The sequence below is a fragment of the Amphibalanus amphitrite genome, unplaced genomic scaffold (assembly GCF_019059575.1).
Source record: "Amphibalanus amphitrite isolate SeventyFive unplaced genomic scaffold, NRLGWU_Aamphi_draft 000132F_arrow, whole genome shotgun sequence".
Lineage (NCBI taxonomy): Eukaryota > Metazoa > Arthropoda > Thecostraca > Balanomorpha > Balanidae > Amphibalanus > Amphibalanus amphitrite.
This window is the reverse complement of record NW_024881627.1, coordinates 835,475-949,408: the sequence shown is the minus strand read 5'-3', so window position 1 is coordinate 949,408 and position 113,934 is coordinate 835,475. Positions and strand designations below refer to the sequence as shown.

The following is a 113,934-nucleotide window of genomic DNA, read 5'->3' as shown; positions in this document are numbered from 1 at the left end:
TGAGTCATTCCTTGAATCACTGCTAATGGGATGAGTCGTGATTGAGTTGAATCACAAGGCCAATGAGTCGTGATTGAATCGCTTGGAAAATCTGACTGTTTGATTGAGTTGTGATTGAATCGGTCATTTCATCAAGTGAGTCGTGACTGAATCAACTGAATTTTTTGAATCGTTTACAAGTCTGCTCAGGACTGGCTGATGGACTGTGCCGCGTTGCCACGGTGTGTAATGTCGATCGTTCCCTGAAGTCGTCTTGGCCGTAGGATGCATACTCTCGGGCTTCTAACAGTCTGATGCAATATTGCACTCTCGTCGCTTAGGCCCGTTCTGCCGGGCGTCCGTTCAGGGAAATTATTCCGTTCGAGCCGTCCCACCTGTCGGGGCTCCCACCGCAGCTCAGCGGCCTCGGGCGCCGTCTCCGGGTGTGCAGGTACTCGGCTACACGCGACCGCTCCCGGCGGCGGCTGGGTGGGCTGTGTCCCCACCTGTGCCCGGGACAGGCCGAGGATTGTCTCCCGGCGGCTCGCTGGGCTGTCTCGGGCTGTGCCCCACCTGTGCCGAGGACAGGCCGGGGATGGTCTCCCGGCGGCTCGCTGGGCTGTCTCGGTCTCTGCCCCACCTGTGCCTGGGACAGACCGGGGATGGCTCTGTCCGTCTCCCGGCGGGCGGCCGTACGCCTCTATTGGCGACCAGCCGGGCGTGGCGCTGTCCAATCGAGCACGGCGAACAGCGCCGATGATAGTCCCGCGGCGCCGCTGTCGGCCAACTGTCTCTGTCAGTCTCGTCTCTGTTTGTCTCATACCGAGGAGACCGAACCGGGCCTTGGCAGCTAAACGTTCAAAACGTTACTAGACGTTCCAAGTATGAAGTGTGACGTGCAACAAGGTCTGTCTATCGTCGACTTCGTTTTCGTCAGGTGTGTTGTATGTGTAGCAGTGCAGTATGTTTATTAGTTATGTATCGTCAGGTGTCTCACCGTGTGGAGCGGTTGTTTCGCATCGTTTCTAATAATTCCCTCAACGGATGGATGACTGTGCTCATCAAGAGCGACACGGGCAATCCATTCTCGAGCGGACGCCGAATAACCGTTCTCATTAGAAGGGGCTGCTGAGGCGTACCACCCATCATACCACTGCGATGGATGTGAAAACATCGCAGTTCCGTTCGCGGCCCGTCTGGTTGCTGAGCTCTCAGTGTGCCGCGTTTAGCAGAAGCCCACCCTGGTGACGGCTGTGAGACGGCGCCGCGACGCTATTTGTGTGTGCGTTTGATGCTCAGAGCCGGTATCGATTGGCTGCAGGCAGGTGTTCAAAGTGCGGTCCGCGCTCTGAGTGCTATACTCGCGGCACCGGGGAGGCCGCTGACGGCTTTAAGGTGCGATGAAAATCGGTGGAAATTGTAGGCCAGTGTGGGACTTACAGGGAGTTAAATATTCCAACCACTCCAGCCCGGTGTGTGATGCTACATATTAGTGGACGTCGACAGTCACAACGCATCGAACAGAACTCGACAAGATGTCGGCCTTTGATTGTAATCGGTAATATTGAAGAGTGTTGAGTCAGTAAGTAGGTCAATATTTTCGCTGGTAGCATTGAAATCGCAACGATGCCACTTGAATGGTTGCAGCACTCTTTCATACGCTGGCATCGGCTAATTGTGGGCTGTTTTGGTCTGATATGTACTGCTATATGACAAGTCGCTTGTTTCACCAGCTAGCTTCTTCGAATATGACATATGCTCTACGCAGTGCTGCAAGTGATGCGTCATATGCCTCGTTCATCAGTTGCCATATCACGTATTGCACACGGGTTTGGAGTTCGGGGTCAGAGAAGACAGTGAATATTATATTCACCACGTCGTCGATTCACGATTGTTTGTGATGCAAACCGTGGGAGTGTATCATTTCGCCGTGTGGTGCATTTCCTGGCGGCTCCAGCGTTTTCCTCCTCACCCGAGGGCGACTGCTCTACTGCGTGAGAACCACCCGAGCGCAAAACTCACGAACACCGCATGCCGACGGACCGGTCTTTCTCGTTTTACCGCCATGAGCCCATGGCGCCCGTGTTATAGATGACTCAGCTGGGAATGTGTAAGACGTACGTGTGGTGTGATCGACGGCCATCATAGCCTTGTAATTCCCTTGCAGTCGAGCTGTTTCGTCACGTTCGGGTGTTGGTAGATCCGTTTTGGTGGAATGTTGTTTATTTTTTACCGATCAGTACATGTTTCGGTGGTGCTCCAGTGAACACAAAGCGCAGAAGCCGTGTGCCATATCACTCACCTCACTAGGCTACGTTGAGAGTGGTTTCGTCATAAGTCTGTGGTGAATTAATTACGAAATTGGTGCATATCAGAAAGAAGGTGTCCGTTTCCCGAGTACCACAGAATATTGCAGTTGTTTCGTGAGCTGCGAGTTAGTTGTTTTCTGTCTCGAGTAAAAATCTGTTTGGGTGACAAAAGTGCACGATAGAATCTTCATGCCAGGCCAGTGCGGCATATTACCTCCAATAGCACTACACAAGTAACCGGTAAATATCTATGGCATCCGGCATTCCGCTCAGTGAGCTCTCCCACTAATACAAGGTCGTTCTCGTCCAGCTCAGCGTAAGCTCCATCTCCTTAGCTGAGTTCTGACTCGCCATCATCCGAACTGGAGCTGTATCACCAGCCCTGGACCCGTCTGTTCCATGTCCTCATCACTGATCTGTGTCCCAACTCGGTCCCGTCCGCCGCCTGCTGCTCCCACAGCCGTATGCTAGACCTGATTTTTACCCAGCCCCAGACCCGTCTCCCCCAGTTCTGTTCTGTGTCCTAACTCTCGTCCGCCCGCCGCTGCCGCAGACGGACTCTGGAGCTGCTGCTGCGCGGTGACTGGCCGCGCCTCTCGCCCGTGGTGAAGACCCACCTGACGGTGACGGTGCAGCGGTGCGGCGCGCTGGTGCGCGGCCGGGCCACCGCCGCTCTCTGTCACCGGCTGGTGGCCCTGGTGCGCGACCCGTGGGGCGAGCCGACGCTGCGCTGCCTGCTGGAGCGCCGGCCGGTGGACGAGTCGGCGCTGCTGGAGTTCTGCTGCCGGGAGGCGGCGCCGCTGCTGACACTGCGCCTGCAGACGCTCTGCGAGTCGCGCTGCGAGGACCTGGCGCTGGCCGTCGTCCAGCAGTGCGTCAGGTGAGAGGCACCGCGGGGCGGGCAGGTGGCTTCGGGGAGATGTGAGGTGGGAAAATTGTGGGACGGGTAAAGGGAGTCCAAATATGTAGTTTGTGTAGGAGACTGGAAACTATAGGGATAATTGTAATGATTTCTGTTGTGTGATTGACGAGCGTTTCTGCGCAGGGCACCGAGACGCTGTTGTGATCGAGTTAACTTCATTTTAGGTGATAGTGGTTCCCCTGTCTCGCTTTTGAACAGGCAGGATAAACCTCTCGCGGTAGTCACTCCTAACAATATTGACCCAACTTTGACCCTGTCTGTCTATATGCCCGCCGTAGGTGTCAGCAGCTGGCCGACCCGGCCTTCAGGGACCAGTGCTCAGCGGCGCAGCGGCACCACTTCTTTGATCTCTGTGTGGCGCTCCTGTTCAAGTACAAACAAAAGGATGATATCATCGCGATGGTGAGTCGACCATAGTCGGGATTTGAAATTGATGCTACCGTTAACGCTACATATTCTGAGCTCATTCAGCCTTTTCTTAACGTCAATTTGTATCATGACCCTGCACCTGTATTTGCCACTGTTTATCGTGAACATTATACAGCAAAGCTTGCCCTGTGCGACCCGTTTCTGCCCATGTTTTGACTCTGTCGACTCTGACACCTGCGCCTTGTTTTCACACTAACCACATATTGTGCACGTGTGTGTCGTTTTCCTCTCGTTTACAGCTGCCGGCGACGGTGGACGGCTCGGGTGTGGCGCTGGTGCGCCGGTTCGCGGCGCGGCGCGACTCGCGGGACCGCGTCTGGCGCGTCAGCCGGAAGGTGGCGCTGTTCGTCAGTCAGGTGCTGCTGGCCCAGTCGCTGACACAGCCGGCCCCCGGCCACGTCAGGTCAGTCCGACGGACCGGCACCTGTGGACGCTAGTCTACACTGCGTGTCTGCCTTTGTAATGTTGATTCATACGCAGGAACTGAATGCATACTTAGTGACTCACATATGTTAATTTTTTCCTGAACTTCACTTGTTGATGTATATTTCCTGGCACCTGATACCCTCTAATGTGATCTGTGCCGCCCCCTACTGACCTGACCTAACCTGTCTACTCCCGCGTGTACACAGGGAGCTGGCGGTGGAGTGGGCGCAGCTGCTGCGACTGGAGACCGCCCTCGAGCCGGCAGACATCGAGGAGGCCGTCCACAAGCTCAGCGGCCGCTCAGAGTCCGCGGCGCACGTCAGCGCACTGGAGAGCGCCGTCACCCACGTGGTGAGCTCAGTGACGGGGAGGGGGACACCCACGTGGCGGGCTGGACAACCACATGTTTAGTTATGGCGGGAAACTCACGTGATCAGCTTAGTGGCGGGAAGAGACTCCCACTTGGTCGTTTAGTGGGAGGAGCGCCACGCTGTTAATTTTCGTCGTTGGTCGTGCGTTGGCCGAAAGGCCGCCGGCTGGTGCCGCATTAACAAAGGGTCGCCGGTTTTCCAAGTAGCCGCTGTTTAGTTTCCTTGAGGCGATTTAAGTAAGAGGTAATTGATTCCGGACTTAATTTGCCTTCAAGATGTTGCATTTTACTTGCATTTCGTTCTGTTTATGTAGCATTACGACTGCCACCTGAACCTTAGATCACGTTTCACCGCTGAACACTACAGTCCGGACTCTCTAGCCTGGTTTGTCGCAGTTGACCTAGCTTTCTCTAACTTTGTTCTCTTCTCCCGGCAGTTCGGCGCCCAGATGCGGCCGCTGGCCATCGAGCTCTGTGTTCGCGCGCTCATACTCGAAACCAACCGGATGGAGCACCTCAAACTGCTGCACGACGCGGGCGACGCGGCCGCAACGGCGGCGGCGCCCACCGACGACCAGACGGCCTGCCGGCGCGGTCTGGCCGCCGGCTTCCAGCGGCTGGCTGAGCTGACCGCTGACAACCCGCACGTCAGCAGAGAGTGCGTGCTCACCGCGTTCTCGCTGGAGCCGAGTGCTGCCACGCTGAGGCTGTTGGTGCGTCTGGCGCAGACGGCGGGCTCTGGGGCGGTCGCTGAGTCGGCGGACGCTGGGATTCCGGCGGAAGCGGTGAACTCCGCGCCACCGCCGGAGTCGGGCGTGGAGCGGAAAGTCTCTGATGAGACGACAGGACAGGACGGGCCGACTGCCGCGCCCAGCGATGGTGACAGTGTACAAAAGGACGAGCCGGCGCCGCGGGCCGACAGCATAGTGGACGAACTCGCCACCCGCTTTGCTGCGCTAGACAATGAGCGGGTCGAGCCGGGGCCGGTGGGGAGCGAGAGCTCGTCTGCGCCGGAACGGGGCGGGGACGCGGGGGCAATGGAACAGTGCGCAGACTCAGTGAGCGCGGAGGACGGAACAGTGAGTGAGGGGAACAGTGCAGCAGACAAACCCGAGGACAGTGTGGTAGTAAAATCTGAGGACAGTACAGCGGTGAAGGCTGAGAGCGGTGACGATCCAGCGCCGGCGGGCGGTGACAGCCGACGCCGCTGCTGCTCAGCGACGGCCGAGGACGGCCGCGCAGAGGGCGGCGGGTCGCCGTGCGCGGCGTGCGCGGCGGCCGGCTCGGGGCGGCACCGCTCCCTCTCCGAGTCGGACCCGACGTTCGTGGCCTGCGCCGACGGTCTGATGGACCAGCTGCGCTCGGCCGCCGCGCCGCCGCCGTCCCGATCACCGTCCCCGGACAGCGACCGGCGGCTGATGGAGGCGCTGCTGAAGGCCCAGCACGCCTCCGACGAGAGCTACGACGTGCTGCGCGGCTGCGGCGCGGCGCTGGACGCGCTGGGCGTGTCGGAGCAGCTGGCCGCCGACCTGCTGGTTGTGCTCAGTTCCAACCGCTGGAAGATGCTGTCCTGGAGCCGCGACTGGTCCGAGCTGTACCCCGTGTGCCGCGCCTACCTGCGAGACCCCGACGGCCTGGTCAACACCACCAAGGAGCTCAAATTTCTGGAGATCGACTACAGTCAGTTCATGGGCAAACGGGACGAGGAGCCAGACGAGTTTGACGGCATTGAGAAGGGCTACGAACGCTACCTGCACGGCTCAGACCGCGAGACGGATACCGAGCACAAGTCTTCCTCCGGCGCGACTGCTAAGACAAAAAAGAAACATTCCAATAAGGCGAAGAGTGAACCTTTGACACAGGAGCGGAAGGGTGATTTGTCCGCATCGGACGAGAATAGCATATCGGAACCTCTTGCTAAGGATGACTCGCTTGAACCGAATGTGAAGAAGCTCTCCAAAAAGAAGCCGGGCAGAAAACCCGGTCCAAAGAGAGAGGAACCCACACTGCCAAAGTTTGTGAAGACTACAAAGACTGCCACTCAGAAAGTAAAGAAGTGCCGGCCGCTGGCGATGGAGGGTAAGCGGGTTACGATTCAGCGCGAGCCCGGGAAGCGGGGCCGCGGCCGGCCGCGTAAGACGCCACCGACCGTGTGTCCGGCGCCGGCCGCCTGGAACGAGAAGCTGGCCATGCTGCGACGGTACATGGAGGAGCGTCAGCTGCAGCAGCTGAGCCAGCAGGTGACGCCCCCGCAGACACCGCCGCCGCCGCCGCCGGCAGTGCGCCGCCCGGACGGCTCGCCGTCCGACGCCACCAAACTGCTGCGCCAGTTCCGGCCCGACAAGCAGCTGTCGCCGGCGCGCTCCCCGGAGCGGCGGCCGGCCGCGCTCGGCACCGCCACCAACTTCTACCCGCGCGTCCAGCTGCAGGCCAAGCTGAGCTGGCAGCCGGAGCCGGCGCGGCCGCCGTCCGATCCGCCGCCGCTGCCGGCCGACCGGCAGACGGACGACAACCCAGACAGTTTGCTGAAGGCCTCCATCAGACGCCGGCTGAAACGGAGTATAGTGGCGCAGATGCGACATAGGCTCTCAGAGACACTGCGGGACAGGATGGGTTCGAGCTCGTCCGAGTCCTCGCGGCCCCCATCGGTATGCGCTGACGAGAACCGGCGCAACTCGGCCAACGTGGCTGCCGCGCCCGCACAACTAAAGAACGTGCGCATCCGCAAGAAGCTGCTGAAGAAGCACTCGTCACTGCGTAGCGTTCGCATCAACCGGCCCAAGCAGAGTCTGTGGAACACGCCTCTGCTACTCGAGCCGGGGGAGAAGCAGGAAGAGGTGCCCGAGTTTGACTTCAGCCTGGTGTCCAAGCTGCCGGACGTGGTGCCGCCCCAGGATACGCTGGTCTACCCGGTGCACTCGACTCCCTCCTCCACCAGCGGTACTCCACAGACCCCCTCCCAGCAGCCGCAGCCGCCGCGCCGGCCCAGGAACAGCCGGAATAACTCGGGCGGCGGCGGGGGCAGCGGGAGTGGCGGCGTGTCCGCGCGGAACCGGGCGCCCTCCGGCGGCAGTCGCTCCAAGAAGGCGCGCACGGACGCGGCGGCCGAGCAGCTGTCCTCGTCGGGCGGCGGCGGCGGCGGCGGCGGTGACCTGTCGCAGCCGGGTCCGAGCGGCAGCGGCGGCGGCTCGTCGGAGGCGCCGGCGCCGCCGTCGGGCGGCCGGCCGGCGGCGCGCACCATCTCCTTCCAGGAGGTGCTGCGGAAGGTGGAGGAGGCGGGCGAGCGGAGCTCCGGACAGTCGGCCGGCCTCAGTCGGCTGCTGCAGACGCCTCTGGATGGAGCCAGCGGAGAGCAGGAGACCATCACCCTGTACCGCTCGCAGGACACCTCCGTATCGCAGACCTTCATACCCTCCAGCAGCCTGACGCCGACTCTGGTAGCCACCAGTTCGGGCGGCGGCAGCGGTGGGCAGACGCGCGCCACGCCGGCGCGCACGCCGACAGTGGTCCGCCACCCGCAGGTGCCCGAGGTCAAACAGGTGGTGATCCCGCCGGCGCTGCAGCAGCAGGCCGCTCGGCTCCAGCAGCAGCAGCAGGCGGCCGCCGCCAGTCAGCAGGCCAGCCAGCTGTCCCGGCTGCTGAACCAGCGGCTCGAGTCTCCGCCACCGGTTTCGTCTGCGCAGGACGCGTTCTCGTTGCTACTGGCCAGCTCTCGGCCGCAGCAGCCGCCGGCCGTCAGCTCGTCACAGCTCTCAGAGATCCTGTCCCGGCCGCTGGATACGTCCGTGCCGCGTCAGGTGAAGACTCGGGAGCTGGCGAGCCTGCTTACGTCCCCATCTACCTCAGCGGCGGGCTCCAGCGCCCAGCAGCAGCAGCCGGCGGCGGCGGCGGCGTCCGAGACGGCCACCAGCAGCACAGTAAAGACTGAGACCACTCCCACCGACGAGGGCCTGGTGGGGCGGATCGCCGACTACCTGATGCGGCCGTCCCCTCAGCCCCCGGAGCCGCCGGCCACCCCGACTCCTACGACCCCCACTCCGACTCCGACTGCGGCCCCGGCGGCGGCGGCGGCGCCGGCTGCGTCCGCGCCCTCCGCGCCGGCGGCCACTGTAGTGTCGGCGTCCAGCGCTCTGCCGGGCATCTCCAGCCTACTGAAGGTGTCCGGATCGCCGGTGTCCGGGGCGCCGCAGCGCGCCGTGGCTGCCACCGCGGCGGCTGGCTCGGCCGGGCCGCCGGCCATGCAGACCGGGCAGGTTCTGGTGCTGAACAATCAACAGAAACTGCCGCAGAGTATCCTTCTGCACGGCCAGCAGTACACACTGGTCAAAAAGGATTCTCAGGTGAGCGAAGCACACAAATGGGGAGCTGAGAGATTCGCGGAGTCCCTGACAAAAAAAAAAAACTAGATCGGTTATGCTATGGTTTACCTAAGGGTAGAGCAAACGAGGTTGCCTTTGTGTTTGCCTTCTAACTGTCGGTGTGATGTATGTTTGTTGATGACTGATGTTCTTCATCGCAGGTAATCAGCTGCGTCCCTTGTTCTAATGTATTTGCTCATTGACCGAGCTCGTTCTCCGTCACAGGTTATCTACGTGCCGACGGCCCGACTGATCCAGGCGCAGCAGCAGCAGTCCGCCGCCAAGCAGCGTCAGCGACAACAGCAAGAACAGCAGAGACAACAGCAGCAGCAGGAGCAGCAGGCGGCGGCGGTGGCGGCGGCCGCTGCGCCCCCTCAGCAGCCCTCGCGGTCGGTGGTGGCCCAGCCGTCCGGCCGGAACACCATCCAGTACATGCCGTCAGCGGCGGCGGCGGCGGCGCCGGCCGGCGCCTCCAGCCCGTCCGTCTCCTCCACCACGCTGGAGCAGCTGCGCGAGTTCGAGAGCGTCCTGGAGGCGGTATCGACCCGCGCGGAGGCCACAGGCTCCGGCCACGAGGCCGCCCTGGAGCTGGAGACGCTGGTCGCCTCGGACCTGCTGGGCATCACACCCGAGTCGTCGCCGGCGCCGGCCTCCTCGTCTGGCGGCTCTCAGTTCGTGTACCCGCCGGCGGTGCCCGAGCCCGGGCCGCCCGACGACGAGAGCAGCCGCGGCAGCAGCAGCTCCAGCTACCTGGTGGGCCAGCCGGCGGCGGCCGCCGCCCCGCTGGTGACGCCCTCCTACACCCCGGACGCGTCGCCGTCACTGCCGTCCGTGGCGTCTACCTCCTCGGGAGTCAGCGGGTCACCGCTGGTCAGCAAACCCAAGCCAAAGCCGCTGCCGCAGAAGCTGAAGACGGCCGTGACGGCGCAGAAGCCGAAGCCGTTGGTGACGCCGACCCTGGTGAAGCCGTCGCCGGTGAAACAGGAGCTGGAAGACGACCAGACGCGCCAGCGGATCGCGGCTATTCTGCAGCAGTACCAACAGGACCTGGCCTGTAACCCGACGCCTACCCCGGCCCCGCGTAATCGCAAAAACCCACCCGTGTACACATCACGGGGCGGAGGCGAGGGAACCAGCAAGAGCAAGAAGAAGTCGCCCAACAAGAAAGTGGAGACGGTGGTGGGCAGCAGCTCATCCTCGCTCACCGTCGAGGACGACCCGCCGGCGAAGGCTTCCACCAGCCCGAAGCCGAGCAGTTCCCAGACGGCTGACGAGTTCGCTGACCAGAACAGTACCGAGACGGGTCTGCTGGCAGACGTCAGCGCCAGCGCGGCGGTGTCAGCGGCGGCGGCCGTCACCGAGTCTCCGGTGGCCGCTCCGCCGACTCCGCAGCCGGCGGCGTCCCCGCTGGTCTCCCTGCCGCAGAACTACCGTACCGTGCGCGTGGTGCGGCTGGTGACATCCGCCGGCCACCCGCACCTCCTGCAGACCCTGTCGGCGCGGCCCGGCCAGCAGCCGCTCATCGGGCAGCCGCCGGCCGCGCTGCTGCCGCCCTTCCACACGCTGTCAGCGGCCGAGACGGCCACGGGCGCGGCGGCGGCCGGCCTGGCCGGCTGGCAGACCATCTCGGCGCCGCACACGGCCGTGGTGACGGCGGCGGTGGCAGCGCAGAGCCAGCAGACGGCCGCCGTCAAGCAGGAGGCCCAGGAGTCGGCGGGCACCCCGCAGCAGCAGCAGCAGCCGGTGCAGCAGGTGCAGCTGCAGATCCAGCAGCCGCTGGCCGTCCAGCAGTCCCCGCAACAGGAGCAGCAGCTCTCCCAGCCCACCCACCAGGAGGAGGAGGAGAAGGAGCGTAAACTGACAGAGGACGAACAGCAGATGCTGGTCAACGTCAACGTCAAACTCTCCGACCGCGAGGAGGCGTCCGAGTCCCAGCAGAGCGAAAACAGTAAGTACAAACGCTGGCTGCCTGGCTGATGGCTCGCGAATTGCAAATTCATAAGGTCATGTCTTTGGATTTCTTTTAAGTTATATTCGCAGCACGATACTAGTAGATTTGGCTTATAATTTTTGTTCGAAACGTCTAAACCTTGTAAGCCGGTGCGTCGTGTAATTTTCTGGTTTGACAACATAATTTGCTGTACGTTTTTTTTCGCAGGCAACGAGGACGTGCGTATACCGCAGGCCTCGTTTTTCACGGAGCAGCTGCAGTCGTGTCTGTCAACTGGCGAGGAGCTGTCCCCTCAGCAGCAGCAGCAACAGCAGCAGCAGGAGGAGCAGCAAGACGACGAGCAGCAGCCGCAAGACGAAGACGATCCGGGCGAGGCGGGCACCAACGGCGACGACCGGCTGCTCGACTGCTGCCGGCCGTCGCACGACCCGGACGGCGGCGGCTCGGCGGGTTCGGAAGGATCCGGGCCGCCCACCCCGTTGCTCAGCCAGTCCTCTGTACACGTCATCACGGGCGTGCTGTCGTCAGGCGGCGGCGGTGCGGCGGCCGAGCTGCGCGCGTACCCGCCGCTGCCGCAGGGCCCGGCCGCCACCAGCGAGACGCTGGACGACGCGCCGCCCGGCAGCCTGGTGTACGGCGCCGCGCCGCCGCCCGACGCCGACGGCTTCTGGGCCGAGCTGGAGGAGGAGCCCGAGCTGCCCGAGCTGCCGCTGGAGCCGCGCGCCGCCGGCGGGGGCGCCGAGCTGGCCGTGGAGACCGCCTGGAGGCCCGGCCCGCTGGGCGCCTCCTCAAAGAGACTGCTGGCCAGCGGACCGCTGAGGACCATCAGTAACCGCCAGCAGCTGCTCACCACCAAAGTGGGTGCCGTGCTAAACGTGGCCGCGCCGCCGCGTAAGCAGGCGCCACGCCGCGTCCGCCGCCGGCCGGCCGAGCGGGCCAAGGCCGCCAAACAGACGAGCATGACGGCCATCCGCGAGCGGACACCATCGGGCCCCGGCTCTGGTCACGAGAGTGAGACTGAGAACGTGGAGCGCCGGATGGAGGCGGCCGCCGGAGACGGGCTGCTACTGCAGGCGGCCGTGGAGCTGGATCCACTGGCTATTACAGTCGCGCCACTGCCGGCAGCCAGACTGCCGGCCCCGGCCGCCGAGCGGCAGCTGAATACCTACGCCAAGAAGGACAAGAAGAAACTCAAACAGGTCACCAAAGTGGAAGCCAAGGAGAGTGCTCCTCCAAAGTCAAGCAAGGGCGTCCCGGCGGCAGCGGCTGCCATGGCTGCGGTGGCCCCCGCCGCGCGGCCACCCTCAGGAGCCACCGGAGCCGCCCAGCCGCCGGCCACAGGAGCCGAGACGAAGGCGAGCGTGCCGGTGGTCACCGCAGTGAAGCTGAACATGCCGTGGACGCCGCCCGGCTCTCCGGGCCGCCTGGTGACCGACCTGGCGTCACTGACCAACCCGGACTCGCCCCGTGTCTTCCTGAGCCGTCTGCGAGATGACGTGATCACGCCGCCGCCGCCGACCTCGCCCGCGGCGCGCCGGCTCGGCTGGAGCCCCTCGCGGCCGGCGGCCGAGCCCGTCTCGCCGGCAGAGTCGCCGCGCGTCTTCCTGAGTCGCCTGCGCGCCGAGGACGCGGCGGCGCCGGCCAGTCCCGGCGGCAGGCCGACCGCCGGCCGGGAGGCCGCATCGCCGCCCTCTCCCGCGCGCGCCAAGTCGAGCCAGGCGTCGCAGCCGGTCCGGGCCGGCCCGTGGCAGGTGGCGGTCGGTGGCGGCCTGGGCCTCACCTCTGAGACTGCTGTGGGTGGACCCGAGTCGCCGCCGGGCCGGCGGGCGTCCCAGAGACTCTCCGCCGAGCACGACACAGAGGACGGAGAGAAGCTGCGCGAGAGACGCGCGTCACAACGCCTACCTACTTCAACTGAGACCAGAACAGCAGAGGACGCGGAGCAGCCGCAGGAGAAGCGGGTGTCTCGGCGGACCGCGACCGAGCTGAGCGCCGCTGAGAGCGGGGACAAGCCCAGGGAGAGCCGGTCCTCTCGGCGGCCGTCCGGCTCGGCCGAGGGCGGCGCTCAGCGGGAGAAGCGCGCCTCTCAGCGTCGGTCCTCCGACCGCAGGGCGGAGACGTCCCCCGGCCGCCGGCCGAGCCAGCGCGCCAGGGAGGCCAGCGGGGACGGCCGGCCGGCGAGCGACGAGCCGACGGCATCACGGACGGCGGACAGCGACCGCGGCGGACTGACAGCTGTCGTATCACCGGTCGTAACGCGGCTGGTCGGGCGGCCCAGCAGTCGTGACGGACGGCGCCCGCCGGCGGCGGCCCCGGCCGCCAGGCGGGGGGCACAGCCCAGCGAGCCTGCCCCCGCGGCGGCGGCCGGTCGGGGTGGCAGCCAGCGACGTCCGAGCGGTGGCCGGCCCAGCGCCGCGGCTCGCCTCTGTAACGGCCGTGAGTCTCCTGCGCTGCGGAGCGGCCGCTCGCTGACCCCAGTGCCGGCCGGGCGCGGCAGCAGGACGGCGGACAAAACGGCTGGCTCCAACAAACCGAACACCGCGGCAACTAACCTGGACAAGGAGCAGAAACGAGCTGGGAGCGTGGGACGGACGAGGAAACAGATCAACGGCTTGGAAAAGACCCAGAATGGTCCGCGCGAATCTGAGAAGCTGAAGAAACCACAACTGACTGCGGATAAACCTGGCAAGAAGTCTGAAATACCTGACCACCAAGACAAGATTCAACGGAGGTCCGAGAGACCCAAGAAACGGTTGGAAGGCACCGACAAACTCGATAAACGTCAGGATGTTGTAGATAAAGTTAAAAGTAGTCAAGTGAGCGTAGAAAAACCCGTTACGCGGCATGACACCACCCTAGATAAACCCGTTACGCGACGAGGGAGTGTAGATAAACCTGTTGCACGACAAACGAGCGTAGACAGGTCGAGTTATCGGCCGGACAAGCTGGACATGCCTCATATACGATCGGTCAGCTTAGGCAGGAGGACTGGAGGCACCGACAAGCAATTGAAGCGGTCTTGGAGCTTGGAGAAACGTGACAACCGATCAGGGAGCTTGGACAAGTCCAACAAGCGACCAAAGAGCCAGGAGAAGCCCGGCGGCCGGCTGGGGTCGCCGGCGGTGACCGGTCGGCAGACGGAGGAGGCCGGCTCGGAGCGGGCCGGGCGGCCGGGGGTCACTCGACGGCCGGCCAGCCGCGCCTCCAGCGCCGCCACCCCGCCCCCGCCGGCGGCAGCGGCCGCCAAGGCGACCGGCGGACAACAGCGTGCCAACGGGACGATGCGGCGGCGCTCGGCGGCGGCCGCCGCGCCGGGCGCCGGGCCCGCGCGCAAGCGGCCGCGGCCGGGTCGACCGCCGGGCGGTGGCGGCGGCGGGAGGTAGCCTGCCGCCGCGCGGCCGCCCAGACGCTAGATGTGATAACGAGAGGGAGTGCCAGGTGTAGTGCGGGTCAGCCCCGCCGGAGCGAACCCTCTGTACGCGATCTCAGTGTGTTTTATCTCTGCATGTGTCGATGTGGCGCGGCGCCGCGGCCGCCCGCAGTCTGTTCGTCGTTGATTTGCTCAGGACCCCGGGTGTGGCCGGCCGGCCGGGGCCCGTCTTTCAGGGCGCGCCGGAGGGCCCACTCTCTCACCGGTTTGGTGTGTGCATGTGCCGTGTAGCTGCAGTCCCCCGTCCCGCCCCTACCCCGCCCCCGTACAGATGTGCCCGCCGCTCGCTAGTTTGAGCTTTGGGGCGCGCCGGCGCCGGCCGCGCGGCGCCATCGTTACCATTGGAGGAGCGGCTGCCCGGCCGCCCTCCGGAGATTCGACACCGAGGTCTGTTCAGTTCTCACCGGTTGACATCGTTTTGTAATGTTTTCATCCTTCATTTATGGAGAGATTACCTACGTGTGGCATCGTGTATTATAATTCATGTATCTGTTCGTGTGATACATTTCTATGTGATTTTGTGCTTTGAATGTCGGCACATAACTTTGGTAATAAACCTACGCTCCGCAGTAGTATGTATTGTGTTATTTTGATGGCAAGGACGGCGGCGAGAGATGGAGGTTATTTCTAGCGTAGAATTCTGGTAATAAGGGGCAATTCGGGACAAGACAATCGGGAGGGACCGACGAGATTCCACACACTGTCAGGATGGCTTCATATGCCACCCGATGATAGGCGGTGGCCGAGCGCAGGGAATCGTTGCATCAAGTGTGGCAGCTTATCCGCCGAGTTCACGGAGCGGCCCGGGTTCGATGCCCGTCCTAGTCTACAAAAAACGGCTACGGTAGTTCCAAAACCAGGGCTGCGGAGTCGGTCGGAGTCGACGGTTCTGACCGATTCTGAGTCTATTTTGAAAACCGGAGTCTAGAGTCACCGAAAAGTCATCCACTCCGTAGCCCAGCTCAAAACACCGCACCTGTAATACTGTAGCCATCAAACAAAATGCATCACTTATAGTTGACCTACCCAAGTATTCTATATATGCACCGTGCCTACCCAGAACCCACGGATATCTGAGCGTAGGAAGAGAGACTATGGTCACTTGTTTAGGGAGTAGGTCGCTGCGCTCATCAAAGTACACCTAAGCGATTCACAAACGCTCAAACGCCATTCAAAATACCTGTACTTTATTAGTGCTTCATGTAAACTTTGATCATGCACTTTGTACAATGCTGGGATGTAGCGAGCCTAGCCTAGAATCTGTACAGTTTGCTCGGCGCACGCTCTGTGCTCCTCACTGGCCCGCGGCTATCTCCTTATATGGCAGCGGCTTGGCTGGCCTCAGATCAGGCTGGGATTGTCTTTTTCCGAGCAAACAAACGGCGAACGGCAGACGCCCGGAACATCCTCACACTGTAACAGCCGCCGGCGTCTCACGCCGGCACCAAAACGGCCGAGCAACAGCAGTCGGCGGCGCACGCAACAACAGAAGCACCAACACTGGCGCGCCGGCCGACTCGGGGGGCGCCGCACTCGGCGCGGCAGCGCCACACTCGTCTCACTCGCGCCGCACACTCGTCACTCTCTCGGCACTCGCTCTGCGGGGGCACACACGCTACAAGTTGGCCTGCCTGCTCCAATAGGCATGGGCCTCGTCTGGCGGCGGGCCGTGGCCCATAGAGTGTCCGCCGTGACCACCGTGTCCGCCATGTCCACCGTGCCCCAAATGTCCGCCGTGTCCGGCGTGCGGCGCCATGCCGCCGTGGCCCAGGTGCGCGCTGTGGCCGGCGTAGCGGCCGTAGCCGGGTACGTCGCCGTTGGTGAGGTGCTGCCGGTGGCCGGGCGCCGCCGCGCCGCTCGAGTACGGCTGCGGAGAGGCGGGGAAGAAGGCCGGCCCGCCGTACGGCTGAGAGAGTGACGAGGACGAGCGGCCCGGCGGGCCCAGCGAGGTGGGCGTGGAGGGCGCCTGAGAGGCCGCCTGGTCCAGGATCGCCTGCGAACGGACACAGAGCAATGTGAGAAAGCTGTCACAATGGACACAGACAACGCGCCGTCATCCGAGTTCGGGTAATTAAAAACGGACGGCGGATGAGCAACGGAGGAAAATGTGTTCAAGTTGACGCCCAAGTTTACACCTGACGGGCAACGTGACTCGCAAAGGCATCCGCCATTGTGTACACAAACAATAGGTAAACTACAAACAGGTGTGAGGAATCGAGAATGTACATATATGTATATATGCATATATGTACACTCTCCAGCTGACCTCTGTCCAATCAGCGTCCATATCCTCCTTCCTATGAGATCCCGGTACCGCGATTCCGACCATCCGTTCCCTATCTCCAGCCCTGACCTGGGGTATGGAGCCGCCGCGCCGCACCAGCAGGCGCACCACCGAGCCGCCCTGCTTGATCAGCTCGATGGCCTCGCCGTGCGTCATGTCCTTGGTGTTCACGTGGTTTATCTGGATGATCTGGTCACCCACCTGAGGGGCGACAGAGTAGGTCGGAGGTCAGTAATGGGGTGGGGTCTGGTCAGGTCAGGTGGGAGAGGGGTGACAGAGCAGGGTTTGATTCAGCACGGATGGAGTACCACAAGTCCATTGTTCCGTTCCTAATCACCCTGATCTGACGTAAAATATGATTGAAGCAGCAATTGAAATAAATAGACATTACTATTTACTGATGAAAGGACAGAGACATGAACAAATGAAGGGTAGAAGCAGAGATGGGAGGATGGAAATCTGAAACAAAGTAGGGGCACGTTCAGGTTCAAGAGCAGTGAAGCAGGACTCCCCGGCATGTCCCGGTCATTCAACAGCAGCAGCACCCGTCCAAGTACTTACCCTGAGCCGTCCGTCCTGTGCGGCCGGTCCGGTCTCGGCTATCCGCAGCACGAACAGCGGCATGTTGTGGAACTCTCGGCCGCCGCGGATCGAGAACCCGAAGCCCCGGTAGCCGCGGCTCAGCTCGATGCCGTGAAACTCGTCCTCGCCACCGCCGCCGCCCTCGATCGGGTGGTACTCCTCGCCCTGACGGGACAGAGTGGAGGTTAGTTACGGGACTGGAGAGGGGCAAACATTAAACGTGATGATCTGACGTTAATTAACGTGACATGCACCTCCAGCAACCGCCTACATCGGCCAACAACTACAGTTCTAGATAATTTCAGTTTATGTTAAATGAGTTGCATCGCAGATGTCTTACATGAATTTGATTCATAACTTCACAAGATACGACGCCTCGTTAGAAAAGTCTGATACTCTTGCGCTCACTAACTACAACTTTCTACTGACCTCCGGTGGCCAGGGGTAGTTGACTCTCCTGTCTCCATTTCCAGTGTGGTCTTGGTCTCTCGGATCCCGTCTGGAAGAAAGGCCACGGTTAAAAGTTTAGCTCGGTATCATCAAGCACAACATAAACAAGGATCACTCAATTAAGAATTTACAGCGATGCTGGCACATGCGACATCACCTGTGTTGAAAGTAACCCATACAATGTCTATCGCCAAGACAAACCCTGGGAAGGACCCAATGCATGCACCAGCGCAGACTAGCACGAACCTGAGCGGATACTGTAGACTCTCGTCCATGTCGAAGGTAACATCTCGTGACGACAGGTCCCTCTCGGGCGTCACGTCACGGCCCAGTGAGTTGGTCAGGTGGCCGGCTGTCGGCGGCATGTCGCCCTGGGGGAAACACAGAAGGCTCGAGTTAGTCACATGGCGGAGATGGTTACGAGCAACAAAACGGCCACCACCCAGAGAAGTCTGGACATTCCGCAGTCGCAACACACCCTCTGAAATCCTAGTCTTTCGCTCCCCATTATATCCGCAAACTTTTGGAGCCTGGGTTTTCCCCGTACCCACAAATCTTTGTAACTCGTTCCTCGGAACCCTTCCCTCCCTTAACTGCTGAGTGCTGAGGCTTATCAGTCCCCACTCCCCACGGACCTTCCTGCCCCCCGTCCAATTTCTCACCTTCTGCGAAGTGGACGCTGTGCTGGACGAGTCGTCGAGCGGCGCGCCGACCGTCAGCACCACCCGGTACCCGCTGTCCTTGATCAGGTTCACTATCTCGCCGTGGTGCAGGCCGGCAATGTCCACTCCGTTCACGGCCAGGATCCGGTCCCCGACGTGCAGCTGACGGCAGCGCTGCGCCGGACTGCCGTCGATCAGCCGACCGATCGTCGAGCCGCTCCGACTCACCGACGAGATGATGACGAAGCCGAACCCCTCGCCCTCGCGGCGTGTCACCGTCACCTCGTACGGCGGCTGCTCCTGGCTGCGGTTGAGCGCGTCGTGCCGCGCCAGTCGCCGTCGGATGCCGAGCTGCACGCGGCCGGCCGCCGAGGCCTGGCTCATCAGCTGCACGGCCAGGTGGTGCGAGGACCCCACCACCAGCTGGTTGTCCACGTAGATGATCTCGTCTCCGGTCTGCAGCCGGCCGTCCACGTCCGCCGCGCCGCCCGGAACAATGTGCCCGATCGACACCTGGCGGGGAAAGAGGGTGAGGTAAGCAAGAGGGCAGAGAAGAAAGAGAGGAAAATGACGATAGGAATTGCGGCATCAATGCTGAACCTCATGGTTCATGATTGATGCCATGCTTGCACTGAAACGGTTTCCGGTAAGAGAAGCCATGATAATTGCTATTGTTTGCAAAAAGCTAAAAGCAACATGCTAATCTGCATTTTAGGACGAAACAATTCGATGGTCATCTGGCTCGATAATTAATCTCCATCATTGACATGTGTGATGATAGGATAAAAGACCTTCCACGCTCATGTATGAGCCACTGCTTGTAGGTTCTGTGAGTGATAGCCCTCCCACCATTTCGCCATTTTTCTCACCTGGGAGCCCTCCTCGGTGCCGCCGACGATGCGGAACCCGAAGCCGGACTGGTGCCTCATCAGCGTGACGGCCATCTCCAGGTACTGCTGCGGCCCGGCCGGCCGCGGGCCGCGCGGTACCGACGATGGCGCCGGCTGCTCGTGCTCGAAAGACGTGCTCTGTTTGCGGCTGCGCGCGCCGCGGTCCGAGCCGGCCTGGTCGGAGCCGGGTCCGCCGGGCACGGCGCCGTGGCCGCCGTACTGGCCGTACCCGCCGTACTGGTCTCCGGGAGGGTAGTGGTCGAAGGAGCCGGCGTCCGCTGGCCGCGGCGCCGGCTGCTGGCTGTAGTAGCCCTCGGGGGCGAACGGCGCGCCGCCGTACTGCCGGGCCGGCTCGGGCGGGTAGCCGCGGGACTCCAGGTCCCGCTCGTCGTAACTCGAGTGGAGCCCGAGCCGGCCGAACTGGGCGCTGAGGTCGGCGCGGCCCGGCCCCGGCCCCGGCGGACCGGGACCGTTCGGCCGGCCGTAGCCGAAGCCGGAGTGGTCTGCGCCGTAGTCGCCGTAGCGCGGGTCGGTCGGCGCCGGTCCGCCGCCCGGTCCGCCGGCGCCGCGCGAGTCGAATGTGAGCCGCGGGTCGGCGGAGGGCGCCGGGCCCGGCAGCTCGCCGTACGAGGGTGTGTGCGCACGCCGCGTGTCCACCAGCGGCGTCTTGGGCCGGCTGGGGATCACCTCCCTGGGCCGCGTGCTGTACAGCTCAGCCGTGGGCGTCTTGCTGCGGTACTGGCCCGAGATGGGCGGCCGGCGCGCAGCGTCCTCCTTACGCTTGGTCTTGGGTTTGGTGGGAGAGTGAGAGCCGCCGCGCTGCACCGTCACCGTCGCCTCGTGGTCAACTGGACAGTCCTTCAACACCTGGATAGAGGAAACACAGACCGGTGTCGGGTTAACGGCTGCATATGCATTATGCATAGCCAATTAGCTAACTATGCGCGCTCTAACGCTGTCCAGTTCCAGCAGCCCTAGACCCAAAGACTAATTTGACAATGTTAGGTTACGCCCAAAATAAAACATATTTTAGTCATGAACTTTGTAGATGTAAAAGGCACCAATTTAAGAGCGGTGATCCCACTCTCCCCTTGAGGTTCTCATCCTATCCATACCTGTACCACGTCCGTGTGCGGCATGGCCTTGACGTGGACGTTGTTGATCTCGACGAGGATGTCTCCCTCCTGGAGCTCGGTGCAGCGGCCGCGGTCCAGGATCTTCTTCACCTTCTGACCGTAGGCAGAGTCGGCGATCGTGAAACCGAAACCGGTCTCTCCCTTCACGATTGGCACCGTCAGGAAGCGCGGCTTGGGCGCCGTCGGTGGCACATTCTCTGCGGGGAGAAAAGGGAGTTGGGGTTAAAAACTCTGGGAGGGGAATCGGGCTTCTTGATCAGGCACCAGGTACAATAGTCGCGCTAGCAAATCGGTCGGAAGACCTCCAAGGTTATCGAATAAGATTCTGATTACCTCACAAAGGACATGAAAAGTAAAATTAATCAGGAGTAAATCAGTTACTTCAGTCTTAATTAGAAACAAGCCAACCATCGTCACGTATCGCAGTGAGTTCCATCAGTGGTTGGTGGGACCTGGGGGCCGGGAATGAGGTCGCGGTGGGGCCGGGGTCGGGCGGTAGGGCAGTGGTCCGTGATATCACCCAGTACGGTATCGATCACGGCGTCCGTTTCAAACTGCGTCAGGTGATACGGAGGCGGTGTGGCGCCGCCAGTGTACGGTGACGGCGCCACAGCACAGGGGGTACAGACCGCCGGCTCCGGTGACCGGTTGGGGCTGTCACAGAGGCGGTACCGGGATGGCTGGCCGCAGCAGGACAGGACCGGGTCGAGACCCGCCCTGTATGTGTACACTGAACGTGTAACACAGTGAACACAAGGTGGCTGGTAAGGATCATCTAGAGCAACTGGCCAGACGGGAACAGGGAGCTGGGAATATCAGTATTGAGACGGTTTACTTTCGTCATCCCCCTCCAAACAGTGCGGTAGTCGGTGCACCCTAACTCCAAGCCAACAAACAATCATATAGCAATCAAACGCTTTCCATCTCCTTCTATATCTCTCATTCTCTCTGTCCCTCTCTCTCTCTCTCTCTCTCTCTCTCTCTCTCTCTCTCTCTCTCTCTCTCTCTCTCTCTCTCTCTCTCTCTCTCTCTCCCCTCTCACCGGCGGCGAGCAGGTCGGCAGAGCCGGGTCGGGGCCGCTCGTCCCGGGTTCTCTCTGTACCGCTCAGGTCCGGCATTGACTTGGAGGTGCTCTCCTGATCGGAGCCGGTGGGGGAGCGGGGTCGGTCGGCGCCGCCCACCGGATACCCGCCCTGCGGCTGGGTGTCTGTCGGCAGACGCGCGAGGGGTTAGATATGGGGAGAGAGAGAGAGAGAGAGAGAGAGAGAGAGAGAGAGAGAGAGAGAGAGAGAGAGAGAGAGAGAGAGAGAGAGAGAGAGAGAGAGAATCAAAGGCAGAGTGGCATGTGTAGTTGTGGATAGTTGGCCAAAGAAGGGGCACTAATGAAAACATGGCGAACTATCGCAATATGAAGTCATCCAGAAGTGCAGTTATAGTGAAGCAAAAACCTAGCTACCTACATGATATAAAACTCATATTATGCTATCAAACATCCAGCGGTAACTCACTTGTGTCCGAGATACAATACCATCGTAGCGATACCTCAACAACGCTATCACATATCCCAGCGCAAAAACTGCAGGGCAAGCACGGATCGCCAACTACGAACACAGAGAACATAGCTTGCACAAATCCGTTACAAAGACCAAAATAACCCCACCCACTGAGCACAGACACAGCCGAGGGTATATCACTCCCAGCAGCTGTCCTAAAGTGACGGCGACTCACCAACTTACGTCAGGTTTCACCAGGTAGTTCGTGCCGTATCAATTCTACTGAATACGGACCTTCGGGCACGCACAAGGTGTTGACGCGTGCCTACCTAGCAGTGACGAAATCGACGGGAGATCTGAGAGCTGACATTCATATTTGGTACACCACAAGAGACTGGCGGCGGAGTTAATACACACGCACAGAGTGTAACAGTGTACCGAGACGGCACTGCCGAGAACAGCACCTGAGCGCGCACTGACTCCTCTCCTGTGACAGACCTTCCTGGCTGGTCCGACATTAACTGACGCCATAGTGTCACCTGATGTGTCACCGACGTCACTGGAGCTAGGCAGCTCAGTGTTCCAGACACTGGTACCGAACACCCCGCGGTTGATGTCGTCACCAGCTATAGGACCGGCAGGGCGCCACCGGCAGCCGACCCGACGCGCCGGGAGGCGGCCACAAATAGACCCATCGGGAGGTGGGGGACGGAGACGCGCTGGGCGGGAGACGAGGCGACGCGAGACGGCAGGAGAGACATACCGCGGGCACGTGTCACGCGGCTGGAGATGCTGATAATAATGGACTACCAACGAAGTAGCGGCAATAAGAGGAATAATGAGAAATGTACGGTCTAAATAGACGGGAAACTTCCAGAAATGCTCATAATGCCGAGCCATTCTTCTGGCAGGTGCAATATCACTATGTAACAAGACAAGCTACAAAAGAATGTCTGTCAGCAAGAAACACGAATTTCGAAAGTGTCGAACAACAAATGCTCATAATTTGATAACTTACACATGACGATGCGGCAGATCTTCCGTTTTTCATCATATTTGACTCGAGTTCGAACCCCAGAGGCGGCGCGTATTTTCAGCACTGGCGGCCCGGAGTCCCCTCCGAGCACATACTTCTCGTCCGCGCCGCACCGGCCACGGGCCAACAGACCCAGTTTTTGAAACATCACTATCCGCCGTGGCCCTTCGTGGATCGAATCAACACTCGTTTCGGTCGGAACCGTTGAACCTCAATGAATCCTGTAGCGATCTGAGAGTCGGTAGTACCAAAGATACCGGTTCAACACGACCGTTAGATGTTGTTGGCCTTAGTCAGAACTGACCAGCAGCAGTCAGTCAGCAACAGAGACACTTCTACCATGACACGTCCGACCGTTCTTCACTCTTAACCACGTCTCGGCTCAATTGTCACACCTCACTTTGTATCAACACAGCTCACGACTGTACGGTGTCTTTAACTTCTGTCTCGTTACGGTCATATCCAAACACCAGTCACCAAAATCAACAACGCCGTCACCAGCAGTCAGCACCATGTGCCAATCACCACGCGAGCCCAGAGCACCCACGAGAGTGCGCCGGGCGGACGGTCCGGCGGGGCGGCGGTCCGGCGGCGTGCCTCTGCCCCAGTCGCCGGCGCCCGGCCGCGGTTCGCCCACAGATCCGATTACCAGAATGTGGGCCGGCTCGGCGGAAACCCGACAAGCCGAGCCGCCGCCGACAGTACAAAACACGCGCTCCAGCGGACCCGGCCGACGGTTAACAGCAGACCCCGCCGGCTGGCTGCAGCGCAGAGCCACCATCGGCCAGCGGAACACAGAAATCCCTCAGCTCAGCTGCATAGAAACCAAATATATCTTAGTGTGGAATCTAAAAACCACGAATCACCAGCATGACTACTGATTAGCGGCCGGGAGACGGTAATGAATGTAACCTGTGACCTGTCACTTGACCTGTGATCCCGAACGATCTGCTGCCGTCAAACAGAGCCTGATGGTGACTTGTAGCCTGTGGCCTGATCTGCTGCCGACAGACCCTGATGGTGACCTGTGACCTAGCCTGTGACCCCGACTGACCTGCTGCCGACACGGCCATTGTGGTGACCTGACCTGTTACCGACACTAACCTGACCTGTGACCCAGACTGACTTGCCGACACGACTGACTTGCCGACACGACCATAACCTTTGACCTGCCCTATAACCCGGACTGACCTGCCGCCGACACGGCCATGGTGGTGACGATCTCCGTGTTGGGGTCGTTGGGGTCGAATGGCAGCGGGTAACCGCGGCACACCTGTAGCTGCACCAGCTCGCCGGCGGCGATCGTTTGGAACATGTGCACCATGTCCTGGTGCGTGTAGCCCAGCACACACTGGCCGTTCACGTACACCAACACGTCACCTGGAACAACGGGACATGTCAGACGCCACGGCACACACTGGCGGTTCACGTACACCATCACGTCACCTGGAACAACGGCAGCGGTTAAGGCTACGTCAGCTGATGTCACATTACACAGTAAGGGAGAGATGTCATATTGCGCCACCGGCCTATTGCGGCCTATTGCGGCTAAAGTTGACCAGCCGTCATGCTTAATGATATCTCAAATTGTACCTCAGTTATTTTGGCATCAAATAACAACTCCTAATTTGTATCACACCCAGAAAAATTAACGGGAGAAAAGCTTTCCGGCACATCTGCAAAGGGCGCATTTACGGACTCCCCCATCAAAAAGCGCCCATGCCTCTCATGTAAAAGCGCCCTATTAAAAACAACGGTTTGCCACCTAACTAAGTAGCCTATTTGAACGTGTCAGCCCATTAACCATTTATGCTGTGAAGGCTAAGGTAATGGTAAGGTGAGCGCTCTAATAATCAAAGTGTTCAATGAAATGTGTCCCAACCACCATATGCTGTTTCTCTGGGTTGAAGAATAGGGCGCAAATAGGGTGGGCGCAATTACGAATGGAACACATTTTTCATGAGCTTCAAATATGGCAACGACAGCGAAGCCACGGTGGTGATAAACTTTCAAAACTACCATTAAACAAGCAATTAAAGGAACTATCCCACCTTCTAAAATGTTGTTAAAACCAGTTAAATTGTGCCCGACTTTATAGATTGGATGACCAGGAACACGGTTCTGGCATTTATTTTTCATTAAACATCTTAGGCTTCCCAAATACCAAACACAAACTTTCAAATATGTGACGTCACAGCCCGAAATTACCTCCTTCCCCAGGCCACATTACTGTCATAGAGCTGATTCTTTTTACTCTGTAGGCACCACAACAAAGTTCAGACCAAGTCTTAAGCGATTTTTCAACGAACAAACCCATTTAAATCAGAATGACTAAACGAGGTGACGTCACACTAACGGTCGCTCCATGTTGAAGATAGGGCCTTGCGCAAGGCCCATTTTCAAATGAAGGGAACGAATTTCTTCAACACCAAGAGGCCGCGGGGGTTGCAACCTAGATAGATAGTGGTTTCTGAACCTCGCCGCAAACTTGGCTATCTCAACTCAAACCCCATGTTAAAGGTGGGATGGTCCCTTTAACAATGATTACGGAGCGAGCGAAGCGAGCGTAGTCTTTCCTTAGATTAACGGAAATTTCTGAGTGGCCGGCCGGCCGGCCGTGGTCACGCTTTTGCGAGGCTTATATCTCAGCAACCACTTGACCGATTTACACGCGGTAATTTTTGTAGGGTAGCTTCATTCCTTCTACCAAGTACTGGACTATTCCCGATGCATGTGGGTGACCCCTTATGCACGTGCCACGTGCAAAACGAAGAGGTGTCAGTTTTGTAATTGTTGCAATATCTCGGTAACTACTTGGCCGATTGCGCTGAAAGTTGGCATGTAGGTAGGCACCCACTAGGCACTGCATATACATGTGCCAGAGTTGGGGTGCTGCTGCACGTGCGCACGTGCAGGGGTCGTTTCCAGATCTCGGGAACGGCTGGACCGATTGCGCTCAAATTTGGTACACGGTTAGGGACCGGTTAGTAGGGTGCCGTGCACAAGTCAGTTGGGACCCATTTTGCACGTGCGCACGTGCAGGGTGCCGCTTCCAGATCTCGAGAACGGCTGGGTCGATTGTGCCCAAATTTGGCACATCGCTAGAGACCAGTTAGTAGGGTGCCGTGCACAAGTCAGTTGGAGGTACCCCCTCGCAATTTCGCACGTGCAAGGCCCATCCTCTCGCTCGCTCCGTTAGTCGCCCCAAAAGGCGTTATACTGGTTACTAGTTGAATCACTATCTCTAAGATGAACCATGACACTAGCAAAGGTCGAAATAGACTGTTTCGCGTAAGAAAATAGAGGAAAGCACAAAAAATGGTCTGCGAGAAAGCTGAGACACCTCACCTGCCCCCGTGGACCGGAAGAAGAGCGAGTTATTGGAGGTGAAGTAAATGCACACATTCGAGTATTCGTTCGAATCGAATTTTGGGCAGGAGGAAGGTGTGGCGCATTTAAGAACATGGCGCAATATGACCTCTCTCCCCTACACACTATTGGGGTAGTGTAAATGAAAAAAGCAAACAGGTTGTGTCCAAAAGCCAAAGTCAACTATCACTAACAAAGCCGTTCCCATCATCATCCCACAAAAAAAAACTTATCAGCTGACGAAGGCTAGGAATTCAAGCCAGCTCATCGCTCACGACTTCACAAGCTCGTCCGCATGAATCACAGAGACGCTCTCCACATTGCTTACATACAACGTTAATGGGCCGTTGCAATGATGGGATCTGGCATCAAAGCCACTCTAGCTGTACTCGACATTTTGTATAAACATAGTTGGTCGCTGCCAGATTATGAGACATGGCATTTCCAACACAAATTAAGCCAATGGCTGACACAGAAAGCAAGTCATGCTACTAATTACTGCATAGCGATTAGAAGTAAACAAAGGCAAAGAGACATACTCGTAAATATGAACAGCGGGACAGAAAAGTATCGACAGCTCTCCGCGCACTCGGTCCGTACCGGTTCTCAGCCGACCGTTGACCCAGGCCGGCCCGTTGGGCACCACGGACTTTATCTGCAGGAACTCCTCCTCGCCGTCGTCGCCGCCGACGATGGTGAAGCCGAGGCCGCGCGGCGACTTTTGGAGCGTCGTCTCCAAGATGGCGCCGCGCAGCTCGGCCGGGTTACGGGTGAAGAATGGACGACCGCCTGAGGGGGGAGAGGGTGAACGGTCACCGGTCACCGGTCAGATTATAGTCGACACTACGATCAAGATAGATGGTCCACCCCACAGATAACATGGCCTTTCTGTTCTGCAGGGGAAGCATGCTTACAGAAGTGCTACTGCATAGACCTATACATACAGGGTTGAGCGTTATGGCTAAAATGAAAACCAACGTCAGTCAATGCAACAGCCTGCGGCACTATTTGGATACCAGCGCCATCCTGTGGCGGTAATACAAACCAACAAATGGTGCGCCGGCCACCGAATTCCTCCGGCTCACGTTCGGGTAACACACCACACAGTCGTACTAGGAATCAAAACCGACACTGGTCTCTTCTCAACCTTGACCAGTCGGCCCTGTTCCTCAGGGGCTGTGACGCCTTCTGATGTTCCCCCACTCACTGTTGCCGTTGGCCCTGGCCGGGGGTAGCTGTTATCCCCTGTTCCCCTACTCACTGTTTCCGTTGGCCCTGGCCGGGGTGGCTGTTACCCTCTGTCCCCCCACTCACTGTTTCCGTTGGCCCTTGCCGGGGGCGGCTGTTACCCTCTGTTCCATACTCACTATTTCCGTTGGCTCTGGCCGAGGTACCTGCTACCCTCTGTTCCCCCTACTCACCGTTTCCGTTGGCCCTGGCCGGGGGCGGCTGTTGCCCTCTGTTCCCCCCACTCACTGTTTCCGTTGGCCCTGGCCGGCGGCGGCTGGGCGCCCGCCGGGGGCTCCAGGTCCCGGTGGCCGTCCGAGGTCGGTCCCTGGGACAGCGGTACCGACTGGGGCGGTTCACTCGGGGGTGGCGGTGGCTCCGAGTGCTGGTCACCTGTGGTGGCCGGTCCGGGGAAGGGTGAGGCGCGAGACACAGGGAGAGACAAGACAACTAGGGGGGGGGGGAAGCGTGACTAAGCATTCATAAGTACCAAACAAACAAACAAAACAGTGCAATAACGACGGGGCGGTGATCTATCAGGCGCAGGGAGTCGCAACCGGTATTAGGCCAGGGTACTATATGTAAATACTTGGTTCAAAGGCTGTATCATAGCAACGGTGGATCCAGAGTTTTGAAGCTTAGAGCCAGAATCAATCGTTTCTTTTCATGCACTTTATATGCGCCAGGTTACGATCGGGTTTTAATGGTGACATTTCGCCCTAAGCCCTGGATCCGCCGGAGCCTAATGAATGTGCTGCTCTCCTCGTTAAATAATCTACCACTGCATACAAACAAGGGCAGAGGCCCGCTTTACGATGGCGCCGCAGAGAACCCAACGCCAACATCAACGTTCCCAAAATACCCGCTAGGAGGCCCCAAAATGCCTCAGGAACGTACCAATCGACCCAACGATCTTCTAGAAAGCAGAGAAACCACCGCCGGGACGACCAAACTGACACACTCCCCACTCCAAACTACACCACGGCACGCCAACAAAAGCAACAGACACACCACCAGCGAACACCGCAGTGACGTCACTGGTCGACTCTTCACCCCCGCCGAACTCACCCTGCTCCTGGAGCCGCTTGGCCTCGTGCACGGGGTTCTCGTACTGAGTGCGTCGGTTGACGTGGTCGATGTAGTAGGTGCCGTAGGTGGCGTCGTCGATTCGCTCCCAACCGTACGGCAGTTCGTTGACGTCGCAGTCCTCGAGGGACTTCTTCTGGACGAGCGCCAGCCGCGGGTCCAGCCAGTGGGAGGTGCCCGTGCTGTGACTGTGGAGAGATGAGAGGGAAGTTAGAGGTCCGCTAGCCGCGGGTCCAGCCAGTGGGAGGTGTCTTTGCTGTGACTGGGGGGAAGGGGGGGGGGATTAGAGATGGTTGGCTGAGTGGACATCGTGGTATGTAGGGTAAGGGCGGGTAAGAGTACGCGGGCGATAAGAGTACGCATCATCTGTTTCGGTTGCTTAGCAACGCGGGTTTGTCGAGTTCATGAAGTGACATGAAGCCGCCAGTGCGTGCATGTCACCAACGGAACGTGGGCGTTGAGCGGCGACGCTGTTGAGTTTAAGGCGATGAATATTATTTTCGAGCGTTATGATATTATTATGATATGGTACAATAATTTTGATACTTGGCAGTTGAGATGAGGTACATTTCCGTGATTGTTGTGGGAAACTTGTGAGGTTATCTGGGGAAATACTGTACAGTGCAATATTCTGTTTGCGAAGTTTTGCACAACGTTTCGGGGTTGTTTTGTGCGCGAATTGCATGTACGGTAAGAGGACGCACTGTTCAGGAGGGTAAGAGTACGCAGAATTATACATTACATCGAATATGCAAAAATATATAATTATTAATCTATCGCTCAATGACGTTTGTTTTGTAGGTATATCATCAATGGAGCACTGTGATGCAGATGCGTACCCGAAATTCTTCCAAATACGAGTTATTCTCCTTTTTGATTGTGCATTTTTTTAAAGAAAGACACGACATGATTATTTCCTGATTTATAGACTTGAAAGATTTATTTTATGTTTTTCTTTTTGGATACTAGAATTAACTTAAATGCCTTCTGAGTTTGACGTTAAGCATTTGGACAGTGCAAGCTGCATAGGTGTGTGTTCATATGCTTGCGTACTCCACCCGCCTGGCGTGCGTACTCTTACACACCCCATATGGTAAGAGTACGCAAGTGCAACGGTTCAGAAAATGTCAGTTTTAGACCACTTCCATTTACGCTGAAGGATCGTTGCCCCATGGGTTGATGGCTAATTCAATGAACTTTAATATTCCCTATTTGCGATTTCTTTCCTTCAAATATTAAACAAATGAGAGCAAGAAATCCACTAAGTGCGTACTCTTATACGACTTCACCCTACACGCTAAATGCTTCCATCCTCGCGTATCTAACCCATTCTTTAAGATGTTTGTTTGCATCAAACAGCAACATTATACCAGGGAGTACATCAATCATTCCGAAGAGTATTTGGGCACTGGAACGTGAATAAGCTTTTCCAGTGAGTATTTCAATCTGCCCTCATCAGTCAACATTCAAAGAACATCCAAGGTGGAGATACGCACCTTAGCTTATCAGGATAGCACGAAGGCAGACAACATAGTCTCGCACAAGGTACAGGAATAGCCGGGGGAACAGTCTGCATAACAGAAACCACTATAGCCCCCGCTACACCACACAACGGACAGTGCACGGGCCTCTTCCGCCTGGCTCCCGACAGACAGAGCGCAGTCTAACGGGTCTCAGAAACAACTCATCAGCATGAGACACACGGCCCGGAAAACCGTCAGGAGGAAAGCCCGCCGGATTTAGCGGGGCTCGGCTCCAGGTGCCCGTCAGGCCAGTCAGGGGGCGAGTAGCGAGTAAGGCACGCGCTTTGATTCATAGCCAGTAATGCCTGGTGGAGTGGGGGTGGTATCAGACACACCTGAGCACTGACTCAATCGACCGCTAGTGCTCTGAATCACATAACGTAAGCTAGAGGCATGTACATATTTGGTAATGACGTATTGCCATACAAATTACGGCATTTTGTGTAATAATGAAAAAGGAATGTAACCACCACATGTCAACGCCCTGCCCCATGTCGCACCAGGCGAATACCGGGGTAAATAAGTAATATACATTAAGCATTCACTAACGACTGTACAGAAACCGACTATAGCCTGGCAGGCATTGCTAACATCAGGCCATAAATGTTTTCTCAAAGGTGAAACCTAACGACGCATTACCCTTGGTTAAATATGACCTCTTCTGAATAGCAGCACCGAATAAAAAAGTCATGGCAACGCAATCGACATATATATCTTACTCAGCGATCATCAGATGTCTTTCATAGCTTATTTACACTGTCCCACGCTGCCCCACCATCATGATCTGACAGCTCTCAGCCATCAGCCGGACTCACTCGATGAAGTAGGGCTCGCCGCACTCGGTGAAGGCCTGCTCCCAGTTCTCGGGCAGCGGACCGAGGTCGGTCGGGGCGCCGGCGCCGTTCCACGTCGGCTGGTGAGACGACTCCGACGGGCCGCCGCCGTTCATACTGGGCCCGTCCGGCCTCTGGGGCGCCGCCGGGTACTCCGGTGCTGGTGAAGGGGGAGAGGTCAGTACAGCTCTGTTCACTCCGGGCCCGTCCGGCCGCTGGGGCGCCGCCGGGTACTCCGGTGCTGGGGGACGGGGAGGAGAGGTCAGTACAGCTCTGTTCACTCCGGGCCCGTCCGGCCGCTGGGGCGCCGCCGGGTACTCCGGGGCTGGGGGAGAGGGGTAGAGGTAAGTACAGCTCCGTTCATACTGGGTCCGTCCGGCCGCTGGGGCGCCGCGGGGTACTCCGGGGCTGGGGGAGGGAGAGAGGTCAGTACAGCTCTGTTCATACTGGGGCCGTCCGGCCTCTGGGGCGCCGCCGGGTACTCCGGGGCTGGGGGAGGGGGAGGGGGTCAGTATAGCTCCGTTCATACTGGGGCCGTCCGGCCTCTGGGGCGCCGCCGGGTACTCCGGGGCTGGGGGAGGGGGAGAGGAGGTCAGTACAGCTCCGTTCATACTGGGCCCGTCCGGCCTCTGGGGCGCCGCCGGGTACTCCGGGGCTGGCGAGGGGGAGAGGTCAGTATAGCTCCGTTCATACTGGGCCCGTCCGGCCGCTGGGGCGCCGCCGGGTACTCCGGGGCTGGGGGAGGGGGGAGGGGGTCAGTACAGTTCTGTTCATACTGGGGCCGTCCGGCCGCTGGGGCGCCGCCGGTTACTCCGGGGCTAGGGGAGAGGGGTAGAGGTCAGTACAGCTCTGTTCATACTGGGCCCGTCCGGCCGCTGGGGCGCCGCCGGGTACTCCGGGGCTGGGGGAGGGGGAGGGGGTCAGTATAGCTCCGTTCATACTGGGCCCGTCCGGCCGCTGGGGCGCCGCCGGGTACTCCGGGGCTGGGGGAGGGAGAGAGGTCAGTACAGCTCTGTTCATACTGGGGCCGTCCGGCCGCTGGGGCGCCGCCGGGTACTCCGGGGCTGGGGGAGGGAGAGAGGTCAGTACAGCTCTGTTCATACTGGGGCCGTCCGGCCTCTGGGGCGCCGCCGGTTACTCCGGGGCTGGGGGAGGGGTAGAGGTCAGTACAGCTCTGTTCATACTGGGCCCGTCCGGCCGCTGGGGCGCCGCCGGGTACTCCGGGGCTGGGGGAGGGAGAGAGGTCAGTACAGCTCTGTTCATACTGGGGCCGTCCGGCCTCTGGGGCGGCGCCGGGTACTCCGGGGCTGGGGGAGGGAGAGAGGTCAGTACAGCTCTGTTCATACTGGGCCCGTCCGGCCTCTGGGGCGCCGCCGGTTACTCCGGGGCTGGGGGAGGGAGAGAGGTCAGTACAGCTCTGTTCATACTGGGCCCGTCCGGCCGCTGGGGCGCCGCCGGGTACTCCGGGGCTGAAGGAGAGGGAGAGGGGGTCAGTACAGCTCTGATGGGACCGGTATTTCGGAGCTGAGGGAAGTACCCGATAGGTCGGCACAAGTCGGGGGAGGGGTGTGTCAACGAAAGCAAAGCACTGGTTGTGGTTCGATGTCAACTCAGCCCAGCGTCAGTCTCCCACAGGTTCATTAGATCACGCATACATCGGCTAAGTCATGTCGCATCCGTTCGCGTGTAGGGGAGACAGCGAAAGCTCACATTTGCCTCCTATTTGGGGAACAATATCTGCGCTACCGATGACAAACAAGAAGCGCTGATTCATCCTAGACACGGGACAGGAAGCACTGGACTCGACAGCTCGCCCGTTTGGGTCAGAAATCATGGGACGTCGGGCGCACCAATGTAAAAGGCAGCTATTTGAGCATGTTTGATTAGCTTGAGCTACAAAACATGTTTGGCAGGACAAAGTCGGAGGATACGTCCCCATTTCCCAAACAGATACTGTTGCACGGACTGTCTGCAGAACATAAGCAGCAGTCACGAAAATCCCTCAGTTAGTGCTGAAACAATGAACAGTGACAGTATCGATAAGTGAGGGACGTTAATTTGGCTACAAACATTCGTCAGCGATCACGACAGGAAAGTGCATTGGCTTGGAAACGAAACAGAGCGGGCACAGCATGGAGCAGTGACAGCATTGGACATAAACAGAGAAGACATCACTCGAGATGGCCCAAACAGGGACACGCCATAAAAAGCTACCCTCGACGGTTTCGGCACCGGAAAATGTGTCATCACTTCGCAACACGACCAAACATGTGACGGTGTTCGCAGCACGCAACTCATTCTCCGTACAAAAACTATGTTTAAATTTCCATTTCAAAACAAAGAACGACAGCGCAAAACATCCGCATTTCGCGCAGATGAGCGTCCCGGCCGGCCCGGTAAATATTTACCCGTCAGCGCGTCTTTGGTAATAGCCGAACCAGATGCTCTCGATAAACATTGCAGCGGCGACGGTAAGGTCCGGCGAGAGTCACCCAATGGCCGCCGGCAGTTTCGGCCGTTCAAAATACCCCAGAGCAGGGAAAAGGGGCCCGCTGGTGTCGACGGAGCTCGGACGGCCGCCAGCGCCGGAATAGATCGGACAACACGTGTCGGCGCGAATCGCTCCAGAAATGCAGCTATTCATAGAGTGGAAGGGACACCTTCGCCGCTGGAGCAACGCAATAGAGAGGAACTCAGTCAGCCGACCGGGAAACGGGAATGGCACTATCCTCTCATCCACAGTCAGTTCGCACAAATGCACTTCACGATAGGTACTCAGTCACCATTCGTCCAGGAGGTTCCTCTCGAGTTACCATGATAGTGATTCAACGCACAGCGCTCTCCTCCGCATCAGTCACAAATACACGTCCGTCCAGAATTTGAGCCACTAATGTCACAGCCAGGACACGACAGTCACAACCGGGATAAAGCCATCAACGACCCTCAGATTACAGCACAGTGTACCCACAAAACACAATTAGCCTTATCCCTTATTCCGTCCCCACCATTCTCCCCCTCCCGTCCTCTTACCCTGCTGGTGGTGCTGGTGCGGCGGGCCGTCCGAGCCGCGCGGCTCCGGGTCGGCGCTCTTGGCAGCCATGGCCTCGACGTTGGATCGGTTTCTGCGCCGCTTCCCCTCGCTGTTGGGGTGCCGGCCAGGGAGGATGATGTCGCCGCTCAGCGGCTGGCGACCGGCGCTCGGCTCGGCCGGCGGCTTCGGGGTGCCATAGTGGTTACCTGGGGAAATCGGGGTGGGTGTCAGATGCTGGAGCCATAAACGCTAACTGGGGAACAGGGAGAGGGCTAGTATGTGTGGGGAGACATAGTAGTTACATGGGAAAGTGACTGACGTCCTATAAGAAAACAGGAAGCCAATGGGAACATATACGAGTCTTGTTATCGGTTCGTGGGGTTGGGGAACTTTAACCAGAATATAATCAGACGTGACAACTGAAAAGATGCGATTTTTGGTGACACTTTGAAATACTTGTCATTGCAGGCAACCCACTAGGTTCGCAAGTCACACAAGTCACATTAACTACATAGTGCGGTGGTCGGGAACGGCAACACTCAAACGAAAGGGGGCCGGTGACGCTGAACGGCGGTCTGACAAACAGAGCGAGACATTAGGCAAGGTTGAGGCTGCGATCGGAGCGAGAAGCAAAAGGAGAGAACTAGAAGAGTGAGGGGCACTGGCAAGGAATGAATCGAAATGCAGTCCGGCCGAGGTAAATAAGCACAGCCCTATTCGGTTGGGTCACAGCTCCACCTGAGCTGCATGTATGCCGCTGGGGTGCAACACACGGACCGTAGATGCTCCTAATTCCATTAGAGTTCATATCAGCGTCGCACCAGTACGGACCATAACGCTAGCGAATGGGACGCATCAATCACGGACTACGTGTCATCTATCACCGGCGTGGTCCGTTGACCACAGAAACCGCAAACATCCTAAACAACGAATATTGACATTAAAACGAGATCATTGTCATATGAGCCTTGAACATGCGACAATATCTCAACCAGAGCTTTTTACAGATTACGATGGATAAGCGTCTTGGCAAATTTCTAAGTCGGATTTACTGATGTGTCATACGGTACAGATTCAACAGATATTCGCCCTCATTCAGTCGATTCATCAAAACGAATAGCAACTTGAAGGCACCCGCTACTCGCATCTAGCGCTACTACAGGGTAGCGATTGCTGCAAATTCTGGCGAGCTGCTACGGCTGTATCTGCAACTACCTCTGCGGCTGCGGCGACTGGCACGGTGCTGTAAATGCTGCTACTGCTGCTGCTACTACTTCTGTCTGCTGCAGTGGAGTTCCTTCTGCCCGCGCTGCTGTGTCTCTGAACCTTCCCTCTCCAGTGGCGGTGTTTCTGGCGATAGTACTGCTGGCTCAGCTACAGAAGCTGCCACAAGCCGACCTCACCTTTCTTCACTCGCAGCGTGCCACTGAGCAGGGTGGACCGCAGGAATCCCACCTCCTCTCCCCCCGGCTCAGACGGCGCAGAGTCCAGAGAGGAGGGCACTGAGCCCCGCCTCGCACACCAGCAGCGGCCGGCCGGCGGGCGGCGCGACCCCTCAGAGCCAGCAGAGCTCGCTGAGGACACCTCTGACGCCGCGGGCTGCTTCACGAGTGTCTCCGAGGCAGCAGCTCGGTGGTACACCCTGCCCGGGTGGATCACCCGACCGGGCCACCTGGGCGGGGCGCTCCGTTCCCGTACCGGCACCTTCTGAGGACGGTTACACTCCGGGTGATCGCAGTAACGCTCCTGGGGCTTGGCAGAGGCGCTGGGTTTGTTCCGAGAGCTGCAGTGACAGCAGCGGTTGCCCTTCTGAGCCATCTTTGTTTGATCTTCGCTCGGGCGCGTTCCCTCATTTCCACTTTTCGCATCGTCTTTCTCTTCGCCATCTTTCCCAGTCCGAAAACATCCTCGTCCAGAAGTCTTCTTCCGCTTCTCATCACCAGAATCGCCGGCAGCGACAGTGAGTTCAAGAGGCGCCGCGCGGACCTTGCCACTCCGCCTGCGCCGCTTCTGCGCCGGTTTGTCACTGGTGAATACCTGCAGTCGGTGTCTGCCCGCGGGTGCAGACTCCATCCTGCCCAGAGTGGCTGTGTCGCCACCCCACCCCGCTGCCACCGCCACTGCCGCGGCAGCCGCTACCGCTGCCGCGCTGCTTCTCGGGAGTCGTGGCGAGTTCTCCAGGAACTGGGCAGCACTGGCGGGGTCCAGAGGCAGCGGTCTGCCGGCCTCACAGGCCGGGCAGCGGCAGAGCAGCGTGCCGCGGGCCCTGAACCCGACACTGGGACGTCTCTCCGCGTCACCGGCCGGTCCCCAGAGGGCGCCGCGCACCCTCTCCCAGTGGCTGGTGGTGCGGCGCGCCGGCTCCGTCCTCCGCAGAGATGTCCGGGCGAACACAGACCGGGGAAGAGCAGTAGGTCCCGGGACACACCGCACCACCGAGCCCTGCCGCGTCCAGCCCCGGCGGGGACCCTGAACAGTATCACAGGAGACAGCCTCCTCCACCTTTCCACTCCATCCGGGGCGGGTCCTTTCAGTTCTCGAGCTCACAGATGGCCGGTGCCGGCGGCGGCGGTTCCGTGGTCGCGCCATTCTTCAGCGCCACCCCTTCGTTACCAGTGTCTCCTTTAAGTCTTACGGCACCCTGCACCCTCCGACCGCACGAGTACCGTCTCCGTCCGCTGTCACGGCCTCGGGTCCATCCAGCCAGCGCCAGTCCAAAACAAAGGTGTGGTCCGCCGCTGCTGACGCCGGACGGCCGCCCAGTCACCGTCGGGACGCCGAAGCCGGTCACCAAACCAGTTATGCTAACGCCGGGCCGGTGACAGCCGCCCAGTGCCGGAAGCGGTGAGCGGTGCGTCCACGGGCGCACGGCGCGTGTCCCCGCTGAAACCTCACAGAGGCGGGCCGAGATTACGGCTGCACCACGCGGCAGATGCACGGATAGCGTCGGCTACTTTATGAGCGGAGATTAATGGTGTTAGTAGCGTCTGTTGGACGACAGAGGAGCGCGATGTGTTAGTGTGGACCGTTATGTCGCGCTCATGGTCTCGGATTAGTGATGGTGCGGACGGGTCGGGCGCCAAACAAACACAGACGGGGGCGGCGTAAAACCACTGCGAACATGGGTGATAGACTAATACACCGACTTATCTTACATCACTCTGATCCGGTTATGGTAATATACAACAAACGAATTAACAAACTTGTTACGGTCTTAATCATAACCACGCTTTCTAAAAAAAAAACTGGATATATATGCACACAATTATGGACGTCGTAGGCCCTGATGGATTTTACATTAGTTACAGCTTAAATCCCGAATCATGAGAGGGATAATTGGTTAGCGGGATAACTGGTTCCTTTCCTCGTTGATTCAGTTCAGTCATTACCTTCGTATACACCGCTCTCGAGTAGATTGCCGGACCGCTCCAAATCCCGAAACTCGGACAGCGAGAGGAAGGTGTAATCGACGCCGGGTACCTGAGGAAGGAGCAACAGTCAGTACAGTCGGTCGACAGATTCATCATGATACATTGCTGGGAGTGGGAGTAGAGTGGCAGGGGCTTTTACAATAGGTACACAGTTTGCAACTTTGCAATGGGTAATCACACACAGTGGCAAACATACACATGACAGATGGTTTAGCGTCGTCAGAGAGGAACTCATGCATCATACCGATCAGACGTGATGCTTTGTCAATCTGAGCACCCCAGTATCAATTATAGCCCCATTGCTCCTCTGTTGAGCTCCTCACTGATAACCCTGACAACCAGCCTCCGACCGGACCGAATTACATCCATACCGATTACCGAGCCTGTCTAACTCTCCAACAGGTGCAGCGAATCCCTTTGTGGCCACCACACGCTCGCAGTCTCCCCCATTCAGCACAGGAACTCGCCGAGGACACTGACAAAGACCTGCGCACAGTCCGTCCGTCGGCTAAACATAGAGCCAGTCGGATTACGGCGCCCGTATCGTGTTTCACGCGTCACCCGGCTCCTTTGAGAAGAGATGGAGGAAGAAAGGTGCAGAAATCCTGCTGACGGTACCGACCGATCTGGGGCGGAGGCTCCACCCTGACCTTTCCCGGGGTCAGCTCCCTGAATGGCATCCCTTCCCTGTGTCTTGTTGGTTGGCCTTCTACTGGGCGGTGCATTATGAAAGATTTGGCGGTGCTACAGTTGAGTGTCAAAATAAAATGGCTCCACCCATGGAGCAGTTGGTCAGGGCGCCTGATGTGAAACAAACGGGTTAGACAGGCATAAACCTTGGTCAACATAAATACAAATAAGAAAGGTATGTAGTATGTAGATGTACTGTTACTACACTATTACTTGGCTTATAAGTACAGCACATTTAATCTGAGTATGTCCGGCGATAAGCCAGTATCCTTACCACAGTACTTGTGCTGTTCTAAATTCACTCCTTGATTGGCAACATTAACCTCACTGATCTAGCGGATATAACAGCTATTATACTGCTTGACCTTGTTTCGGGGCTTCACGTTTGGGCTACGCATGACAGCAATGGCATAGTTTGATAGAGGGTGCATTGCCCTTTAACTTCTTAGTAAGAGTTAATTCAGCTCTGAGTGTGGGTGTATCGAACAGTGACCTCGTTCGACCTCAGCACTGACCTTTGTTGATTGGTCAACATTGACATAATAACCCACTGAATAGGTCCACGATCTCGCCCAGTTAGAGACCACCACACCGCCTGACCCCTCCGGCGAGTACTAACCTCGTTAGGGCGGGGTGCGCGCGTGGTGACCGGTACCGTCCGCAGGTAGAGGTTGTCGCGGATGGTGTTCTGCAGCTCGTGGTCCACGGAGCCCTTCTGGAAGCGCGTGTTGAGGTACGTCCTCAGGTCACGCGTCAGCGAACCTGAAACACAGAGACAGTAGGGTCAGCTCGAGGACGGGGTTACACGCAGAGCAGGGTCACACAGCGGAGGTCACATAACGTAGGTTCACATGGCTCACATGGTAAAGTTTTAAACACAAGGCATACATAACACAGCCGGGGAGGTTGAGATATGGAGTATGGTCAAAAGGAAGGCTCAGATATATGGTAAGATCTTGATAAAATCAGATGCAATCATCGATACAAGCAGAAGCAACAAAAGCGACTGTGTGTCCTTCGCAGTGCACGAAGGACATAAGCCATGAGGTTCGTACTTACATCAGGTCTGACGTGGCCATTGTCCCCATTCTATGGCGTCTGGCGAGGCAATAAAAGCATGACTCAGGATAGGAGCAGGACAGCATCTAGGCACAAAAGAACGCCAATGTCGTCACGAAACGAATCAGTTAGGCCTGTCAGATGAGGTTAATGCATAACCATTCAGTTGGTTACCATGGTTACTAACGACACAACAATCGAGTGCCCTGCAATTTGGGACGTAATAATCCAGTTAGACCTAAAATACATGACAATCGAACCAACTCGCTGCAAACTTTCTGCGCTGCCACTGGCCAGCCAACTCTGCGAGACTGGTCCGGTTGTTGGAGCAGAACCACTGACTGTTCTGGTCTGACGGAATAGCAACTATTATCCCTCGGTACAGAAGTCCACCACATCTTCCAGCGTCTCCAGTGCCGTGCTCTAGTGAAGCACATCAGACCAAGTTCATGGTCGTTCCTCATAACGACAGACGGCGACCCACTGCAGCGTGGGTAGGGCCGTCTGCCAGTCTTTAAATCGGCCACCAGTCAGCCTCGGGTCAGCCTCGCGGAGCAGTCACGGGTCAGCGCCGGGACGGACCGGAAGCTGACCGGAACTAGGCAGGAAATGGGACAGCGCGCCCGTCTGTGTACAGAGGACAGGCGAGAGGGTGAGAGGACGAGAGGGGTTCCGGCGACAGCACTTCATCGGCCTAAAAGCGAGGTGGAAATAACGCAGTAACGTCGTCCCAGCGCGGCTGGCAGTGATCAGTGCAGCTAACCCGTAACATGTAAGCACACAGAGCTATCATAACGACAAGGGCCTACTCAAAGAATATGTTCGCCGGAGGGATAAAATATGAGCCTCCTTTGACCTGAGGATTTCAGCGGGAAGGCACAAGTTACGACTCTTCCAGCCACATAGAACTCTCCATTTGGCGGAAGCGGAACAGACCGAACCATTTTGGCAGAGCACGCCAGAGCCGGATTGAACATGGCAGCGCCGCCTTCCAAATCGGTCCCTGCAGACGCGGGGCGGCGGGCTGCTGATTTAATCAGTCCCGGACTGAGTTTATTTGGTCAGCTTCGGCGTGTTCCGGCCGTCAGCCCCCATTGAGGTGTTTTGAGTTCGCCGAGTCACAGCGAATGGGCCAGTCACTTGGGCCGGAATGAAGGTGATGAAAAATAAAGTGTCAACAAGCCGTCTAATCTGCATGTGCTATTCCAACGGAACTGTGGAAATTGACTAAACAACGCCCTAAAGCATGCAAACAGTACACAACTGAGAGAGAAAGCATGCCCTTGGCAGTGAGTGCCGAAATGATGTTCCGAATGATCGGCACTGAATGACTACTATGGTTGGCATAACCAACACATCGCAGAACTTATAACGACAGCCATTCATAACAAGCAAGCACATCACACGTCTTGCGATAGGAATGGAATTGGTGACTTGAATTTGAATGTTATGGACTCGGACGATTGAATTCAACAGTGATTATCTGTTCCCATCAGGGTATATAGAACAACGTTTCCATCGCCATAACAGCGCACCACTGCTGCCAGAACACACACCATTCTGGCACAGGCTGCAATATGACACGCCACATTTCGCCGGAGATGACGGAAGAACAAACAATGCGGGCCACCACGCCCCACCCTCAGCACGAGCCGGAACGTCCGGCACCGCTGCCAGCCGGGCCATGCACGCTAGACCGTGACAATGTTGATGTTTTTGGCAGAACCCGCGCTGGAATCTTGCCCGTAAAGTGGCCTATCCAGTAAAAACTCGTTTATTTTCGGAGCCGTGGCGCAGCGCGGCGGCTGGACGGCAGCTGAAGACCGGCGCTCCACACGGGGTCCGCTGAGGCGCATAGCGGCGCATGCCGACACGAAGGACACATTGCGGGACACCCGAAACGTAACGGCCCACCGGGACATGTGGTCCTCACTTATTACCACTTACAGCAGCGCAGCGCACAGTGGTTTATACAAGGCACACTTCGAGCGTTGTTTTATGGGAAGCACACTCCTACAGTTTAAACTCTAAGACCATTGCAGAGCTAAATACGAGCAGTCTACGACTGCCTTACAAGCGTCTCAGGACCGATGTGACTACATTCAGCCAGGCCACACAGCGTGAGCTACGGAAGGAGGATGACGGTGCTACCACCTGAGGGTAACCGCTCACAGATGGCGGCGCCGGTGGCAGACAGGGTGGGTGGGCGCCGGTGGCGGCTGGTGGTCAGGGATGGGCAGCCACCCGACCGTGACGGCGCGTCACGGAGTCACGGGCTGACGGTCCGTGACCGTGAGTCACGAGTCACGAAGTGTGTGGAGCGTGGCAGCGATCACCAGGCACGAATCAGTCGGCCATCGATGGAGCGACAGGCGGACTCACCGGCAGGCGGCAAGCAGGCGATCCGTGAGTGAGTCACGAGGAGTCACGAATCGGTCAGACAGAGTCACGGAATCACGAGGATGGATACCAGACAAAGCACATATTGAGCAATGAGGATTCGAATTTAAGAACCAGCTTTGTAAAAAGAAAAACCAGACGTCGACTGACCCGAGCTCACAAAGAGGGCTCTCTTCTGCCTCTTCCCCCCCCCCCCCCCAGGCCGCCGACCTCTCGTGTCGCTGCCTTCTCTCCGGTCAGCGTCTGTTGGTGTCTGTCGTCGCGCTGGTCTGGTGCCAACCGCTGGCGGTCTGTCCCTCCCTCCATCCCCTCCCACTAGGTGACGACCGGCGCGGTGGTCGTGCCCCCCCCCCCCCCCAACTAGGTAGCGGTCGGTGTTGCCCCCCCCCCCCCTCCGATGGCGGCCGGCTGCGCCCGAACAGCTGGTGGTCGCTGACGTCTGTTTCGTCATTCCCCGGGCGTAGGACGCCGACCCGACCGCTCACCCCTCCCCTCCCCTCCCCTTGGCGGGGGGCAGGGTCCCCAGGGTCCGTCTCCAGACGCCGGAAGTTGGACGGTAGGGTGAAGCAGAGACCGTTGGAGTACAAACGTCTGCAGAGGGTCAGCTGGTGGCCGCAGCTGTCAGACGGACAGAGGTAGAAGACTGAGACAAAGGAAACACATTCGGACCACTTCCAGACTCCTAAAAGACACCGACAAGAAACTGAGCAGCAAACAGACAACAGACGCACAGCTGGAGCAACAAAGAGCGTATATCAACGCACACCAAACAAAGAGCAAACAGCCGAATTGGCACTGACTCGCACTGGTGTAAAGTTGGTCCAGATGATGTCTACTGCATGCAAGTGAGCAAGGCGAGAAGGCGACTTACAACCATATCATATCACTCTCGCTGCCCCTCCCCACTAACAGGCGGGGAGTTCGTCTGCCCCCTTGCCACGTGCCGTCCAGAAGGTATTGCCGTTCAGCAAGGAACAGCCGTAGATCGCTCAACTGGGGAGCCAACAGCCGTCAGCACCGGCCACCTGGCGTGCAGGCCGGAAGTGACTGAGCGGGCAGCGGACAGTCACCCCTTATCCCTTCTCCCCTCCCTGCACCGGGGGACCGGCCTGCAGTGAGGTAATCTGGGGATCTCTGGAACCGCCCGGTTCTGCAGTGAGTCGCGTGGAACCAAGGGGAACCAACGAGCTGGTTCTGCATGACAACACGGGCCGACATGGGCCAGACAGGACGACTGACGGGTCACCAGGAGCTGAGCGAACAGTTATCGTGAGAAACCAAGCGCGCCTGAATCTAACTCATGCCTCCTAGAACCACAGAGGACCAACACAGCTTCCCTGGAACCACCGAGAACCAGCACAGTCTTCCGGGACCCATGGAAAACCTGCAGCCTTCCAGAAATCACCCAGAAACGGAGCAAAACTAGAGCCACAAAAACTGACGGAAGTCGGCGTACTGTCCCAGGGCCGGTAGTGGTAACCAGATACAAAAATAACCGCCCGGCGGGAGCAGTGGTTGTTGGGAGGTTCCCAGAGCTGATGGCAGCCAGTTAACCGCTGAGAAGAAGCGCGGTCTACACGTGAACCGTCGGTCCTCTACACACGGTACCGCAGACCGTTCCCTGAACCGGCCCCACAACGGTCAACGAGTCTCCAGTAGGGAGGGAGGGAGGGTGCAGCCTGATGGGGAGGCCAGGGTACGGAGGATGATGCAAGCGTTCTAACCAGTATTTTACACACATCGTAGGGCATGTTGAGGAGGAGCAATGGCCGAACGGTGAAATGGTGTTATGCATGAACAACATTTTCTTAGAATGTAGTAGCCAAGGAGAACGTCAGTCATCACGAGCCCATGGACTGAAAGGAGAGGGGAGCTGCATCTGACCGCCCGTCCTTAACATCGCACATGGTTCAAGCCGCTGGTTTGACTGTATTTCTGAGCAGTGGCCAAGGAAGAGCGAAGACGTGGCACAGCAGTGGCAGCAGCAGCGGCAGCTGCGCGGCTGCTGCCGCCGGGCTGCCCCCGAGCCACAGGGGCCGTCTGTCCGACCTGACCAGGGCGTGCAGCCTGCAGCAGCTTTCAGCGCAGAACAGCCCCGTCATCCCTCGGCTGCCGGCGTCAGCAGCCGTCAGCACGGGGCAGATACACCGGCTCGGATCAGCGCCACCGACAGCCGTCAACAATAGCCGGCAAATCGGCTGAGACATAAACGTCATTGGCTACGGTTTGAAAGACGAAGCTGGCCAAAGGCGCAGCGTTGTCCGTTCCTAGCATCGCCCCAGGTAAACCTCATCACCTCCGCTGTCTGCATCTCAGCGCAGCCGCCGCCGCCGCGGCCCCACCCACCACCGTTACAGCCTACACCGGCCACTACCACCACTCCGCGCTGCCGGCCCCGCCACTCCGCCGCCGCCCCGCGGTGGGCGCCGCGAAATCGGCCAGCCGCAGCCAGGCGCGAGACGCCGCGCGGTGGTCCTCAACCGGCGCGGCGGCGGTTTGAGAGCCCCGGCGGCCGGCGGCGCACGCCACGGCTCGCGGAACGTGTAGTAGAACCCGTTTGAGCGTCTCGTCAGGACCGGTCGGCCGGCAGGGGAGGGGAGGGAGGGAGGGAGGGAGGGGAGCGGCCGCGACCTCCGCCGCCCGGCCGGCCGCCACTTGCACATGTCGGTCAGCCGGTGGACGGGGGAGGGGTGCGCGGTGGGGGACAGGGTCAGGGGTGAGCTCCAGCTCTGCGGTGGACCATTCTGCCAGGTCACGGTCAGCCCACGGGTACTCCAGTGCACACACAGAGGCTCGGCGGGGTCACTGACCCAGCGTCGCAGGCGGAGCGCGGGGCTCGGTGCAGTGCGCCAACTTCCCAGCGCTCAGCCGGGTCGGCTGAAGACGCACGGGTCACCGCGGGTAGCGACGCCCGCGCTCCGAGCGCGTAAATCACGCGAAACTACCGGGCAAGTTATGGCGAACAAGGCTAGCTGGTCACTGCACGGAGCACGCTGTGAGTGTGACCTATGGGTGCAGGCTGCAGAATTTCCTCTATGCAGCAACAGCGGTACCTATGACAATGACGGTTTTATCGTAGCTTGGAAACTGTAAAAATGAGCAATTGATGTTGAAAAAAAATACAAATCGCAGAAATATTGCTGAGGCGAAATGGGAAAAAGTAGACGTTTTGACATTCCCTCAAAACCAGCATGGACTCGACACACGCTCAACTATTGCATGGTGATCTTGGGAAGGAGACAGCCGGCGGGGAGTGCTATTGGGCCGAAAATGCGCGTGTTGTATTGGAACGACGGTCCGGCCGGGAGGATTTAACGCATGAGCATACCTACATATTTTGGCATATAAAACCGTGCACGTAGGTGCTGTTATGGCGCAGGTCGCAGGACGCACGTTACGATTCAGAGGGACTTCATTTACCAACACGGCACTCAATACATTGCATTCATGGCATAAATTATTCAGTTCAATAAGTGATAGTGCCACTTAAATCACTGCAATTGTTTCGAGCATAACATAGAACTGGTTGGTTCAAATCGTACCCGTTATTGCCAGTTAGTTTGAATTTTCTGGACACAAAATGAGGTAAAATACCGTTCAATGCAAAAATACAGCACGGGGCGGCACGAATTCGCCGACCAGCCGACGAATACAAGTTAGTTATCGTCCAGTAATCACCATTAAACAGGGACGAGGAAAACGCTGCAGCCATGGTCACGATAGGTCACGATAGACTGTACGATGGGTATGAGACAGCGGAGACAGCGGCTACCGTCACGGTCACTAGCCAGACGCTGTCCCATAGGGGCCGAGAAGGTGGACGGTGGTGACAGCCGGCAGCGACTAATGTCATGGCCAGTGCTGCGGAAAAGGTGGACAGTGGTGACAGCGACTACCGCCACGGGCACTGCTGTCCGGCGCTGTCACATGCAGAGACGGAAACGATGGGTAGTGGTGACAGCGCTGCCACGGGCAGAGCCGCCAGACGTGGGATCACAAAGACGGAACAACGGAGCCGACGCTGCCACCTGGGACATGGCCAGTGAATAGCGGCTGCGATAGCATACTCTCATTGCCAAAGCTGTCAGCAACTGTCATACTGAGACCGAGCTGGCGATAATACTGTCTGTCACGGTCAAAGTTGTAACTCACTGTCACATTAGGGGCGAGCCAGGTCGCTATGAACATACCCAAACACCGTCCTGACTCAGTCGGTGAACAGAGCACGTCTGCCAAACGTCACAGCATGCGTCCGTTACCGGGCACGTGAGCAATGCGTCACGTCACGAAGCACGTGCGCCGCTGACCTTGCACGTCACGCAACACGTCAGTCACGCGTCACAGAACAGCTGAGAAACGCGTAACAAAACGTTACAGCGCTGTCCTTCGCTGATAGAACCGTGCAAGGTGACGGCAATGGACGATCTATGCAATCGCTCTCCTTTGCAGAGATGGCAGAAGGAAGCTTCGCAATTCTGCTCCGTTAGGACATTCGTAGATACATATATCGCTCAATTTCCAAAGTGATCGGATAATGCGGTGGTCCCTTCTGCATGGGAGGGGCGGTTAATTCGTGTCCAGCGAGCACGATGGTGAAAATTAAGGGATGTGGTCGCGCTCCAATATTCCACAGCTGAAGAGTGAAGGTACCCACATGCATGCATAATGTTGGTGAAAGACCGGAGCATGTGCATACTTCACAGGAACTCGTGCATGTTGCATATCTCATTAGACGCGACTATGTTAATCTAGAGGTGACCTTGTCCCGTCCATTCTGTCTTCGACTCTTTTTCTTCCTTCTTTCCTTCACTTCGTGAACATCGTTTGACTGCATCACATAGCGTCGTTACGGCTCTAACAAATTTCCCATACTCAATACCCATCCCAGGACGCGGCAGTTCCCAGGACAGCCGGCCCGCCGTACCCCGCCCCCCACGGTTAGGTCGCCGTCGCTGCCCGTTGTCGCTGTGCTGGTTGACGGTGTTTGTTGAGCCGCTAAGTGCCCGTCCACAGAGGAGGACCTCGGTCAACACAGCTGGACCAGCGGCGGCGTTTGTTTTCACAAACGATCCGATAACAACTGCCACGCGAGCCCCGCCACCCTTCCAGCCAGGAGGCAACGGTTCTTTTATTACTGGGTTCGTGGACCGGTGATAACGTCCGTCACAACAACAATGAAGAAATAGTGTAACATCCTAGGTTCCTTCCCCATCCCCAAGCATACCTAAACACGCAAGAACCCTGACACAAAGCACTCATGTCTGTGACTCGTGTTGTGCCCCTGCACTTGTGGCTCTTCCACAGCTGAGTCACCAATCACCCCTCCCCCCCCCCCCCCGGCAGCAAACATCAATACGGGTCGGTGCTACAAAGCACATGACATCCCCTCCCCTCCCCTCCCCTAATGTAAACGCTAGTCCGTCAACCATCGGTGCAAGTGTTTGTTTGCTCAATGTCAGCTACCATATCGCGGCAATGATGGAGATTTATGGTGCGCGTGTCTCCCCACTTGCCGTGATTAGATGACGTCATTTATAGCCGTGGGACCAGGGGAGGTCGCGCATAATGGATGCATTGGGAACAGACGGTCGGCGGGGCTTGAAGTGATGCATGCGATAGACATGACGGACGATATAAGTGACGGATAAATCGGATGTCGGTCACGTGGTGAGCCAATTAATGATCATTAATGACATCAGAAGTTAAGGGGTGGGTGACATCGTGAGCTTGATATACATAGATCATACATCTCTCACGGTAGTACCGATCTCTGCAACATTCGTCCCATAAACTCGGCTTGTATAAAACAATATTAACCGTGCAAATGATATGATCCTGCAAGTATAGCTTTTCATAAATGCATGACACAATCATGTGAGTCTCCAGACAAGCCGCGTAGTGGTAGATATGTCACAGCAAAAATGGTCTGACCACTGCTATAGAGCGGCGGCCCTAGAGTGGGCAACAGGTCGGAAGCAATTAAGGCTATTTAACTTTAATTATCAGTTAAAGCAGCTTCCGAAAAATTAAAACAACTCGTCTGCAGCGTCAGCTAGCTAAGTTCAGACGGAAACGAGATGATAACTAGCTAAGAGCCAGCGGAGCGCGAAATTGCGCAGTGAACACAATTTGCGGACGGGACGGTCGCCCTGAGCAGGCAGATGAAGTTGGGAAACACAGCGGACGGCGACCTGTTGTGGTATCCCTCGTCCATCATCACCGTGCCACATGTACTGACGACGCTGCCACCGCGAAACCGATTCCTGATGACGCCGACGTCATTGGCAACACGACCCACGGGATGCCGCCGCCGATGCCGTCTGACGGCTGACGTCTCCCATCCGGCCGGCGCCGCGGGACAGCCGTGGGAGCCGCGCTCGGCAGAGGTGCTTTTTGTCTCCCTGCGTCTCTCGCCCCGTCTCCCCCTGTTCGTCTCCGTCTCCGGCTGTCTCGGAGTGTCGGCGTCCCCTGTCTCCCATTTCCGTATCAAGACATCGGTCATTGCTGAGTCTCTGGGAAACGGCCGATGCTACTGATTTATCTCAGTCGAGCAAAAAGGGCCAGGTGGGGCCTCTGGGCCGGGTGGTGATCTCTTGACGGCACTTTATCATTGCCATCGAAAACACGATAAGTGAACGGATTTAAAACACAGCCATTGTTGAAACAAGGCTAGCTAGTAGGAGTTGTCAAATATCAATACACACCACTTGTACATGATCAACACATTCACATTGCACAGTCTCAGCCTTTACGCCTTCCAAAGCCCCCGTCTACCCATCCATCCATTCCCAGTCCCAGTCGGCTGATAACCGTCAGCCATCTTTCACTCATCGTCAGCGGAGGACCTGTTCAACCGCTCGTTCCCGTCGCCGCCTCAGCGGGCGCTGCACGGGTGACTGAGCTGAGCGACCCACTGGCGCGGACAGAGCTCGGTCAGGGATCGCTGCAGAACGGGGGAGTGATGAGAGCTGCGGGGCTGCCGGGTCGGGAGGATAGCAGAGGCGGGAGATGTGGCTACTATGTGGGGCTGACAAAGAGGGTGGCGGAGAAAGATTGTTGAAAAGCCGACACGAATTGTGTCATCGCCCACTGCCTTATGCTCCCCCTATCCGATCTCTGATCCATTTTCTACATTGCAACAACCGCATACAGGCAGCAAATGCGGTGGTGCCATTCGTCCCCGAAATACCAGAGCAAGGTCCAGCCCGCCTCCGTTCCGTCCCCCACCCCGTTCCGCAGAGCCCAATCGTCATTCTAACCGACCTCTCCCCCCAGACCGACACCCATGGCGCCCGCCCCGATCTCTGAACACACGACATGCATGACGCCAGCGGGCAGTAACGCATTGCGGCTGTCAGCGCGCCCGACATGCCAATAGAGGCCGGTCGTGCAGGCCGAGGGTGAAGTTATGTCGTGATGTCATGGACTGGCGGCGGTGCTGAGGGTATGATAGAGCGGCAGCGGAGGGCGGGTCAAAGGAGTGAGTCAGGGGTCAGCCTCGGGTGAGCCTGTGCTACCGCATGGTAAGGAGGGGTGGACTGTGCAGAGGAGGCGGGTCGTCAAGAAACGTCCGAGAGCACGAAGAAAGCGAAATAAGTGAGCGTCTCCAACTAGCCCAACCACATCCCACGCTGGTGATACTGGAGAGTTCTAGAGCGGTCCGTGTGAGTCAGAAACTCTTCGTGCCTTGACAAGATGTCGGGGAGTCACAAGACGGCCCATCCGTGACTTATTTCCGCACACACGAAACAAGCCACAGCTCCTGCACAATCGCAATCCTTCTGGAACCTTTCCGGAACCACAAACTTCCTAAAACCTCCGAGTTTCCATCATTTCTGTTTATGTATCCCCTTTGGTTTTAAGGCACTGCATTGGTCGCAACCCATGCCATTTAAATTCAACTGACGGGCATATCGGGCAGGAGTAAACAGTCCATGAATCATCCGCGTCTTGGTCGCCGCATCTCACTCTCACACCATGGCAGCTTTCCCTCAGACAAAAGCCCACAGGAAATACAAATGTGTAGTGAACGCGGTAAATCATGAATGCATCTTCCGACGCTGGAGGTCGACCGAATAAATCAGACGGGTTAAACAGAAGGCCAGCATGACCTATTCTCATGTAATGTATGCCTTGTAGAGACATCCGACTAGCACAGGATGCCTCGTAGAGCCATGTCCGTCAGACCACCGCAAACAGTTTCACGCCGGAAGGATGTCATTTACAGCACAGTGGCAGTTCCGCTCTACCTGTGGCTGTATCACAGTCCCACCTGAGGTAGGCCGGCCGGTGTAACCACAGCCGTCAGGTGACCGCTAATTTCCGCCCCACACCGCCCCCGCAGCCGCCCGGTCACATTGGTCACCGGCTCCACCGACCTCAGCGCCGCTGACGCACCCGAACTCCTCCATCGTCCGGCTGACGCCTCGGACGCCGATGACGCCTCCCATGACGTCACACTCGGTCCGTGACGTCACTGGGACGCGGCTGCCGGCGGCGGCGGAGACCGGTGATTAGCATTCGTCGGCCGGTGGCCGGCCGGCCGGCCGGTCCCGACTGCAGCGAGCGGACGCGGCTCGAGCGGCGCGGCGTCCGGCGGCAGCGGCGGGCGGGAACCAGGTCAAAAGGTCACCGGCGCTGCACAGCGAGTGGCGCCGGCGGACCGAACACACAGACCCGCCCGCTGCAGTGACGGATCACTGACAGAGCTCAGACAGACAGGCGAGTGACCACAGTCACTTACAGCAGTCACTGACCACTCACTAGCCGCGTTTACTGATCACAGTCACTGACCATTCGCCGCAGTCACTGTCAGCACTGAACCGAAGGTGGTTACTGACAGTGACCGCCGACAGGCGACACTGACCACATGACCAGTGACCACCGACCGGTGACCGCTCACCAGGCTCCCATGCCCCGTCTCGGGACTCGAAATGGACGCTCTCTGGAAGCAGCAATGTCGCCCAGATGGCGGCCTTTACGACCAGTTCATCACAGCGCTCTGCAATGACCGCCGGCCCATCACCAGCCGGGGCTGACCACAGCAATACACCGCGGACCCTGTCGCCCTTTGGCCTGCAGTCGGCGGCTCTCAGCCCGGAACAATATCCCGGCGGGCGAGCTGTCAGGGCCGAGCTGCAGCTCCGCAGCTCAGAGCTCCGCAGCTCAGCCGAGCTTCGGGGAGATTGTGAGGGATTGCCATGGGGATGAGCCCAGCTGCAGTCTGACGGGAAATACAGCCTGACAGAAATCCCGGCAGATCCCTCAATTCCCTGGCTGCACGGGGAGAGATTCACGTGAAATACCGGGAACGGATATAAACCAAAGGCTAAAAGGTCGTCACACCGGAACTGGTGACACACGCCCTTCACAGCACAGCAGAAACGGGCGGCTCGTTTCCCGTCAGACCTCTGATGGAGGGTGGGTCACGCTCGGCTCATTGACAGGGCAGCCGGGCGTCAGCAAAGGACGACAAACGGAACGATTACTGGCACACAGACCGTCCGGGGTAGAACAGGGACCGTACCAAGACTTACGCCACCAGTTATAAATAAATGCCGGATGGATGAACAGGCAAGCTTTGGTGAAATCCCTCTTCCAAAGGGGAATCACAGCAGACATGGGGGAATCACGAGGGGATCACGAGATAAGTCTACCTCCCAAACACACTGCAGTTCAGAATGTCAGGAGCTCTGGAACACACGGAGTCCAGCCCACTCCTCCACAGCTGCGGATTGGATAATCAACATTGTTAGATTACACTAATCAACGTATAGCGTTTCAGTATTCGTTGGTCGAATGTCACTGGGAAATCAGCATTGTTCGGGTGTCATCAGACCTTCTCACGACCCTGCCGAGCCGGATATCCGGAGAATCTCTGAAAACATCTGCGAGATTTTTCAGTAATTGAACTGCTGAGAACGTGACTGAAGAGTGGTGATATGACGGTCTAGGAGCGTTTTTCACCCTTCAAATCCCTGAAGTGCTCTCACACTCAAGTGCTTTACATAAAACAGCAGAAAGAAAAATAAGTGAACTGATAGCAGAAGGGCAACAAACGCTGCAATCTTGTTTGGGCTTGCTCCATCATTCACTAACAAATGGCACTCAAAACTGAGCCCCGCACGGAGAACAAATGCCCACCATGACAGGAAACAAGTCGGCGTGCAATGGCCGTCCGTTTAGCACAGCTGTCCCTGCGGGCTGCACAGCATTGCCTGGCAATGAATCACGGCAGGTATTCACGCAGCAGCCATTCAGGTAGAAGGCTGCGTCAGAGGGTTGCAACAGAGCCGGTTCGGTGCCCGAGTGATTCTTAGTGTGATTCTTAGACCGGACACGAACGGTCTGAGACAGTTCCGGGAGGTGAGGGCGAGAAAAAAAGTGGCCAACAAAGAACGGGAGCTCTGCAATGTGAAACAGGCACCTTAGTGCAGCAAAGTTTAAACTCTCAGGGCTAATTACCACTGCCAATGTGATACTGAAGGAATGGTACATTGAGGCTTGTAAGGGGAAAGACTGCCTAACGATATGACACGACAAAACCACGCCAGCGGTTTCGGTGACCAAGGTCCCTTGGCCTTGTCCCACTCCAGCCTCTCGCCGCCGCCGCCCGCTGCGCCTCTCTCCCTCTCTCCCCCCGGCCAGTGACCGCCGCGTCGCCGCGGAGTTTCCCCGTAGTGCGGCGGCTCCTCCGCCGCCAGGGAGCGCCGCCGTCAGCAGACGAGGGAGGGGAGGGGAGGCGCCGCGCCCGCCGGGCCCGTGCCAGCACGCCTGATCGCCTGTCCGGCACGCCGCACCGCGCTACGCCCAAGCACGGCCGCCCGAGCACGGCCGCACGTCTAACCACAGTCAGCCGGGCCACGGCGGCGCGCGGCAGGTGTCCTGCAGTTACGGCAGTTTTATAGCGCCACACACTCGTGCCGCCCGGCCGCAGTCACGAAGCCACGTGTCGAGTTCGAGCCGCACGTGGCGCATGTCTGGTCGGCTCGGCACGTGCCCGAGCGGCACCGAGCGATGACGGCCGCGTCAGAGGTGGCTGCCGACTCGATGACGGCGCCGTGACGATGACGCCACGCTCCACCGGACGCCGTCATCGGTCGATCGTCAACTGCCAAGATCCGACCCGGGGTGGGATGAGTGATCTTGGCACCAGAGAAAACTAATGTGGACCTTCGCCCAGTAACGACCTCAGCATTCCAACATAGAAAACTCAATGGGCTCGATCCACATGCTCCTACACATCATCGCGTTCACTGCACGCTGGCCAACCATCAACAGGCAGCACCTCTCCACCCACCGCCGCCCACACCGGCAATGAATCACATCACCTGTCACCTGATGACGTCACCGCTCTCCAGTGACGTCATCGATCACAGCCGACAATCCCCGGTCGAAGTATCTGTGGCACCTGACCTGTCCACTGTGTGAACAGGCGCCAGTGTCTGTCGGCGCGGACAGAATGTGGTTCGTGCGCGCCACAAAGGGGTCGGCGGGGCTATAAACTAGACGGAACGACCGTGGCCGGCGCCATTGTGCCCTCCCCTCCAGCAAATGGGCGCCACTCAGAGGCCGGCCGGGCGGTTATGGATAGGACAGTGGCGAGAGGAAACTGGTCCGGAGTTGGAGTAGCGCATGGAAGTCGCATGAAATGAGGTGACAATTGACAAACGTACTGAAATGTGGCGCTGAATGAATCGGTCGGTCATACCCGTTTGGGCCCAACTGGCAAGGAAGTTATGCGTCAAAGAATAAATAGAAATCACGGATAGATGCACCATTTCTAAACCCCAAGCGTCTACCATCGCACATAGCTCAAACCTTCACGAGCTCCCAGAATGACCACAAGAGCAATTTAAATACAAACGTCCTCATTGCACTCCACGGCTACGCACACCTTGCGGACTACAAACAGGCTCAGCAAAAACAAACCCGGCTGACTGCCCCATAACATGCGCGATCTACTCGAGGCGCGGCCGGCGGGGCAGGGCCGACCACCGGGCCCGGCCCGTCGCCGTCGCATTCCGACCTGCTCTCAGGACACATTAGTCGAGCCGTTAGCCCAGATCGCGGCGCGTTCACGATCTTTTTGTGCCCGGCGTGTGTGCGCGCCACTGGCGCCGCGGCCGATGTGGCGCGCCGCGGGCCGAGTGAGACAGACGTGACGCAGACAGCGGCGCCGCGGCGCACCGCAGACGGCCGGAGGTACGGCACAGTGGGGCTATTAGAGCGGAAATACGACCTCAGACAGGCCGGAAATTGGTGACTGGTGTCACTCACCATCGCGCCAGAGCCTGTGATTGCCTCGACATGAGACGCCGGCACTCGTTTGAATCGGTTTTGTTCCGTAGACAACCGTGTCACGCCGAGTAAAACTAGACAAAGCCGACCGGAGAACACATCTGTTACACAGTACGACCAATAAAACAGGATACATTTTCCTTTGACGATACGTGTCCACCACTGCTCCCACAGCATACCACGTCTTCAAACCGCCCTGCACTACCCTCTCTCCTCACCCTCTCCGGTATCCGACACCTCTCTCCCTCCCCTACACCTCTCCCTCTCCCTGCTACCAACAAAGCAGAGCAGGGGCGCCTCACCCTCCCCTCTCAGTGGAGCACGTCAGAGGCCGGGACCAGGCACCCGTCAAAACCCCACCCCATCCACCCTGCTAGCAGCACAGGCATGCAGAGGGGGCACAACAGCACCCACCCACCCCGCCGTCAATGGTGCCGATTTGGAGCCGCCAAAAACCCGGAGCCGGCCGGTGAAAGCGGCGTCGGCCCCGCGTCGGTCTGCTCCATTGTACGCCGACAGCGGTACAGGCACGTGCTGTCGGTACGTGTTGCACGCCGCGCCCTGGAGCGTGCCCTCCGGTGGGTGACCGGGCGGGGGGAGGCGCACGTGCCCAGAGCAGCCCCCAGAGGACGGGGGAGGTGGCAGGGATCCGTCAGGACCTGAGCTGCACGATAGACGCATCAGAGTCCAATTGCAGCATTGAGTTGCTGGTGTTGGTTTCAGTTTGCAGAATCGAAATTGAATCACGCGATAGGTACTGTTTTTAATGCTTGAGCCAAGCTAGATTCCTATTTCAGATACACTTGTTCCGTATAGTTGAAGATTGAATGCGGGCGATATATCACGCGCAGCACCAGAATCACACTCAATAAGGCATGCCGACACAATCGAACCACGAGTCCAGGCCCACTGCTCATCCAGAGAAGAGACTGCCGTGACTCACTCGATATTTCACGAAACCCGAGCTCATCGTCCCAGTGACCCGACATATGACACCGTGACCCGGCGTTTTCCGTGAATCGTGGGAAGTTTCGAGAGTCGTGAGGAAGAGTTTCGTGACTCGGAAGTGCTCTACTAATTCCAAGCGAGCCAGTTCCGTGACTCGTGATTTCCTCGTTACCCATGAGTCGTGAGTCACCAGAGCGCCCGGAGGCTGTGACGGCGGTGTGACCGTTACCGTGACTGTCCGTGACACCTCGGGTCACGAAATTCAGGCACAACTGGAAAAAGTGAAGTTTTGACCGCGATTCACCATTCCAGCCGTTCCGTCAGCCCCCTGTTTTTACGCCCCCAAAAGTCAGGAGGCCGGATAATGACCCGGGCCGTTGTGCGACCTCTTTGGGGAATAGGGATGACCACTAACCGGTAGTCACGGGGCTGGATCCGTGACAGCCGATACTGCACCGTGACTGTGACGTCACGCATGTCACGGCATCACGGCGTCGTCACGGCACAGTCTAGACACCGGACGCGGCCCCACCGGTCGCCGGGCGGCGCTGATTCAGTGCACGACGGGTAGCGGGTCCACGGCACACAGCCGCTATTTGAGTTCGGAAGTGGCCAAAATGCGATAACTCGTTAACCAGTTGACACTTTGCCAAGCAATTTTTATTGTATGTGAAGTCAACCGTAAGGTCACATATGGGAACGTATGAGCATCCATACTCATACATCCTTGCCGTAAAAATATTTTTGCTTGTAATCCGCGGATGACGGGTATATCCCATAACGTGGGTGACTCGGTAGGGGATTCTGCATAGCTTCCCCGCTGTCTCCGAAACTACTCGTTCAATACTAAAAGTTCAAACGGCTTCTGATAGGAATAGCTGACAAACGAAACCTAACTTTGTCACAAAAGGTCATGGAAAGGTCATGGGTCACACAAGGTCATGGAAAAGGTCATGAAAGGAAATGTATACATTTTTAAGGTCATGCGACACATCTTTAATGGTCCATTTCGGCAAAAGCATCTAAAAATGATGTCATCTGGGTCGTCCGATTCGAAACTATTTCCATTCGACAAATGAAGGTCAGGTCACGGCGAGGTCAGAAAGGCCAAATTTTGAAGTTGAACATTCTCAACAAAAAAGATGTGCATCGGATGCAATTTGAGCTCTGGAACACGATGATGCAATTCGTTTTGGTTTTCGATGTCAAGAACGTAGGTACTGAAATTGCCTTTGCAATATCGAAAATTGTGATTAACCGACTACGGTAAAATGCAAAAGCCGATAACATTGCCATTTCTGAAGATATCTGGCTGAAACTTTCCAAAAGCAATGCAAATGTTACATACAAAAGCCAATAAGGTTCATTCTGGTCGATGGCTGCTCCCCAAAACTCTTAATGTTATCAACCATATCGGACATTCTTATGATGTTCTGTTGGCTGGATGTCTTTTTGCTTTACTGAATTTGATCAGACTACATTCAGTTGAGACGACGTATACATTTATTGGTCACCAGAAAGTATACCCACAAGTCAATCGACAATCGACAACCAACAAATGCAATCGACACGAGCGTCGAGCACCCCTCAGCACAAGCAACTGCCGGGAGCGATTAGACGGACCGCGCTCCTCTCTCGCAGCTGATTGGTCAGCTGCCGAACCGCACGGACGTCAGCTGCACGGCCGCCGCCCGGCCGACCTGATCGGGGTCGGCCGGGCGGCGACCTAGCGTCACTAAAACTGCAATAACTTTTGCCGGCAGTGTGATGCCGACCTAATTTTTTCAGCAAATGAATAACAATTGTACGGTATATGTTATGGACGTTGTCTCGATGTGAAGCACGCTGTGCGTTTCTTGGTAGGCCTATGTAAATATTGAAATCCTCAAGCCCTTCTGCTTTGTGCAAGTGTGCAACAATTAGCTTACAATAACTGAGTGGGAAGTTTTTTAGATGCACTTTTGTTACCAATGGATTCCGCACATTTTCCCCTTTCAGCTGATATCTTACTTACGCATGTCCAAGCAAAGAATATGACAGGAGACTCGTCAACATTTACATGAAAATCGCAGCACAAGTTCGGTCTCACGGAGCAAAACAAAACGGTGTACTTTGGGAGCCCACCAATATGTGCCAGAATGAGTAATATTTTTTCTGGATGATATTTTATACAGTCTGATCAATTTACGACCAGAAAATGTGAGAAAATCACACTTTAAAATTTGTCGAAAATTAGGGTATTGGCCACTTCTGAACCCAGATAGCGGCTGTGTGCACGGGGAACGGTATAGAGCTGCACAGGAGACTGGGAGACAGATCGAGACAAACCAGAGTCCAGGCAAACAAACCTACATACTCGAATTACATACCCGCACTCGCGTTGGTGGTAGAAAGTTAGAATTTTGAAAAATAGTTTAAACAAGTATGCCAGCACAGCTGGTCAAAAGCCACAAGCTGTAATTCATATCACTGACGGAAATCTTGTAACGGGTTTGTCGTTTGCAAGTGATAACAGAAACCCACTGGCCACTCGGTGATGGAGCACCGCCAGATAACGAAAGTCTCCCCACACGACAGGCGATGACGGCGCAGTTCAGATAATTTGATGACGGTCAACTTTTCCATCTCATAAACACTGCAGCAAGTTAGGATGCAGAGTTCTATGAAATAAAACATCTACCACCCTCAATATCTGAAGTCTTTCAGGGCCTTGACTTTCGACCACAAGCTTGTGCAAAAGAACATGCGGTTGCATGTCTTGATCGTTGTTTGACGGGTCCTTTATCAGGTATATTTTTTAATTTTGATGTTGTTCAACCCATTATGCAGCGAGCAGCTTTGGAGACCATTTTGAGTCTCTTCATTCCATTTTTCTTGCTTGCAGTGGAATACTGGGACAGTTGGCCTGTGGCCACTACGCTCGCTGGCTATATGGAGAGACATGGGATTGAACACACAATGTCATATTCACAGATCTCAGATATAACATTGTCTTTTGATCAGTTCACGACTCAGATTTTAGTCTGCACCCCATCAGGGCTTTGTCTGAGCTGAAACTGTAGCCAGAACCAAATCCGTCCCGCGCTGTGCTTTACCTGGCTCCACAGCTGTGGTGGGTGGGTGGTGGGCTCCGGGCTCGTCAGTGCAGTGGTCAGGGAGCGGTGCGTTGGTGTGGGCAGCGGTGGGACGGCATGGGAAAGGAGATGGGTCGACCCATGTCTGTGATGGGTTGGTCCAGGTTTATGCCGCAACCGGTAGGTGGGTCGCATGGGTGATGGGCTGGTCAGAGGGACCAGTGCACTGGTGGTCGGCTCGGTACGGTGTGACCGTGGTTCCGAGCCGCGTCTGTACCCGGTCCATGGCACACCACAGCCCAGCCGCTCGCGTCGGTCGGCTCGCTCTGCGGGCAGCCGGGCGACTTTCTCCCCCGCTCCGGAGCGCCCGAGCCGACCCACGCCGACACTGGTAGCCGGCTCCGACAAACTTTCATTCACGGGCCGGAGCAAACACACGCCGTGACGAAACGCAACGAGACGGGCGGGGCGCGTGACGCTGCCCGTGACGACACCGAGTGACAGCGAGGTGACGGTTCCCGGCCGGCGCTACAAGCCACCTTGTTTGTAGCCGTGACGTCTGGCCGCTGACTCTGGCGTAACAGGGTGTGACGAACCGTCACGCAACGGGTCAGGAACGTCACGCCACGACTCACGAACACGGCGGGCCGGCGGGGCGGGGTCACGGGTCGGAGAGAAGAAGGCAGGGGGTGCGGTGAAGGGTTCATGGTTCACGGTGACACATTTATTGCATGTGGCCAGCACACTGAGCTCGTCAATCGGCTCGCCTATCGGTCGGCCACATATCCGTACCATCGTTATCGATTGGTCGCAATATAATGTCTAATTGCATCTAACGTTTCCCTTCCAATATCAAACCGACTCACTACCGGCGCTTTTGTCTGGCACTGAAAAACAATTGCCACTTGTTACCTAGCAATGGGGGACATCTTCATTCATTCGGGCGACCATTCAATTATGCTTGTTTTCGTTGCTCAAAAAGCACGGCTGATTTCCAGATCGTGGCTGCTGATCAGCGTTCCCAGGAGTGGTTTACCTCTGTTCTGAGGGACACAAACACCAATAACTTCAGACGATAGATAAGGAGCGGCCGCTCACCTAAGTCGGCTTCGAGAGGGGAACCACCAATAAACTGCACTAAAACAAGACAACGTGTCCTTCGACCAAGGCCAATGGCGACAAATGAGCCAAAACAATACCCAGAAACATCACTGATACATATTCAACAACAGACTAGCGCTTGTTGTTTTATGGACACACAAAACAGACAAAAAATGTGAGCGGCGATACCGTGGGTAGTTGTCAGATAGTGATTCGGGGTACTCGGGTGGCCGGTTTCAGCTCAGATGGGCCGTCAGAGGCGGCCGAGTGGGTCGGTATATATCGGCCGCATCTGGAAAGGGTGGTCCCTGGCACAGGGCGCTGCACCGCGGCTGACCCGGGGGACTCATTCACAGCCTAAACCAGCTGCCACCACTGACAGAGGCAGCCGCGGCGGCGGCGGTGCAGCCAGGAAAACTGCCCTCCTCGCCGTCCCGCCAAGGACAAAAGGTTGCCGGCCGCCGGGCGGCATCACACCGGGCCAGTTTAATTGTTGCAAGGCCATTGCAGCGGCCGGCCGGCGGTGTACCCCGCGGGAGATGTCGGCCCGACACGGCACGGCACACCGGTCAGTGAGGAGACGAGGGTCGGGTGTGGGGCTGGGGCCGTCCCGCAGACTGACCGGCAGTCGCGGCGGCTCTCCACTGACCTGAGGGGCTCCCGGACCGGTCTGTCCGTCCGTCCGGCTGTACCGCCGCGCCGGCGAGTCGCGCTCACAGTCACCACACTCGGCGAGTCACCACGGTCACCAGTCACCCGTCAGCGCGTCACCACTCGGCCGCTGCGGTTACCGCGCCACCCGCACACACCAGGCCTCCCACGGGGCCGCGACTGGACTGGAGCGCCGCGGGCAGCGCCTGCAGTGGCCGGCGCCGGCCCCCCAAACTACAGAGGGCGGCCGAGGCGGCGGCGGCGGCGCGGCGGCGGCGGCGGCGGCGACGCTGCCGGACCGGCCGGCCGGACCGCTGGGGTACACTCTCTGACAGGGCGCGCGGAGCGGCGCCGCACGGCGGGCGGCGGTCGCGGCTATTTGTGATCGCGCCGCGCCGCCCGGCGGCTGCCCCTGCCGATCAGGTTACCGGCCCCTGTCCCCGCCCGTCGGACCGACAGCACGAGACGACAGCCCCCTGGCGGTCCTCCGTCGGCCCAGAGCTCCGCCGACCCCTGACCGGTCCAGGGGCATGGGAGCCAGCGCGCTGCTGGGGGAAACGTGGGAGCCGGGCCCGCCGTGAGCGATGACCTTGGCATGACGCCCGATGGGGGACGCTGGATCAGAGTAGCACCTGACGCGGCCCGCCACCGGCCCAGCGACGCTACCTGACAGGTGCCGCCGGCGGAGAGAGGGAGGGAGAGGAGAGCAGACGGAGGAGGGAGGAGAGCGTCGGTGGTCGGCCGCTCCCCCGCTCCGGACGCCGGAAGTACCAGTGGTCGAGGTGGGAAGAATGTACCACTGATGATACAGTCTCAGGTGAGATGAACTGAACAAGAAGGATCCCTGGAATTCAATCATCTCCATTGCTGAACAGCAAGCGTTTGCTCGACAGAAACGGTGCTTTTTTTTGCTGGAAATAACCAAGCATCCGCTATCCGTCTCCAACTGGAACCGATCTTATTGAATTACAAACATCGATCGTCTGTCGCCCACATAAACAAACAGAGAGCTATGTACTTCTGACGATTTACATCAGCGTCCGGGAGCATCATCGATTCCTCCAAGCGGCGACTCTCCCCCGACAGACTACCACTGACCCATTAGCGACGGAATGTCACCGATCCGTCATTGCCAGTGGATGCCGTGTAAGGCACGGAGACCGTCAGTCTGCTCAGCTCTGGATACTCGGACGCCTGTGAGGGCTGTGAGTCGGTCTCTCCAGCACCGCTGACAGCCCACAGACCGTCAACGCCGCGCTGTTCTGTCTTGGAGAGGCGGTGAAGGGACGCCGGACGACCGAGAGGCCGAGAGACAGCGAACGAGCCGTGTCGCGCGCCGGCCGGCCAGACGACAAATTGGTCGTCTGTCGGACGGACCAGGGACCACAGTCCACAGACCAGGGCCGGTCCCGGTCCCATGGAGGGCGTGGTCCGGCGCGGAGCAGGGACCTTGGCTCCAGGATGGACTGGATGGAATGGTGGAGACTGGTCAACGGAACTTCTGAGGGACAGACATCTTGGCTCACATTCCATTGTGCATTGTTATTGGATGGCGGTGGAAAAAGGTTGCGAATGATGAATCTGACGGCAAAGAACGACGAATGAGGGTGGGGCATTCATTACAAAAAAAAAGTGAGGAATAAGGTATTCAACCCGACTCACACGTGAAAGGAAGTTGTTGCACTAAACACCGGATGAAACGTCATGCTTACGACTGCCATAAGTTAGGCACAAAGTCAGACAGGAGTTATTCAGTCACTTCCTTCTCCAATCTTCACAGTCCTTAAGTGGTAAGTCGATGCCTAAATATTACTGCAATGGATACCAGTTGAATCAATCGTGTTATTTACATCCCTCCACTAAATAAGGTTGGTCATGGTCATTGGTCATTGCAATGACTGAAAATGACCGATTATCCATAGACGACGGCAGCATTCTGTAACGCGTTATGATATAAAATACCGAGGAAAGCCTCATCGGAAAATCTCTCATTGATACTTACGCGTCACATTGAATGCATCGTTCATGCCCCTCTTTACATCACAGGAAAGTAGCGATCCCATTAATCCGGCCATACCACTGTTGAGCTGTGTGACGGTGCCTTGTGAGGCGCCGCGCCGACTGCTGCGCCATACTGCCCAATTGGGGGCCAGGTGGACACCCCGGACTGACTCCAAACAGACCGACACGGCGGACCGCGACACTGAGCGACGTCGTGCAGCGTCCGCACGACTCCCCGGACCCCTGAGCGAGCGGGATTGTAAATGAACTCAGACGTTAGCGAGTTCAGAGCACAGGATGCAAATCAAGCGCCGGCAGTCCGTCAGATCATGTCGGCATTCGCGTCGGTGCAGCGCGGCGGACAAACGTGTGTTTTTATCGACCAAACAGGTGGCCGACAATAGGGGAAGGGAGGGGCAGGGACCGTGACGCCCTCATCGGCAGCACAGGGGAGACTGGGACGCATTATCGATTCAGCAGAGAGGGGCAATACCGAGCAGTGCTGCAGCCCTGACAGGACGTCCAATATCCAGTGAGCCGATCACCTCATTGCTCGTCTCATTTGCCTTCCACGGGCCCTGAAGGTCCAGCCTGCTTTTACCGTCCTCTGACACTGACACTGGACTGAAGGGATGGAGTCGCATTCCCTGAAATCTGGTCCCCACGGTGTGGGATGGACACAGCTCCACACCACTGACAGACATCTTGTCCTCGCTGACAGACCGACGAGGCCAGGTGATGCTGCATTGACAGCCCGAACCAATAACATAACTGTCGCTGAACCACCGATCAAACCACCGATCAGAACCACTGTATCGTCCGAACCACCGACCAAACCACCGCCATGAGACCGAACCACTGAACTGACCGAACCCATCGTCAAGCCACCGGGCTCTGATGGAGCGGCCGTCAATACGGTGCGCCCGTTCGTGACTTCATTTCCGACCCGTACGCAGGCGGCAATCACGGCTCATTGCGGCGCACTTCTCACATATTACCGGCCCGATATCAGGTGCACCATTATTTATGGAGAGTCACACAATTCATCAAAGACGCCGCAGAACACTGCTCGTCTACTGACGGCGCTGACAGCAGTGGTGTTTAACATGATGACCGCTCACACACCCAAAGTAATTCGGTATTCACAGCCGGCAATCAGGAGCAACCGGAACGGCTGGCATAGAATCGCCCGAATGGGAGTCACGGAATAGTGTCACGGAATGTCACGGAATATGCGTCTCGGGATAAGCGTAACCGAATGTTTCTGACATCCCCCAACTGACCCTGAAGAAAATATGAGACAAAACGAGCTATAAGAACATCTGAGGCGGAGCGACATATGAGGCAAATCGCACACATTTTGATGAAGGAGCTGCGAAACCACCAGCCGCTCCCATACCCGTTCTAAAATCGCCCTACCATGGTCCAGGATACCGAGCACACCTTGGCGACTCATCAGTCAAACGAAAGGCGTTTCGCTGACGGTCGCGCCCCTGACACCAGGTCAGCGGGCACTGCGCAGCTGTATGTCATCTCCATCCCGCCGCATACCGCGCACAGGACACCATGGTAACCGATGAGAGGCAGCCAGCCGGTCACTGGAGGACATCGGCCGACAGCTTACCGCTGAATCTGAGCCGGGGTTTCAGCCGCCATGACAAGCGGTCGCCAAGGGTGTCGGTTGGCGACACATGCAGATTGCAGGAGTCTCTCCGCTTACCGCAAAGCAGGCGTATTACAAAACATGAGCGGTAGAGCGTAAATGTGCTCCTGAATGAATGTGTAACGAAGCTGAACGACAGAGCTACTGAGCGGCCTTTGCATGAGTCGCTCACATGATCCTCCCAACATGCGCAGCTGCAGCACTAAACGACCCAAAAATTGCTTTATAGGACAATAGTAAAAATATAACCCCGCAGCAAACACAAAAAAAGAAATAAAATAAAATAAAATAAAATAAAATAACATAACATAAAATTAAATAAAACAAAATAAAATAAAATAAAATAAAATAAAAATAAAAAAGCAATGTCTGTTATTTTTATACCTAACTAGATCAAATAAAAATTTGGTTTTCTTGAACGGCTACATGCATACTGAAAGGCACTGAAAATTATGTAAATTATTCTCTTCGAATATGCAATGAGCGCAAATCGGTTTATGTAAAGCCAAGCATAACCAGCTCAGTAGTTCAGCGGTGACATCCTGTTCTGAATTTCTCCTCCCAGCTCCTCCCAATGGCTTCCCGAGTCCGACCGTCCAGTTAGCGTCGTCTGAACGGCCAGGGACTGTCTCAGAGGAAGCCATGCCGCCCCCCCCCCCCGGGGGGGTTAGGGGGCAGTTCTGGCTGGGGGGTACACCGCCGGCAACGCGGGGAGGAAGCACTTCTCTCCGGCCCCCCTGCCGACTCCGCCCCCTCCCCGGTGGGACGCCCCATAGTTGTGGGGCTTGTCAAATCGATGGCACGTGTGTGCCGCAGTGTTCCTGCCGCGTGACCTGGACAGTGGACGGTGGATAGGCTGGGATAGAGGGCAGCAGCGAGACCTACCCACTGCGAATGAAGCCTAATCAGAAAGTGAACATTGGACACTTGACAGATGCATTGGACAGATAACTCGGAAGCACTCACCGGAAACACAGACACATTGGAAATTGAGCGCGGTTAGCAATAGTAAACTGATCGATGTCTATCCAGCTATCCAGCGAACGTAAGTCCTTCCTTAGTCAAGTAGATAGCCAGCTTTCGACGATGTCCACCGCCTTCACATGTCCAATGTCCAGGAATATCATATGTCCGGAAATAACCACGCCTCGTCTTGCCCAGCAATAAAGGCGGATATTTTTAGCCTATCGTAGACCATCGACCTATGGCCCGGCCCCCGCCCCACCCGCCAGAAGCATGCGGTTCGCAATAATCTTTTTGTCACTCCTCCTTTTCAGCCGGGAGGGGGACGATGCACCTTCCTAGAAGTTGAGACGTGAGAGAGGAGATGATACAGAGGGAAGTCCGGCACGGTCCACAGTGTGTGATACCGGTCTCTTGCTGGGACTCGTCGGAACGACCAATGTTTCCAGGAGCAGTAAAACGGAACGGGTCTCAGGAGCGTTCATAGGCGCACAGAGAGAAAGGGAAGGGAAGAGGAGCGGAGGAACGGGTAGAGCAGGAGCTGAACTACACCGGAGGCGCGTTATACCGGGCGGGGTAACTCGGTAGAGTGATTGTCGTGCTGAGTCACAGACACAGAGGAACACTCGCTCGATAACACGACACAGCAGCTGGCGGGCGGATGGCCGTCCGTCGTCAGATGATGACCGTCAGTCACTGAGACACAAACGGTCAGAAAAGGCTGAACTCGGCAGATGGTGACAGGACGGACCAAGGCAGTAATATGCTGGACGGACCAGGTTTTTTTCTCAGTGTTGATAGAACCAGCGATTTTTATAGGGAATGTTACTTTTACATCAATTTATATGGCTTAAATTCAAATTAATTCAGTTCTACTTCTACCTTATTACGGAGACAGAGGAGTTGCACAATAAAAATAAAACAAGGCATAAGACAAGCCAAGATAAAGAGCTCTCACTGCTAATACCATCGACCGGCGCACACTGGGGACGACAGTGTCTCATCCGCCGGTGGGGTCGCCGCCCTCCCTCCCTCCCTCTCCCACTCCCTCCCTCTCCCTCCCGTCGGCGGGCGGGCCGCGGGGTGACTCACCTGGACCGAGCCGCGCCGTCCTAATCACCACTGGTGAGCCGCTCCTGCAGCAGTGCTTCAGCCAGGTGGTGATGTCCCGCCGGGTGTAGCCGCCCACCTTCTGTCCCTGCACCTCGACCAGCACCTCTCCGGGCTCCAGTCGGCCCGAGATGTAGTTGACCCGCTCGTGCTGGACGGCGCCCACACAGCCGAACTGGCCCTCCTCCGAGCCGCCGTCTATCTCGATGTAGAGCCGCTCCGGGTCGGCAGTCAGCACCGTCTCGCGCAGTACGACACTCCAGTGGGCTGGTTCGCCGCGGCGCGCGCCTCCCGAGAGCATTTCCACATGTCACTCGGCGGCCAGGAGCGCTGCGCGGTCGCCGCCGTCCGCTCAGTCGCGACCCATGTCGGCCCCGCCGGCGACCCCAACTAGCCAGCGGACGCTAGCCGCGCCGCCCGCGGCCACACGGCACTAAACGATCGGCGAGCGGTGACACCGCGACCGCCAGCAGCCTGCACACCGCGAGATCACAGCCTCCGGAAATCCGAGTCCGCCGCCTCCACCCCGCTTCGCCAACTCGCCAGACTGGCTGTCGTAAACAAATTTTGAAAGCGTCCCCGGCAGCGCGCATGCGCAGAGCACAGGTGTGCTACGCAGGTAACCGGGTCGGCCCCCGCCCGCCGGTCCACCTGCGGAGCGCCGCTCCCGACCGGCAGAGCCATCTGTCGGCGGAATACGTAAAGACGGTTTTACCAACTCCTCGCTGGTGGCAGCACTGTGCAGTAAGCGCTCAGCGCTCAGTGACCAGACAGACGGCTGGCCTGCCACCTCTTGGAAAAGTTCGTAACTAGTGAATTCACCGGGAACGATTCAGATTGAATGGAAATCGTCGGTGGTACAACAATATAAGCAAGGGCGGCGCCACCGTGGGGGCAGTGGGGGCAGACTGCCCCCACTGGCAGGAGGCCGTGGGGGCAAGACTATGTTTTTGCCCCCACAAAATTTGGCTGATGTTGAAAAGGGAACAGAAGACCGGTGCAACATTCATGATAGGCGGTTAATAACATAATAGTACGCCTGTTTTTGACCGTCCCCGTATCAAGTGCATCAGCAAAACGTTCGTTCTCGGACCGTCTGTCGCATATCTCCTACTCCCACTCATTCTTCTACTCTTTTTCATTTGCACCAGAAGGCTGCCCTCGAGCTTGACCTCGAGGAGGTTGAGAGGCAGCTTGTCAAAAGTCGGCCAGAGAAGAGATCTTTTGGGAAACCTTAGACTGAGACTGAGCTCAGGAAGGTATGACAAAATGTGATGGGTATGTATATCCGGGTTATCTGGAAATGTGTGTGGGTCGCCCTAATGGAGCTTATTCTGGTATCAATCGTGTGTGAGAGAATCGCACATATACATACGTACTACGGGAAAAAAGAGAACTAGGTACCTACTAACTATTGTTTGGAGGAATACACCATTTTACATCTCAACGAACAACATAACGTTTTCACAGGTTTGTGTCTCGCAATCTAGTTTTATAGTTTTATTTGCTCGCGACCTTTTAACCCGGCCGGGCCCGGGGGTAATCCCAACCACCGCAGCCCGGGGGTAGCCCCCCTCCCCCCACCTGTCTAACTCCGTAAATAAGGCAGCTACGTAAACAAAAATGGTACCAAATGAAAGATATCTACGAGAAGATTCTTAAAGCCCCTAAACCTTTTGACCTCAGGTAAATTTTTAAGGCCAGAAGTCAATGTCAAAGGCAAAAACCGGCACTTTTGTATAGTGGTCTCAAAGTACGTGTTCCAGACAGGGTTGTGCTTGACTCATGAGTCGAGTCAGAAATTTGACTCAACTCTGACTCAAATGAGTCAGATTTGAGTCGAGTCGAATAAAATGTTGAGCTGTTGAGTTGAGTCAGAGTTGAGTCGGACAAAAATATTAAGGCGTTGAGTTGAGTCAGAGTTGAGTCAGTAAAATAACTTTTGACATTGAGATGAGTCAAACATGTAGGATCATGATTCAGCTGACTCAACTTTCCAGAAACTATAGGTACATATAAGCTTTTCATTCCCCCCCCCCCCCCCGCTTAACAACTTAGCCCTGGCTCTGCTGCCGGATTTTTTCACCCCCCCCCCCCGCTCAACAACTTTATTATCTGAGTCAATTTTGAGTCAAGTAACTTGTCAACAAAAAATTTGAGTCAAGTTTGAGTCGACTCATATTTTCATCGAGCCGCTTATTTTTGGCAGGTGGTTGAAGTTCACGTCTGTGGCGCCGAAGTTTGCCTAGAGAACTCGGCCCTGAGACGTTATCAAGGAGACTATGTCCAATTTTTTTGCTTCAAAAAATGTTAAATTAATGGGTGATAAGGTACAGCAAATTTTGGCTTTCTATCCCTAAGCGTTCGTGAGGTATCTCAAATATTCGCCAGGGGGAGGCGAAAAACGCCCCCCCCCCCCCTCTCTTCCGCGCGGGCCCGCGAGGGTTAATGGTTCAGCTCAATACGTATGCATGAAACCTGAAACCATAATAGTTTTGAATAGCAACATCTAGGGGCAAGGTGCTCATGGATTTTGCAGATCGGCGTATCAGACAACAGTCGGGTCACCTCAATCTTGCCCCCACTGGCGAAAATTCGTGGCGCCGCCACTGAATATAAGTGACATATTTCTTCAGACAATGTGCATTGTGTGATATTATTTTCAATCACCGTTCAGCAAGTCACTGTAACATAGCAGCATAATGAGTAAACAAGAAAAGAGGAAACGGAAAATTTCACCGAAGAACTGCGGTGAGTACGAAGTTCGTGTTCCTTATAATTGCAATTTAATTCGCAAGTGCTGTCTGCTATAATAGTATGATGCAATGCAATATGATCTGATACACCGTTCACAGCAAATGAAGGCAATCTTAGTGTTGCCTGGCTGGCGGCCACTGGCGTGTACTTACCCCTCAAAGAATGTCGCTGGGTCTTTGCTTTCCGGTAACCATATTCCGGTAATCATTTCCGCTAACCATTTCCGGTAACCACGTGTATGAATACTCTTCAGTAATCATACACGTGCACGGTGCAGTCGCCGTTTCTTTTAATCGATTCGTAGTGCCGTTCTGTGCAAATAGGTCACTAGACTCGCACAGTCCATGGAGACCAGGCTCTAGAGATTCACCATCGCGAGAAGTGAGAACACCCGATGAAAATTTGTTCTCTTCAGCCGAGTTTCGAACGGTGTGAAACCGGAAACAGCTCTTCGCGTGCAAATTTTTTAGTCACCGGCTTTCGGAACCGGAAGTTCGAGGTGTTGTAAATGAAAGAGAAACATGCCAGGCGGCTTTTGGCTAATCGGCAATATGACCGATTAGCCAAAATGGATATCCATTCTGCCATTATTCAGGAGATAATAATGAAAGCTGGTACCCAAGTAATTAATCTACCAAATTCATGTCATAATGCAATGATATGAATTACCTACCTAAATGAAATTCGAGTCGCACCCATGGCTACCTTTTGACTTCCGAGCTATTTTCGTAGTTTGGCCTTTATTAGGCTTAGGAGCCAGGAGGTAAGATAGATTAGGTAACATTAGATCTATTAGATAACATGAATATATGGCTTTAAATAGGTATGTTTTCCTGCATATGTAGGCTTAGCCAAAATAGTGATGGCACCTCAAGAGTCAAATTCAAGGCAGCACACAAGGGGGGGGGGGCACACGGACCCGTGCCCCCTCCCCATTCGCATTGAGGGCCCATTTGAGGAAATGGGTCCCTAATATTTAGACCGATGCCTAAGTGGTGATGGCACCTCAAGAGCCAAGTTCGAGGCCGCACACAAGGGGGGCACACGGGCCCGTGCCCCCCCCCCCCTCCCCCCCTATCCGAATTGGGGGCCCATTTGAGACGGCCTTCGGCCGCCGCAAATGGTCCTCAAATGGGACCCTTATCTTAAGACCGCCTAAAAATGAGTTGACATGATAATTGAAAAGACCAGGACGGCCCATCTCGGGCCCCAGCAGGCCCATATGAGTCCATGTAGGGCAACTTTTTCGGCTGGGCCCTGAGGCCCTCCGGCATGGGGGCCCAGTTTGCAGGTTGTGCCACCCCCCCCCCCTTCAAAAATCCTGTGTTCGCGCCTTGCCAAATTGAACAACACACAGAAAAAATATTAACACCGTTAGCGGTGTAATTGCACAGTACATATCTGAGCACTTGAGGAAAGAAGAAAGTCCCTTCCCCGCTTAAATTACTCGCGCTTCCAAATGAACACCAGGAAGAAGGTTATAGAACACTGTTAGGAGGGTTGGGTGTTTTGCTACATGTAGTAAAACACCCAACCCTCCTAACAGTGTTCTATTACCTTCTTCCTGCCCCTGGTGTTCATTTGGAAGCGCGAGTAATTTAAGCGGGGAAGGGACTAAATTAACTTTCCTCAAGTGCTCAGATATGTACTGTGCAATTACACCGCTAACGGTGTCAATATTTTTCTGTGTGAATGAGCGCACCATGCTACTGCCAAACCCTACACACAGAAAAATATTAACACCGTTAGCGGTGTAATTGCACAGTACATATCTGAGCACTTAAAGGGACCCTCCCACCTTCAAAAAAGTTAATGAATTGGCATGAAAGTGATGTCGCTCGGTTCAGAAAGAGCAAAAATGAATATCTACCAAATTTCATCGAAAAATATTCACCGGTTTTCAAGATATTAGACTTTTACTTTTGTTTACTTTTTGGGATCTCCGCTGTTCCTAGCGACTTTATTTGAAAGTGCGGCATTTGTTGCGCGCAAAGCAGCATATACCACCGCGTGCTACCAAACGTTTTAGTAAAAGATTTAAAAATCGTTAGATCTCCGCTGACGTCACAAATTCTAAGGGGGCATACCAATGCATTAGCCCCTTAGAATCCGAAAACTGCAAGTTTGAAATTCCATATCTCCGAATTAAAGCATTTTTCGATGTTGTGAATGCCCAAACCGGTATTTTCAGGCCATGGCCACCAATTTGGCTATCTCAACTCAAAACTAATGTTAAGGTGGGAGGGTCCCTTTAAGGAAAGTTAATTTAGTCCCTTCCCCGCTTAAATGTGAATGAGCGCACCATGCTACTGCCAAACCCTACACACAGAAAAATATTGACACCGTTAGCGGTGTAATTGCTCAGTACATATCTGAGCACTTGAGGAAAGTTAATTTAGTCCCTTCCCCGCTTAAATTACTCGCGCTTCTAAATGAACACCAGGAAGAAGGTATTAGAACACTGTTAGGAGGGTTGGGTGTTTTACTACGTGTAGCAAAGCACCCAACCCTCCTAACAGTGTTCTATTACCTTTTTCCTGGTGTTCATTTAGAAGCGCGAGTAATTTCAGCGGGGAAGGGACTAAATTAACTTTCCTCAAGTGCTCAGATATGTACTGTGCAATTACACCGCTAACGGTGTTAATATTTTTCTGTGTGTACACACAGAAAAATATTAACACCGTTAGCGGTGTAATTGCACAGTACATATCTGAGCACTTGAGGAAAGTTAATTTAGTCCCTTCCCCGCTTAAATTACTCGCGCTTCCAAATGAACATCAGGAAGAAGGTAATAGAACACTGTTAGGAGGGTTGGGTGTTTTGCTACACACAGAAAAATATTGACACCGTTAGCGGTGTAATTGCACAGTACATATCTGAGCACTTGAGGAAAGTTAATTTAGTCCCTTCCCCGCTTAAATTACTCGCGCTTCTAAATGAACACCAGGAAGAAGGTAATAGAACACTGTTAGGAGGGTTGGGTGTTTTACTACATGTAGCAAAACACCCAACCCTCCTAACAGTGTTCTATTACCTTCTTCCTGGTGTTCATTTAGAAGCGCGAGTAATTTAAGCGGGGAAGGGACTAAATTAACTTTCCTCAAGTGCTCAGATATGTACTGTGCAATTACACCGCTAACGGTGTTAATATTTTTCTGTGTGTACATGTAGTAAAACACCCAACCCTCCTAACAGTGTTCTATTACCTTCTTCCTGGTGTTCATTTGGAAGCGCGAGTAATTTAAGCGGGGAAGGGACTAAATTAACTTCCCTCAAGTGCTCAGATATGTAGGTACTGTGCAATTACACCGCTAACGGTGTCAATATTTTTATGTGTGTATGGAAGGGCTTTGCTACGGATACCTACCAGACGACATGCATAAGGTTTTCCGTATTAATCAACGGACCTTGATCTTTGGGCTCAAATTTTGTAGTAAGTAACCCGGTTCCCATGGGGCAGTGGTCGAGGGTCAGAGCGGTCCCAGGCACCGGGGATCCAGATTCCAGAGCTGGGGACTGTGTGGGGGAGGCACAGTGTTCTGCTCACTTCGGGGGGGGGGGGCTGTACCCCAACAGTTTCGCTTTCTTTAAAAAGAAGAAGGGAAGAAGGGATGCCCCAATGTGGGGGTATTCGGGGCAAATGCCCCACCCCACCCACCCCCACCCCCACCCCCTTAACACCGCCCGGAATCGATGAAAATTTGCGTTTTTTTCGAGAATAAAACGAGAACTAAACAGCTGGTATTAGGAAAAATGTTTGTTTTTAACTGCACAACAGTGCTTAAATATTCGAAATCGAATGAGTTTTTTTTTAATTTGGAGAAACGTTTTTGGGCTATGCCCCCTCACGGCGTCCAAGACCGCCTTTCTGGATCCACAAGTACAAAAGGTCAGTTTTTGTTTCTTGTCGGTGTTTTTGGTAAATGCTCTTGCAACAGAACGATATTGCAGCCTTTCATGCAACAAATACCTATCCTTGACAAAAGGAAGCACAAGATTAAAACGCACAGTCAACATCAAGCACCCATTTAGGGTGCCTTGCAACTCAATCATGTCCAGGGCATTACAGAACCAAGATTCCTCCCTTCGAAAGTGTGTGAATGGTGGGTTGATTCGTAGGTTCTGTGTATTTGCATTGCGTCGAAAACGTATAGGTAGGTATTACAATACCTACGACAAGACACAAAGTCAACAGTCGGTTCGTCAGTTTCAAAAACGTCTTTGATCGAAATATTTTTTCAGAAGTGTGATTATCGTTTTGATCCGAAATTCAAATATATCATGTCATTTCTCCACATTTGAATGAAGCATAGTTTTTATATCGGCCTGTACAAAATATTTTCTGTAAGTTTAGCCATTTCCTTTAGCCCGCGTCGTTTGATGTGACAATGCCGGATGCCGTTGGGGAGACATCAGAGAGACGCCGGTCGACTGACCCGGCCGGATTCTGCGACACCCCTGCAGCCGACCTCTGAGTCGTCCCAGCTGCAAACGACGCAGGTCGGCCAGCCGGGCGGGCAGACATCGCGGTCCGGCCTGCGCAGCAGACTGGCCGCGCTCGTAAGGACGCCCATCGCAAATATGGTGACCGCTTCAAATGAACTGTTACGGACGGGATGTGGCGTTTTTATTTTATCTTAGTTGGCTCAAAGTAATAGCTATAAGCACGGTGGCACCTAAAGGAAAATTAAGTGATTATCTCTCTTACTATCTCTTACTATCTCTTTCGTCTTACGTTACTTCAATCACAGGCTATTCAATTCGGATCTATGAGTTGGGTGTCGTCATTTGCACCTCGCTCCTCTCATTTCCACTTTTTCCCGGTCTCTATTTGGTTGCGCCGCCGCGGTGTGCCATTCCGAGGAGTGTTGGTCCGCCACCACTGGCTGATGATGAATACCTACGCCCCTCCCTGCGCGCCGCCCGTCTATGCCGAGAGGAGAGGAGCGGGCGCCGTCCGTCCCCTGTCAGTGGGCAGGAGAGGGTCCGTTCGTCCCCCTAGGCCGCGTCCCACGAGATCCGGCTGGCTTCGCGCGCCTTTGACCAGTGCCGCCGGCCCCCATTCAGCGAAACCCAGCGAGTGATTCGGCCCGATACCGACGGGGCTTCGCCAGACGATGACTCCCAGAGGCATAGCTGCAGCTCCGCCTTGGGCGAAATCTGACTCACATTGTAGCATTATATATTATATAATGCAAATAATTACATAAATTATATGCATGATGTGCTCCCATCAGCCGCTGCAAACTCGACTCGGCCATGAAGGCGTCGCTCCAGCTGCATGCTACCGGCGGGAACCAAGACCAGGTTTGCTTTTGGTCTGCCTGTCTCTGTCTGACCATGTAACGGTGCGCGGCAACCGTGAACTTGCCCACAAATAGTTTCGGTGTTGGCTACACTGAAAAAATGTTTCACCTTTGAGTAGGTACCTACCTACCTTAATTTGATGAGCAGGAGGTAAGGAAGAGGAAGATATCGAGGAAAAGGAATTACATAGGCAGCGAACAGAGAGAAATATTGAAACACAAATGTGGTCACTGACACCAACATAGGCATTGAGGCACTCGAGCCACATCTTTTGGATAATAATGTAAAACAATGACACGCATGTCCACATCAATTCCGGCAGCTTGGATATAATGTAAATAGGATACCGATTGCCGGATGGTCTTGAGAAGCAGCTGATTGGCGCCGCGAACGCTGCGTTCTCGCTCCGCACGGCCCCGCGAGCCCTGCGGCACAGCATACCTTCAGGCGCCGACCACTCCTGCCATCTAGCGGACTGAAGCGTAATCACTCGGCGCTGCCGGGCTGGGGCCGGCCGTGGTCGGAGAAACACGATCTGCTAAACTGTTAGCAGCGGGGAGAGATGACTGAGGGTGCCGCGGAGGCTGGTATGCTTTGAACATCAATCGATTGGGGTGTGCTGGTGGTGTGTAGTGGAGGCCATTGCTGAGGCTGGTGGCAGGTCTACATTGATGTGTCCATTTCCAACCATAGACCTCTGTATACAGAGGTCTATGGTCCAACTCATTCGTGTTTCACTGCCGAGTGCAGGCCTTGGTCAGTTCATTTGGCATATTAAATCATGGCAAAGCCTCTTACGTAATGGCTCGTAAAGTAGATAAATACTATTTTATCAAGATACAATTTCACTTTGATGCTAAATCGATTTTTACAGCATACCTACGATTTTTTCTCGTATTAAAAGCTCAGCCTCTTTCAGTGCGACAATTCGTCAGTAACCAGTGAGTAGTGCTACGACAAATAATTTTGAACACACTAGGTGAAACTGCGGGGTGTTGTCGAGTGTGGTTGATATTTTAGTTTCTCATACCGCTCAGCAGAAGCGTGGGGAGTGGCAAATGCAGTAGGAGGCGTGACTTTTCCCAGCGTTATACCCCATTCAGCAGCATCGTACCGCACACATAGAAACAAAGGTTATCGTATTAAATGCATCTTTATCTACTTCACAAACGTTGCAGCGATTCACACGATCGACACACAGAATCACATTGTTCAATACTATGGGGAATAGGACTAACGGCTTCATGTAAACCTAAAAACGACATTGTCCAAACGTTATTCTAATCAAATGTAACCGTTCACAGTCAGTAACACCTCAAAGCAAAACGTCACATAGTTTATTTAGGCAAAATTGGTCAGTAGTACTCTCCTGCGTTCGCGCGCGTCCCGTGGCCTGACGACTGCCGCCCCCCATGTCCCAAAGCGAACCAGAGCTGTAAGCTGGAACAATATCTGAATAGCGGCGCAGTTTACCACGGTATCGAGCTGCCTGCGTGTCACACCTCGCGAATAACTTTACTTGTGGCGCTCACAAGCGCGGACGACCTTATAACACATTGATAACATGCGGCGGCATCCCATGCGCGTCCCTGAATGCGTCACCAACTCAAATGTTATGGACGGTCTTCCACCGAGCCTGCGTCGCCCCCCGCCGGCGTCTGTCAGGAGGGGGAGGGGGAGGGGAGCGCATCGGCCCGCCGTGGCGCTTTGACCTCACCCCTGACCCGGACCCCTCCCCGGCCGGTGCGGCGGCACGCGGCTCCAACCCCCTGGGCGGCCTCGCCAAACAGCGGGGAGCGGCTCTCACTTTGGCAACCCTTGTGCGTTTCAGACATTTCGTTTGACACCAAAACCGGTTATCGGGACATAAAAGCGGATCGTATTTGAAGCGTTTTAATGGCGATGAAACGAGCGTTTCGAGCGTGTGCTCCCGCCGTTCTGAGAAACCGTCTATTGTTCTTTTAGAAGGCTGGCAGCTTTAGTTTTGTAACTGTAGATCAAAGTACAATATTTTACGTATCTCCGGTGACACGAGGCTATATCTGGAAATAGTCTGCCGTCGTTATTGATAACAGGGCTTTGGCCTTACTGTCAAAGGCATATTTTTCCAACTGCGTGTGGCATCCATAGAAGCTGTGTCATTGAGAGATTATAAAATGAAATCATTTGAATCCATCCATACTTTGTTTCTTCTGATTTCTTTACCTCAAATCGAATTGAAAGGCTTGATGATAAACATCGCGCGTAGAAAAGAAGTCCGTGTGATGTAGTGTCACCAAAGTGTTCCATCTCAAACACGTTCAATGTCCACCCACATCATTTGTTAAGGTGTTTGATCAGTGGGTACTCCTGCGCTAGAGCTCGAATTTTGAAATGGATTGAAAGGAAGCCAAGATCGGACGTCCATCATTTTCATGATAGTTCTCGAATGGGCCTTGTCAAACGTAGCCAAAGTTGCCATGGGCTCTAACAAGCTGAATTTGTATTGTTGTGGGAAGGTTATCTCAAAAGTGGTACATTTATAAAATAAGCAGGGGTGTTAAAGTCTTTCAGCGAGATGCGCCAGACTTCCGAAAGGCAGACGTTCATATATTTTGCTGAGTGGAAAATGGGCGGAGGGCAATACAGCAATATAACTGCCACACTATTGAAGAGAAACCTTTAAATTTACATTACAATACGTTATGGATGGATGCGAGGAAAGGGAACGATGGAGAGATAACTCGAAAAGTCTGATGTCTCTGATCTCAATGTTGCATGATACGCCGTATGAAATCCGCTGCTGTCATTTATACCTATCTTAAACATTTGCGATGGACCAAACAATGACTTGGTTACCAATGGTCACCAATGCGATTGTACCAACACAATGTAACGAGGCCCCTTGGTGACATATCGTTATCAACGACGAACTCAAATATTCCTCGCTACTACATGCGTTCCTTCATCAACTTTGTGGACTTGACGAGGTCGCTCATTTTTCGACAAAGAGAGATTAAGATGAAAAGACCTTAATGTAAAACTAATAAGCGTTATGAATGTTTCAGGTCAGACTGCGCAGTGCTGGGGAAAGAAGAGAGTCTAATGCAGCTACGTATGTTCATAGATTGAGATGGACAGATGAATTTTAAGCTGTGCACAATATTTTAAGTTGACGTACAAGCGGACACTGCCAGCCGGCCGGACACTTCATGCAGCTGAAAAATACGTGTTTGTGGCCGCAGTCTGCGCTGGCTGCTGGCGCCAGACGCGGCTGCGGCCCTAAAACAGGTCTAATATAAAACTCGGAGAGCGGCGCGCGCGTCACTGTACCCGTACCTGGGACCTGGCGTCCCGCCGGCCGGCCTGTCCGCTTCGGCCCCCGGCCCGCCGGTCCGCCCGCCGCGGCAGACGCGCGCCGCCCGTATCACAACACCCCCTCGCAAAATGGGACTAGACTGAGTCGGAACGGACCCAGACTGAACCAGACCGGACCCAGACCGAGCCAGACCGGACCCAGACTGAGCCAGACCGGACCCAGACCGAGCCAGACCGGACCCAGACTGAGCCAGACCGGACCCAGACTGAGCCAGGCCCGACCCAGACCGAGTCGGACTGGATATGGGCCGGCCAGACCGGACCCAGACCGAGCCAGGGCGGACCCTGGTCGAGCCAGGCCGGACCCTGGCCGAGTGAAACTGGACCCAGACCGAGCCAGACCGGACCCAGACTGAGTCGGACTGGACCCAGACCGAGCCAGGCCGGACCCAGACTGAGTCGGACTGGACCCAGACCGAGTCAGGCCGGACCCTGGCCGAGGGAAACTGGACCCTGGCCGAGGAAAACTGGACCCGGACTGAGCCAGACCGGACCCAGACCGAGCCAGGCCGGACCCTGGCCGAGTGAAACTGGACCCGGACTGAGCCAGACCGGACCCAGGCCGAGCTGGACCGGACATGTACCGAACCGAACCGAACCCAGCCCCAGTTGGACTAGACTTGGATAGATTCGAATCAACCCGGACTAGATCGGAACTGGAAGGGTACAGACCAGACTCGGATCGATTTTAGATTAGATCCTGCCTCGACTCAGGCCAGATCCGGATCGGACCCAAACAGTACCCAGATCCAACCGTGACCGAATCCATGCAGAACCCGAACGAGATCTGGATCAGAAACATACCGGATCCAGACTGAGCCAAGACCAGACCGGACTGGATCTGAACCGAACGCGGATCGGTTCCGACAGATCTGGATCAAACTCGACCCAAAGATTAGATCAGATCAGACATGGACTAGACGGAGTACGGGCAGGACCTGAAATATCTGAGCCCATAACTTCGAATTTCGAACCGTTACTGAACCTAATTCGGACCGAATCCGAACAGGTTAGGACACAGCTGCGGTCCCTTAGCAGTGTCCAGCACCGCTTTTGGGGCAGCGAGCTGAATGTGCCCGTCCCACATCTAAATATTTTCATCCGCATCGTATAAAACAGTGCACAAATGACTACGTAGAAAGAAATATGTAACTTATCTAAACAAACGATGTCAATAACTAAATATTTCCTACAACGAACACTTTGTTGGCCTTTTGGTTATGACACCATGAATTGAAGTACGCCTGAAAGCTGAGAGTGTTGTGGCGTCTTGTGCGGGTCCTGGCGAGCCGATCCAGCGGACGGCGTTGCTGGCCGGTGGTCCCTCGCCCCGGCGCCGAGCTGCGGCGCTCCACGTCTTGTCTTCACCGCGCCACACCTCGCATCCACTGCGCCACAGCGCCCGCGCCGCGCCGCTGGAAGCCTCGCCACTCACTAGACGCGCGAGGCTACGTGACACTGTCTCGCGCCACTCTCGTCCTGGTCCGGTGTCGGCCGGCGGCGGCCAGTAAGCACAGGGCAGCAGTCAGCAGCGCCGAGGGCGCCGGCCGCGCCGCCCGGCTGCCGGCGGCGGCCGAGCCGTGGCCGCGCCGGTGCCGCCGCCGCCGCCGCGCCGCTCTGACCCGCACCTTGGCCGCCGGCGAGTGTCTCTGCAGCTGATTGAAGCGCACCGCCCAGGCGCCGGCGGAGGCGGGGGCGGCGGGCGGCGGCGGCGGCGGCGGCCCCGCCTGGCCCGGACAGGCGGCCGCCGCGCTGCACGTGTCCGCACTACACTCGGGCTGGTCGGGCCGCACACAGCACGAGTGGTAACAGCAGTCCGGGTCGCCGTACGTGGAGCCGGTGGTGAACGGTGGTATGTCCGGAATGTCGGGGTCTGCGGACAGAGAGCCGAGCTCAGCCGCAGGCACACAAACCGGTATAGAGGAGGACATACAGTGGCACGGTCACCGGCAATCAGCTGAGAACTTTGGTAAATTCACAATGCACAGAAGGCGTCTTTCCTCACAGCAAATCGACTGGCATTCCTGGTTTCCTGTTCCAGCTACTTCAAACTTCGTTAAGCTCCTTTTGTCAGTAAAGTATTTCGTAACTGGTGAATCATCTGATTGGTGTTCCGATAGTCAAATGATCAAAAGAAATTGGCAAGTTCTTTCCTTCGTGATTCAGGCTCCGTAGAATTCATCTGCACCATCATAAAACTCAAAGAACTCGTGAAGAGAGTTTAGAGTTACATCTGGCGAAACGACAAAAGCAGAAAGTGCAACAGTAAACGAGTGACCATGATAAGACTCAAAGAATCATGTGAGCGTTCTCCGCGGATGGATCAGGCTCTCGGGGTGGCACATTACCGTCGGTATGGGCTCTCGGGGTGGCACATTACCGTCGGTATGGGCTCTCGGGGTGGCACATTACCGTCGGTACGGGCTCTCGGGGTGGCACATTACCGTTGGTATGGGCTCTCGGGGTGGCACATTACCGTCGGGCTCGGTATGGGCTCTCGGGGTGGCACATTACCGTCGGTATGGGCTCTCGGGGTGGCACATTACCGTCGCAGAAGAAGGCGGGCTCGCCGGCGTACTGCGTGGCGGCCGATTTTCTCTCCGACGGCAGGAAGAATGGACAGACGCGCTGCACGCGCTGACAGTGGCTGCGACACGGCCGCAGCCGGCGGCCCTCGGACCCGCAGAACGGGACGTACATGGCGCACAGCCAGTCGTGGTACGCCTCCTGAAACCCACAGACATAACGTCAGACTCTGTCCATTGTTACACATGGCCGTACCCCATCAGTCAAACGGAGCGTCAAAGTCGCGGCAGGAAGGTTGTCATCGCATTCATAACAGTAAGTTGAGCCGTGGCGCTGGACTTATCGCTAAAACACGTGTATTGTCAGCTGCGGCGTTGGTTAAACAGAAAGGTAGTTATGTCCCAGGGTGTAATGTCCCGCGACCAGCGCTTGATGGAGCACTTGCATTACTTTTGTTTGTCCTATTCACTATCGCGCAAATTAAATGTTTATTAGGTACACATGTTTTTAGTGTTTCGTCTTTTAGTTGTTGGCAGGTTGCAAGACCACATAAAACAGCGGAATGGCCGTAGTAATATAATTGGGAGCACACTTTATGAGGCTCGCTTTCGTACCTTGACCTATGATATCGATAAAAGCAAAAAGGTTTCCAGCTGCGATACGGGACAGCTAAAGTTAATTGCGAGAAGCTCATTACGTCTTGCTCGCCTCCTGGATGGGGCCAGGAGTGCCGGAGTGGATGCTGCCGGAAGCACAACGATCACATATATTGCCACTGCAGCTGTTCATTTCGGTTTACGATAATGCAATGTCCAGCCACCGCACACTATACCTGGGCTGGCCTTGTTACCAGGCCTGGCAAAGAGCCAAGTAGCGCGGCCAAACGCCCTGGGAGTAAAGCTATGCCGCAATGCGGCCATGCGCTCGTATGTACAGTTTACACGTAAACAGGCTTAGCCAAAACTCTCACTGTCTGTGTGTGGCACTGCGTGTGAAAAACTGTCTCAAGGCCGGGAGTTTTAGTGCAGCCGATCTCCGTGAGCTAGACTGTACCACAGTACAGCTAACGCCGTGAGACAGACTGTGCCGCACTACAGCCAAACGCCGTAAGATAGACTGTGCCACAGTACATACAGCCGAGCGCCGTGATATAGACTGTGCCGCAGTACATCTAAACGCCGTGAGACAGACTGTGCCGCAGTACAGCCGAGCGCCGTGAGATAGACTGCGCCGCAGTACAGCCGAGCGCCGTGAGATAGACTGTGCCGCAGTACAGCCGAGCGCCGGGAGATAGACTGTGCCGCAATACAGCTAAACACCGTGAGATAGACTGTGCCGCAGTACAGCTAAACGCCGTGAGATAGACTGTGCCGCGATATAACTGAGCGCCGTAAGGTAGACTGTGCCGCAATACAGCTAAACGCCGTGAGATAGACTGTGCCGCAGTACAGCTAAACGCCGTAATGATGTAGATTATGCCGCAGTACAACCGAGCGCCGTTAGACTGTGCCGCACTACAGCTAAACGCCGTGGGATAGACTGTGCCGCGATATAACTGAGCGCCGTAAGGTAGACTGTGCCGCAATACAGCTAAACGCCGTGAGATAGACTGTGCCGCAGTACAGCTAAACGCCGTAATGATGTAGATTATGCTGCAGTACAACCGAGCGTCGTTAGACTGTGCCGCACTACAGCTAAACGCCGTGGGATAGACTGTGCCGTGGTTTAGCTGAGCGCTGTAAGGTAAACTGTGCCGCAATACAGCCGAGCGCCGTGAGATAGACTGTGCCGCAGTACAGCCGAGCGCCGGGAGATAGACTGTGCCGCAATACAGCTAAACACCGTGAGATAGACTGTGCCGCAGTACAGCTAAACGCCGTGAGATAGACTGTGCCGCGATATAACTGAGCGCCGTAAGGTAGACTGTGCCGCAATACAGCTAAACGCCGTGAGATAGACTGTGCCGCAGTACAGCTAAACGCCGTAATGATGTAGATAATGCCGCAGTACAACCGAGCGCCGTTAGACTGTGCCGCACTACAGCTAAACGCCGTGGGATAGACTGTGCCGTGGTTTAGCTGAGCGCTGTAAGGTAAACTGTGCCGCAATACAGCCGAACGCCGGGAGATAGACTGTGCCGCAGCACAGCCGAGCGCCGTAAGGTAGACTGTGCCGCAGCACAGCTTAACGCCGTGAGATAGAGTGTGCCGCAGTACAGTTAAATGTCGTAATATAGACTGTACCACAGTACGGCTAAACGCCGTTAGTTAGACTGTGCCTCAGTGCAGCTAAGCAGCGTGAGTTACACTATATATCGTTAGTCTAGTACAGAATGCGCTGACAAATCCGAGTAACATGCAAACTAACTCGACTTCACTAGACCAGGGTCCTAACCTGACCGGACTCCAATTGACCATGACCTGAGGTCAACACTCACATGGATCCCATCCTAACAAAAAAGATAGTATGTGACGCGACTCGGCAAGACAGGCGTTGATTTGGATAATCCGTTAAGTTGTCCATTCCGCAGGTAGGGCGTTGGACTCCCGGAAGTGAGAGCCCGGGTTCCAGACGTTCCGGCGCTCGATATTTGAGACTCCTAGCGGGGATGGTCAGTGGTTGGTGGGAGCAGCCGCGACCGATTGAAGTCGGTGAGTGCGACGGACCGTATCCGGCTTTGATGGTCACACTAAACTTTGACATCCTAATTATCCCAATTACCGGTACGTCTGAGCGGCCGGCAGGAGCAGGGCCTCGGCTAACATGTTAACTTCTGGGGCAAATGCCCCAGTAGAGTCGAGAAATGCCCCAGTAGTGGTCAGGCTTTGCCCAACCTCCACAAAATGAGAATATATCCGTATTAACGTACATTCTTTCATTCGGAAGCAGTTGAATACGTTTGTGGCAAGAAATCAGGGGCGGTGGAAGAGGGAGTGCACAGTGTGCAGCTGCACCCTCAATTTCCATCCAAATACATAGGCGTGCATTGGCAAACATATCTTTTTGCACCCCATAATCCATCTTCGTTCGAAAGAGCGTCAAAAATAATGACGAAATTACTTCGGCAACTTTTTTGGTCAGGTCAAAGGTCAGGTCATGGTGATGGCCAAATTTCGCCGATTTTCAGGTCGAATATAGACAGTTTACAAGATGCCGACGCATAACTCGGGAACCAATTAGAGCTACAGCACCGCGAAAAAGCGCATTTGATAGCCATATTAGCATGTTTTCTGGCTATTTCTCTTGGATCTGACCTAACGTCAACGGTTTTGCCTGCAAGGGGCAAAAACTACCAAAATAGACGATTTTTTCGGGAACAGTTCTTCTGCAATAACTTTTGACTCATGCCTTGCATGAGCTTTCTTTTACCGACATCGTGTTCCTCTCGTCAAGACGCATCAAATTAACTACAATTTGACCTTGACGGTCAACTTGAAAATTCGACCTCAGGTCAAGGTCATGAATATGATCTGACCGGAAATTGTCATGTTGCATATCAGTCGATCTGCATCGTCGAGCCAAACAATAACTAAGACATTTTCATCGCTCTAGCATGCCTCTTTCAAAAGTTATTTGCGAAAAACTGTTAGATACCATTCGTGAACTGAGATGACCTCTGGGGCATAAACAAGGGTCACGGGTGCTATTTTCATGCTCAGTGTGTCAAAGTCACGTACAGTGTTTTATAGTGTTTAGAATGACTTTCGTCCAAACGAGGTGGTTTTGAATTTTCTCCCATTGACTTATAATCGAGGTCGCAAAATTGAGCTGACCTTAGGTCACCGATATGAAAATCCCGAGATAAAAATTGTGTACATGCTGATTGTTGTTGCCCTTATCTTATCAATCGCTGAAAGTTTCAAAGCGATCGGTCACTCGGTGTAGCTACGGCATACATTGAAACATTTTATGAGGTGAGGTCACTTGAAGTGACCTGGTGACCTGATCTTGAATGACCTTGGTCTGAAATTTTTGCAACACGTGTAGAATTGATGGATGATGGAGCGCCGCCGTTTTTGAGATATCCGCGAAAAACCGCAGGAAAAACCGCTGGTGTTCAGCCCCCCCCCCCAGCAAAGAAAATTGTTACGCAGGTGATATCTATACAGGAAAAAATGTACTGGGTAGCCGCATCTTCACATGCACAGGATTCACGTTTAGAGAGGCTGTCAATATCGAGAGAAGGGAGTCCAAATGAGCAGTGTGAACAGTCGCGAAATCATGATACGTCCATACCTATCCGTAATATTAATCGATGAATTCGATCGTCACGTTCAATGCTAGAGGATTAAGGGCAAGGAAGAAACGTCGTGCAATATTTCGGCACTTGCACATTAACTATCCGAAGAGTATTATATCATTACAAGAAACGCATAGCTCAACGTCAGATGAAAAAACCTGGGCGCTAGAATGGGGCGGAGATGTTTACTTTAGTCATGGCAGAGAAAACGCAGGAGGCGTGGCCTTTCTTTTCCCCCCAAACCATTGTTTTGATGTTAAAATGTTATATTGTGGAGAAGAAGGGAGGCTGCTTATCCTCGAGGTCAATTCTGATACACGAGAGTTCATGCTTGTAGGGATTTATGCACCGTCCGCTAACAGAATGGAGGAAAAATGCAGATTCCTGAACAGGCTGGAAGGTCAGCTGCGCATGATACCAAATCACCACCTGGTTATATGCGGGGATATGAACATCAAATTAAACGCTCGGGACACAAGTTCCTCCTTTCAACCTACGCGCGCAAGTAACAAACTAGGAGCTATTATTGAGGAATTCGAATTAATAGATGCTTGGCGGCAGCGATATCCTGCGAAAAGAAAATACACTTGGAGGAAAAGTTCGCCATTGCAGCAATGCAGATTGGATTATATATTTATGAGTAAGAGCATGTTTAATGGTAAACAAACGAGCGTTCGAATAGACCCTGGAATATTAAGTGACCACAGCTTTGTATTTGCGGAGATAGATACCAGAAAGACGGTGAGAGGACCCGGCATTTGGAGATTTAACAACAGCTTATTAGACGAGGAGAAGTTTAGGTGTGAGATAAGGGAGGAGATAGATAGATGCATTAGACGGAGTAGTCCATATGATGGAGAGATTAACGTAGGTACAAAACTTGAAATCCTGTTAAGCAAATGTAGAATCATAGCCATAAAGAGGAATGTAGTGATTAAAAGGCGACAGTATGCGGAAGAGAAAGAATTAACAGAAAGTCTTAGAAATTTAGAACAAGACTTAGGCACAGACGACCCTAACGTAGTGCAGAACTATGAAGAAACAAAGGAAAGATTAGAGCATATCAAGCAAAGAAAAGGCGAACTAGCGATAATTGCGTCGGGTGCGAAATGGATAGAACAGGGAGAAAAGCCGTCAGCATATTTTTTGAATTTAAGTAAGAGGAGATCGAGCCAGAAGTCGATAGTAGTCCTCGAGTCAGATGATGGGAGACTACTGAGCGATAAGAAAGAAATTCTCAGTTATTGTGCCGATTTCTATAAAAACATGTATAAGACAAGAGGTGTGCAGACAGATAAAATGGACGTTTTTAAGTTAGGAGACATTGATCCGAAGCTTACAGAAGAAGAAAAAATGTTATGTGAGGCTTCAATATCTGAAGAAGAATGCTTAACCGCTTTAAAGGGAATGGCAAGTAATAAAGCTCCAGGGGTAACCGGATTCACCGCTGAATTTTATATTTGCTTTTGGGATTTCATAGGAGGATTGGTAGTCAACTATGTAGAAGAAGTGTATAAAAAGAAGGAGTTTTTTGTTAATCATGTAAGAGGAATAATACACTTGATTCCAAAAAACGGCGATCAGACACAACTAAGGAACAAAAGACCTATTTGTTTGGTCGATGTTTTGTACAAAATCGTCGCCAAAGTTCTGGCATTAAGATTGGGCGTACGTTTAAGCAAAATCATTCATCCCGACCAAACAGGTTTTGTGAAGGGTCGGTTCATAGGGGAGAACTTAAGACTTGTATCTGACATCATTGCACACTGCGATGAAGAAAAACAGGGAGGTATCTGCCTTACAGTAGACTTTCGCAACGCGTTTGATACGGTAGAACGGGAGTTTATCCTGTACGCCTTGAAAGCATTCAACTTCGGTGAGAATTTCTGCGATTGGATAAAAACCTTGTACCAAGGATCCCAGATGAGCGTGATGAACGATGGCTATATATCTGAATGGTTCCCATGTGAGCGAGGGACATTTCAGGGTTCACCAATCAGCGGAATGTTATTTCTTTTGGCCATCGAATTGTTGGCCAACAAGATAAGAAGATGTCAAGAGGTAAAAGGAATCTTTATTAATAAAGTTGAGGTCAAGGTAAGCCTGTATGCGGATGATATGACCTTATTTTTTAGAGACGAAAGGTCGTTGGAGAAGTGTCTATCAATTTTGCAGGAATTCAAAGATGCAAGTGGATTAGAAATAAACGTACAAAAGACAAAACTGATGTGGATAGGAGCATTCAGTCATAGAAACGAGTCAGTCAAGCAAATAAAGGCAGTCGATAAGGTGAAAATACTCGGCATTTATTTCAGCTCGCAAAATAATTGCTACAGGATGAACATAGACAAGGTTATAGGGAATATGGAGAAAATCACTAATGCTTGGAACCAACGAGACATTACCCTGAAAGGACGCATCACGGTCGCTAAATCATTATTGATATCGCAGATTATTTACGTCGCCAGTTCTTATATGATAGAGAAAAAGGATTTGATCACGATTCAATCACACATAATGCGTTTCCTGTGGAGAGGCAGGCCACCAAAGGTAGCAAAAAAAGTGATGTGGCAAGAAATAAGTCTAGGCGGTCTTAATGCTCCTTGTGTAGAGGCGCTAGTAAGGGCCTTGCGCGTAACATGGGTTAAACGAATATTCACATCACATGGTAGCACTTGGAGACGTTTGTTGCAAGCTAGGATAGGGGAGTTTGATATCAATAATATATTCCAAACAAGAAGTAGTAACTGGGCTTTACGAAGGTGGAATATCCCACTATTTTACCAAAGCGCAATAATTGATTTTCAGAAGATAAATGAGATGAGAAATTCTACAGGGAGTGACGTTAGAAAGGTTATCATATGGTATAATGATGATATAATTGTTGACAGTGTACCAGTATTCTACAAGTCTCTATACAGAGCTGGTGTGAACTGCATTGGAGACATAACAAAACTGAATGGTTGTTTTTTGTCCTATGACGAATTGCGAGAGAAGTACCCTCAGGCACAAGTCAATCCCCTAACTTACCAAGGACTCCTTGCTGCTATACCAAGGGCGTGGAAGCAACTTATAAGGAATGAGGAGAGGCTTGAAGAGAGGCCCAATGTAAGAAGGGACCATGGTACTCAAGCAATTATAAATGGGAAGGAAATATACATACGATTGCTCAAGGCCCGAGATATATATCGTTGCTTTATTGAAAAGGCTAGACCCGCCGCAGAAATAAGATGGGAAAGGGAGGGATATAGATTTGACAACTGGAGCAAAATTTATGACCTGCCATACAAATGTACATCATCGACGCGACTGCAGTCACTTCAATTTAGAGTGGTTCATAGATTCATTCCGACGTCAAAATTTCTATACACTCGTCAAGTTACCGAAAACCCACTCTGCCCTATTTGTAAAATACAAGAAACACTTCAACATTTCCTGTTTTATTGCCAAGACGTACACCCAATATGGTCAGTAGTGTTGTCGAACCTCAAACAAATATTAGGCCTTAGTGACGATTTCGTGACGTGCAACACTGTGATATTTGGATACCCAAAAGGGACACCAGTGACCAATCTACTAGTTTTGCTTGTGAAACAACATATTATATCGCGCAAACTTAGAGAGCCACGAAAGAGGTTAAGCGTAGAGGGGGTGAAGTATGAGATATTACAGTACTTCAAGAAGGAGGAGTACATCACAAAATACCATACAACGCTGACAGCCGAAAACTTTAGAAAGAAATGGGAAGGAGTGCTCGATGAGGACGGAAACCCGGCTGTAAACGCAATGTTTCACCAGTAGGTATAGTATACTCTTGAGTATCGTACACAAAGACAGGATTTAGCCATGTTGGTGGGTTGTGTGTACTGACGGCAGTTAGATCCCTGGGAGAGCGCCCCCGCCCCTAACCCATCCGGGATAACCCGTCGACCGGCCCTAGCGGTGTTGCAGGGCCGGTTGGCCGGCCGGGCCTGCGGCGCGCCGCTCAAACGAGCTGGCGCGTCGCAGGCCCGGCCGGTGACAGGGGCGCCGCCCCGTTGCACGTGCGACGCGGGGCGGCGCGGGCGGGGGCGGCGGCCCGTCCGGAGCTCCGGGGAGGTATCCTATAGCTCTCCCCGGACGGGGAGGTAACCAATAGATCTCCCCGGGGCCGGGACGGTCATAGCCAATGGCGCCGTCCCGGCCTGGCCGGGCGGGCCGCACATAACACCGCGGACATTGTAATACCATGATTGACGTGTCCTGCTTGCTTTGTGTTGTCTGTTTGTGTCATCCGTTTATGATGTAATAAATATGATTTTTGGGAAAAAAAAAAAAAAAAAAAAAAACCTACGCCCCTCCCTGCGCGCCGCCCGTCTATGCCGAGAGGAGAGGAGCGGGCGCCGTCCGTCCCCTGTCAGTGGGCAGGAGAGGGTCCGTTCGTCCCCCTAGGCCGCGTCCCACGAGATCCGGCTGGCTTCGCGCGCCTTTGACCAGTGCCGCCGGCCCCCATTCAGCGAAACCCAGCGAGTGATTCGGCCCGATACCGACGGGGCTTCGCCAGACGATGACTCCCAGAGGCATAGCTGCAGCTCCGCCTTGGGCGAAATCTGACTCACATTGTAGCATTATATATTATATAATGCAAATAATTACATAAATTATATGCATGATGTGCTCCCATCAGCCGCTGCAAACTCGACTCGGCCATGAAGGCGTCGCTCCAGCTGCATGCTACCGGCGGGAACCAAGACCAGGTTTGCTTTTGGTCTGCCTGTCTCTGTCTGACCATGTAACGGTGCGCGGCAACCGTGAACTTGCCCACAAATAGTTTCGGTGTTGGCTACACTGAAAAAATGTTTCACCTTTGAGTAGGTACCTACCTACCTTAATTTGATGAGCAGGAGGTAAGGAAGAGGAAGATATCGAGGAAAAGGAATTACATAGGCAGCGAACAGAGAGAAATATTGAAACACAAATGTGGTCACTGACACCAACATAGGCATTGAGGCACTCGAGCCACATCTTTTGGATAATAATGTAAAACAATGACACGCATGTCCACATCAATTCCGGCAGCTTGGATATAATGTAAATAGGATACCGATTGCCGGATGGTCTTGAGAAGCAGCTGATTGGCGCCGCGAACGCTGCGTTCTCGCTCCGCACGGCCCCGCGAGCCCTGCGGCACAGCATACCTTCAGGCGCCGACCACTCCTGCCATCTAGCGGACTGAAGCGTAATCACTCGGCGCTGCCGGGCTGGGGCCGGCCGTGGTCGGAGAAACACGATCTGCTAAACTGTTAGCAGCGGGGAGAGATGACTGAGGGTGCCGCGGAGGCTGGTATGCTTTGAACATCAATCGATTGGGGTGTGCTGGTGGTGTGTAGTGGAGGCCATTGCTGAGGCTGGTGGCAGGTCTACATTGATGTGTCCATTTCCAACCATAGACCTCTGTATACAGAGGTCTATGGTCCAACTCATTCGTGTTTCACTGCCGAGTGCAGGCCTTGGTCAGTTCATTTGGCATATTAAATCATGGCAAAGCCTCTTACGTAATGGCTCGTAAAGTAGATAAATACTATTTTATCAAGATACAATTTCACTTTGATGCTAAATCGATTTTTACAGCATACCTACGATTTTTTCTCGTATTAAAAGCTCAGCCTCTTTCAGTGCGACAATTCGTCAGTAACCAGTGAGTAGTGCTACGACAAATAATTTTGAACACACTAGGTGAAACTGCGGGGTGTTGTCGAGTGTGGTTGATATTTTAGTTTCTCATACCGCTCAGCAGAAGCGTGGGGAGTGGCAAATGCAGTAGGAGGCGTGACTTTTCCCAGCGTTATACCCCATTCAGCAGCATCGTACCGCACACATAGAAACAAAGGTTATCGTATTAAATGCATCTTTATCTACTTCACAAACGTTGCAGCGATTCACACGATCGACACACAGAATCACATTGTTCAATACTATGGGGAATAGGACTAACGGCTTCATGTAAACCTAAAAACGACATTGTCCAAACGTTATTCTAATCAAATGTAACCGTTCACAGTCAGTAACACCTCAAAGCAAAACGTCACATAGTTTATTTAGGCAAAATTGGTCAGTAGTACTCTCCTGCGTTCGCGCGCGTCCCGTGGCCTGACGACTGCCGCCCCCCATGTCCCAAAGCGAACCAGAGCTGTAAGCTGGAACAATATCTGAATAGCGGCGCAGTTTACCACGGTATCGAGCTGCCTGCGTGTCACACCTCGCGAATAACTTTACTTGTGGCGCTCACAAGCGCGGACGACCTTATAACACATTGATAACATGCGGCGGCATCCCATGCGCGTCCCTGAATGCGTCACCAACTCAAATGTTATGGACGGTCTTCCACCGAGCCTGCGTCGCCCCCCGCCGGCGTCTGTCAGGAGGGGGAGGGGGAGGGGAGCGCATCGGCCCGCCGTGGCGCTTTGACCTCACCCCTGACCCGGACCCCTCCCCGGCCGGTGCGGCGGCACGCGGCTCCAACCCCCTGGGCGGCCTCGCCAAACAGCGGGGAGCGGCTCTCACTTTGGCAACCCTTGTGCGTTTCAGACATTTCGTTTGACACCAAAACCGGTTATCGGGACATAAAAGCGGATCGTATTTGAAGCGTTTTAATGGCGATGAAACGAGCGTTTCGAGCGTGTGCTCCCGCCGTTCTGAGAAACCGTCTATTGTTCTTTTAGAAGGCTGGCAGCTTTAGTTTTGTAACTGTAGATCAAAGTACAATATTTTACGTATCTCCGGTGACACGAGGCTATATCTGGAAATAGTCTGCCGTCGTTATTGATAACAGGGCTTTGGCCTTACTGTCAAAGGCATATTTTTCCAACTGCGTGTGGCATCCATAGAAGCTGTGTCATTGAGAGATTATAAAATGAAATCATTTGAATCCATCCATACTTTGTTTCTTCTGATTTCTTTACCTCAAATCGAATTGAAAGGCTTGATGATAAACATCGCGCGTAGAAAAGAAGTCCGTGTGATGTAGTGTCACCAAAGTGTTCCATCTCAAACACGTTCAATGTCCACCCACATCATTTGTTAAGGTGTTTGATCAGTGGGTACTCCTGCGCTAGAGCTCGAATTTTGAAATGGATTGAAAGGAAGCCAAGATCGGACGTCCATCATTTTCATGATAGTTCTCGAATGGGCCTTGTCAAACGTAGCCAAAGTTGCCATGGGCTCTAACAAGCTGAATTTGTATTGTTGTGGGAAGGTTATCTCAAAAGTGGTACATTTATAAAATAAGCAGGGGTGTTAAAGTCTTTCAGCGAGATGCGCCAGACTTCCGAAAGGCAGACGTTCATATATTTTGCTGAGTGGAAAATGGGCGGAGGGCAATACAGCAATATAACTGCCACACTATTGAAGAGAAACCTTTAAATTTACATTACAATACGTTATGGATGGATGCGAGGAAAGGGAACGATGGAGAGATAACTCGAAAAGTCTGATGTCTCTGATCTCAATGTTGCATGATACGCCGTATGAAATCCGCTGCTGTCATTTATACCTATCTTAAACATTTGCGATGGACCAAACAATGACTTGGTTACCAATGGTCACCAATGCGATTGTACCAACACAATGTAACGAGGCCCCTTGGTGACATATCGTTATCAACGACGAACTCAAATATTCCTCGCTACTACATGCGTTCCTTCATCAACTTTGTGGACTTGACGAGGTCGCTCATTTTTCGACAAAGAGAGATTAAGATGAAAAGACCTTAATGTAAAACTAATAAGCGTTATGAATGTTTCAGGTCAGACTGCGCAGTGCTGGGGAAAGAAGAGAGTCTAATGCAGCTACGTATGTTCATAGATTGAGATGGACAGATGAATTTTAAGCTGTGCACAATATTTTAAGTTGACGTACAAGCGGACACTGCCAGCCGGCCGGACACTTCATGCAGCTGAAAAATACGTGTTTGTGGCCGCAGTCTGCGCTGGCTGCTGGCGCCAGACGCGGCTGCGGCCCTAAAACAGGTCTAATATAAAACTCGGAGAGCGGCGCGCGCGTCACTGTACCCGTACCTGGGACCTGGCGTCCCGCCGGCCGGCCTGTCCGCTTCGGCCCCCGGCCCGCCGGTCCGCCCGCCGCGGCAGACGCGCGCCGCCCGTATCACAACACCCCCTCGCAAAATGGGACTAGACTGAGTCGGAACGGACCCAGACTGAACCAGACCGGACCCAGACCGAGCCAGACCGGACCCAGACTGAGCCAGACCGGACCCAGACCGAGCCAGACCGGACCCAGACTGAGCCAGACCGGACCCAGACTGAGCCAGGCCCGACCCAGACCGAGTCGGACTGGATATGGGCCGGCCAGACCGGACCCAGACCGAGCCAGGGCGGACCCTGGTCGAGCCAGGCCGGACCCTGGCCGAGTGAAACTGGACCCAGACCGAGCCAGACCGGACCCAGACTGAGTCGGACTGGACCCAGACCGAGCCAGGCCGGACCCAGACTGAGTCGGACTGGACCCAGACCGAGTCAGGCCGGACCCTGGCCGAGGGAAACTGGACCCTGGCCGAGGAAAACTGGACCCGGACTGAGCCAGACCGGACCCAGACCGAGCCAGGCCGGACCCTGGCCGAGTGAAACTGGACCCGGACTGAGCCAGACCGGACCCAGGCCGAGCTGGACCGGACATGTACCGAACCGAACCGAACCCAGCCCCAGTTGGACTAGACTTGCATAGATTCGAATCAACCCGGACTAGATCGGAACTGGAAGGGTACAGACCAGACTCGGATCGATTTTAGATTAGATCCTGCCTCGACTCAGGCCAGATCCGGATCGGACCCAAACAGTACCCAGATCCAACCGTGACCGAATCCATGCAGAACCCGAACGAGATCTGGATCAGAAACATACCGGATCCAGACTGAGCCAAGACCAGACCGGACTGGATCTGAACCGAACGCGGATCGGTTCCGACAGATCTGGATCAAACTCGACCCAAAGATTAGATCAGATCAGACATGGACTAGACGGAGTACGGGCAGGACCTGAAATATCTGAGCCCATAACTTCGAATTTCGAACCGTTACTGAACCTAATTCGGACCGAATCCGAACAGGTTAGGACACAGCTGCGGTCCCTTAGCAGTGTCCAGCACCGCTTTTGGGGCAGCGAGCTGAATGTGCCCGTCCCACATCTAAATATTTTCATCCGCATCGTATAAAACAGTGCACAAATGACTACGTAGAAAGAAATATGTAACTTATCTAAACAAACGATGTCAATAACTAAATATTTCCTACAACGAACACTTTGTTGGCCTTTTGGTTATGACACCATGAATTGAAGTACGCCTGAAAGCTGAGAGTGTTGTGGCGTCTTGTGCGGGTCCTGGCGAGCCGATCCAGCGGACGGCGTTGCTGGCCGGTGGTCCCTCGCCCCGGCGCCGAGCTGCGGCGCTCCACGTCTTGTCTTCACCGCGCCACACCTCGCATCCACTGCGCCACAGCGCCCGCGCCGCGCCGCTGGAAGCCTCGCCACTCACTAGACGCGCGAGGCTACGTGACACTGTCTCGCGCCACTCTCGTCCTGGTCCGGTGTCGGCCGGCGGCGGCCAGTAAGCACAGGGCAGCAGTCAGCAGCGCCGAGGGCGCCGGCCGCGCCGCCCGGCTGCCGGCGGCGGCCGAGCCGTGGCCGCGCCGGTGCCGCCGCCGCCGCCGCGCCGCTCTGACCCGCACCTTGGCCGCCGGCGAGTGTCTCTGCAGCTGATTGAAGCGCACCGCCCAGGCGCCGGCGGAGGCGGGGGCGGCGGGCGGCGGCGGCGGCGGCGGCCCCGCCTGGCCCGGACAGGCGGCCGCCGCGCTGCACGTGTCCGCACTACACTCGGGCTGGTCGGGCCGCACACAGCACGAGTGGTAACAGCAGTCCGGGTCGCCGTACGTGGAGCCGGTGGTGAACGGTGGTATGTCCGGAATGTCGGGGTCTGCGGACAGAGAGCCGAGCTCAGCCGCAGGCACACAAACCGGTATAGAGGAGGACATACAGTGGCACGGTCACCGGCAATCAGCTGAGAACTTTGGTAAATTCACAATGCACAGAAGGCGTCTTTCCTCACAGCAAATCGACTGGCATTCCTGGTTTCCTGTTCCAGCTACTTCAAACTTCGTTAAGCTCCTTTTGTCAGTAAAGTATTTCGTAACTGGTGAATCATCTGATTGGTGTTCCGATAGTCAAATGATCAAAAGAAATTGGCAAGTTCTTTCCTTCGTGATTCAGGCTCCGTAGAATTCATCTGCACCATCATAAAACTCAAAGAACTCGTGAAGAGAGTTTAGAGTTACATCTGGCGAAACGACAAAAGCAGAAAGTGCAACAGTAAACGAGTGACCATGATAAGACTCAAAGAATCATGTGAGCGTTCTCCGCGGATGGATCAGGCTCTCGGGGTGGCACATTACCGTCGGTATGGGCTCTCGGGGTGGCACATTACCGTCGGTATGGGCTCTCGGGGTGGCACATTACCGTCGGTACGGGCTCTCGGGGTGGCACATTACCGTTGGTATGGGCTCTCGGGGTGGCACATTACCGTCGGGCTCGGTATGGGCTCTCGGGGTGGCACATTACCGTCGGTATGGGCTCTCGGGGTGGCACATTACCGTCGCAGAAGAAGGCGGGCTCGCCGGCGTACTGCGTGGCGGCCGATTTTCTCTCCGACGGCAGGAAGAATGGACAGACGCGCTGCACGCGCTGACAGTGGCTGCGACACGGCCGCAGCCGGCGGCCCTCGGACCCGCAGAACGGGACGTACATGGCGCACAGCCAGTCGTGGTACGCCTCCTGAAACCCACAGACATAACGTCAGACTCTGTCCATTGTTACACATGGCCGTACCCCATCAGTCAAACGGAGCGTCAAAGTCGCGGCAGGAAGGTTGTCATCGCATTCATAACAGTAAGTTGAGCCGTGGCGCTGGACTTATCGCTAAAACACGTGTATTGTCAGCTGCGGCGTTGGTTAAACAGAAAGGTAGTTATGTCCCAGGGTGTAATGTCCCGCGACCAGCGCTTGATGGAGCACTTGCATTACTTTTGTTTGTCCTATTCACTATCGCGCAAATTAAATGTTTATTAGGTACACATGTTTTTAGTGTTTCGTCTTTTAGTTGTTGGCAGGTTGCAAGACCACATAAAACAGCGGAATGGCCGTAGTAATATAATTGGGAGCACACTTTATGAGGCTCGCTTTCGTACCTTGACCTATGATATCGATAAAAGCAAAAAGGTTTCCAGCTGCGATACGGGACAGCTAAAGTTAATTGCGAGAAGCTCATTACGTCTTGCTCGCCTCCTGGATGGGGCCAGGAGTGCCGGAGTGGATGCTGCCGGAAGCACAACGATCACATATATTGCCACTGCAGCTGTTCATTTCGGTTTACGATAATGCAATGTCCAGCCACCGCACACTATACCTGGGCTGGCCTTGTTACCAGGCCTGGCAAAGAGCCAAGTAGCGCGGCCAAACGCCCTGGGAGTAAAGCTATGCCGCAATGCGGCCATGCGCTCGTATGTACAGTTTACACGTAAACAGGCTTAGCCAAAACTCTCACTGTCTGTGTGTGGCACTGCGTGTGAAAAACTGTCTCAAGGCCGGGAGTTTTAGTGCAGCCGATCTCCGTGAGCTAGACTGTACCACAGTACAGCTAACGCCGTGAGACAGACTGTGCCGCACTACAGCCAAACGCCGTAAGATAGACTGTGCCACAGTACATACAGCCGAGCGCCGTGATATAGACTGTGCCGCAGTACATCTAAACGCCGTGAGACAGACTGTGCCGCAGTACAGCCGAGCGCCGTGAGATAGACTGCGCCGCAGTACAGCCGAGCGCCGTGAGATAGACTGTGCCGCAGTACAGCCGAGCGCCGGGAGATAGACTGTGCCGCAATACAGCTAAACACCGTGAGATAGACTGTGCCGCAGTACAGCTAAACGCCGTGAGATAGACTGTGCCGCGATATAACTGAGCGCCGTAAGGTAGACTGTGCCGCAATACAGCTAAACGCCGTGAGATAGACTGTGCCGCAGTACAGCTAAACGCCGTAATGATGTAGATTATGCCGCAGTACAACCGAGCGCCGTTAGACTGTGCCGCACTACAGCTAAACGCCGTGGGATAGACTGTGCCGCGATATAACTGAGCGCCGTAAGGTAGACTGTGCCGCAATACAGCTAAACGCCGTGAGATAGACTGTGCCGCAGTACAGCTAAACGCCGTAATGATGTAGATTATGCTGCAGTACAACCGAGCGTCGTTAGACTGTGCCGCACTACAGCTAAACGCCGTGGGATAGACTGTGCCGTGGTTTAGCTGAGCGCTGTAAGGTAAACTGTGCCGCAATACAGCCGAGCGCCGTGAGATAGACTGTGCCGCAGTACAGCCGAGCGCCGGGAGATAGACTGTGCCGCAATACAGCTAAACACCGTGAGATAGACTGTGCCGCAGTACAGCTAAACGCCGTGAGATAGACTGTGCCGCGATATAACTGAGCGCCGTAAGGTAGACTGTGCCGCAATACAGCTAAACGCCGTGAGATAGACTGTGCCGCAGTACAGCTAAACGCCGTAATGATGTAGATAATGCCGCAGTACAACCGAGCGCCGTTAGACTGTGCCGCACTACAGCTAAACGCCGTGGGATAGACTGTGCCGTGGTTTAGCTGAGCGCTGTAAGGTAAACTGTGCCGCAATACAGCCGAACGCCGGGAGATAGACTGTGCCGCAGCACAGCCGAGCGCCGTAAGGTAGACTGTGCCGCAGCACAGCTTAACGCCGTGAGATAGAGTGTGCCGCAGTACAGTTAAATGTCGTAATATAGACTGTACCACAGTACGGCTAAACGCCGTTAGTTAGACTGTGCCTCAGTGCAGCTAAGCAGCGTGAGTTACACTATATATCGTTAGTCTAGTACAGAATGCGCTGACAAATCCGAGTAACATGCAAACTAACTCGACTTCACTAGACCAGGGTCCTAACCTGACCGGACTCCAATTGACCATGACCTGAGGTCAACACTCACATGGATCCCATCCTAACAAAAAAGATAGTATGTGACGCGACTCGGCAAGACAGGCGTTGATTTGGATAATCCGTTAAGTTGTCCATTCCGCAGGTAGGGCGTTGGACTCCCGGAAGTGAGAGCCCGGGTTCCAGACGTTCCGGCGCTCGATATTTGAGACTCCTAGCGGGGATGGTCAGTGGTTGGTGGGAGCAGCCGCGACCGATTGAAGTCGGTGAGTGCGACGGACCGTATCCGGCTTTGATGGTCACACTAAACTTTGACATCCTAATTATCCCAATTACCGGTACGTCTGAGCGGCCGGCAGGAGCAGGGCCTCGGCTAACATGTTAACTTCTGGGGCAAATGCCCCAGTAGAGTCGAGAAATGCCCCAGTAGTGGTCAGGCTTTGCCCAACCTCCACAAAATGAGAATATATCCGTATTAACGTACATTCTTTCATTCGGAAGCAGTTGAATACGTTTGTGGCAAGAAATCAGGGGCGGTGGAAGAGGGAGTGCACAGTGTGCAGCTGCACCCTCAATTTCCATCCAAATACATAGGCGTGCATTGGCAAACATATCTTTTTGCACCCCATAATCCATCTTCGTTCGAAAGAGCGTCAAAAATAATGACGAAATTACTTCGGCAACTTTTTTGGTCAGGTCAAAGGTCAGGTCATGGTGATGGCCAAATTTCGCCGATTTTCAGGTCGAATATAGACAGTTTACAAGATGCCGACGCATAACTCGGGAACCAATTAGAGCTACAGCACCGCGAAAAAGCGCATTTGATAGCCATATTAGCATGTTTTCTGGCTATTTCTCTTGGATCTGACCTAACGTCAACGGTTTTGCCTGCAAGGGGCAAAAACTACCAAAATAGACGATTTTTTCGGGAACAGTTCTTCTGCAATAACTTTTGACTCATGCCTTGCATGAGCTTTCTTTTACCGACATCGTGTTCCTCTCGTCAAGACGCATCAAATTAACTACAATTTGACCTTGACGGTCAACTTGAAAATTCGACCTCAGGTCAAGGTCATGAATATGATCTGACCGGAAATTGTCATGTTGCATATCAGTCGATCTGCATCGTCGAGCCAAACAATAACTAAGACATTTTCATCGCTCTAGCATGCCTCTTTCAAAAGTTATTTGCGAAAAACTGTTAGATACCATTCGTGAACTGAGATGACCTCTGGGGCATAAACAAGGGTCACGGGTGCTATTTTCATGCTCAGTGTGTCAAAGTCACGTACAGTGTTTTATAGTGTTTAGAATGACTTTCGTCCAAACGAGGTGGTTTTGAATTTTCTCCCATTGACTTATAATCGAGGTCGCAAAATTGAGCTGACCTTAGGTCACCGATATGAAAATCCCGAGATAAAAATTGTGTACATGCTGATTGTTGTTGCCCTTATCTTATCAATCGCTGAAAGTTTCAAAGCGATCGGTCACTCGGTGTAGCTACGGCATACATTGAAACATTTTATGAGGTGAGGTCACTTGAAGTGACCTGGTGACCTGATCTTGAATGACCTTGGTCTGAAATTTTTGCAACACGTGTAGAATTGATGGATGATGGAGCGCCGCCGTTTTTGAGATATCCGCGAAAAACCGCAGGAAAAACCGCTGGTGTTCAGCCCCCCCCCCCCCCCAGCAGGGCGCTAACACACTTTGACGATTTGCCCCAGTAGTCAAAATTCCTTGGCCGAGGCCCTGGGCAGGAGTTAGGGAGTACGCTACGCAACAGCTCTGCTGAACATCGTGGTGGCCCCCCAGCCTGGCAATTCGTCCATTCAAACATACGAGGCTTTGTAATTAATGGCTTGCATGTGGCTAGAGTGATTTTTTTTACTGGGAAGGTCCAACTCAAGGATGGGTAAATCGATCTCTAATGCAGCTTAACAATCGCTAACTTAAATTAACGCTTTGGCCTTCTCATGCAGTGCCGAAACGCGAGTTGCCCAGTTATTTACCACGTCAATGCGTCATGTGGCGTTACCGTGGCAATGTAAGTAATGTGGCGTTACCTGTGTCGTGTCATGTGGCGTTACCTGCATGTCGTGTCATGTGGCGTTACCTGTGTCAATGTGTCATGTGGCGTTACCTGTGTCAATGTGAGTAATGTGGCGTTACCTGTGTCAATGTGTCATGTGGCGTTACCTGTGTCGATGTGTCACGTGGCGTTACCTGTGTCGATGTGTCATGTGGCGCTACCTGTGCATAATACAGTTTCTGATGTGTTGTAATGCGTCAGTGTCGTCAAAATGTCGTGTCCGGTGTCGCAAGCACCACGTCCGACGTCGTGCTTAATCGCGCCCCGAGGCGCTGCGATCTACATGTACCATCCAGGAACATGCCAGTGCTATGTCGGGAACGGTGGTGAAATCATGCGATGTCGTGCCATTTTTAGTTTAGAGCTCATATTTTGTGTGCCGATATTTTCTAAGGTCAAAAGCCAGCGGTGCTTGCTGCGCACATTCCGGGTGGAATTCTATTGGAAATTTCAGAGTGTCTAGGAAAAGCTGGATAGACATGGTCCCGTTGCCGATCATATTCTATCCGGATGATAAGAAAACACCCGCAGTGAAACATGACCGGTGTGGGATGATCACTAAGTTTTGAGTCGCTGCACCTCAAATGGAAAGTCAGATATTACGTTGTGGCGCAACAAACTGAACCCGAATACTTTTTAAGCGAGCTTCAAGTTTATGAGAGTAATTAAAAACATTCGGGATAGGATAAAGGACGATTATAGGTAGTAGGACCACCGAATGATTTATGGTAGCGTTTACCAAAAACTATTGGTTTGTGGGAACGTCTTCTAGGTACATACCTAAAGTGCTTGTTGGAGCTCGGAAATACAAAGTAAACCACAAAGCGTGTGCACTACTTAGTAGATAATGGATGAAGACGCGTAGTAGGGCAGAAAACCGGAAGTGATCAGAGGTTTGAGATGATGACGTGACCTCAAGAAGGTTGGAGCCTTGGAAAGGTGCACGATCACTGGAGGAAAGTTTTGGTGTCTGGATGGCATTTTCAGAGCATTCCATTAACCAGGCTGTCATGCGGGTTATAATGACATGCTCTGTTCATATGTTCCTTCAGCAAAGTGCAGTTGAGGCCTATATGCCTAGCCAACCAAGCGCATTTAAAAGCTCCAAGAGCTCCTACATCGTGCATGTATGAGCTACCACTGTGTAAAGATGATCTGACCAGACCTCGTGGCAGGACACTAACAAAGCTAAGGGACGACCTGAGGGCTCCGAACGATGCAAGAATTTATCTTTGCGAAGCCCAATATGACGCAGGATGCCTCAAAATCAGGCAATCAATAGTCTAAAGTGGGCTTTAATGGAGGCCAAAGGTAACGGTAGCTCTAAAAGACATAGAAAAGCCCAGTTGAACCTGGCTCACCGCTGAGCGGCTCGTCAGAATAAGTTATCCGAAGAAAACATGGTTTTCTCACGCGGCATGCCTTTCCTTTTGCACAGGTAACTATACGCACCTGTCATGTTATGGCTATATTAGTTATGGTGGTCATCGTACTGGCGTCGCCAGTTGCGCTCTCGGTAGGTAGGTAGGTACTGCTGTGCCATGTTATTAGATATCACTCGAAGTTTTCATGGACCATGTCGTTTCCATCAGACACCATGTCATGTTGCCGTGTGAGCACGCCGTGTCATATTCTGTGCCATGCCGCGTTGCTGTGTTGTGCTCTGTCAGCGTCATGCTACCACGCCATGCTGTGTGCCTTCCTGCTGTGTCGTCCCTGTACTGTGTTACCATGCCGTGTCGTTGGTGTACCGTGTTACCGTGCCGTGTTACCGAGCTGTTTACCATGCCGCGTTATTGTGTTACCGTGTCGTGTTACCATGTTGCCGTGCCTTGTCGCGTTACCGTGCCGTGCCGTGTTTTTGCGTTACCGTGCCGTGCCGCGTGTCTAGGTTACCGTGCCGCGCCGTGTTACCGTGTGTTACCGTGTTACACGGCGCCGTGCGGGCGGTGCGATACGGCCGCCGCCAGCGCCGGCCGAGTCGGCCAGTCGGTGGGGCGTCAATCAATACTGCGCCCGCCCTCTGCCCGGCCGCTCCGACCTCTCTCCCAGCGGGCCGTGCCGACACAAATTGCAGAGGGGCCACTTTCCGGGCCATCATGGGACGCAGACGCGGCCCTCAAGATGCGAGGTACATGGCGCCGGGCCGGGGCCGGGGAGGGGCGGCCTCTCGGCACATAGCGGGCTCGGCACCGGCGCCGGCGGACACAGGACGGCCGGACGTGCTCGGCTGGCCCTCTCCCGAGCGCACAACGAGCTGAACTATCGAGCTCCTCGTGCGAGAGTGGGTGGAAGATTTTCCATTAGGATAGACATGGTGTAAGAGTAAGACAGTCGACTGATGGCGATTAGGAAACATTGGGGTTCAATGATCACCTCAGAATGTTGGCTTATGAAAAAGGCATTGGTATACAGAACGTAAATACCCTTTTCCTAATGAAACAACCCATACATTCTGGTGAAGGTCATTTGGGTGTCACATAAGATAAAACGACTGGTCAAGGAGCATTGTTTCTCAAGCAACACGTTTATCATTGAGAAAAAAGCGACATTGCTCTTATCACATGCACCCATGTCGGATTTGTATGAAGTAAATGCCTATGACGCTTAGGCCAAACAAGACATGCTTATAGCACATTTATATTTTACCACGACAGAAGGGCGTACTGCGGCAGTCGCTCCTCCAGCCTTCGGGTGACTTACCTTACATTGAGAGCAAGTATAAATCACTGAGTAGGTGTCGGTGCAGTCGAGTCGGTCCACAATTGATACGAAATTGGCGTAATGCATTTCAACTAGCCTATCACGCTCCTGCAATAATTTCACACGCTCACGGCAGTCTTGGCTGGTCCTGCCGTCCGACAGGCTGGCTGTGCAGTTCAACGCATCATAAAAATTGATTTGACAACAACTGTTGAGGCCGGGGAGTGGCGGCGACCCGGTGGGGTCGGTCGCACGGCGGCCGTCACTGTCCTCAAGGCACTGGGGCAGCGGGAGCGGAGCGCCGGCCGGGCAGCGCGGCCGGCCGCTCCGCACGTCCGTCCGCGAGCTGGACACGCCAAAGTTGTTGGTCAGGATGATTGTGAAGAGGAGCAGAGAGGCGAGACACCGCCGCCAGCGCTGCGACAGGTCCCCGAGCTGCGCGTCAAGCCGCGCCGCCAGCAAGCCGGCCATGGTGGCCGGCGGCTGCTGCCCGCCTCGCTGCTGGTGCTGCTGCTGCCGGCGGCCTCAGCGCCCGCCGCATGACAGCGGCCGCCAGCCGGCCCTGTGCTCGCGCGCTGCACGTCTCGCCTGGGCCGCTGCCACCGGCATCACACCGCGCTCACTGCAGCTCACTCCTGGCGACGGCCATCTTGGATGGCGACAGAATTTTCGACGCCAGGTGGCAGCGCGGGCGCAATGTAAACGGAGGAGCGGCCAGCGCCGCGGCCGCGCACGATCGACTGCTGGGCGGGGGCGGCGCAGGCGCCCCGCCGCCGCCGACGGCGACGCGTCAGCTGGGCCGGCGATTATTTGTGCCGGAGACGGAGCCGCCGGCCGACGGGGCTCCCCTGGATTCCGCCGGCCCAGCCGCAACCCAGCAGGTCGTCCTTCACCCAGCTCAGCCGGACTCAGCTCAGGGCGTATCTCATTAGCGAGCCGCCCTACTTTCAGCCGGATTTAATGTGTCGTCAAAGAAATGTTAGACAGTGGGAGTGGGACAGTTTTCCAGACCATGTACCTTTACTCGCGATTCGGTCAGAGATAATGTCAATGCCTCTAAGCCTTTCCCGTGAAACGACCTTTTCATCCTTTTCTTCACTGTGGTGCTTCTTTCAGACTGCCGCCCATTTATGTTCTTATCCCTCTCTCTCTCTCTCTCTCTCTCTCTCTCTCTCTCTCTCTCTCTCTCTCTCTCTCTCTCTCTCTCTCTCTCTCTCTCTCTCTCTCTCTCACACACTCACTCAGCCACACACATGACACAAGTCACACACTTATTGACAATTTACGGTACTAGAAGTCAAATTTAACTTATAAATTCAGCCCATAGCCCAGTGATTTACCTACAACTTTATTCATGATTATCAATCTCACGTCTCATAGGTAGGTAATGCATGCCTATATAACATTGCTGCTACTTCAATGAAGTAAGTTGTGGAGTGTGGATGTTGTCGTAAGGCCTTCGAAGATAACCACATTAATCATATCCCACAGGGTGTATACAACTTGTAGCGCATGTCACTCTCCAGTTTCCAAGCGTTGGCACATTCCAGTTTCCCAGCGTGATGATTTCTCATCATCACTGCTCTGTTACTCTCACTGGAAAGTCTCACTGAAAAACGTTGATTATATAGGCGCCGCCACCTTTAGCTATTCGGTATTCAAACAGCACTGACCAATATTCTCATTAAGACTTTCACCAATACCCACTGCTCTCATGATACCTCGCCACCAAAACTCCACCGTGACAGAGCTCCTTTCTCTATGCCGCTGGCTGCGGTGCAGCGCAGCATGGTAGCATTGCGGCACAGTCTACCCCTGCGTGTGCTGCGGCACAGTATAACTCCCCACGGCGAGAGGCCGGCGCGACGGGGTGGTCGGGCGAGGAATATCGGGCGAGAGGGTGAAGGAACATCGGTGTGGTGACGTGCATATTGTGTAAAATTGCCGGTGTAGTTTTCCTGTTCGGTTGGTGTTGTTGAATGATCGAGTGGACGTCTCTGCTGGAATGCTGGACTGGATAAAAAGGTGGCTAAATGCGCGGTCAGTCTTTGACGGAATGGATCGTCTTTAACATCGGTAATGATGTGTATCGGTTGACATCGGTTCCTGATTGTTCTCGAAGTTCAAACGAATGATGGCAAAAATAATTACATGGTTTTCGCCCACACCTGTGACTTCCCTATAATCCTGCATTTTCATTCCATTTTGTTTGCAATTCAGGATCCTTGATTTCGGACTTTTGCGGTGAACATCACCAAAAGGAATGCTTGCAAATAAATATGAAAATACATAAAGACAAATAAGCTAAAGTAAACACTTCAAAAGTCCATGATTGCGTTACTGGCTGACCGGCTGGACACAGTTGGCCGCGGGTCCCGGCGGGTCTCGGCGCGGGGGCCCTCCCCGGGAGCGGCCGGCGGCGCGGGGCGAGCCGGATCCGCCAGCCCGGTCGATCGCGCTCACCGCCGTTTAGGTTAGTTATGTACTTACATGACGCCCGATAAGATAAAGCAGCGCTAATTAGGCCGTGCCTGGGATGCGTGAAACACGGTGGCGCAGTGGCACCGACATGAAAGCACGACACGGATGCTATCTCCCCGGCGCGGTGATGCAAGACAACATATGTATAGGGGGAACTTCCCTGCCAAAATCCGACAGGAAGGGTTTGTCCAGAGTTAATCAATCTGTTGACATTGACACACGCTGGCCTTTGCGAGGTAGAGTACTGAGAATATATCGTGATAAACCGATTAGATATTAATTATTAGCTTACAGTCCACCGGTGACCAGAGGTAAGGGCCTAAGGGGGAGGCGGTCTCCCGACGGTCGGTTACGGCCGCGTCAGAGAGCCAGTCAGGTCGCTGGAGGTCGGGTCAGAGCAGCTGAGGGCGGCGGCAGGGCTGAGAGTGACGGTACAACAGAGGACAAACATCAGCGGATGCAGATTGCATGGCGTGAGTGTGCTCGCTGAGCTCAGAGCTGGAGTGCACATCGGAGTCTATTTAGCTGAACTTTGTTTGCCGCTGCTGAATGTATGTCAATGAATCCGTTAAATACTACTAAATTCAATGAATGAAAATGTATTGTACTTACCTATTCATCTAAGCAGTCTCGTGAAAACATCAGTATAAGCAGACAAGCATGAAGCACCTACCTATTGTGATGGGCTCCAATTCACTACAAACACTCGCACAGCCCTTATTGCTTTGAATCACCGTATCACTTGGCGCGGGCGTGTGATCGTTTTCTGAGGCTGCATTCGGCACGCTGTACTCTGGTCCAAACTTCGCGCTATCTGGATGAGTTTGGTAACTTCTCGGGGCCAACCGGAAGCGGCAGCAACAAAGGTCAATCCTGGCAGCTGAGGTCAGAGCGTCTCTGACACGAATTGGTGATGTCCTTTGATGCCAAAGATCGAGGTAAAACAGTCGGCACACAACTGGAACAAGTGGAAACATTTATTCCTATTTAATTCCGCAAAGATATGAATTATAAACCACACAAATCGATGAACAACATTTAACAACGATGATAGTTACATTTATTGATCGAGCCGTTTTCACGAGAACAGATGCATGTCTGATGTCTCCGTCAATCCTAACAAAAAAAAAATGATTTCATGTTTTCAACCATAAATCATCTAAGCTAACGCAAAAACGTTTGGTGGTTCGTTTAGCTGATATGCAAGACAACGCTCTTTGAAAGCTTGCTGCAATGAAGGCAAAGAGCCTGAAACTCCGACTTAACTCGAAACTATCGTAGCTCTTATAATTTTACTTTATATTTTAATTTTATCAAAGTACTTCCGGTTGGTAGAAGTTGACATTGACAGATGTCTTAAGTCTAAACTACAAAGGCCATTGACGCAGCGCACCCTCTCAGATAAAGCAGACCGGTGCCTGATGGTTTCCGGTCTCAGTCTCACGCGGACACCTCCACCACTCGCACGGGTCAGTGACCATTATTGACTGGACGTTCATCTCTGTCCACGTCGGGTCGGCCCGGGGGAGCGGCTGCTGGTCAGGGGTCAGCTTCCGGTGGTCAGAGGTCAGCGGTAAGTTTCCGGTGGTCAGCGGTCAGCGGTAAGTTTCCAGAGGTCAGCGGTAAGTTTCCGGTAGTCAGCGGTCAGCTGCCGGTAGTGAGAGGTCAGCTGGTCAGGGGTCAGGTGGTCACCGGTCGGTTTCCGGTTGCTAGCTTCAGGTGGTCAGAGGTCAGATACCGTCGGTCAGAGGTCAACCGCCAGTAGTCAGGGGTCACCTGACAGCGGTCAGAGCTCAGCTGCTGGTGGTCAGAGCCCAGAGGTCAGCTGCCGGTGGGACAGTCCCGCGCCCGGTCGCTCCGGCGGTCTAATAATGAACCGCCGTCGGCTCATCCATCAGAGGGGATCAGCACCTTGACCATGGGCCCGGGCAGATGCGGGCTGGCCATAGCGCCGAATGGCGGCTGCCAGTCTCGGCCTGCAGCGTTCACTCGGGTCCAGTTGGGGTGTCGTGGGGCTGCTAGTCAGCTGGTCGGTAGCACTGCGATAGGTATACGTCTTATCAGTTGGCGTGCAAGCTGCAGTTTTTTAATCTCTCTGAAGGTTTGGCAGCAGGAGTTGGCCGGACATCAAAAAGACCAATAGTCCCGGCCGTGTATCGTATCAGCACATCCGCGGCGGCTGCGCATTTTTGTTCCATTCAGCAAACAGGCGCTTCCTGTCGGCCTGTTGTTCGCACTCCTCCCACGTTTGGGCCGATACCGGCTGTTCACATTCCTCTCTGCCCCGTCTCCGCCGTGCATCCGTGATCGATTCCTTCGGTTCGCCCGCATCGACCGTCCGGCGTCGTAATACAAAAGCCGAGGAAAAGCACGTGCCATGCGGCACAGCATAACTACAGGCGTCACCACTCGCCGATGAGTTGTGCGGCGCAGTATCAATTCAGGCGTTACTTGCTGCCATCTAGCGGCGGAAATGTAATGTAGCTGCCGAGTGTCCTGTTCGTGGCGCCAACCGCTCTACCCCGGAGCTCAGATTTAGAACCTTGCAGTCCCGGTGTTGAGAGCCGGGGTTTGAGTCGTTCCGGCTCTCGATATGCGGAGCCTCCTGACGGGGATGGTCTGCGATTTGTGGAAACTGCTGCAGCCAGTTCAAGTCACTGAGTCGGTGAACCTTGTCGGGCTATATGTGTCCGCTTAACTTCTGACACCTTAACTATCTAGAAATAAAATTGTTGTTTCTACTTAACACTAGCTCTGGCCTAACAAAACCGGTGTAGGCCCTCGGAGACCAGTGCCGTCACACGAGATCAGTGTGGAACTCTCAGTGACCAGCGTGGTTTGTTTGTTTTGTTTGTTTGTTTGTTTGTTTGTTTATTTGTTTGTTTGTTTGTTTTGTTGGGTTAGGCCCTTTCGGTCTGACAAGACCATTTTCAGAGCCGGAAGGATGATAGGAATTAGGGGGAGACATTGGTCTGGGCAGACACCCTAGAGAGTCGTCGGGGCTGAGCTCGTCCGAAAGGACAGACCGACCAGTCCCCCAAGCACTCTCTGCACCCGGCTACGGGATGCGCTCCCTCGGCCCTCGGGAGCAGCGGGGCCGCTCCAAGGGAGCAGCCCGCATGAGATAAAGGTGTCTGCCCAGCCCGGAGTGGGGGTTGCAGTCGGCGATGAGAAGGATTTCACCGTCCTGAGGATGGAAACGACGGAATGGAGGCCAGTGTATGGTTCTGCGTGGTCTTATTTTATGTGGGATTATCGGCATCAGAGGCCGTGGCCCAGCCTCAGCCAGTTCTCCCAATTCCACGCCACCTTGGCTTTGGACTTTGGAGCCGCAACAGACGGCGGAGGTCAAGGTCGCCACTATAGGGCGGCGGCGGATTTGCCGCGGTCGGGCACCCCGAGCTCGGCACAAAGTTCCACGTGGTCTACACTCTATAATGCTTTTAAGCCCCTCACGAACCGGATACGGGCCTCTAAAATTCGGACGGGTCCTAATTGAGACCGTCGAGGTCCCCCGGGCGCCTTGCCACGGTCTACCCTAAGGGTGCAGCGCTACCTCCCGTGCGCAGGGGCGCAGGAACTGCTTTCAGACTGGGGGGGGGGGGGGGCACACCATAATAGGGGAAAGTGGGGTAAGACGGACACCTTAACTTTGGAGCCATTTTTCGGCCGGTTAGAAACATCATAGAAACGGGAAACTGAGTGAAAACCTCTTTTAGACATTTTACTTCCATTTGCCAGAAGATGAGACTTAGACCTGATTCAACAAATAAACTGCAGCTATTTTTGCAAAACCTTGCAAAAACCCGTCTTACCCCACCCCATGGGGTAAGACGGTCACATGGGTAGGGCAAGACGGCCAGCTTCTTTCACCGACCAGTACAGCTCGCAACAAATGCCCGAAATTAGCTGCATTGATACAGTCGCTCGTTGGTCTCAAGTGCCTCGGAAATGGCAGTATACAAGATTTGTGCAGAAGGCGTATGCTCGTATATAGGCCCTAGATCAGAAGTCATGTAGAACCGTTTTTCACATTCATCATTCGAGAATAAACTGTGCCGAAGGAATATTGCTAACATGTCTGTGAGTATCGGAATCGAAGATATTCTTATAAGAAATGCTTCTTTTTTTCCTACAGCAACAAAAATATTTTCACCATTACAGACCCATTGGATTCATAGTTGCCCGTCTTACCCCTAACTCAATGTAAGAAGTTCAGCACAATTTTTCTCTGTGGACAATTTGATGCAGACAAAGCAAATCCGCGGTAAATGAACACTGGTGGCATATGAGTGTACCACAAGTGATTGCGAGTTTTTAGCTGTATAGTGCTGCACACAAAAACTTGCACAATACATTATGGATGTTTTCAATGAAATTAGTGTTTTAAAGAAATCAAAATAAAAGATTATCGACTGAACACAAAATCACCAAACTTCAATGGTGGTGTGTAGTGGGAAAGACAATTCTGGTCCTAATTTTTCTCGCTCGTAGCGCTATTGGTTTGGTCTGCAGAAGGGGTGCCCGTCTTACCTACCCTGACCGTCTTACCCCACTTTCCCCTACAGATCATCCTAGCGGTACCCTCAAATCTAGTTTTCTCATCGGTGTTTAGGCCACTTATTTTTCATCCCTTGGCTTTTTCAACAAAAAAAGAGTACATTTGCAAAAAAGTACCTGCGGTATTCCGTCTAAAAGTTGTGGGGGAACCGCCCCCACGGCCCCAGAATTGGGGGGAGGGGGCAAGCTACCCCCACTGCCCCCCCCCCCCCCCCCGGTTGCCGCGCGCCTATGTCTGTACGAAAATACAAATCGCCGTTGATGAAGACATCAACAACAAAAAAAAAACGACTTGGATATCGACACTCGACCAGTGGCGGCGGAACACCTTCAGGCTGAGGCTTCAATTAAGGTGGGGGCAGTGCCGACTTTTGGTCCCATTGTTTCCAAATTCCATGCAACGCCTGATAGCGCTAATGTTAAAATGCCAAAATCAAAAGCAGCACGGTGCCCCGGTGCCGTCGGCCCGTCTCCCCCGTTCCGCCGCCTATGCACTCGACAGTAAAAAAAAAACTTCCAGATTGGCACAATCATGGACCGCTGTGTCCGCTGTGTCTTGTTTGTTGTATAGTGCTTAGTGGTGCTTAGTATTCAGTATGTTGTGGGTTCGCTGGATTCGCATTGCCTTATGCGAGTCCGATAACATAAACGACTCATTTTTCGTTATCACACTCCACCACTAGATAGCAGCCGAAACCGACCAATGGGATTACGAGTTGCGTACGCCATGAATATCGCTTTCCGTGCGCTTTGTCGACGAAGAACAACACCCTTTGGCCCAATTGCAAATTGGATTTAACGGGTGTTTATCTAATGCTACCATCATGATACTTCTGGAGCCTAATAATAGGGTTGTCGAAGAGACATTAACGCTCAAGTTCAAGAATGCACAGGCTGGGTAAGTGCTTATATCTCCAACTGTTTCTGAATAGCCTGCCGGTTTGTGCGCCACTATTGTAACATTATATGGTTTGTAGCTATATTGAGTGATTTTATGCATATTTGTATCATTTGACATAAATTTATCATTGTAAAAATGCCCACAATTTTTTTTACAATGTCAAGATTGATATTGATTCATGCCAAAGAATGAATGTCCAGCAATGACTCACGTTTTGGGGTGTGGTGGACCTGGCGAGTGGAATAAATGCTATATTGTGTCATGTGTGCATTGGATAATGTTGTTTAATGTTAGCACCATTGTCAGTTTCACATTATTATTCTTGGATGTACAGGTCTGGTTTTATTTCAGTGAATGGCATTTTTGTTTCACAAGTCAAAGTCAATTTTTACTATGGTATGCATACATTGAAGTGTCAAATGTCAAAACTTGATAATTGTATGCTGACTTTTTTGTGTCGGTTTTCAATCAAATGGATTATCTTACTTGTTTTCCCTTGTTTCAGAGTGAAACATGAATCTATTGATGTTACGTTGGCTGATTTTGATGGAGTGCTCTTTCACATTTCCAATCCGAATGGAGATAAGACCAAAGTTAGGGTAAGTGTTGCAGTAAAATAATATATATTTATTTCCACCATATAAAAAACAGGTAGCTGTTTGCCACAGCAAAAATGCCAGTGATGATTAGGCATTAGTCATTGAACATCCACCAAGTATACCTATTCTTGATAAGTGTAATATGGCTATCATATCTTTTTCATGGGCTTGTTAAATGTTCAGTCTCTGACAAAAATCATTCAAATAAAAGATAATCCTGTTTGTTAGATACCATGTCAGAATTTATGCCAGTTCATTGCCATTGCCAACCAATGTCTCCAGTTTTCATGGGCCCCTAAAACTGGGCCACACTTACTAACAGATCAGGGATATGTAGACTAGCTCTGACACTTTAGGTCCATCTTATCACTAGTGACATTTTCACCCACACATGCTTCAACTGTCCATGGGCTACCGCAGGTGAGCATATCACTGAAGTTCTACAAGGACCTGCAGGAGCACGGCGCAGATGAGCTGCTGCAGAAGATATATGGGGATCTCGTCACTGCCACAGAAGAGGGTAGGTATTGGCTGTGACTGGGGCAGCAGAACGCATGCTGGGGGAGTGTGGCATCATTCTACAGGAGAGTTTGGTCTGGATAGCATCTTTGTGTGGCAACTATAAGGCTGAGTCAACTAACATGCTTATGTTGGTCTAGTTAACAGTTATGGCTCATTATTTAACTGTAATCATTAGTGTAGCTCATCCAAGTCCAGGTGAATTTTTAGCAAAGGGTCAATTTGTTGCATTTTGTTCAAATGACTTTAATTGAGTACCTATTCATCCTGCTTTTGACAAATAAACCACTTTTGCCAAATTACCAATATTGCTCAAGTTAACATTTCGCTGTCATTGTGTTTTCAGGTTACAATGTGTCTTTACTAGTGGACCTGGATAACATTCCTGATGACTGGGAGAGCTTAGTGAAAAAGATTGGCCTGCTGAAGACGAACTGCTTTGCGTCAGTGTTTGTTAAATATTTTGAATTCCAAGAGAAGGGAGAGGAAGGTGCAAAACGAGCTGTGGTTCACTATCGAGATGAGGAAACGATGTGAGTACTTATGTACCAAACTATGTCTAACTGACTGACTTTTATGCTCAGCTGCTCATCATTTTAATCTTTTCGCATGCTGTTTGTATACTTTTTCATTCCTCAATGCCTCTTGTTTCTGTCCTATTTCCATCCAATCACTTTCCTGGTGCCCCTGCTCATTGTCACTGGTCGGTTGATTTGATTGTGTACTCCAATCCTGTCAAGCACCAGCTTCCTGTCTATCTCCCCTGACCAGCTCTATATGCCCGCATCCCTCCAGCCAAGGTCGAGCTAACTCGGACTCGCCATCCGTGTCCGTCTCGTGTCCGGTCTGCGGCTGGCATCGACAGCAAATTCAATGTCTTCCGTGATACTTTTTTAGCTCCGAACGCGTGTATTTCACCCTTTGGCAATGGACAGCACAATTTAGTAGGAGCAGTTAATAATCCATTTATTTTATTGTCAATTTTTCGAAAATGTTGTGTGAGAATGTGATTGCCGTTTATGGCAGACTGTATTCGTTTACGACACGGTCGTACTGCGCTTTGTCCACCTCCCCGTGGGTTTCATCCAGCCCACAGTCGAAGAAGTTTGCTTATCTTTTCTATAATTTCTGTACCCAGTGTCCCTGTTCTCTGAGCTTCTCTGATCTCTTCGGTGCTGCCCTCTCGCTGCAGGTATGTGGAGGCCAAGGCGGACCGGGTCACGGTGGTGTTCAGCACCATCTTCCGCGACGAGGACGACGTCGTCATCGGCAAGGTGTTCATGCAGGAGTTCAAGGAGGGCCGCAAGGCCAGTCACACAGGTACGGGCGGCTTCTCGTGAACTGGCCGTGGTCGGACGGCTCGGGAAAGACGAGGTGTTTACCTAGGTATGGATGGACGCAACCAACTCTTTAGATGATGCGGGCTTATTTTGGTGCGTGCCTATGTTTTTATATGTTGGTCGCTGGAAGTTTACGTTGGGCATTTGGTCTGCGCTGTGTTGTCCCGGATTGACGATCAGTGTTTCGTTATGTTTTATAATTATATGTTTCGTTCACAGCGCCCAACTGCTGTTCAGCCTCCGCGATATAAATTCCGCAACTTTGACGTTTGTCGCGGAGTAACAGTCTCTGTGTGTGTTTGCTTGTCGGTCTAACGCCCAAATGCCGTTCAGCCAATGGGGCGGGCATGTTCCGTGTTTTACATTTGCCCCGCACTGACAGTGTGATTGTGTCCGTCGCCCCAGCCCCCAGGTGCTGTTCAGTCATTGGAACACGTTCCGTATTCACTGTATTTCTCCCCAACTGATGGCCCCTGTCTCTGTGTTCCGCAGCTCCTCAAGTGCTGTTCAGTCACCGGGAGCCGCCGCTGGAGCTCCAGAACACGGACGCGCGCGTCGGAGACAACATCGGCTACATCACGTTCGTGCTCTTCCCGCGGCACACCAACCGCGCCGCCCGCGACAACACCATCAACTTGATCCACATGTTCAGGGACTACCTCCACTACCACATCAAGTGCTCCAAGGCCTACATCCACTCGCGTATGCGAGCCAAGACCTCGGAGATCCTGAAGGTGTTGAACCGGGCGCGACCAGAGGCCAAGTCGACCGAAAAGAAAACCATCAGGTAAGACTCGAGAGACTGACGATCATTAGAAAATAGGCCTTTTACAATAGCCTACCATTTAGTGCACCATTTGAGTTTTCTGACTAGGCGCCAGCTGTCAGTCTTTTCTCGCTGTTTGCTTTACCATGTGCACGATGCGTCTGGTTGCTGACAAGGTCCGGGTCCAGCCCAAATGGTATGAATGCGGTAAAGAACGCCCTCTATACGACCTGTAACAGGTGTGCTCCCTCTGAATACTCAGATCGTCTGAATGTGAAGAAGCTGCTCGAATATTACTCTATCAAGTATCTTATGACGATAAGTTACACCTTTCCGTGTTAAAACTTGTGGATGCTCGCTACTTTTTTATTTTTTGACTTGTGTTTTACCCTGGAGCCGCAGAAACTCTGAGCCATCTGCAGTTCCCTGCTGTCACCACTGCCCCCGCTCCGTCTCCCCCTAACCGCCCCTGTGCGTGTCTGTCTGTCCGGCAGCGGTCGGACGTTCCGGCCCTCCTAGAGGCGGTCCGGCCAGCGGGAGTGGCTCGGGGGACGGGCCGCGCTCAGCCGCACATCTGTGATTCACTCTCCACACCGGCGCCGACTCGGCCGCGCCCCAGTCTGCCTTGCTCCGCGGCGCGCGCCTCCACCAGCGAGCCGGCACACAGCGGCAGAGGAGAGCGCCCGAGCGCCCGAGCGCCCGGCGCCCGGCGCCTGTCCAGTCTTTGTTATTATATGCGTGAGCTCTTCCTAGATTACCTCCGCCGGCGCCCGAGGCCGCGCGGTCCTGTTCGCCTCCTTATTTTGTGATCGGACGGACGAGTGGCTAATTGTTGGTAGCGTGATGATTCAGCGCGTCGGCCGCTGTTAATATAACCGCGGCGGCCGGCGCCGCCACCTACTGCTTATGCGATTGGAGGGCAGTGCTTGTCGGCCTGGACGCGCGACACTGCCGTGAGCGCGTCGTATATATGATCCGCAACTGGTAATATGAACGATGCTTGCAGTTATGCCCTTTTGGCAGGCTTCTCCAATATATGGTATGCCTTTGGAGCTGCTGCTGCTGAGCGATGCCCTGGCCGGGGCTGGGTGGTCACATGTGCGTCATCTGAGGCGCTTCGCCGCGGTGGGGTTGGAAGAGCTTCTGGCCGTGCTGTGACAGCCACGATAAAGGGAAGCGGATACACGTCCAGCCAATTCACCGGTGCCTTATCTTACGGCATTCCTCTACCCGCTGCTATCAGGTACTAGCGCTACCGTAGAAGCGTAGGCACACTTGACAATGCTGTTTTCGTTTCCATGGAAACCGTAGCGACTGTCTGGTTACGTGATGTGATGTGATGTGACTCCCTCCGCCCCTCATCGGGGCGTAGCCAGGCGGCTCTGGAAGTTGCGGGCGGCGGCCGCCAGGGCCGCCACCACTCTGGTCTCCCGGACCTCCTCCAAGTCCGGATGGATACTGCCGGTGAGTTGTAGGCGGGTCCTCATCAGAGCGGGACAGCGAAGGAGGATGTGGGCCGGCCGGTCCGCCTCCTCGCCGCAGATGGGGCAGCGCGCTCCATCGCACCGGTCGTCGTTGCATCCCTCACAGTCTCTGGTAGGGGAGCGACCGATCC

At 54.5% G+C, this 113,934-nt stretch overlaps 4 protein-coding genes across 6 annotated transcripts; 2 read left to right on the top strand and 2 right to left on the bottom strand.

The window, feature by feature from the left end:
• The first annotated feature begins 9,225 nt into the window (after positions 1-9,225).
• Positions 9,226-14,749, top strand: LOC122382010 (proline-rich protein 36-like). Its single transcript, XM_043366849.1, has 3 exons — positions 9,226-10,290; positions 10,324-10,741; positions 10,952-14,749. The coding sequence occupies exons 1-3, from the start codon at positions 9,226-9,228 to the stop codon at positions 14,125-14,127; spliced, it is 4,659 nt and encodes a 1,552-aa protein (XP_043222784.1). The 3' UTR covers positions 14,128-14,749.
• A 595-nt stretch (positions 14,750-15,344) lies between these two features.
• On the bottom strand, positions 15,345-68,374 carry LOC122382037 (membrane-associated guanylate kinase, WW and PDZ domain-containing protein 1-like). 3 transcript variants are annotated; one of them, XM_043366909.1, is made up of 19 exons: positions 68,077-68,374; positions 65,150-65,851; positions 38,517-38,659; positions 37,166-37,256; positions 33,776-33,982; positions 30,728-30,905; positions 28,372-28,577; positions 27,553-27,696; positions 26,677-26,865; positions 23,899-24,087; positions 21,221-21,385; positions 20,158-20,375; positions 19,022-19,909; positions 18,153-18,665; positions 17,737-17,861; positions 17,470-17,539; positions 17,020-17,205; positions 16,528-16,659; positions 15,345-16,167 (listed from the first exon to the last, which is right to left on the bottom strand). In XM_043366909.1, exons 2-19 carry the CDS (start codon positions 65,466-65,468, stop codon positions 15,790-15,792), a joined length of 4,341 nt encoding a protein of 1,446 aa, XP_043222844.1. In that variant the 5' UTR covers positions 65,469-65,851; positions 68,077-68,374; the 3' UTR covers positions 15,345-15,789. The 3 variants fall into 3 exon arrangements, with proteins under 3 accessions (XP_043222844.1, XP_043222845.1, XP_043222846.1); XM_043366910.1 differs by lacking the exons at positions 65,150-65,851; positions 68,077-68,374 and adding an exon at positions 59,429-59,612; XM_043366911.1 differs by lacking the exons at positions 37,166-37,256; positions 38,517-38,659; positions 65,150-65,851; positions 68,077-68,374 and adding an exon at positions 35,180-35,273.
• An 8,634-nt stretch (positions 68,375-77,008) lies between these two features.
• Positions 77,009-101,391, bottom strand: LOC122382009. The gene is made up of 6 exons (XM_043366848.1): positions 101,154-101,391; positions 93,994-94,174; positions 93,076-93,320; positions 79,135-79,315; positions 78,217-78,461; positions 77,009-77,104 (listed from the first exon to the last, which is right to left on the bottom strand). The coding sequence occupies exons 1-6, from the start codon at positions 101,238-101,240 to the stop codon at positions 77,009-77,011; spliced, it is 1,035 nt and encodes a 344-aa protein (XP_043222783.1). The 5' UTR covers positions 101,241-101,391.
• Positions 101,392-108,715: 7,324 nt separating this feature from the next.
• On the top strand, positions 108,716-113,371 carry LOC122382025 (actin-related protein 2/3 complex subunit 2-like). The gene is made up of 7 exons (XM_043366892.1): positions 108,716-109,092; positions 109,601-109,694; positions 110,115-110,214; positions 110,560-110,746; positions 111,406-111,533; positions 112,046-112,340; positions 112,814-113,371. The coding sequence occupies exons 1-7, from the start codon at positions 109,019-109,021 to the stop codon at positions 112,836-112,838; spliced, it is 903 nt and encodes a 300-aa protein (XP_043222827.1). The 5' UTR covers positions 108,716-109,018; the 3' UTR covers positions 112,839-113,371.
• The last annotated feature ends 563 nt before the right edge of the window (positions 113,372-113,934 follow it).

Excerpts from the sequence above, each read along its gene's own strand:
- LOC122382010 (XM_043366849.1), top strand. The coding sequence starts at position 9,226 with ATGCCGTCAGCGGCGGCGGCGGCGGCGCCGGCCGGCGCCTCCAGCCCG. Across the intron at positions 10,291-10,323 it reads ACCTCCTGCAGACCCTGTCG|CCGCCGGCCGCGCTGCTGCC; the intron begins GCGCGGCCCGGC and ends CTCATCGGGCAG. Across the intron at positions 10,742-10,951 it reads GTCCCAGCAGAGCGAAAACA|GCAACGAGGACGTGCGTATA; the intron begins GTAAGTACAAAC and ends TTTTTTTCGCAG.
- LOC122382037 (XM_043366909.1), bottom strand. The coding sequence starts at position 65,468 with ATGCTCTCGGGAGGCGCGCGCCGCGGCGAACCAGCCCACTGGAGTGTC. Across the intron at positions 24,088-26,676 it reads CAACGGTCGGCTGAGAACCG|GTGACGTGTTGGTGTACGTG; the intron begins GTACGGACCGAG and ends CCGTTGTTCCAG. Across the intron at positions 16,168-16,527 it reads GCGGCGGCTCCATACCCCAG|GCGATCCTGGACCAGGCGGC; the intron begins GTCAGGGCTGGA and ends GTCCGTTCGCAG.
- LOC122382009 (XM_043366848.1), bottom strand. The coding sequence starts at position 101,240 with ATGCATTACGCCAATTTCGTATCAATTGTGGACCGACTCGACTGCACC. Across the intron at positions 93,321-93,993 it reads GCCCGCCTTCTTCTGCGACG|ACCCCGACATTCCGGACATA; the intron begins GTAATGTGCCAC and ends CTCTGTCCGCAG. Across the intron at positions 77,105-78,216 it reads GACACTCGCCGGCGGCCAAG|GGTCCGGCCTGGCTCGGTCT; the intron begins GTGCGGGTCAGA and ends TCACTCGGCCAG.
- LOC122382025 (XM_043366892.1), top strand. The coding sequence starts at position 109,019 with ATGATACTTCTGGAGCCTAATAATAGGGTTGTCGAAGAGACATTAACG. Across the intron at positions 110,215-110,559 it reads CGTCACTGCCACAGAAGAGG|GTTACAATGTGTCTTTACTA; the intron begins GTAGGTATTGGC and ends TTGTGTTTTCAG. Across the intron at positions 111,534-112,045 it reads CCGCAAGGCCAGTCACACAG|CTCCTCAAGTGCTGTTCAGT; the intron begins GTACGGGCGGCT and ends TGTGTTCCGCAG.